This window comes from Trichosurus vulpecula, chromosome 2, assembly GCF_011100635.1.
Source record: "Trichosurus vulpecula isolate mTriVul1 chromosome 2, mTriVul1.pri, whole genome shotgun sequence".
NCBI lineage: Eukaryota > Metazoa > Chordata > Mammalia > Diprotodontia > Phalangeridae > Trichosurus > Trichosurus vulpecula.
The window spans coordinates 334627719-334734881 of NC_050574.1; the positions used below are offsets into that span (position 1 = coordinate 334627719).

The following is a 107163-nucleotide window of genomic DNA, read 5'->3' on the forward strand; positions in this document are numbered from 1 at the left end:
GGAAGAAATCACAAATAGAACAAAGTAATCATAGCAGTACTCTTTATGGTATGACCCCAAAAAAACTGGAAAAAAATTTGAATAATTTGGAGCCTATTAATATAATAGGCTACAATTACCCTATAAGAAGTGAGGAAAGTGAGGAATTATTTTGAAAAATACTTAGCATTTATGTAATCTCTTTGCAAATATTGTCTCATTTGAAATGGTCAAAGGATATGAACAGGCAGTTTTCAGAGGAAGAAATTAAAGCTATCTACAGGCATATGGAAAAATGCTCTGGATCGCTGCTGATTAGGGAAATGCAAATCAAAACAACTCTTAGATACCACATCTCTCCTGTCAGATTGGCTAAAATAACAAATCAGGAGAATGATAAATGCTGGAAAGGATGTGGGGAAATTGGAACATTGTTGCATTGCTGGTGGAGTTGCGAGCTGATCCAGCCATTTTGGAGGGTGGTGTGGAACCATGCCCAAAGGGCTATAGAAATGTTCATACCCTTTGACCCAGTAATACCACTTCTAGGGTTGTATCCCAAAGAAATCACGCAAGCAGGAAAAGGACCCATATGTACAAGAATATTTATAGCAGCTCTCTTTGTGGTAGCCAAGAATTGGAAAGCAAAGGGATGCCCATCAATTGGGGAATGGCTGAACAAGCTGTGGTATATGAAGGTGATGGAATACTATTGTGCCATAAGAAATGGGGATGATGCAGACTTCATAACAACCTGGAAAAACCTACACGACATAATGCTGAGTGAGCGGAGCAGAGCCAGGAGAACGTTGTGCACAGCCACAGATATGTGGATTCAGTGAGGACCAACCCTGACATACTGCGCTTCTCTCAGCAACCTAAAGGGGCAAGGACAACTCCAGGGGACTCACGATGGAGAATGCTATCTTCATTCAGAGAAAGAACTGCGAAGTTAGAATACAGACTGAGGCACACTACATGCTCGCCTTTTCTGCTTCTCTTTTGTTTTTGTTTTTGGGGTTTTTTTTTTGGTTTTTTTTTTTTTGGTTCTGTTTCTTCTTTCTCATGATTCATTCCATTGGTCAAAATTCTTCTCCACGACTTGACTAGAGCATAAATTAATTCAATGCGAAGTTATACATGACAGTTATATGAGACTTCATGCCGTCTTGGGGAGGGAGGGGGGAGGGAGGGGAGAAAAACTGGAACTCAAAACTATGTAGAACCGTGTGTGGTAAACTAAAAATAAATAAAGAAAAAAAAATATTATCTCATTTGATCCTACCAACAATCTTGTGAAGCAGGAATTTTTATTATCTCTATTTTATACATGAGGAAACTGAGGCAGATAGGGATTAAGTGCCTTGCTGGTAAGAGCTTGAGGCTAGATTTGACTACAAGTCATTTTTACTCCTGATGTAGGGCACTATTTACTGTGTACCTAGGTGAACATGGGAAGACTTTTTTCAACTAATGTAGAATTAAGGAAATAGAAGTCAGAGTTACAGGAGAAAGGTAGTGGGTAGGAACAGTAATGCAAAAATGAAAAAAAAATAAAGAAAGGAAAGAAGAAAGCACGGATGAAACGTTTAAAAAACACATTTAAAAAACACACAGAAGTTTAGATTGCAAGAGAAATAAGTAGGGCAGTTCTGTTAAAATAGTGTTAAATGTAATATACATTTTGAAAATCCATACTATGCGTAACAGAAGTTCAGTTTCATATATAATGTTTTTGTGCCTCTTTGTATGTCAATATATTCCTGCTGATTGCTACTTATGAAGTTCATAATAAAGAAGAAAATATATAATATTTATTATTATCATAATAGTTTAATTATAATTTTTATATTTTACCTAATATAAATAATATATTTAAAATATGCCTATATACAAATAAAATTTTTATGTACTTATACTTAACTATTAATAAAAATTTAAAAGATCAACTAAAATATGACTGGGGCAACTAGGTAGCTCAGTGGATAGAGTGCTGCATCTGGAATCAGGAGTACCAGAGTTCAAATCCAGTCTCAGACACTAGCTGTGATCCTGGGCAAGGTAATTAAGTCTGTTGGCCTGAAGTTTTCTCATCTGTAAAATGAGCTGTAGAAGGAAATGGCAAACAACTCCAGTATCTTTGCCGAGAAAACCCTAAACGGAATCATGACAAGTGAGACGTGAGTGAAATGATGGAGCCATAACAAAAGATATGACCAGGCCTTTAAAAAAATGTTTCCTTCTGTAGAATAGAAAGCTTTTTAGATAAAGTAAGGCTGCTGGGTGGTGAAGTGGATAGGCTCCTCATTTACGGTTCAGTTCTTTGCATACCCTCCAGTCTCCTTGCTATGACCACTATCTCCTGAAGCTTATCAAATTCAGTCAAAATGCTCTTATTTTCTATGCTGTCTCTAATGGCTTCCCACACCACTGAGTCCACATTATACTTCCTGACCTGGTATTCAGACATGGGACAAGGGAATCTCAAGACAACATCCTCATTCCATGTCTTGATTATGTTGCTCTTTGTTCTTTGGCTCTCTAGGGAGCTGAAAGACTGAATATGATTTCTGGCTCTTTACAATTGGGGCCTCCCTCTGTTAGTAGACCATGAATGCTGTTAAAGGCGATAAAAAGTTTGTAAATCTCTGATGATATTCCTCCATATTGTCAGCGGCTCTGTGTTTGCCTTGCCATTTAAACAGTGTCCAAATTATGGTAGTACAGGACCATTGACAAGGTACTGTTGTTGATTGGAAACTTCTTTGTCAAAGTGACTTTGACCACTAAAAGAAAAAGAAACAAATGAATTTTCACAACAATTCACAAAAACTTAATTAAACCATGTTACATCTTAATTCAGGAAGAATTTGTCTTTGTAGGAAGAAAACTAACATTTGTTGAAATTGTGAAATAACTGTCATTATTCAAAATAGTGCTCTCATTAAAGTGACACACTAATGCAATACAGGTATTCTATTTAAAGAATGAGCTATACTCTCACAACACTTACTGTAAAGTGAAATTCTGTCAAGGGATTATTTTCCAGTTGATTCCCATTAAAATGCTGGAGAGTTAGGTATTACTCAGTAAAAAAAAAAAAAAATTAGCTACTTTGAAAAAAAAATTCTTTATTAACATTCATTTTTTACAAAATTTTGCATTCCAAATTTTTTCCTTCCCTTCTTTCCCTTCCCCCTCCTGAAGACAGTAAACAATTTGATACAGGTTATATATGTACAATCATGTAAAACATTTCTATAATAGCAATGTTGTGAAAAAAGAAACAGTTTGCAAAAAAAATAACCATTAAAAAAACTGAAAAATAGTATACTTTATTCTACATACAGTTTTTTCTCTGGATGTGGATAGGATTTTCCATCATGAGTCTTTAGGAATTGTCTTGGATCATTGCAAGAAGAGCTGAGAAGAGCTTAGTCATTCATAATTGATCAGCATACAATGTTGCTGTCATTGTGTACAATTTTCTCCTTGTTCTGCTCACTTCACTTTATATCAGTTCATCTAAGCCTTTCCAGGTTTTTCTGAAATCTTCCTGCTTATCATTTCTTATAGCATAGTAGTATTCCATTACATTTATATATCACACCTTGTTCCATTCCCCAACTGATGGGCATCACTTCAATTTCCAATTCAAAAAATAATTTTTAAGAATGCAATAAATATTGGAAATCTTGTTTAAAGGGAAATCAATCATGACCCAAAAAGACAAATGCGATGAGATTCAAAATAAAAACAGTATATTTGTACTCTAAATAATGTACAAAGTAAAATTGCCACATTATCTGGTGGAATATCAGAAATTCTATCTATATAATCACCCACTCTATACTGCCTAATGGAGTGCTTTGCCCTCAAGGCAAAACCTTGGTTGAATTTTTCCACCTTGACACTTCTCATTTTACAAATAAACTGTTTTCTTTATTTTGCACTTCCCCAAGGTCATACAGAGAATCAATAATATAGGTGCAATTTGAAACCAGGTCCTCTATTTCTGAATGTAGCACCCTTTCTCCAACCTATGCTGCCTTCCTCACCTGAACTTGGTTGCCTTTTCAGACATGTTTACATGTAATCTACATTTTGTTACTGTACCCTTAGACCACAAAAGATAATAGTACTTGAAGGCTGAAGTGGCCCATTCACCGAACATTTATTTAGTGTCTAGAGGCACAAGGTACTGCACCAAGCTCTTATCCATGGTGAGAGATCCTAATGTCTTCTCTGACATATAGTTAAAATATGCAAAGCTAATTTCAAGTCAAGGACTTGGAATCAGGCGGTCTGGGTTTCAGCACTAGCTCTGACTCCAACTATCTGCTTTTCTTTATCTGCAAACTGGTGGGTCTCAATACTTATGTACCTACTTCACAGGTAAGAACAAGGAGGAGTACTTTGTAAACTTGAAAGTGCTATGTAAATGTGAGTTGGTATTATTATGTGTGATGATAACAATAAATCAGTGGCCTGAATAGAAGATATTCATCAGACTGCTCCCAATATAATGACTCATTTAAATAATAAATGCCAATATTTACAATGCCAACAATAATAAAATACCAATGAATGCCAGTTATTTAAAAAAGCTTTGTTGAGCTAGCATTTGGGGCTCTTAGATCTTCTCTAGTTGAATCCAGAAGTATTCAATGTTACACATTAGCCAGCAATGGAGTTTTTTAATTAGAAGGGAAATATAAGAGCTACAACCCAGTCAACTCAGAGACTTAGATCTCTCTGTGACTTTGGGAAGGTGGTGGTATTACCAAAGGTGAATTTATGATTTCACAAAATTCTTAAAAGTTAAAAATCCTGCTGAGATACAGTTGAGCTGCAAATGTAGCTTCAACTGAACCTCACAATGCCTTATTAATGTGATTCTGAACTTGCTAAGACACTACTGAATCAGGCACCAGAGCCAACAATTAAGTGTGGCAGACCTTTGTGTAGCTACATATGATATATGCTTGGCACAATACCATGGGTGGTTAGTATATTTGGGGGTTGATTTGACTGATTTTTGCAGAGGGATTTGGAAGCAATATCAAAGTATATTTATAATACTGGCCTCCTTGCTATTCTACCAACAAGACACTCCATCCCTCAGCTCTGGGCATTTTCTTTGGCTGTCTGCCATGCTCTCCTTCCTCTTCTCTGCCAACTGGTATCTACAGCTTTTTTAAAGTCCTAATTAAAATCCCATCTTCTACAGGAAGCTTTTCCCAATCCCCCTTAATTCTAGTGCTTTCCTCCATTGGTTATTTCTTATTTATCCTGTACATAGCTTGTTTGTACATGTTTGTGTGCTTTTTGTCTTCTCTGTTAGACCTTGACTGTTTTTTGCTTTTCTTTGTATCCTTAGCACTTAGTTCCTCACACATAGTGGAATACTGATGGATTGAGTGAATACTGACATAGGAGCAGAAAACCTTTCTTAATGGAAAATGTTGAAGTTTCTGCTGCCACACACTTTACTTCCTGGCCAGTCACTGTCTATCCTTAGAAGCACAAATAGAAGCCCCTAGCTGGTAATCATTTAGGCCTCTTCTCCCCTGTTCTTCATTTCCTATCATTCAGAAACCTTCTGCCACTCCCTCCTCCTTCATCCCTGCCTCATATGATGAAGTAGGCTAATTCCTTTCCAAGGCTAACCTCTCTACTTATTCGAGTGATCTCATTTCATTCCATCTCCTCTGTCAGATTGCCTTCTCTTTCATCCCCTTTCTTCTACTTGTTCTCATTCTCATCCTGTCTACTGGCTCACTCCTTACTGATTACAAACATGGCTTTTTCTCCTCCATCCTGAAAAAGTCCTCCCTCACTCAATCTTTCTTTCTCTACTATTGTCCCAAAATCTCTCTTGCCCTTTGTAGCTAAATTCCTCAAAAGACTGTCTATAATAGATGCCTGCACTTTCTCTCCTCTTTCTCTCTTCTTAACCTCTTACAATTCAGCTTCTGACCTTATCATTCCATCAAAATGACTTTCCAAAGTTATTAATGATCTCTTAGTTGCCAGATTCATTGACCTTTTCTCTATCCTCATTGTCCTTGACTTCTCTGCAGCCTTTGCCCCTGTTAACCAGTCTGTTCTGCTTAAGACTTTCTTCTCTCTGGGTTATTGGGACACCTTTTCACCCTGGTTTTCATCCTCTCTATTTGACCATTCCTCTTATCTCCTTTGCTGGATCCTTTTCCAGATCACGCCCTCTAACAGGGCTCTGTCCTGGGCTCTCCTCTTTCCTTCCTCCATACTTTTGGTGATCATTTGGTGATCTCACAAGCTCCCATGGATTTAATTGCCATCTCCATGCTGATGCTCCTCAAGTCTACCCATCTCACCCCAAACTCTCTGTTGATCTCACGTCTCCAACTGCCTTTCCGATATCTCAAATTGAATGTCCAGTAATCATCTTAAACTCAACAATATGTCCAAAACTGACCTCAGTCTTCTGCCCTCTAAACAACTGCTAGTCTCCCACACACTGTAGAGGGCAACATTATCTTCCCTGTCCCTTAGGCTCAAAACCTAGGAGTCTTCCTGGAGTCCTCACTATCTTTCACCCACCCAACCAAATCCAAGCTTTTGCCAAGACCTGCTGTTTTTAACTTTGTAGCATCTCTTGAATACCAACCCTTCTCTCCTCTGACACTGCCATCTCTCTGGGGAAGGCCCTCATCACCTCATGACTGAACTAGGCAATAGCCTGCTGCTGGGCGTGCCTACCTCAAGTCTCTCCCCACTCCAATCCATCCTTCCTTCAGGCACTAAAGTGATTTTCCTAAAGTGTGGGTCTGATGATGTCATTCCTTCCACCACACTCAGTAACCTCCAGTGGCTCCCTTGTTGCCTTAAGGAACAAACACAAAATCCTCTATTTGGCATTCAAAGTCTTCCATGGCTGAATTGGTAATTAAGGTGCGATTTTTTTTTTTTACTGTTTTAGAATGTTAAATTAATTAAGTGTCTTTGATTGAGTCTAACTAGGTGCAAAGCTCTAGGCACACCCTTTTGCTAACTAGGTGCTAAACCCCAGGCCCACACTCTTTTGCTGATTAGGTGTGAATTCTTTGGGCCCTGACACGGGTACATAAGATCCAAGGTTGGCCTTTGACTTTTCGGGCTTTCAGCCACTGGAAGAATGGCGTGGGACTCTTGGCATCCCTCAAGAGCCTCCGGGTTTGTAAGCCCAGATGTTGATGCTTTCCTGGTGGCTATGAATTGTGATTTGGTCTGTTTATATTGTGTATGTTTGTAATATGTTTGTATTTGCTCTCAAGTTCAGGTTGTTGGCTTTTCCTCCTGAACTAAGTGAATGATATTTGTATGTTGGATTATGTTGTGCCAAAAAAAGCAAGCAAGATCCGGATATGAATTTTGAAGTGGATTTATTCAAGCACCGACTGTTCGGAGTAAAGACTCAAATGGAACAGCCCTGAGCAGGTGTAGGGTCAGGGTATTTAAAGGGAAAAAACACAAACTGATTTCCATGGAGATGGGAGCACAAATTGTGGAGCAAGCTGGTGCAGGATTATTCCCGTGAAGATGGAGTGTAAACCGGAGGACAGGGCACAACACAGTATCTCCCAATATGTTGGTTTGTTTTCATCTGCCATTAAATATGGTCTGTTTTGCCCTATCCTGAAATGAATAAACAAACGAAAAACTATCACCCTGATTATTTATCCATTCAAGTGAGTATCCTCTCTCTCTCCTTTTAATTGGCGAACTTTTACATGAGTAGGCTATATCTCTTGCCTCCATTTCTTTATGCACTCACTTTTCAATATGGTTTCCTATCCACCAGTGTGCTGAACTTGTTCTTTCTAGGGTTGGCATGATTTCTTTTTTTTTAAAACTTTTTCCAATTACATTTAAAGATAGCTTTCAATATTTATTTTTTATATAAAATTTTGAGTTCTAAATTTTTCTCCCTCCCTTCCTCTCCAAGATGGCAAGCAATCTCATATAGATTATACATGTGCAATAAAGTTAAACATATTTTCACATTAGTCATGTTGCGAAAGAAGCAATCATGAAAAAGAAATAACCATGAAAAAGCCACAGAAGTGAAAATAGTATGCTTTGATCTGCATTCTGGTTCCATAATTCTTTCTCTGGATGTCGGTTGCATTTTCCATCATGAGTCTTTTGAAATTGTCATGGATCATTGTATGCTGAGAAGAGCTAAGTCAATCATAGTTGATAATCTCACAATGTTGCTTTTGTTGTGTACAATGTTCTCCTGGTTCTGCTCACTTCACTCAGTATCAGTTTATCTGAGTCTTCCCAAGTTTTTTTGAAATCTGCCTGCTCATCATTTCTTATAGCACAAGAGGATTCCTTTACATTCATATGCCACAACTTGTTCAACCATTCCCCAATTGATGGGCATTCCTTCAATTTCCTTTTCTTTGCCACCATAAAAGAGCTGCTATAAATATTTTTGTACACGTAGCTCCTTTCCCCTTTATTATGATCTCTTTTGGATACAGACCTAGTACTGGTATTGCTGGGTCAAAGGGTATGCACAGTTTGATGGTCTTTGGACATAGGTCCAAATTGCTGTTCAGAATGGTTGGATCAGTTCACAACTCCATCAAGAATGCATTAGTGTCCCAATATTCTCACATCTTCTCCAGCACTTATCATTTTCCTTTTCTGGCCATGACTTCTTAATTGCCAAGTATAGTAGCCTTTTTCTTTGACTTCTTCTTCCTAGACCATTTTGTCTATAATCTCTAGCACCTAGAACAGTGTCTGACACATCATAAGCACTTTTTATAAATGCTTATTTATTGACTAATTGACAGCTGACTTCATTCTTAACACTCTCTTCCCCCTTTGCTTCTACAACACTGTTTTCCCAGGTTTTTCTCCTGTCTCTTTGGCTGCTCCTACTCTGTCTCTTCCAAGGGTTTCTTTTCCTTATCCTAGAGCCTCCAAGGCTCTGTTCACGACTCTCTTTTTTTCCCCACATCCTCTCCTTTGGTGATCTCATCCACTCTCATGGCTTTGGGAAACTGAAGCAGACAGAAGCTCAGTGATTTACCCATAGTCACACTGCCATTAAGTGTCTGAGGTAGAATTTTCCCAGAAACCTCTCCTGTTTTTTAATTTCCATATTTCTTTTTATCATACTCAGGCTTCCAAGCTGAAAAGCTCAAATGTATTTGTGACCCTTCCCTCCTGCATTCAATTAATTGTCAAATCTATACATGTCCTCTTCTCTCCATTCCATTGCCATTATCCTTATGCTGGTCCTCATCACCTCATCTGAATTGCTGAATTATCTGAATTATAGCTTCTTCTGAAATCCATCTTTCTCATCATTGCCAAAAAAGTTCCTAATACAAAAGTTTAGTCATATTATTCCTCTGCTCAAAACTCTTCAGAAATTTTCCTTTCTTTTGTGCAGAAAAATACAAAGCAGCAGTAAAAGAAAAAAAGAACAGAAAATAAGTACTTGTTTCCCCACTTATAAAAGGGAGATAATAATGCTAAGGAATCGAAGAGGCAGTGGTGAGTAGGGAGTGCATTCTAGGCATGTGGACAATCTGCAAATGTGGAGTAGAGCTGAGTGAAGACCACATAGAAACAGAAATCCTAGGTGGCGACTTGGTCCATCTCTTTTATTTTACAGTTGAGATGTAGCTGTAGAGAGTTTAAGTTATTTGCCTAATGTCAAATATCTGTAAGGGGAAGAATGGTGAATCTAAACCAATGCTCTTGTCTCCAATTGGACTGGGGTTCAAATCTTGGCTCTGCCATTTAATTTACATGGACAAATCACTCCCCTCTACAACACTCTAAGACTATGCTTTCTGTTTCTCAGGCACAACATGCCATCTCTCTATTCTGTAACTACTATGACTTTTTACTGGCTGTTGCCCATGTATAGAATGTTCTTCCTCCTCACCTCCACCTCCCAGCTCCCTTCTAGACTCAGCTCAGACACCACCTTCTGCAGGAGGCCCTTCCTGCCCCTCTTCCACCCTGTTCTTCCCTTTTTTTCTCCCTTTCATCTGTGATTACCTCCTATCTACTCTATATCTTGTAAGAACATAGTTGTTTGCATGTTTTCTCTCCTATAAGAAGATGAATACTGGAGGGCAGGGACCATGTTTTTGCGTTCCTTTGTTTACCCTGAACTTACCACAGTGCCTAGAATTCAGCAAGTACTTAACAATACTTGATGACTGCCTTACTTTCTCTCTTCTGGCCTCAGTTTCTCTATCTGTAAAATGGGAGAAGTTAGACTAGATGATCTCTAAGGGGTCCTCTTCAATTGTGACATCTGATAAGCTCATTCATCTCTTTATCCACCCCTCATCTCACTTCAGCATGGACTCCAGCCCCTTCCCAGTACTACCCTTCCTCAATTACCTTCCTCATGGTAAAAAAGGAGAAGGATCTCAGAGAGTCCCATCTGCAGTGTGAGCCCTACCCTGATCTCTGGGGGCTCGGAAGTAGCACTGCAACTTCTTTAACAACTTCCTGGGGGGTGGGGTTTGGACCCCAGGGACCATCCAGCACCAGAGGGAAAGAATCTGATGCCTCCATCCTCCTCTCTGGTCCTGAACCTAATCCCCGGGCTTTAAAAACTTTTGTTTCCCCTTCCCCCCGCCCCCCCCCCCCAAAATCTAGCTCTTAAGTTTCACTTCTGGTTTGTAAACAGGTTACCAGTAGGAATCACCAAACTTCCCCTTGGTCAGCATCCCCAGCTTGGCCTTGAAACTCTCTTGGCTTCTAACTTTCAGAAATTAGACTTTACAGCCCTTCTCTCCAGTGCAAACAGCAGACTGGAATTGCCTTTACATACTAGACATGATATGAGCTGAATTCAGTCTCCTTTTCTCCTAAAGACCTCTTTCTGGCTTTTAAAAAATTGCTTTCCCATCCCTAATCCAGAAAGCCAACCCATAGAACGAATAAAAAAAGCAAGAGGAAGAGAAAAGGCAACCCCCCTCTTTATACTTGTCCAGCTTCACTGGCCTTTTTGTTTCTTAAATACAACCCTCCATCTCCTGACTCAATGTCTTTCCCTGACTGCTCCTCATGCCTGAAGCACACTTCTGTTTTCTAGTTTCCTTGGTTGCCCCACAGACTCAGCTCAAATACAGGAGGTTTTTTTTCTGCCTCTTCCACCCCTCCAAGTCAATCACTCGATGAGGTAGTTAACTGGCAAGGCTAATATTTAAACCTGCTTTTTTATATAAAAAGGGGGTGGTGGTGGCAAGATTTGATTCCTCCCCCCACCAACTATGTTTTTCTTGGCTGTTCTTTATTTTAGGAATGAAGTTTCATAGTCAATTATATTAAGTTACATAATACTCAGGTACTAAGTTAAACTTGAGTTGCAATTTTAATTATTAGGGAATTCCTCCCCTCATTTTTTTCCTTTTCCATTTCACTATTCTCTTTCTACTCTGGAGTCTGTTAAACCAAGTTTCATAAGGAGGTTTTGTAAGGTAGACTTGTCCAACCTGATGTTGGGTAGGGTGCTAAGGACAAAGAAAGATAGGGAGTGGAACCTGTAGTATTGAGAAGAAAGCTCAGAGGCCAAAAGGATCAGTGTGACTGGACCTGCATTTTCCTGACTCTTTATGCTTGGGATAGGTCTTTGAAAACATTCATAAAATCTTAGACTCTTAGAATAGAACTTTCAGGGAACTTTCCAGAGATTGACTCATCCTAGCTCCTACTGTATCAGCAAACCTATGATCCCTGATATATAAAAATGTGCTCTCTCTCTCTCTCTCTCTCTCTCTCTCTCTCTCTCTTACTCTCTCTCTCTGTCTCTCACTCTCACTCTTTCTTTCTCTCTCTCTCTCTCTCTCTCTCTCTTTCTCTCTCTCACACACACACACACACACACACACACACACACACTTCTTGTGGACACAGCATCAAGAACTACTGCCTGAGAAGAAAAGACCTCTCTCCCTCTCTCCTCCTCCCCCTACTTCTCTCCCTTCCCCTCTTCCCCCCTTTCAAGAAGTAGTTTTGATTCCTTTTGTTTGTACATTTGTACCAACAATGTTGCTAGCAGCTGCTGTGGAAGTGAAAGACCAATAACAAGACCAACAACACCAGCACACAGGAGGGCTGCTAGCACAGGTTCTTTGATCTGCTTTTCTAAGGAAAGCACCTTTAAGGGGTTAACAATATCACTTTAATTAAACATACATATATCATTCACTTAGTTCAGGGGAAAAAGTCAGCACCCTAAACTTCAGGGAAAACACAAACAGAAATTACAAGAGGAAATTATATAAACAGAGCAAATAACACACAGAAACAACAGAGAGGCCCCTAGCTGTCTGACCAGGACATTACCCACACAGTTACCAGAGAGAGAGGAACCAACATCTGGGTTCTCAAAGCTGGGGGAGGGGGGCTCCGACAGCTACCCAGAGTCTCATCTGGCCAAATCACCAACACTTTCCAAATGAGTGTACCTGCAAGAGCAAAATGCCAACCTTAGAACTCCTATACCCTATTCAGGGACCTGAGGGCTCAGAGCCTACTTAGCAAAAGGGGTGTGGGAAAGATCTTTAATCACTAGCAACACATACATACATTGTTTCCAATCAATGACTCTTGAAGATTCAAACAAAGACAGGACTCAAAAACATTCTATTGCCTGAGTGTGGAGAAGCACTCCAAAACAAAGGACAAAAGGTCCCACTTCACCTGCCTGATTCAAACAAAGGCAAGATTCATTAAAGGCACTTGATTGCCTTAGTATTCTAAAAGAGAAAAACAGTAAAAAAAAAAATATCCCACCCTGCTTAACATTACAACATTATAGTAATTTTCAGATGTTACAGACACACGCACCCAGAATTGAAATGCCCTATATAACAAACGTAAGCCATTAAGCAAATCATCCATCTGAAAAGGTGTGCCTCTCTCTCCTTCATTCCCCCCACCCTCTACCAACAGAAGGAAGTAATGATTTATTGTGTATTGTTCTGCACATTATTCAGAGTGCATCCTTCCAGTAGTATTCTTTTCGCTGGTATTTGTGATAGGACCAGTATCTATAAGGTTCTCATTCCCCCTACCCCATAGGTTAGGATAGTTCTTTTCCACAAAGGAAAATTAAGCTCAAGGCCAGGCTACTTTGTTTACAAAAAGGAAAGGAAACTATGCCGAAGACTTGATTGGCCCAAAGGAGCTAAGACTCAAGACACCTAGCTGTGGTGTCAGCTTCCTGGTCGCCTCAGGCCATGTTGGTGATGTCTCCAGTCCTGGTTATCTCAGGGCATAAAAAGGCTTACCCACATTGATCAGGGCCCTTTAGACCAGACTGATATCCCAAGAACACATATCACCACTGCCCTACAGTGATCCTTTCTGGAATGATTAAGGCATTTCATGTGGAAAGGAGGGGGTTAAGTCTACCAGAGCTAAGTGTTGCATCCTTATTGAATATCCTTATCATGCCATGGCTATATAACCTCCTTCTCTTAACTACTGAATGATATATGTGTATCTTATTTCATTCCAGGATCAGACTTAAACTACCAGAGGATCAGCTCTGAATCAAGCCCAGCCCATGGCTGGAACACAGTGTCATTGAACCTGACATCACAGTCAAAGTCAGAGGATAATGCATATACAGACAGAATGGTCTAATGTCCAGATACTGTAATCTGGCACACTTGGCCAATGGATGGTCAGTCCTCTCAGTGGAACAGAAAGAAGGCCTCCAATGTAGAAGAGTGATTAGGTTGGTGGGTAGTATGAGAAAAGGCTGACAGAGAAAGAAAGAACCAGGACTATTCTTCCATGGTTCCTGTTAACCATCATGGAACATCTAAATTGTCAGCATAAGAAAGATTAAAGTAAACTGGCCCAGAGTGCTCAGTGGCTAGAGAGAAAACTCTTGTTCTTCAAGAGCAGTTCAATGAAAGCAGAGAGTTGGGAGCTAGAGTTACTAACAGCATATGTTATAAAGGCAAAATCCTTAGAGGCAGGGACCAAAAGACTTCAGACAATGGGTAGGAACCTCTAAAGGAAGGGAAGTTTATGCCTTCCCTTACCATGATCTTCTGCAGCCCGTGATCAAACTGCACAAAGGACAATTAGGCTCTGCCTTCTGGTGGAGCCCTTCCTGAACAGCATTAGTTTTTAGCTATGGGTTACCCCTGTCATGCAACCATATGGGTGTAGGAAGATGTACTGGTGAAATTTAAGCAGCATATCAGGATGATGATTGCTAAGGCAAATATTATAGTCAGTAGGAATAGGCACTCTGGAGATGGCTAAAGGAAGCATGCAAGTGCCAACTATCCTGCAGAGATGCCATCTCCCAGAGAGAGCTTTGTATACAGCTCTTGAAACATCAGCCCATGGGGATGAGGTGCTAATAAAGTTATATTACGAGAGCTGGGCAGTAGGGGCCCTTGAGTCCCACCAAAGTCTAAAGCATCTCTTAAAGCCCATGCCCCATTGAGATATACCAGGTTGCTGGACACTGGCAGCCAGGCTACCATCATACTATGGAACCTTTTAATGAGCCCTTAATGGGGTAAGCTAGTTTCCAATGGGGGTGGGGGTTGTTATAGAGGGCAGATTATGGAAGGAAAGGGCACTATGAGTTCTTGGGAGTTGATATCTATGTAGGCCCCTTGGACAACCTCATTGTGGGTAAGGTCAAAGGGAAACCCTTAGCATTTCTTCAAGCAGTCCATGTGGTCAAACAATATCAGAGCCTAAGGTAAATGAAAGGTGTTTTCTCTATAGATGGAGATGAAACAGGCTGAAATATTTCACTATCCTAACTGCCCTTACAACAACCCTACATGGCCTGTGAGAAAGGCAGGCAGGTGGCACCTGGTGGTTTACAGTGGCATTCAGGGAACTGAACAAAGTCATCATCCCCATTGCTTCAGCCTTTTCTGACCTCACAATTGTGGTTGATCAGGTAGCCTGGGCTGAGAGTGAATGGAATGTAGTTTATGGCCTCACCAATGCTATTTTCTCTCTACCTATGACTGAGACCCTCCAAGAACAGTTTGGTTTCACCTGGGACTTGTCTTTTTTTTTGAGGTTTTTTTTTTTGGCTTTTTGGCAGGGCATTTGGGGTTAAATGACTTGCCCAAGGTCACACAGCTAGTACATGTGTCAAGTGTCTAAGGCTGAATTTGAACTCAGGTTCTCCTGACTCCAGGGCTGGTCCTCTACTCACTGCACCACCTAGCTGCCCCTCACCTGGGAATTGTCAACAGGCAGTCACAGCTTCATGAAATTTATATGAAAAACTAGGTTTATTATAAGAGAAATGAACATGCATGTGGAACCCTAAGCAAGCACAAAGAATTCACAATCAGAACAGCAGTTTGCATATATATGAAACTGAGAAAAAAAGAGGAGGAAAAACAGAAACCTCCACTTAAATGGGAGTGGCAGGGAAGGAGAAATCATGAATAATTAAAATCACAAAAACTGCATTCTTTTCCTTTGGGAACCGCTAGACCATAAAAATATTATGGTCCACTTATGTACAAGGGTTCCAAGTACACAAGCGATTTCCCCACCTAATACAGACTAGCTTGCACCTATCTTGACTCACAAAAGGAAGTAGGAAAGGGGGTAGGGGTACTAGGCCTATAGCCTAGTCCAGAGGTAGAGAAAGTCCAAAGTGAATACTGGAGAGGAATGAGATGTGGTTGGTCTGATGCCTTTCTCAAATGGAGATTCTTAAAAGTGCCATCAAATCAGAAGGCAAGTCTACCTGGGCAGAGGGTACTTCCAATAAGAGAATTTGAAAGTTGGAATGAGCTTCAGAATGAATAGCCTGGGGCATGGTAGAGGAAGTCCAGAGTGGTCTGGAGAGGAATGGCTAAGGCCTTCCTTGATGCTGTTCGAAAACAAGGAACCTCTCAACCATACCACCCTTCTGAGGAGGGCACAGTCTCTGGGAACACCCTTGAACCTGGCGTATAGTCTCTGGGAACGCCCTTGAACTCTCCTTGAATCCTCCCACTTGCTCTGGCCTTGGCCTGACGCTGTAACCTTACATTATCATTAGGCCCAAATCTCTACCTAGCCTTGCCCTTTATTGTCCAATCCTGATCAAAGTATCTATGCCCTAGCCCAGTTACCCTAGCCTTCTGTGGTCTTTCATCTCCAGGTAGCCTTCTACTATATTTCCCACCCTGGAGTCTGACCTCATCCCGATCCCATCAAGCTCCTCCTTATACTCCCCCTCAAGACCCTCCCTAAACCCCTCCTCTAGTCACCCCAGACCACCCCTCATCTTGCCTCCATGAAGGCACTCAAATTCAATATAGCTCAGTAGATTGAATCTGGCCCACTTGAGAAAACATGCTTCACTAAGGGTGGGATTTCTTAAGACAACTATTATGGCAAACCCTTAATAAACTTTGTCTTTTCCCTTGGCTGAGAAGGCTTGAGTTGAACTCTTTCAATAGGACCCGGTGTGTCAGTACTTTGTCGAGTTTTGTACTTTGTCAAGCACCCCTCAACCCCAAACCTCTTCACTTCCACCACCAAACCCTTTCCAGAAATGGGCAGGCTGAACCATCTGAGTGGAAAGGAAATCTGAACTTGTTTATGCATCTGAATAGCAAAGTTATCTGGAAATACTCCTTCTTTACCATTAACTTCACCCTTCCAGTATCTTGCTTTTTCAGCATCCTGGCTTATCTAACGGATGATTTCACCTTCTTTAAAAAAAAATGTTTATCATCCACACCTTCACAGGCCAGTAATGTTCTACACAATTTCTTAGCTTTATATTTGCTTCATTGTCTGCTTTTGCTTCTTCTGCTCTCTGGCAGAATCTTAATGTATACATAACTAAAAGTTTATCTGTTTTCTTCTCTACTACCTCATTATTCTTCATAGCTGGAGCTTCACTGAACCTGAACCCCAAGGATAAGGGGTGGTAAATCAATCCTGAGAAAATCCAGGGTCCTGTCCACTTAGTCAAGGTTTGGGGAATACAGTGTGGTGAGAACCCAGATGATCCAGACATAATCTTGGTCCCCCTTTCCTGACCCCTCCCCCAAGAAACAGTTCAGGTCCCCCTCAATTTGCAGTTCTCATTTCTACTGCGGTGGTTCAACCAACTTCCTCCTAGAAAGACTTTGTGGGTCAAAGGATGGTATTGCTGGGAGATTTCTGGTTTTCTATTAACATGAAGGAGGTGAAACTACACAAGTATGATGAATGTATACTGACCTGGTACAAAGAGAATGGCTCCCTTACTTTTCTTGGTAATCCAGACTTCCTGAATGAAGGTGAGATGGAGCCTCTAGAAGGGCAAAAATTTATCCCACCATTAGGGGCCACTAGGTGGTGCTGGGGCCAGAGTCTGGAAGAACTGAGTTCCAATGTGGCTACAGACATTTACTAGTTATGTGACCACAAGGAAGCCACCTAGCCTCTGCCTTAGTTTCCCCAATTGTAAAGTGGATATGATAATAGCACCTACCTCCCAGAGCTGTTTCGAGGATTAAATGAGACAATATTTGTAAAGAACTTAGCACTCAGTGCCTGGCACACAGTAGGATTTACGTAAGCGCAAGCTATTATTATTATTAACCCAAGTCCTCTTTCCAGTGGCCCTTCTCCTGGCTCAGGTTGGCCCCCACTTCAGTGCCCTCTCCCAGTTCACCCCGTCTCCCAGCCGCAGCCTTTCCTCCCACGCTGGTCTTTGCCCAGCGGCTCCCCCAACCACTTCCTACTCACCTTCTTTTTCCAAAAACTCTACCCAAAAAGTGCCTTCGGTTGGGCCGGCTTTGACCGTGCACTCGCCTCCCCCGGACTTCCCTGGGCTCTGGAAATACTTCTGCAGCTTCTTCTCCAGTCCCGTATAAGCTTGGGAACCAGGGCCAGGACCCGGTAAGGCAGGTTGTGGACAGAGTCGGCAGTGGCCATCAAGGCAGAGTCAAGACTTGTGAGCCGAGGAGCCATGGCTGGGACGTTGGGCACTGTAAGATAACAGCTGGGCAGTAGAAAGGTCAGAGTCGAAGGCACACTCAGCACTCCTTCCTTGCTCCTTAACCCAACCTCCCTCATCTCGTCACCTCCCCCCGCCCCCTCATGAAAATGGCTTGCAAAGTTTCAGTTTCATTTCCCCGAAGCTTCTTTCTTATTCCCACCTTCACAATCCATTTCTCTGGGTGTTGCAGACAGCGCTACTTCAGGTAAGCAAAGGCTGTGCTGGGGTCCTCTGGCGGGAGGGAAGAAAGACCATCCTGGCCCTCTGGAGAAGCACCTTCTCCAGCCTCCCCGCTCCAGCCCCTCCCGGATCGACACATCTCTCGAACCAGGACCCCTGCTCATTTCCTTTCAGCTGATGAGAGAGCGTTTGGAAAATGGGGTCAGCTCTGCTTTCAGGGTCTTGTTTGGGGGAAACAAATTTACATATAAAGCTGTCAAAATTCCAGAAAACTTGAAGCCATGAAAAGCACCAATTCGTGTCTCCTCCTTTTTAAAAAGACGGCGCCTGTTTATTGGGAGACTCTCCTTCTGAATTCAGAGCTTTACCAGGCCAGCCAGGAGCACCTTTCAGCCCCAAAGCTTTAGTCTCGTAGGATCGTAGATTTAGACGTAGAAGAGACCTGAGAGGTTAGCTAGTTCAACGGCGTGATTTAAAAAAGGAGGAAATGAGACGCTGAGAAGTTGTGACTCGCAGAAGAAGGTCCCACCTGGAAGGGAATAAACATTTCTAGAACGCTTACCATGACCAGGCGCTGTGTTATGTGCTTACCAATGTCTTATTTGATCCTGAAAACCCTTTTGAGATAGGTGCTGTTATTATCCCATTTTGCAGTGGAGTAAATTGAAGGAAACAGAGGTTAAACGACTTGCTTAGGGTCACACAGCTCGTGTCTGAGGTTGGATGGGCATTCAGGTCTTCCTAGCTGCCTCTGGGACCAAGGAGCTGAGCCGGGCTTTTCAAAGGCAGGTCATTGGATTGCAGAGTCAGCGCTGTCACCCTCATCCCCACTTGTCCTGGCCCCTTCCTATCCTGGGCCTTTGAGCAAATTTTGAAGGTTTAATAATGACAAGATCTAGGAACAAATGAGGGTGTACTTCTGTTAGTGTTTATTCCCGTTCTTTGGAGATGTATTCAAGATGAAGAATATATCCACAGAATCCCAGTTTAAGGGGAAAAAAAGCAAAAACAAACTCAGAGCAAATTCTTCCTTTTCTTGAGAAAATATCAGTTCCTCCAGGAGATTGAACTATGTCTTGCTCTTGAGGGGCAGCTAGGTGGTGTAAGGGGTAGAGTGCCCGTCCTTGAGTCAAGTAGGCTCCTCTACCTGAGTTCAAATCTGGCTGCAGACACTTACTGGTTATGTGACCCTAGGCAAGTCATTTAACCCTGTTTGCCACAGTTTCCTCATCTGTCAAAAGAGCTGGAGAAGGAAATGGCAAACCACTGCAGTACCTTTGTTCCCCTCCCCCCAAAAAATCCACCCCCAAAAAACAACCCAAAGGAGTTTTGGAGGAGTTGGACAGACTTAATAACAACAATTTTGCCCTTGAATTAAGTTGTGTTATACCACTTGTCTTCTGTATATAGAAATGAACATTGTATACTATAAGTACTTTCTCCTAAAACTCTATGTGTTTCATTGTATAAAAATCTTGGAGGGGGGGAGGGGAAGAGGAGGATGAAAATAAAAGCCATGCACTAGTCAATATACAGTAATAACTTAAGCAATGTTTCAAAGGTTTTTATTTTCTTTCCATCTGGTCCTACAATTTCATTAGTGTGGGAAACTATTCTCCTTACGTAAATAAGTGGATCTAATTTATCACCCTAGATAGGTCCCTGAGGCTCCTTGGCCTTGGCATACACCTAATAAGAGATTGAGGGAAGACTTTAATCAAGGTCCTTTTGACTCCAAACTGGCCCTTGATCCCCTTTGCCAGTCCACCTTTCAATATTATGCTTACAAAGTATAATTTTAAAATAATTATTTGATTTAGTACTTAACCACCCCATTTGGGAGAGTTATACTTTATCCAGATTGTATGGATAAAGGAAAAAAAAACTCAGAATAGACCAATGATGAAGTAATTTGTTCAGGTTGACCCAAGTACTGGCAGATACAGGATCAATAATTTATCTTAAATATTTTATTCACAAGTCTTTTTAAAAAATCATGATTCTGTATTTCTAATATTTTCCTCAAATTCAGTTGGTGAGAGAGAAGGGCATCTTAAACAAACAAAAAAGATCTTGGGGAAAAGTTTTCTAAAATTTTTCAGTTTTAAGTTTGAGTCTTCACATCATGTAGTGATATCAAAGATATTACTCGTTCACTAATATGTAGTCCTCACAAACATGCATATACATCCCCTAACAAAAAAGAAAAAATCAACTGTATGTTAACTGGTAGTAGGTTAACACATACATATCTTTATAAGGTGTGTCCGGTTTTGTGTGTATGCAAATATAAATTTATCAAACAGACAATGAGTTCTGTTTGGGACATGGAATTTGAGATGCCTTTGGGACATTTAAGCCAAGAGGTGCAAAAGGAAGTTGGTGCTGTGGAATGGTAGCCCCAGAGAAAGATCAAGGCTGTATAGATAAAATTTGGGAATCATCTGTATATGGATAATAATTGGATCCAAGAGAGCTAAGGATACTATCCAGTGAAATAATATAGAGAAGAGAGTAGAGAATTCAAGATGGAGCTTTGAGGGACGGACACATATTTACTGGGCATGACAAGAATGAAGATCTAGTCAGGGAGACTGAGGAGGGGTCATGCAGTTAAGAGAAGAATTGAGATGGCAGTGTAATAAAAATTATATATAAGAGAAAATATCTAATAAAAAAAAGTGACCAACAGTGTCAAATATTGTACAAGTCAAGAAGGTTGAGAACTTTTAAAATGTCATTAGATTTGTTAAAGAAGAGCTCATTGGTAACTTTTGAGAAGGCAATTTCAGATAAATGATGAAGCAAGGAGCCATATTTTCATTACCAGAGAGTAGCAAGAGAAGAAGGGGAATCTGCCTGGTTAACTACAGCCTTCTGAAGGAATTGAGCAGAGAGGGAAGGAGAGACAGCTTGCAGGGATGGTACAACATAATGAGGGTTTTTTGAGGATGAAGTGAAGGGAATATGAGCATTTTTGTAGGTAGGAGGGAAAGAATTAATAGATGGGGAAATAGAAGATTAGAGAGAGTAGAGATCATGGTGGTGTCACCACCTGGAGAAGATGGGAATGGATGGGATCAAGGGTGCATGAAGATGGTTTGGCCTTGACCAGGAGAAGGGCTATCTCACCAGAGACTGAAGTGAAGGAGACGCTAGTAAGGAAGAATTATGTCAGAGGGGTGTCAGATATGGGAAAAGGGAGAAGTCTTCAGCTGAGAGAATGGGAGAGGGGTGCTGTGGGAAGTGTGAGGGAAACAAGGAAGGTTTGGAACGTAATATTTCTTCCTCCCCCCACCAACATTCCCCCTTATCTCTCTTCCCCTCTGATACCTACCATACCCTTCTTGAGAACAAAGACTGTCTCATTTTTAGTTTTCTATCCCTGGTGGCTGGCACAGTGCCTGGCCGTAGTAGCTCCTAATACATGTTGATTAAATTGGATTATTCTGAGAATGGTTGTGTCCAGAATTCTGAAGTAGCAAGCCTGACATCTTTGGTTACTACTTTGAATGTATTACTTCCAAACACCTTCTTGAATGGTCCACTAGGCCCTCTCTTCTCACTAGGAGACAATTGGCAGCGTGTAGAATTGACCTTTTACAAAGATATCCCAAAGAGTTAACAGAAGAAAACAGGAGAAAAAAGTGGGGTGAAGAGAGCCAGTCATTTTTCATATTTGTATCTCTAGCACCTGGCACAGTGTTTCATTGGGCACTTAAATGAATAGTTGTTTATTAAAAGAAAATCTTTCCTCAGCCTTGCCTCAATAATGAAGTAAACTCGGGTAGAGAAAATTGAAAGGAAGCATCCCAAGGCAATAAGGCATTGACTAGACTTGGGCTAGGGGCTATTATTGGCCATTCAGTGAAAGTCAAAGTGATTTGATTTGACACAAATGTTAAAAGGGTAGCTGGTTGGCTCAGTGGATTGAGGGCTAGCCCCAGACACTACTAGCTGGGTGATCCTGGGTAAGTCATTTAACCCCATCTGCCTTAGATTCCTCATCTGTAAAATGAACTGGAGAAGGAAATGGCAAGCTACTCTAGCATCTTCCAAGAAAGCACCAAATGGGATCATGAAGAGGTGGACATGACTGAAAAATGACTGAACAACTGATGTTAATAAAATTAGAGATCTAGAGCTAGAAGGGAGTCAAAGGCTCTATTTTACAAATGAGGGAACAGACCTCCCAGAAGTTGGACAAATGTTACACAGTGAGAAGGTGGCAAAGCCAGGATTTGGAGTCAGGTTCTCTAACCCCAAATCTAGTCTGTTTTTCACTATGTTCCTTGTGTGACACTTAATAGCAAATATTCCTTGATTTCCTTTTCTCTTTTCCGCAGATTTTTTAGGTGGAAAAAAGTTTTATATAACTTATATCTATTTATGTATTCTTTCTGCCCCTTAGACTATTTGTGCTTTTTAACTGTTACTCAGAAAAAGTCCCATATTAGAATAAATGTATTTGAAAATCCAGCCAAACCTAATTTTGCAGTCAGGCTTCATCATATCAATGTTTCATTGTCTCTTTGTCCTCTTCTCCTCCAGCCCCTGGTGGTCATCTTTGTAAAGTTAATAATCAAAACAACCTTGTTAATGTTGTTTTCTTTTTAAATTCTAGTATAGAATCCACTTAGAGTTTGTACTTCCTTGTTTAAGATTTCAAATATTATTTTATTGATTCCTTTTTTAAAAAAAATTAAGACATAGTCTTGACTCCCTTAGGAAATATGGAATCTAGGAGATCTGCCAAAGCCGAGAGAACATTTGCTGCTTCTTCCTCCAGTGACACTGGTTCTGTTGTGACATCTGCTGTTAGTGAAGGTTAGTGACAATCTTTACCAAGGTGCTATTAGTAAACTGACACCTAGGAGAAATAGCAGAGCTGATCTCTAAAGCCTATAAGCATCTCATTATGAAATGCTTACAGGTACACTTCTGTTTAAACCATTCCCTGTAATTACTTTTAATTTATTTTAATTGACTTCTGCCATTTTATTCTCACAATCATTTTTCATTACCTTCTCTCCCCCTAGGACTTGGGGGAATATCCTCACATCTTTCTCTAGGTGGGTGAATCCCAAATCTGCATCATTAATCCTGACCTCCCACCTAAGGTCCTGTCACATTTCCAACTAGATTGAATATTTTCCCAGAATGCCCTGTTGTTATCCCAACCTCAGCATGTCTGTATTAATCACGTCGGACTTTTGTGGTACATCACCATCCTGGCCATTTTAGGCACTTAATAAATTCTTGTTGATTTTTGACCTGTTGCTGTTGCCTCCCTATCAGGTGACCAGCTCTGAGCATTTTCTTCACAAATCCACCCATGGCCTTTGATCATTTACCCTCTAATCCCCCTCAGGAAACTTGCCTTCTGACCAGGGCCTGATCCTATTGATCAAAGATTTTGAGCTATAAAGGGCTTTAGAGATCATTGTTTTCCAGAGGAAAACGGAGGTCTAGAGAGGTTGATAAATTTGTCAAAGCTCATATATAAGTGAAAAAAAATTGAAGAGCAGGAATTTGAAAATAGATTCTCTAATTCCAAATCTAGCCCTTTTTTATTATACCTTGTGAGCAGGTCCAACTAGACCTTTTTAAATAGTGAACCAGAACGAGATAATAGCTAGTGTTTATATAAGTATTTTAAGGTTTAGAAAATGGTTTACATCTATTTTCTCATTTATTCTCACAACTCTATAATGTAGGTGCTATTATCACCATTTTATAGACAATGGAAACTGAGGAGCAGTTAAGGTTAAATGACTTTTCCTGGACCACACAGATTGTGTCTGAGGCTGGATTTGAACTTGGATCTTCCTGACTCCAAGGTCAGCACTTTATCTGCTCCACTACCAAATTGCCCCAAGACTGTAACACTGCAAAAGAAGTTCAGAAATCAAAATAATCAAATAAAAGGACAGACATCCACATATAAGATCCGAGCAATTTGTTATCCTCATGGTGATAAGATAAAAATTAAGAAAAAGTACCACACTGTAGTTTATCCATATAGAGGATGCTAATTAGTGGTAATTGCTTCCTTTCTGTTCATTTCTAGAACTGGATAACCAAAATGGAAAAGTCAGCCTTCGATCTTGGTCATGAGTGAAAATATTTACATTTAAAGATTCTGGGGAAATTTTTTTTTTTTCTGTTGACAAAAAAATGATATTTTCTTCCTCACACCTATTCCTCCCAAACCCTTGGTGGGTGGGGGAGAGACCCTTTGTAACAAATGTGCATAATCAAAGAAAAAAAAGATTTTGCACTGACCATGTGTCATTTTCCATTGAGTCCTCCACTACTCTGTCCAGAGGTTCTTAAATGTTTTTATGTCTGTCAGATTTTCTAAGTCTTTCAAAGTTGTTTGTCTTTACAATGTTGTTATTGTCCAAAGTATGCATCTGATTGTGCTCACTACATTTGTCTGCAGTTCATACAAGTTTTCTCAGTGCTGGGAGATATAGAAGATGGCCCCTTCCATTGTAGCATGTCTAAATCTACAGAAACTATGACCTTGGATCCACATGTGAGAATTGCTCTGTGATAATAAGATACCTGTCAGCCACATCTGGCATCCATGTTCTTAGACAGCTTAAGAAAGTTTCCCTTTTTATTATTTTGATGATTGTTCTTGTTCATCTTTCTTTCTCAAGAAAGATCAGTGACTTCAGGAGAGTGATGTCTTGACTTGCAAGTGAATTGGATTTAGGTGAGGCAGAGCAGTGCATAGTCATCTTCACTTTCTCCTCCAGATTTGTTGGGATTCAGTGGCAAGACAACAGTCAAGATGAATTGCAATTGCCCCATTTGGGGGATTAGAATTTGTAACATATGCAAAAGGATTAGTTAGAAAAGATACTGATCTAATCAGCAGATTTTATAGACGGTTGAACAGTTTTGTAGGTAACAGAACATTTTCATTCTCATTCTCTGTGGTCACCAAGATGGAGAGTTTTAAATTCTGTTGCACCACTGGAGACTAGAACCTAGATTTTCTCACTCCCATTCTCCTAAGACACCAGGTTATGCACATCATTAACTCTTATTTAATTTTCTTATATAGTGAGTAACAAGAGGACTACCTTTAAAAGCCCAGTAACATTGATCAGGACCTTAAAGAATAATTCCAGTGCAAAAAAATGTTGTCACTTCTGGAACAAATTAAGTTCTCTTGACCCCTTCTTTGGCACTGGTGAGTTATAGCAGTGCAACAAGGATACTGCTCAATTTGCGTTCTAAGGTGGACACTTTCACTTTCAAGCTTGGAGAGTCCTCAGCTGGAATTCAGCAGCAACCCCAGATTAGACTGCCTATTTCTGAAAGGGCAATGAGTTTTGGATTGATAGGGTCTCAAGGGCAGAGTGGATGTGTGTAGGCTAGTGACTTCTGGCTACATGGCTTCCCTGAACTATAAGACAACTAATGTCTCATGCTTTTCTTAGAGCACGGCAACACCTCATTTATTGTTATTGTTGTTCAGCTGTTCAGTTTGTTTCAGTCATGTCTGACCCTTTGTGACTCCATTTGGTGTTTTCTTGGCAATGGTACTAGAGGGGTTTGCCATTTCCTTCTCCAGCTCATTTTACAGATGAAGAAAGGGAGGCAAACAGGGTGAAGTGACTTGCCCAGGATCACACAGCTACTAAGTATCTGAGGCCAGATTTGAATGCACCAAGAGTAGGCACTCTATTTACTGTACCAGCTAGCTGCAACAAGCAACACCCTTTCAGTTGGCTTATGCTTTACCCTCTGGTTGACATAGTTCATGCCATGCTTGAAGAAGGTCTCTATTGAAAGAATGTTAGCCAGCTGAGGGAATTCTTGTTTTGGTTCTAGCTAATCAAGAGACAAAATTCCTCAGAGAAATTCCCTCATGAAATAATCTGAATAGGAGAATGTATGTAATAAGCAGTCACAAAACTGGATTCCCTACTCAACAAAAAGCCCTGCGCAGAACACTTGTACTTTAATCAACACAATTTAATTCACCAATTAGCAAATAACTTTACCTCCTTGGACAAGCCAGTTTGGTGTGGTAGAATGTGCATTTAAAACAGAATCAGAATATTTGTGTTTGGATCCTGGTTGGTCTGCTGCTAACTAGATGTGTGACTCAAGGTGAATCATTTCACCTTTCGGGGCCTCAGTTTTATCACATGTAAAATTAGGCATTTGGATTGGATGGCTGGCAAGGTTCTTTCCAATTCTATGATCCTTTCTCTTACTTTTGTTGTAATTTTAAGTACTATGTTCTGATTGATTTGTGTTCACTATTTCCATCTTCTTTCTCTCTTTCCTTGGTCTATGTGGACTCCATCTAACTGCCCTGATGATGAGAAAGTTTTTAGGACTTACATAGATCTTCCCACGTAGGAACATAGGCATTTTAATCTTATTAAGTCCGTTATGATTTCTCTTTAGTGTTTTCCTTTTTATGCTTCTCTTAGGTCTTGTGTTTAAATGTCACATTTTCTATTCACCTCTGGTTTTTCCATCAGGAATATTTGAAAGTCCTTTCTTTCATTAAATATCCATTCCCCACCCCCTGAAAAATTGCACTCATTTTTGCTGGATATGTTATTTTTGGATGTCATCTGAGCCTTTTTGCCTTTTGGACTATCATATTTTAAGCCCCCCATTCCTTAATGTGGTAGGGTGCTAAAAATTGTGTTGTCCTGACTGTGGCTCCAGAGTACTTGAATGGTTTCTTGCTGGCTGCTTACAATATTTTCTTCTTGACCTGAGAACTCTGGAATTTGACTGTAATATTCCTGGGAGTTTTATCTTGAAATCTCTTTCAGGAGGTGATCCATGCATTCTTTAAGTTTCTGTTTTCCCCTCTGGTTCTAGGATATCAGGGCAGTCTCCCTTTGTAATTTCTTGAAATAGGATGTCTTGGCTCTATTCTTTTTTGCATTTAGAAAACAAATTTTAAGGCATCATAAAAAAATACAAAGACAATTTCTTAATACATTTTAGAAGAGACTGAGAGTAGGATGCTAAGAGTCTTTGGATCTTCCAAATACAGGCAGTTCAATAAACAAATGCCAGACATATATGTACTTCCTTTACATACAAATGAGCACAGATGCATTAGCACTTCTTCCTGCTAGCCAATCTCATTCTCATGGGCTGTTTTCATTCCCCTCCTTTCCTGAGCCCCTCTACACCCAGTTTCAGGGTCCACAGCAACAAGATAATGAAGAAACAAGGGAGAAAACATTAGAAGGGGAAGGAAAATGTTATCCTATGGCTGCTATTTAGAGCAACACTTCTGCTCATCTTCCTCACTGGGTACTTTATCCCTGTCACTCCCCACCCCATTGTACTTGAATTCTTGTTCTAGGAATCACTAGTGACTTAGAGCTTCAGAATTCAGGTGAAAAAAGGGAATTATCACTGCCAGGGATATGGCTAATGAGGTATGTTTTTGCCACTGTAAGCTATCACCTAAAATGTGTTTTCCCATAGATACATGGTTATAAATGGTGATTAGGTTCCATAGTTTAGCTACAATATGGGTTAAGTAGACTTCTGTTATCTAGCCTAAGAATTCACCATTTACAACATTGTTTCTACATAAAAATGATTTTTTAGTTTTGAACAACTGACTTCCAAAATCTTAGAACACAAACCATTAGTTAAATTGGGTATTGTCTGTACTTTACAGGCACATGGGAAACAGCAAGCTCATCTTGGCTATAAAACAGTTTCCAAAATCATCAGAGAATTCTCAAGAGGTGAAATCTTTAGCTAACAAATCCCACATGCCAGTTCCCCTTAATTTACCAAAGAAGATGTGTTTAACAGCAATTTCCTATAGGCACTTAAATATTGAGGACAATGGGCACATATTAATGCAAGGTGTCAGTTTGCTAAATATTCCAAGTAGAAGAATATATCCAGAATTTGGTGCTCACCTTGTAGATATCCGTCATGAAACCCACCATCATGAAACCTCATCTGCTTTACTGGCACAGTAAAAGCATATGTTCCAAAATGTAAGAGGTATGGAATTGTAAAATACAGTGTTATTTAGTCTGACTGAGGAACATTTACCTAAATGGGTGGACGGGACATGATTCTATAGTTAAATGTGATTAGAATAGCCTCAAGAAAATTGTAATCTGTTATCTCCAATTAAAAAATGCATATTTTGTCCACTGATGTTAGATCTAGTTAATTTCCAAATCTAATGTTTCCATTCACTGGGCAGAAGACTGCAGAGATTCCCCCAAAATGAGTAATCACTCATACAAGGGAATTTTCTGCTTACTCTTTAGTGTACCTATGTAATTAAGGTGTCATAAATGGTTCAAAGTTATCAGCATTTCATGAAGCTGGTATTTGAACAGCATTAAAAATGGCTCTTTAAATATTATCCAAAATGTTTATTTTGAAGAACTAAAGGTTCTCAGTGATTTGCTCTCCTCCCCCATCAACTGATTATATTTAAAAAAAAGTGTTAGAAAAATATGAATAACCAAAATATCAGAAAGAAATCAAATAGGTTAATAAGGCATTTACAAAAGATTGGAAGACCCCACTCTCCCCTTTTAGAATCTAGATGTACATTTGCCCACCAAAACACAGATGTTCCTAGTACCCATGAAGATCCTACTCTTTCCCCTTTTTCTTTCACTCCATCAAAGATTCTCTCATATTTAGAACTAATCCTTGGATGCAAACCTGGGGGATTCCTTATTGCTCCCATAAGATTTGTTTTCTTTATTGCCTGAAAGACTCTGTGTCTCCTGGTTCTGTATAACCCTAGCTGTTTCTAGAAGACAAGTTTGAACAGTAAGCTACATGAAAATCTTCACATAAATCATCAACACCTCCCCTAACCACCCCACCCCAACTTGTACTAATTAGAAACCATAAACCTTAACACCCGAACAGAAGAGTTTCTAGTCTGAAGATGCTGGTATTAGTTTCCTCTAGTAGAAAGAGATGCTATATTTGCCACCTGGTGGGTTGAGGACTTTGTTGTGTGAATGAGGCCTGGGGCCCAACCGGGGTTCATGGTTGTCAATCTTGAATGTAGACTCAGTTTCCTTGGCTCGTTCCTCCTTTCCTTTGTCACATTTATCATCATGTTCTTCTCTTGAAGACTGTGTATTCTCTGTAGCTTTGAGTGGCAATTTTGTGTCCTCACCTTCACATAAGACAATATGATCCTTGGGCTTGTTTGGGTGTGCTCATGGCGCAGTAATGGTGACTGGAGACCCAAAGATGTCACTGGTCTTCCCACCAGGAGGATTCCAATGATATTGAGCCTGCACAGGAGTATGCTCTTGAAAGATACCACTTCCTTTGCCCCCTGGAGGATTTGACCTTTTGGGTGTATTCTGAGGTTGCTCAGATGCTCCAAAGATATTAGATGCCTTTCTGTTTGGTCTACTTGAAGGAATAACTTCTTCTGGAGTTCCAAAGAGATTGCTTGATTCTCCTCCAGGGTGTTTCATTACCCTGGAGCTGGGCTTGCTGCCCTCATTCTCCTGCCACTGGAACATGTGGGAAGTAGCTGCGGCAGTGGTGGTAGTTGTGGCAGCAGAAGTGGCAGGGGCAGTGGCAGTGGTGCTCCTCTCACATTGAAGACCCTAGGCTCTATCTTTGATCTTGGCTTTCAGGTAATCCAATAATTTTTAAATGATTTCTCTTCAATCTATTTTTCATGTCAATTATTTCTCCAATGAGATATTTCAAATTTTCTTCTATTTTTTTATTCTTTTGACTTTGTTTTGTTGTTTCTTGGTGTGTAATGGAATCATTAGCTCCTACTTGCCCAATTCTAATTTTTAAGGAATTATTTCCTGGAGTGAAGTTATGCACCTCAATTTCCATTTATCCAATTCTGTATCTTAAGTCATTATTTTCTTTGGTATTTTTTGTGCCTCTTTACAATTGTTGTTGTTCTTACAAAGCTATTAATTATCTTTTAATAATTTTCTTCTCTTATTTCTTTTCCCAATTCTCCTCTACTATGCTTCTTTGATTTTTAAGATCTTTTTTTTATTGCTCTCCCTTTACCTCTTTTAAGAATAATTTTTAGGTTTGTGTCCAATCTGCATTTTTTTTTCTTTGAGGCTTTGCTTACAGCCCTTTCTACATTATTACTTTTTCTAAGTTTGTGTCTTGATCTTTCCTCTCACCATAGTAGCTTTTTATAGTCAGGTGCTCATTTTCCGAGCCTGTTTTTTGACTTTGAACTTTGTGTTATAGTTGGGCTCTGCTGACCTGGTGGGGGGAATCATCCCAAGCCTTAGGCTGTGTTTTCACAGCTTATTCTGAGGGTTTATAAGTTTTCAGTGCTTCCAACATGGTATGATTCAAGGAGAGATGTAGTCACTGCTCTCCTCTCCTGTGCTCTGGTCCTTACATAGAAAGTGCTCCTGCTCCCTTGCCATCAGAAATGTTAGTGCTCCCCTCTGCTCTGGGACTGGGAGCAGAGCCTCTATTCAACCACAAGCTTTCCTCTCCACCCTGGAACTAAAGTGGAGAACTGGATACGTACAATAGAGTTGCCAAACTATACCTAGTCCTGTGCCTGCACTAATCCTAGTCCTGTACTAGTGCTACGGTTCCTTGTAATCTCTTACTGGTCAGTCTGATCCTTTTACCATCTCTGGGATGAGAGTTCCTAAAGCTGCTGCTACTACTTCCACCTCCAAGACCCATGGCAGGTGTTGATGCAGGGTGCATTCTAGGCCAGCCCCCACCTCCTTCTTCTGTCTCACTATGGCCTTTTTGGGGTCTATGTCTGTCTGGAATTCAATGCATTATTTTAAAGTTGCTTCGAGGGGAATGTTGGAAGAGCTTGGTTGTAGTGCTTCCTCTACTCTACCATCTTGGCTCTGCCTTGAGTACAGTACCTTACACATAAGATACTTAGTAAAAGTGCAGATTTGGTTGAATTTTTATTGTTTAAGAACATTACTAATTTGTGGCCATTCTTTATAACTTTTCTTTTATTCTCCTCATTTGTTTGAACCACTCAATGCTCCAAAGCAGTTGCTTACAATTCAAAATTAGGTAAGATGGTCTCTCTTTTAAAAATTCTTTGTTCATTTGTATCTATTGAGGAGAAATGGGGAAATAGAATCTTCCCCACAAATGTTTAATGGCTGTGGACTTGAAAATTTCTTATTAAGCAACATCTAAGAGTGAGAATGACTGGACCAATGATTCTTGTATATTTTCCTCTTGCCTAAGGCACCATGTAAAGCTTTCTCTGTACACAAATTATGTCTGTGTAGGACCTTTCCAGTGGCTATCACTATATTTCTGGAATGTGGCTACCAAGGTGGGTCAGCTGATCTTTTCATTTGCAGCAGTAAAGAGAAAGACCTTGTTGTGGTTACAAGAGGGTCATCACCCTTCTAACAAGTAGGGAACACGGTTTCTAGGCTGAAAGAAGACTCATGCTTCACTTTATCTTATTTCCATTAAAAGACTGGCTTGGCAACTCATTTCCTGTTTTGTCTATTCCTTAGGCCTCATGGAACCAAAGAGTCTACAAATTAACATTGACAGTAATAACTTAAAAATCTTGAAAAGCTGTGAATATTTGTTTAATGATGTTATCAATAAGAAGTTTCAATGTACCTCTAACCTGGAAGGTGCTGTGGATTCTGCCAAGGTCTTCAAAATAATGTTGTCTCCTCAGATAGAACTGTCTGTCTGGAAAGATGATCTCACCCAACATACGGTGGATGCTGTGGTTAATGCTGCCAATGAATACCTTTGCCATGGAGGAGGCCTGGCCTTGGCCCTGTTGAGGGCAGGAGGGCCTCTTATTGAAGAAGAAAGTCAAAAACGAATCAAGTATTTTGGAAAAATTCCAACTGGTCAAATAGCTGTAACGGGAGGAGGCCAACTTCCCTGTTCCCAGATTATCCATGCCGTTGGACCACAGTGGAGGAAGATAGATGAACAAAGATGTTGTGCTCAACTTAGAGAAGCCATTATAAATATTCTGAAGTATGTACTCAATTCTGGCATAAAAACAGTGGCAATCCCTGCCTTAAGCTCTGGGATTTTTGGCTTCCCTCTGGAACAGTGTGTAGACATCATTGTGAGAACCATTGTGGCCTTTCCTTATTTTCAAAGCAACACCTTAAAAGAAATCCATCTGGTGAGCAATGAAGAATGCACTGTGGCTGCATTTAAAAGAAGCTGTGAACGTTTTCTGTATGAGAACATGGCAGCCCCACCTTTAGCTTCCGTTACCTTCAACAATGTGAACCTCCAGCTTATAGAGGGACTCATTGAGAAGCAGCAGGTAAATCTGGGAATCCTCAGGCTAGCACCCTCCTTTGTGGGCTGTTAGTGAGCATTTTTGAACATCTGTTTGCAAAGCCTTTACTAAACTAGGGAAAACACAAAGGAAACAGAAGAATCAGTTCCTCCATAGAGATATTTACAGTATACCATATGGGTAGGGGAAACAAAACAAATTTATATGAAAGGCAAGAGAATAGTGTCCAAGAAACAGAAAATGAAAGGGTGTCAACCTAATATATACATACTAAAAACATGTAAAGAAAGGGTCAAGTTGAAGATAACTAACCAAGGATATCTCAGAAAAGTGGCCTTAGAGTTAAATCTTGAACAAAGTAATGGATATGAATTGACAAGAGGAAAGCTATCCCAGATGTGTAGAATACCTTTATAGAAGGCAGGGAGGAATATACACATAGTGTGAGAGGGATCAGCTTGGCTAGAGTGGAGGAGCAAAATTGGGGATTATCCCTTTTAAATAGTATTTCATTTATGCAAAAAGTGCCTAATTAACATATAACCCTAAAGTAGGCACTGCATGAAACAGAGAGGGTGGCTTAAATCTAACTGTCATGACAAATGAAAGCTGATTCTCTTGGGCATTATATTTGATGTCCTTAGGTACTAGTCAGCTAATAGTCACTAAACATTTATTAAGTTCCTATCATGTACCAAGCACCTTGTGAAGTGCTGGGAAATACAAAGAAAGATCAAAGGCACCCTTGATCTCAAGGAGCTTACACTCTAATGGGGGAAGACTACATGCCGGTAACTACGAACAATTAAGCTGCACACAGGATAAATTTCCCTGTGCACACAATATGTGTCTGTATGGGACTTTCCAATTTCTCTTACTGCCTAGATAGAGGATGACTACCAAGGTGGGCCATTTGAAAAAGGAGGCACTAGGAAGAAGTGACAAAACTATTCCTTTGGATTCCAGGACTTGTGAAATGCTCAAAGAAGACATAGTCCAAGGATAATGATTCTGGATGAGATGTTAGAGATCACTGCATCCAACCCTTTCATTGTGCAGATGAAGAAATTGCCTTACTCAAGGCCATGCAAATAAGGCCCAGGAAGCCCAGGGCTTCAGGTCTTGAGTTTTCAACTCCAGAGCTATCATATTTTCCATTACAACAGGATCTGATTGATGTATTTGAGCAAAAGTATTATCCTGATATTTCTCATCATTTCTTTTTGACCCAGATAGTTGCATTTGGATAATTTCCAAACCAAATGAATTTAATTGCCATTTTATGAAAATTGAGTTGAGAAATTACGGTCCAAATATCTGGCTGTACCTGTGCATAATGTTCTTGGTAGCTTTTCAAGAAAATATAGGTTCTGATTTACATTTAAGAAAGAAAGGATTGTGTTTTACGTATGTGCAATTCCATAGACAGTGTGGTATAGTGGAGAGAGTTGGGATTCAAGTCAGGAAGAACTCCTAATTGTATACCCTTGGGCAAGCCATTTACCTTCTCAGCATCCCAGACAGCTCAATTATGCATTGCAGAGAAACTACCAATCTACATTTTTGCAGAGAGTTTCCACACTGGGAGTTTCCTAGGATGATAAAATCACAAGTCTAAACAAAAAAAAAAATTTAAGAATTGAATTCATCAGTTAAGTATCAGCCATGTGCTGAATATGATGCTAAGGATTAATGGATGTATAGACATAGCTCTAGCCCTATCAGACCTTGTGAATTCATAGGGGAAATGAAATATCAGAAATCTCTTACTGCCTGGATAGAGTATCAGGTAGGAGAATCAGGTAGAATAAGTGTTTTGGGAATGGAAATTGCATTCTCAGATCTGTCAGCAAGTTGATTATTTTAGTGCTGTGGAGTATGGGTTGGAGGGATGGCAAGAGACTCGAGTCTGGGAGGCTGTGTGGGAGATAATGGCAGTAAACTTAGGGGATGGTAATGTGAGTCTCTATGGGGTAGAAATGGTATGATGTCAGATCTGGTATCCAGTTGTTGTTTTTTTCCTTTTCAGGTGGATGTAATTGTGAATTCTGTATCAGCTGAATATTCTTTTGCAAGTGGATGTATATCAAAAGCAATCCTTGAGGAAGCAGGCCCTGAACTTGAAGAAGAATTTTGTAAAAAATTGTCTGAAACATCTAAAAGTCAAGAGTTGGTAGTAGTCACAAAAGGATTCAACTTAGCCTGTCAATATGTGTTCCACATTGTATGGCCTTCCTGCAATAATGCAAAGAAGGTAAATGTATTAAGTGGTTATTATGTGCCATATAGCCATATTAGGAGCTTGGATTGTATGACTTTTGTCTTGAAACTGCATAAAAACAGTCCTTTTTCTGAAGGAGCTTACATCTGGGGATGGGTTAGGTGGGAAGAAGTGGGCATACATACATAGATGAGTACAAAGAAAATATGCAAAGTCATTTGTGGGGCATGGGCACTAACAACTGGAAGGGAAAGGCTTAGTATGGGAGGTGTCATCCAGGCTGAGACATGAATAAGAATAGGGATTCCAACAGGCAGGTATGAGGAGAAAGATTATTCTAGGCATGAGGAGTAGCTTGTACAAAGGCAGAGAAGGTCAGTTGAACGAGAATGGAGAGTGTATGTGCGGGAAGTAAAGTGAAATCAATTTAGAAATATAGGTTGAAGAGGGAGATTGTTGAAGACTTTAATGCCCTCCCCAGAGGAATGTATTTTGTCTTATAGGCAGACGCAAAACAGAAGCTTACACACACACACACACACACACACATATACATACATACATATATATATATATACACACACATATATATTGTTGTTATATATATATATAAGCTTATGTATTTATTCATTTTCCCTATATGTAAATATCTCTCTCAACATTTATAAAATGCAACTTATTAATCTTTTACATTACATTTTTACATTATAGTAATTTCCTGCTTCTAACTCCAAATTAAGTTTTGATAAATAATACCTAACGTTTATTCACATTTTAAGTTTTGCAACATGCTTTATACATGTATGTCTATAGAAATATATGTGTGTATATGCACATATATACATGTGTATATATCTGTATTTCTATTTATATCCATAGAATCTCACTTGATTCTCATAGCAACCCTGGGAAGTAGGTGCCATTGTTACCTCCATTTTATAGACATGGAAGCAAAGAAAAATGATAAGGCACAATGTCTGATATAGGAACTTTATCTGATTTTATATGTGTGTGTACATGCACACGCACATATATATGTATATGTGTATATACATACATACACGTGTGTGTGTATATATACATATATAATATGTATGTATAGGTATATAAAATTTTATCTTAGTTGTCCTCGCTTCCCTTCCACAAGGGAAGGGAAGGTTTTGTTTTTCCATCATTCAGTATTCACCTTCCTTTTGGTGACTTTTTCATTTACATTGCTGTTGGCATGATGTATGCCATTTTCTCTTTCTCTTTTTCCTCTAAAATCAGTAAACAATAACATTAATTATTTTTAAAAAGTTTTGATTTCCAAAAATTCTCTCCTGCTCTCTAACCCCCTTCCCCACCCTTTGAGAAGGCAAGGGATATGATATCAGTTATACATGTGAAATCAGGCAAAGCATATTTCCATATTAGCTATGCTGCAAAAAAGAATAGAAAGCAAGAAACATAAAGTACAAAAAATATGCTTCAATCTTCAGTCAGAGTTCATCAGGTTTCTCTGGATGTGTATAGTATTTTTCATTACAAGTCCTTTGCAATTGTCTTGAACAGAGTATCCAAATATTTCAAACATTACAACATTGCTGTTAAGTGTGTAATGTTCTCCTGGTTCTGCTCACTTTACTTTGAATCGTTTTACGTAAATCTTCCCATGTTTTTCTGAAATCATCTCTGTCGTCATTTCTTACAGCACAATAGCATTCCATCACAACCACATACTACAACTTGTTCAGCCGTTCCCTAATTCATGGACAGACCCTTAATTTCTAATTCTTTGCACAGAAAGAGCTGTTGTAAATATGTTTGTTCATAAAGTTTCTTTTCACTTTTCTTTGATTGCTTTGGGATATAGACCTAGTAGTAGTGGTATTGCTGGGTCAAAGGGTATATACACACATATGTATATATATGCACACATACATATATATTTATTTATCTGCTGGGTCACAGATTTATAGCTCTTTGGGCATAGTTCCAAAATGTTCTCCAGAATGGTTGGGCCAATTCGTAACTCCATCAAGGGTGAATTAGTGTCCCAATCTTTCCACAATCACTCTTGCATTTATCATTTTCCTTTTCTGTCATATTAGCCAATCTGATAGGTGTGAGGTAGTAGTTGTGATGGCTGTGAGTTGTTTTAATTTTCATTTATATAATCAATAGTGATTTAGAGCATTTTTCACATGATTATTGATAACCTTGATTTCTTTTGAAAACTGCCTATTCATATCTTTTGACCATTTTTCAGTTTAGGAATTGCTTTTATTTTTATAAATTTGACTCAGTTCCTTCTGTATTTGAGAAATGAAACTTTTATCAGAGAAACTTGTTATAAAATTTTCCCGTTTCTTGCTTTCCTTCTTATCTTGGCTGCGTTGGTTTTTTTCTGTGCAAACACTTTTTAATTTCATGTAATTAAAATCATTCATTATACTTCTCATGATCCTATCTGTCTCTTGTTTGGTCATGAATTCTTCCCTTATCCATAGGTCTGACAGATAAGATTTTCCATATTCTTCTAATTTGTTCATGCTATCGCTCTATGTCTAAATCATTTTGACCTTATGTTAGTACATGGAATGAGTTGTTGGTCTGTGCCTAATTTCTGCCAAACTGCTCTCTAATTTCCCCAGCAATTTTTGTGAAATGGTGAGTTCTAGCCCCAAAGCTTAGGTCATTGGGCTTATCAAATACTAGATTATTATGGTCATTTACTACCAGGTTTTGTGTACCTAATCTATTCCACTGATCCACCATTCTGTTTCTTAGCCAGTACCATATTGCTTTGGTGATTACTATCTAATAATGTATTTTGAAATCTGGAATTGCCAGGTTTATATTCTTTCACATGTCTTTTTTTTAAATCATTGATTCTCTTGATGTTCTTGAGCTTTTGTTTCTCCAGATGAATTTTATTATTTTTTCTAACTCTATAAAATAACTATTTGCTAGTTTGATTGATATAGCCCTGAATAAATAAATTAATTTACATAAAATTAAAATTTTTATTATATTGACTCAGCTTACCCATGAGAAATTAATATTTCTCCAATCATATAAATCAGTCTTTATTTGTGTGAAAGTATTTTGTAATTGAGTTCATATAGTTCCCAGAATTGTCTTAACAGGTGGACTCCTAAGTATTTTATAATGTCTGAAGTTATTTTAAATGGAATTTCTATGTCTCTTACAGGGTTTTGTTGATAATATATAGAAATGCTAGTGATTTATGAGGGTTTATTTTATATCCTGTAACTTTGCTAAAGTTATTAATTGCATCATATCGTCTGCAAAGAGTGATAATTTTGTTTCCTTCAAATTGTCTATTTTCATTCCTTCAATTTCTTTTTCATATTGCTATAGTCAAAATTTCTAATACAATATTAAATATTAGTGGTGATTATGGACATCCTTGCTTCACTCCTGATCATATTGGTAAGGCTTCCAGCTTATCTCAATTACATATAATGCTTCCTCTTGGTTTTAAATAGACACTACTTATCACTTAAGAAAGGCTCCATTTATTCCTATGCTTTCTAGTATTTTTAATAGGAATGGATGTTATATTTTATCAAAAGTTTTCCTGCAACTATTGAGATGATCACATGATTTCTGTTGATTTTGTTATTGATATGGTCAATTATGCTGATAGTTTTCATAATATTGAACCATCCTTGCATTCCTAGTATAAATCTCATCTGGTCATAGTGAATGATCTTTGTGACATATTGCTAGTATTTTATTCAAAATTTTCACATCAATATCCATTATAGAAATTGGCATATAATTTTCTTTCTCTGCATTTGTTCTCCCTGGTTTAAGTATCAAACTGATACTAGTGTCATAAAAAGAATTTCATGGGACTGCTTTATCTATTTTTTTCTCCAAATTTATATAGTATTAGAATTAATCATTCTTTAAATGTTCAGTAGAATTCACTTGTAAATCCACCTGGTCTTGAGGATTTTTGCTTAGTGAGCTCATTTTTAGTTTGATCAATTCCTTTTTCTTAGGGTTATTTAAGTATTCTATTTCCTTTTGTGTTAATCTAGATAATTTATATTTTTGTAAATATTCATCCATTTCACTTAAATTTTCAGTTTTATTGGCATAAAATTGAGCAAAAATAACTCCTAATACATGCTTTAATTACATCTTCATTGCTGGTACATTCATTCTTTTAAGTTTTGATTCCAATAACTTGGTTTTCTTCTTTCTTTTTTTAAATCAAATTAACCAGTGGTTTATGAATTTTATTGTTTTTCCCCATAAAATCAGATCTTTGTTTGATTTATTAGTTCAATGCTTTTTTTACTTTAAATTTTATGGATCTCTCATTTGATTTTCAGGATTTCCTTTTTGGTTTAGTTGGGAGTTTTAAGTTTGTTGTTTTTCTAGGATTTTTTTTTAAGTTACATGCCCAATTCATTGATTTGCGCTTTCTCTCTTTTACTAATGTATGCATTTAGAGATATGAATTTCCCTCTAAGCACTAAGTACTCCTTTGGCTGCAATCCAAAAATTTTGGTACGTTGTCTCATTGTTATTATTATTTTTAATGAAATTATTGATTTTTTTTATTATTTGTTCTTTAACTCACTCCATGGGATTAGGTTACTTAGTTTAAAATTAATTTTTAATCTATGCTTCCATGGCCTTTTCTTAAATTTTATTTTTATTGCATTATGATCTGAAAAGGGTGCATTTAATATTTCTGCTTCTCTGTATTTTTTGAGGTTTTATGCCTTAATTCATAATGTGCATTTAATATTTATGCTTCTCTGTATTTTTTTGAGGTTTTTATGCCCTAATACATGGTCAGTTTTTATGAAGGTACCATGTACAGCTGAGAAAAGGTATACTCCTTTCTATTCCCATTCCGTTTTCTTCAGAGGTCTATTGTATCTAACTTTTCAAAAATTCTGTTCCTCACCTTAACTTATTATTTATTTTATGGCTAGGTGTATTTAGCTCTGAGAGTGGAAAGTTGAGCCCCCCCCCCCCGATGGTTTTATTGTATATTTCCTCCTATAACTTATTTAACTTTTTTTTTAATAATTTGGATGATACGTCTTTTAGTGCATATATGTAAAGTAGTGATAGTACTTCTTTGTCTATGGAAACTTTAAGTAAAATGTAGTTTCTTTGCTTACCTCTTTTAATTAGGTCTGCTTTTGCTTTGTCTGAGATCATGATTGCTACCTATGCCTTTTTTTTAACTTCAGCTAAAGCACAATAGCGTTTACTCCAACCGCTTATTTTAACTCTGTGTGTGTCTCTCTGTTTCAAGTATGTTTCTTGTAAACAACATATTGTTGGATACTGGTTCTTAATCCTTTCTGCTATCTTCTTCCATTTTATGGATGAATTCTTCCCATTCCCATTTACAGTTATGATTACTAACTGTGCATTTCCCTCCATCTAATTTTCTTCTGTTTATCCTTCTCTCTCTCTTTTTCACCGCATTTCCACTTAAATGTTGTTTTATTTCTGGGCACTGTCTCCCTTAATCTACCCTCCCTTTTTTTACTCCTTCCTTCTCTTCTCCACTTCCACTCCTGCTTACCAGTTGGGTAAGATAGATTGCTATACCCAGTTGAGTGTGTGTGTGTGTATGTGTGTGTGTGTGTGTGTGTGTGTGTATTCTTCCTTCTTTGAACCAGTTCCGATAAGAGTGAGGTTCAAGCATTCCCCTGTTTCCCTCTCTCATATCAAAACTCTTCCTTGCATGCTGCTTTTATTGAAGATAATTTTTCCTATTCTTCTTTTCCCTTCTCCCTACTCTCAGTGCATCCCTCTTTCTTACCCATCCATTTTTTTAGATCATCCTTACATAATTGGCTCACTCCTGTGCCCTCTCTCTATGTAGAGTCCTTCTCACTGCCCAAATAATGATAAAGTTCTTGGGAGTTACATATATCTTCTTCCCATATAGGAATGTAAGCAGTTCAACCTTATTGAGCCACTTATAATTTCTCTTTCATGTTTACCTTTTGATACTTCTCTTGAGTGTTTATTTGGATGTCAAAATCTCTGTTCATCTCTGGTGAAGGATTGTACTCAGTTTTGCTGAGTAGGTTATTCTTTGTTGTAATCCTAACTCCTTTAACTTTCAAAATATTATATGTAGGTATGTGGCAAAGTGGCCACTAGTCCCCATCTCTAACAGGCACAGAGGCTGGGGCTTTTGTCACTTGGCTTATGTAATAATAGAGAGTGGAATAAGTGATGGGACCTTTCTCATCCTTAATCTTCTATATTAGTAATCCCAACCTACCTGGGCCCTTGGTGGTAGAGGGCTGCATAGCTAGCATTTTCTCAGTCTTAATGTGTACTTCTCTTTGGTTATGTAGATGAACTGAACTATCTCCTGGGCTTAGGAAATCTTTGGACAAGGAGAAATTCTTGGAATGTTATTTATTACTAATGACTATAGATGAGGGGAAGCCTGAGCTCATGGGTACAGTACAATGACTAATTAAAGTATTCATTGTTGTTAATAATGTTCCAGTGTCAGATCAGGAAGCATATAAAGTTCAATTATTAGAAAATCAAGAGAGGTAGTTTGATGGAGTGGACAGAGAACTGCCCCTAAAGTCTGGAAGGCTTGGATTCAAGTCCAGTTTCTGACACATAGTACTCAGTGACTCTCACCAGGTTATTGTATCTTTCAGTATCCTAGACAACTCCCCAAAATGCTAAATTGCAGAGTAGGTGCTCATGGTAGGAAGAGGTTTGTTTCCTATAACAGTGAAATCACAGGTCAAGTTCAAAAAAAGCAAAAGGAGAACATATACTTGTTCAGTCATTCAATATTTATTTCACAGTCAATATTTATGACTAAGTGCCTACTATATACTAGACACCATGCTAAGTCCTCAGGATACAGAAAGAGGGAAAAGACAGCCCTTGCTCTCATTGAACTCCAGATCTAATGGGGGTGACAATATATGTATGAAAAGCCATATAAAGGATAAATAGGACATAAATAGGAGAGGGACACCATTAGAATTAAGAGCAGTTGGAAAAGCCTTCCAGTAGAAGGTGGGATTTTAGGTGGGACTTAAATAAAGCAAGGGAAGCCAGTAGGTGGAAATGAGGAGGGAGATCATTCCAGGCATGGGGGATAGCCAGAGAAAATGCCCAGAGCTGAGAGATGGATCTTGTTCATGGAACAGTGAGGAGACCAGTATCATAGAATTGAAGAGTACATGGAAAGGGAGTAAGGTATAAGAAGACTGCAAAGTAAGAGGGACCAGCTTATGAAGGACCCTTGATTGCTGAACAGAAAATTTTGTTTTTGATCCTGGAGGTGATTAGGAGCAACTGAAGTATATTGAGTAGGGGGCCATGACATGGTCAGACCTGCGCTCGAGGACAATCATTTTAGTGGCTTAATGGAGGATGAATTGGAGTGGAGAGAGATTTGAAGCAGGCAGACCCACCAGCAGACTATTGTTAGAAAAGAGAAAGAGGTATATTAAAGACTTGATGTAAAAGTAAATGAATGATTTATTAGGAAATCATCAATGAAACTTTTTTTTAAATTCACTGAAGATAACAGAAGGAAGTTCAAATAGGGATACAAATGAGCAGGGCTGCATTAGAACTACCAAGTTACATTTAATACTTTGTATTTACTTAATATAGATCCAAGAGGTAAAGGAGTAACAATTCACTATCTCTTATGCAATCTTATTTTCCTGGTTTTTTTGTATAAGAAAGTGTTTGTATTTGTCAAGTTGATAATAAGAAAAATAATATTTTTGAAGTGTTATTAAGATTATAATTAAAAACTCAATTTCTATTTCCTCACAGACACTGAAAGTTGCAATGAGGAAATGCTTGGAAAAATCCCATCAGCAAAATGTAAATTCACTTTCCTTTCCTGCTCTTGGAACTGGGCACATCGGCATCCAAAAAGAAGAAGCGGTTCATATTATGTTGGAGGAAGTTTTACAATTTTCCAAACACCACCCAAGAGAAAAACTCCTTGTGAATTTTGTGATCTTTCCAAATGACAGCAAACTATCTGAGGCAAGATACATAATTGATTCCACTTGGGCAGTATTGCACAATTTGCCATTTGCTTGTGTTGCCTTCCTCTAGGAGGGATAGGGATTGGATCTATGGATCCAATTGGATCAATTTCCTTGATTATAAGGAACTTCTTGTTTAAGAAATTCCCTCTACTAATTCAGGTTGCAACTTCTGCAACTTATTGTCTTAGACTAGAGCATCGCTTAGGGCACTGAGAAGTTAAGAGACTTGCCCAGCATCCCATGGTTAGAATGTGGACATTGTGCTTTAGTGTAAAACCTACCAGATTTAGAATCAGAAAAAAAAAATCATTCTAGTCCTGTGCTAATTACTAACTAGCTATGTGATCTTGACCAGGTTCACCTCTTGCAAAATGATGGTATTGGAGATGATCTTTAATGTCCATTCCAATTCTCGTAGGCCATGGTTAGCACAACTAGTTGTCCTTCTCTGTTTCCATTGCTAGCTTTCTTTTCTTTCCCACTCTTTAACTGTGGATATTCTTTCATCTTGGTTTTGGTTTTTTTTTTTCCTTTTGCTCTTCTCTCTTCACATTGATTCCATCAGAGAACTCACTCACTCTCCCGATTTCAATTCTGGCTTCTGTATCAATATCTCCTGCCCTCTTTGCTGAACTGAGCTCCAGTCCTATGTTTTTTCAATATCCTTTCTAAAATTTCTATTTTGCTTTTCAATTTATAGGCATTCATTTTATTTTTCATTCACCTTACTTCCCACTTCCAAAGAAAAACAGAAAGACAAAAGCCTTGTAACAAATATTCATAGTCAAGCAAAACACATCATCTATATCTTTCATTCTGCATCATGAAGCCATTGCCTCTCTGTCAGGAGAGACATAGATTGGTACTCTGGAATCATCATGGTCATTGCATTGGTCAAAGATCTTAAGTTTTTCAAACTTGCTTGTCTTTACAATGTTGTACTTATTGTATAAATATTTCTCCTGATTCTGCTCACTCCACTCTGCATCAGTTCATACAAGTTTTCCCAGGGTCCACTGAACCCATCCCTTTTATCATTTCTTATGTCTAAATAGTATTACATTATATCCATATACCATAATTAGGTAGCCATTCCCCAATTGGTAGGCACTCTGGTAATTTCCACTTCCTTGCCAATGTAAAAGAATGGCTACAATCATTTTTGTGCACGTACCAAATTCTTTTGATGAAATTTGAAATATGGTACTGCTCTGTCCCCTTCATTCCTACTTTTTTTTATGATTTCCCTGGAGATTCTAGAAATTTCTTCCTCTAGAGGAATTGTGATTTTTCTAGTTTTATAAAGTAATCTTTTGGTAGTTTGATTGGTATGGCACTGAATAAGTAAATAAATTTAGGTAGTATTGTTATTTTTTATTTTATTAGTTTGGCCCACACACAAACAATTAATATTACTCCATTATTTAGGTCGATTTTCATTTCCACAAAGAGTGTTTTGTAGTTGAATTTATATAGCTCTTTTGTGTGTTTATATCTGTACTGCAAATATTTTGTACATTTTAAACCTATTTTAAAATGGAATTTCTCTATGTTTTCCTGCTGGGTTTTCCTGTTAATATATAGAAAATTTATATGGATTGATCTTATGTCCTGCAACTTTGCTGAAGTTATTGTTTCAAATAATTTTAGTTGACTCCCTAGAGTTCTCCAAGTAAGTCATCATAAATCTGCAAAAAGTGATAATTTAGTTCCCTTTTTGATCTTGCTCATTCCCTCAATTTCTGTTCTTATTATGATAGCTAGCATTTCTAGCATAATATCAAATAGCAGTGGTGAGAATAGATATCTCTGACCTTATTAGATAGGCCTCTTGTTTATCCTCATTACATATAGAACTAGCTCTTGCTTTTAGATAGACATTACCATACTAAAGAAAGGTCCATTTATTACTGTGTTTTAATGCGTTTTAACAGAAATCCTTTAACCATATTTGGACTCCAGTACCTCATTTGTAAAATGAATGGATGGACTCTAAGGTCTCTTCCAGCTCTAAATCTCCAATTTTATCTCTGAGCACCATACAGATTCATTTAACAATAGCTATTTCATTGGTTGACAATCTCTTTTACTTATTGCTTCTTGTAGGCTTTCCAAAGTGAGTGGGCCAAGATGACTACCAAGAAGATGGGACACATGGCACCAAAAATGAATAAAGAAAATGGCAAAGAGTTTAAAGGTAACAGCAGACATTCAATACATTACTAAGTAAGCAATCTCCTAAGAAAATCTAATGGAGAAAGACAAAGACATGGATAACACTGATGTGATGACTGGTGATGGTATTGATCATCCCACTCAAGTGTCCACCCATTCTGCCATGAACGCTTCTAGACTTAGCCCAACTCTTGCATCCATTAATTCAGTTCAATAAACATGAGCTTAAATGGCTGTTACAGAGGTGGTGAGAGGTACTATGTTCCAAGTATATAGGAAGGTGGCTGCTCAATTCACAAATAATCAAGGAATACTGTGATTCTTTCTGAGAAAAGGCTTTACTCTTCAGCTACCATTACTAAGTCATTCGCTGCCTTTCGTGTCCCTAATGTCAGTTGGATAGAATGGATAGAGTCCAGCACTGAGACTTGGAATGAGAAAGACCTGTGTTTGAATTTTACCTCATACACTTATAAGCTATATGACCTTGGACAACTCCCCTAATCTCTCTTAACCTCGTTTTCTCATCTTTGAAATAAGGATAATAATGGCACATCCCTCAAAGGGCTGCCATTAGGATGAAATGAGATAAGACATGTAAAGCATTTTCTGAACTTTAAAGTTTGTATAAATTTTAGCTATTAACTGTATTTTGATTCCATTAGCAAGCTTACTGAAGTTTATTCATAAATCTCAGTTGTGAAAAATTGAGGATGAGGTGAGTTTAGAAGTCTGTGACATAAGCTTATCACTGATGTTTTAAGACTGGGCTGTCCAAAATGGAGCCCGAAGTGCGATTTATGCGGCCCGCCTACAAGCATAGACATTTACATAAATGCCTTAGTAAACGAAGCCGAGCTACCGCAGAGCTCTCACTAAAATGGCAAATCAAAATATATTGTCTATTGTTTCAATAAAAACCTAAGGTTGGACAGCCCTGTTTTAAGACATTGAAGTGATCCCTAGTGAAATCTCCAAAATTCTAGGCATCCTTTACCTCTCAAGTTTTCGGACAGGTGTGAGATGTTTTCATCTCGCTCTGTCCTATGATCTGACGACATCCAGGCATGGGTAAACAACACTTAAAGTTCCCTAAAATAGGGGTCTGCTAACTTGTAAGCAAAGATGAATTACTTATTTCTAGATACTTAGTGTGGCAACTCCCTAACACCTTCTATTTATACTTTCTGCATCTGGTGTGTAAATAAATGCTTGTATGTTGTCTTTTCCATTAAAATGTGAGCTCTTTGAGGGCAGGGACTGTGTTTTAGGTTTTTTGGTTTTGATTTTTACTTTTTTTCTAACTCTAGCACTTAGTATAACACCTAGCACATTGTAGGAGCTTTGTAAATGCTTATCTACTGACTCACTATAGATGACAACCATGATGAGACATTTTAGTGTCAGAGAGCTGCAGAAGGCTTGAGAATTTAATTGATTAGGGGCAGTTAGATGGTACAGTGGAGAGAGTACTGGCCCTGGAGTCAGGAGGATGTGAGTCCAAATCTGGCCTCAGATACTTACTAGCTGTATGACCCTGGGCAAGTCACTCAACCCTGTTTGGAGAGAAAGAGGGAGAGGGATTTAATTAATTGTCCCCTGGCCTATAGCAATTAAATGTTAGAGGGTTGATTTGGGCCACTTTTTCCTGAACATGAGTCCAAAATGTGATCTGTGCTGCAAGACAGGAAGACCTGAGTTAAAGTTTGGTTTCAGTTAATTGCAGAGAAGACTGTGCCCTGCATTGGTAGAGAGAGTTTTCTCATTTATGAGGAAGCCAATGAAATGTCACGTCTAGTCCCAATCCCTTTAAAACAGTAAGAATGATCAACCAGGACAAAGACAAAACTAAACGAATCATTTACCTAATAAATAACTGAGCTCTTTACTTTATTTGTAACCTTGCCACAGAGTTCCCAAGGCTCTGGACTCTTACTGACTACATGTGATCCTAGATACTGACCCAAGAAGGTCGTTGTCTTTCTCAGGCTTTTTGACCTCACTCAGTTAATTTCAGGAGATCTGCAAATACAGTTTACAGTTTACATAGGGTTTCCACAAGTGTGGACTAGAGAGTCTCTCTAGCTTCTGTAACAAGCAATTAAAGTCATCATATATATAGGGAGGATTTCAAGAGACAGAGATGGGGGAGGGGGAATGTCATTCTATGTGTAGGGAAGGGAATGAACAAAAGCAGAGAGCATATCCTGGGAATCTAGGCTACCAGTCTGGTATGGCTGGGGCCTAGTATATAGAGGAGAGTAGTATGAGGTGAGTATGGCACCAGAGACTAGAAGACCTTAGATGAGTGAATGAACTAAACTTCTAATAAATGCTTTCCACATTCCAGGAATGGTTAAATGCTAGAAACACGATTAATAAAGCAAGATAGGCCTTGCTCTCAATAGGAGGAGATGGAAGGAAAGGATAAGGGAATCTGCATTTATATATTGCCTGCTATGTTCCAGGCACTACACTAAGTGCTTTCCTGTTATCTCATTTGATCCTCACAACAACCTTAACTTTACAGTTGAGAAGAGGTTAAGTGACTTGTCCAGGGTCACAGATAATAGGTGTCTGAGGCTGGATTTGAATTCAGGTCTTCCTGATTTCAGGGCAACTAGATGGTACAGGGGATAGAGTCCCAGGCCTGAAGTCAGGAAGACTAATCTTCCTGAGTTTAAATCCAGCCTCAGATACTTCCAAACTGTATGACCCTGGGCAAGTTGCTTAACCCTCTTTGCCTCAGTTTCCAAAACTGTAAAATAAGCTGGAGAAGGAAATGGCAAACCACTCCAGTATCTTCGCCAAGAAAACCCCATATGGGGTCACAAAGGGTCAGATGTGACTGAAATAACTGAAGAAAAACTTTGTGACTCCAAGCCTAGCACTTTATCACCTACCTGTGTTTTATACATATCACATAGGTATGCACATATCTAAGATAATACATATATGGAAATGGTGGCCAGGGAGGAGTTTTTTGGTCTGGGAAGTCACAAGAATGTTGAGTGGGGTCATAGGCCAATTGATTGCTACATCCTTGATAGTGTTGATTTGACTACTGAAGGCCAGGCTGGGAAGCTTGGACTTTATTTAGCTAGCAAGCACTTCCCATTACCTCCACGTGGCTAGAGGGAGGTTTGTTTCATTAGACTTCCCAAGGTAGGGTGGGTCATTGCGTCAGTATGAGCTCTGAAATATTTTAATGTTGTTTCCTTTTCTCTTATTGGGATGATTGAGACTATTGTCTTCCTGGTTCTGCTTATTTCGCTTTGCATCAATTCATAAAAGTTTCCCAAATGTTTCTGAATTATTTGTATTTGTTCTTTCTTACACTGCAATAATTTTCCGTTACCTTCACATGCCACAGTTTGCTTTCATTTTCTCCCATTGATAGGAACCCATTTTGCTTTTAGGTCCCACCGAAGATTTTTGAGGAGAGGGCTGACAAGAACATAGCAGTGCATTAAGAAAAATACTTGGGAAGTGGAATAGAAGATGGATTGGGGAGGACATAGTTTTGAGGCAGGAAGACCAATTAGGATGTTACAAAAGCAACAATGGTAACATGCATATAGTGTTTTAAAGTACGTTTCTAATGGCTTTCAGAGGCAGTGCAATTATTACTGTTTCCATTTTATAGATGAGAAAATGTGGCTTGGGAACATTAAAAGACTTGTCTAGTGCTAGTTACATAGTGGCAGACCCAAGATAATCAAGGCAAAAGAAATATGGGTCTGAATTAGGGTGGTTGTAGTTGGAGTCAGAGGAAGGGGTAGATGTGGGATATTTAATAGAAGTAGAACTGATAATATTTGGTAATTGATTGAATAGGGTGAGAAAGAGGGAATAGTCAAAGATGAGTCCAAGACTGGGAGTCTGGGATACTAGGCTGATGGTGGAACATCAGAAATAGAGGAGTTAAGCACCTTCTCTATGCCAGGCACTGTGCGAAATGCTTGACAAATATTATCTCACTTGATCCTCACAATGCCTCTGGGAGCTAACTGCCGTTGTTATCCCCATTTTACATTTGAAGAAACTGAGGCAGAGAGAAGTTAAATGACTTGCCTAGGTCATACTATAGTTAGTGTCTGAGGTCAGATTTGAACTGGTCTTTGTGACTCCAGGCCCAATCCTCTATTTACTGTGCCATCTAGCTGCCTGATTTAAAAGAAGATAAGTAGAGCTTTAGATGTTAAATTTGAGATGCCTTCAGGACTTCAGATGAACCAATTCCAGCCTTTATTGCCTCATAACTTTCTAAGTGATCATTTTGCCTCCAGTCTCTCCCTCAGCTTACTTCTCTGTCAAAAGAGGATACAAGAGACCATTAGAAATATAAGACTAGATCCCTTGCGGGGTGGGATAGTCATGGATTTGAGAGTCATTTGCAGAGATTGTTCTGAGCCAGGCCCTGACTCTAGCTGCTCAAATGGTTCAAGTTGTCTAATATTTAATAGAAGGAAGTTAATTAACACAGGCAACACAGAGAGGTCATTAGCAAGGACATGTCATTGATTCATGTAGGCATATCTTCCCTGATTCTGTTTGCCATGGTGGGGAACAGTCAGAGTGCATCTGGGACAGAACTTTGGAGTACACACACACACACACACACACACACACACACACACACATACACACACACACATAGACACGCTTTAAGGAGCAGGAGCAGGAGCAGGATGAAGAGTCAGCAAAGTCAGAGTATACAGGCAGATACAAAAACAAAGGGCAGGATCATAGGAGTTAAGGGATGAGGACAGACAAAATATCACTGGATTTGTCATGCAGAGGTCTGTAGTGACTTTGGAGACAGCCATTTTAGTAAAATGGTAGCAGCAAAAGCCAGATCAGAGAGCTGATAAGTGGATGGTGAGAAAGTTGGAGCAGAAAGTATAAACTCTTTTTTTCTGGAAAGTTAGATGCTGAAGGGGGAAGAAAGAGAATTATTGGAAGGCTCAGTGCGGTCAAGGTTTCTCTTAGGATGGGGAAATCTTATCATGTTTATAGGCTAAGGTGAAGGACCCAGCAGAAAGAGAATGAAGATACATGAGAGGGAGAGCAAGGTTATGGAAGAAGCTAGATAGAATAAGATTGGGGTCATGTAGCAAGGTGGGCAGCTTTAGGAGAAATGGGCATCATCTTTTCCTTTAAGACAAGAGGAAAGGAGAAGAGGAATGAGGATATCTTTGGTGGGGCCTGCAAGATGTGACTCTATTTTTTAAAAACCTATTTGGCCTTGATATATTTGTTCATGGTGGTCTTTTCAGTTCCACCGTGGTCCAGAGAAGGGCAGAAAGAAGCTGAGCCTAAAGAAGCCCAACCACCTTCGATCCACCTCAAAGGGAACAATGAGGAACAGCTGGATGCTGGTAAAAAGTGGATCTTCCAGTTGTTGCAGCCCCAGGAGTGCCGTTTTATTGAAAACAATCATATCTTCTACCTTGGCAAAGAGGAGCATGACCAGTTGTCTCATCTAAAGAACAAGTTTGGGGTTTCCATCTCAGAGGATATTAGCTCTGGGAAGGCAACACTGGAAATTATAGGAAGACTGAACAGCATCATTCCTGCCATGCTGTTTATTGAAAATCTGCTGTGTGCTGTGCAGAAAAACTATGCAGAGAAACACTACAGTAGGCTAGCAGGTAAGCGCCTTGTCATTCAAAGCTGGTGAGAAAAGCTGCAATACTCTTTTGTAGTACTTCTTTTGGCATACATGTATTGACCAGAGGACTGCTAACATTTTTTGATTCTTCTTTTCATTTTTCCTTGAAACAGATCATTTTTTCCATGGTCTTAAAATGCTAAAAATTTAAAATCAGAATCTTAATTTCACTTTTATGTTCCGTCCAGTAGATTCCTAAGAGGTGCAGTGACCCTCTCTACCTTTTCATTTGTAATAATAAGATTACAAGTCTATATAGAGCTTTAAGGTTTGCACACATACATTATTTCATTTTGATTCCTACACAATCCCATGAAGTATTGCTCCCATTTTACAGATGAAGAACCTGAGGCAACCAGTAGTTTGCCCAGGGTCACACATAGATCCTAGGCAGCTAGGTAGTACAGTGGATAGAGCTCTGGACTTGGAATCAAGAAGTCCTAACTTAGAATCCTGCCTCATAAATATTTTGTTTTGTTGTCAGATTCTTAGCGAGTCATTTAACCTTGCTCAACATCATTTTCTTCATCTGTAAAATGGGGATATTGGTAGCACCTCCCTCAGAAGGTTGCTGTGAGGAATGAATGAAATTTTAAAAGTAAAGTGCTTTGCCAACTATAGAGTCCTATGTAAATAGTAGCTATTATCAGTGTTGTTTCTGTTATTATTATTATTTTTATATATCTGGGATCCAAACCAAGGTTTCCTACTTTCAAGTCTAACTTACTGTCCTCTAGACTGGTGGTAGCAAACTCAAATAGAAACAAATCACTCTGGGCTGAATATTGACTTAGAAAACCACAAATTATCATTTTCTATGTTTTATTATATTTTATATTTATTTGGTTAAACATTTCCCAATTACAATTTAATCTGGTTCAGATCACACCTGGGAGTTTTGTGAGTGTATGGCAACAAGTCCATTTCCTCTGTTCTAGATCCTCTTGTGTAGATACACAAGAACCTAGATCCTGGAAATGGAAGCAAGCCTCTTATTTATCCCATGTTCTAGGCTTTGTGCTTTCTAATTCTCAGTTTGAGCTTTGTAGCATTCATAGGATCACAGCTGTAGAACTGCAAGGGTTGTAAGAAGTCATCTAGTCCAATACCTTCAATTTCCATATAAGGAACTGAAGCCCAGAGAGGCAAATGACTTTCCTAAGGCCATACAGGGAGTTAAGTGACAGAGCTGCAATTTGAACTTGGGTCTCCTGACTCCAGTTTCAGCACTGCGAGTTCATTGTCCCTTTCGTTGACCTCTACTGCCTCTCATCAATGGCTTGTGGCTGTGCTATTAGGTCAGTGCTTAAAGAAAGCTGCTTGCTTCATGCAGGACCTGAACGTTGGCAATACCAAATCTCTGTCTTATATAAGGGGCCGTTCTTCTTTCTGTGCTTGTTTCTAAGACAGTGTATGAGATACTCATTCATAAATTAAAGTAATACCACTGGATTTGTTTATGATAACATGGAATTGTCCAAAAGGTAATTAAAGGCCTGGGGCCGAGGAAAGGAGCAGGTTAATTTAGCACATCCCTGTGCTAGGTGTCACAGTGGGTAGAGCACTAGTCCTGGAGTCTGGAAGATTCCTCTTCCTGAGTTCAAACCAAGCCTCAAACACTTCCTAGCTGTGTGATCCCAGGCAAGTCATTTAACCCCATTTGCCTCAGTTTCCTCATGTGTGTAATAAGCTGGAGAAGGAAATGGCAGACCAGTCCAATATTTTAACCAGGAAAACCCAAAACGGGGTCACGAAAAGTCAGACATAGTTTGTGACTAAGAGTAGTCTTATCAACCTAACAGGGTTAATGGATAAGGCCTTTGTTCTGGCTGCAAAGATACTCCAGAGTCATATATCTCCTTCAAGCAGATAGCAATGTATTCATGCCTACCACCTTTTGTCTATAGGCTTTTGTCTATAGGCTTCCATAAGTTCCCCATAGTGTGGGTTGGGGAGAAGGGATAGGAAGAAACTCAGCGTGCTGAGGGTTTTCCTCCCATTACATGAACATCTCATTGAGCAAGCACTTTGGCTATCCATTGGCTATTCCTCTTGTTGGTTATCCTCTTACAACCTGGCTATGGCCATCAGGAATGACCAGACCATCTTTCTCTTGAATATATCCCCTTAGAGATATAACATGGATTCTTGACCCCTTTGTGCTGTGGGCCCCTTTAACAGACTGGTGAAGAGCTACAAACCTTTCTTTAGAATAAAGTACCTGGGATTATAAAAGAAACCAATTACATTGAAACAGTTATAATTTTTTTAAAGTACATAGATCCCAGGTTAAGAGCCCCTGCTCTGTAAAGTATGAAAATCCCCTTTTAGACTTTATTTAAATCTTGGTCACCTCTTCTTAATGGATACGAAGAATGATTTTATCCTGTTTGTTAGTCAGTGAGGGTGATTAATTGAATTATGGCTTTTGTGGACTGAGCACCACCTAAAAATCTTATAAGAATGTAAGTATATATGGAAACATTCCAATAAATTTCACATTTCTTTTTTTTAAAGTCAGTGTTAATAGCAGGAAGAGCACTAGTATGTGTGTTGTTTAGCCTAGGTTGACTGGAATACAGAATGTTGTTGTAATACAACATGGGGGCTGCATATGGTAATCAGGGCTGTCCAACCGTAAGTTTTTATTGAAACAATATACAATATATTTTGATTTGCCATTTTAGTGAGAGCTCTGAAATAGCTCAGCTTCGTTTACTAAAGCATTTATGTAAATTTCTGTGCTTGTAGGTGGGCTGCATAAATCACACTGGGGGCCGCACATATTTTGGATAGCCCTGAGGTAGATGAAATAGGCATGTGGGAAAAATATTATTGATGTGTCTAAAGGCATGGAAGTGATGGACAATTAAAAGGTTGATGATCTATAATAATATTGCTGAGTGAAATGAGCAGAACCAGGACATTGTACACAGTAACAGCCACCATTGTGTGATGACTTTTATAGACTTTGCTCTTCTCAGCAATGCAAGGATCTAAGACAACTGCAAAAGACTCATGAGGGAAAATGCCATCCACATCCAGAAAAAGACCTTTGGAGTCTGAATGCAGAAGGAAGCATACTATTTGCTCTCCTTTTCTTGTGTTGTTTTGCTTTGTTTCTTCTTTCTCGTGGTTCCTCCCACTAGTTCTAATTCTTCTTTAGATCATAACTAAAGTGAAAATATGTTTAATATGAATACATAAATAGAGCCTATATCAGATTGCATGACATCTTGGGGAGGGGGGAGGAGAAGTTGGGAGAGAAAATCTAAAACTCAAAATCTTATGGAAGTGAATGTTGAAAACTAAAAATAAATTAATTAATTATAAAAGTAAAAAGAAAATATCTATAATCATATTCTCAACCAGATTGGGCTTTAATTGCTAACATGTAATTTAAAACACTTGAATATTTAAAAGCATACTTTTTTTTTTTCAAATGAAGATTTTTTTAAATTTTTTTATTTTTAATTTAAATTTATTTATTTAACATATTCAGTTTTCAGCATTGATTTTCACAAGAGTTTGAATTACCAATTTTCTCCCCATTTCTACCCTCCCCCCCACTCCAAGATGGCATATATTCTGGTTGCTCTGTTCCCCAGTCAGCCCTCCCCTCTATTATCCCACTCCCCTCCCATCCCCTTTTCCCTTCCTTTCTTGTAGGGCAAGATAAATTTCTACGCCCCATTGCCTGTGTATCTTATTTTCTAGTTGCATGCAAAAACTTTTTTTGTTTGTTTTTGAACATCTGTTTTTAAAACTTTGAGTTCCAAATTCTCTCCCCTCTTCCCTTCTCACCCACCCTCCCTAAGAAGTCAAGCAATCCAACATAGGCCACATGTGTATCATTATGTATAACCCTTCCACAATACTCATGTTGTAAAAGACTAACTATATTTTGCTCCTTCCCAACCCATCCCCCTTTATTGAATTTTCTCCCTTGACCCTGTCCCCTTTCCAAAGTGTTTGTTTTGATTACCTCCACCCCCATCTGCCCTCCCCTCCATCATCTCCCCCCTTTTTTTTATCTTCCTCCCTCTTCTTTCCTGTGGGGTAAGATACCCAATTGGGTATGTATGGTATTCCCTCCTCAGGCCAAATCTGATGAGAGCAAGGTTCACTCATTCCCCCCTCACCTCCTCCCATAGAACTGCTTCCTCTTGCCACCTTTATTTGAGATAATCCACCCCATTCTATCTCTCCCTATCTCTCAGTATGTTCCTCAGTATGTTCCTCTCTCATCCCTTAATTTGATTTTATTTCTTTTAGCTATCTTCCCTTCATCTTCAACTCACCCTGTGTCTGCTCTCTCACTTTTATATATATGTATGTGTGTATATATATATATATATATATACATACACACACACACATAGATATATACATACATACACATTCACTTATATATATATACATAAACATATACATATATATATGCATATTCCCTTCAGCTACCCTAATACTGAGGTCTCATGAATTATATACATCATCCTTCCATGTATGGATGTAAACAAAACAGTTCAACTTTAGTAAATCCCTTGCAATTTCTGTTTCTTGATTACCTTTTCATGCTTCTCTTGATTCTTGTGTTTGAAAGTCAAATTTTCTATTCAGTTCTGGTCTTTTCACTGAGAAAGCTTGAAAGTCCTCTATTTTATTGAAAATCCATATTTTGCCTTGGAGCATGATACTCAGTTTTGCTGGGTAGGTGATTCTAGGTTTTAATCCTAGCTCCATTGACCTCCAGAATGTCGTATTCCAAGGCCTTCGATCTCTTAATGTAGAAGCTGCCAGATCTTGGGTTATTCTGATTGGGTTTCCACAATACTCAAATTGTTTCTTTCTGGCTGCCAGAAGTATTTTCTTCTTGATCTGGGAGCTCTGGAATTTGGTGACAATATTCCTAGGAGATTTCTTTTTGGGATCTATTTGAGGAGGGATAGGTGGATTCTTTCAATTTCTATTTTGCCCTGTGGCTCTAGAATATCAGGGCAGTTCTCCTTGATAATTTCTTGAAAGATGATATCTAGGCTCTTTTTTTGATCATGGCTTTCAGGTAGTCCAAGAATTTTTAAATTATCTCTCCTGGATCTATTTTCTAGGTCAGTGGTTTTTCCAATGAGATATTTCACATTGTCTTCCATTTTTTCATTCCTTTGGTTCTGTTTTATAATATCTTGATTTCTCATCAAGTCACTACCTTCCACTTGCTCCAATCTAATTTTTAAAGTAGTATTTTCTTCAGTGGTCTTTTGGACCTCCTTTTCCATTTGGGTAATTCTGCCTTTCAAGGCATTCTTCTCCTCATTGGCTTTTTGGAGCTCTTTTGCCATTTGTTAGTCTATTTTTTAAGGTGTTGTTTTCTTCAGCGTATTTTTCAGTATTTTTTTGGTTCTCCATTAGCAAGTCATTGACTTGTTTTTCATGGTTTTCTCGCATCCTTCTCATTTCTCTTCCCAATTTTTCCTCTACTTCTCTAACTTGCTTTTCCAAATCCTTTTTGAGCTCTTCCATGGCCTGGGACCAGTTCATGTTTTTCTTGGAGTTTTCTGTTGTAGGCTCTTTGACTTTATTAACTTCTTCTGTCTGTATGTTTTGGTCTTCTTTGTCACCAAAGAAAGAATGCAAAGTCTGAGACTGAATCTGGGCACGTTTTCGCTGCCTGGCCATATTCCCAACCAACTAACTTGACCCTTGAGTTTTTCAGTGGGATATGACTGCTTGTAGACTAAAGAGTTCTATGTTCCACGTTTGGGGGGGAGGTGCCAGCTCTGTCACACCAGCACTCCTCCTTCCCCAAGAACCCCCAACCCGGACTGGGCTTAGATCTTCAGCAGGCTGTGCACTCCTGCTCTGATTCGCCACTTAATTCCTCCCACCAGGTGGGCCTGGGGCCAGAAGCAGCAGCAGCTGTAGCTGCCCCACCTCAGCTGCCCCCGGGGCTGGAAGCGGAACCGCGAACTCCTTCCACTCCCACAGCTTTTCCCACTAACCTTCTCTGCTGTCTTTGGTGTTTGTGGGTTGAGAAGTCTGGTAACTGCCGCAGGTCACTGATTCAGGGAGCTAGGGCCCGCTTCGCCCGGCTCCTGGTCTGGTTGGTCTGCTCGCACTGGGCTCTGCGCCACTCCGCTCCCAGCTCCCAGCTCCCAGCTCCGTGTGGGATAGACCTCACCCAAAGACCATCCAGGCTGTCCTGGGCTGGAGCCCTGCTTCCCTCTGCTGTTTTGTGGGTTCTGCAGTTTTAGAATTGGTTCAGAGCCATTTTTTATAGGTTTTTGGAGGGACTCGGCAGTGAGCTCACGCTGGTCTGTGCTTTCCAGCCACCATCTTCAAAAAAGCATACTTTTTTGAGTGAAGGGGTCATGTCTTATTAATAAGAGGACACGGGAAAGCCATATTATAAGCCTATCTTGGTCTAAATTACCTAAAGTTCTTTTATGGATTTGTTAAGTATGAGTTTTCAAAGCATTATGTGAAAAACCTTGGTCAGAACTAAGACTACACTCTCCAAGGAAAGACAAGATAGTCAATGATTCAGTCAGTCACATTGCTTTTATTTACTTCAATCAGCATATAAGACTTTTAGTTATTTTACTCGCTTTACTTAATTACCCAATTACTTACTGGAGGCAGGGTGTCTCTACTCTAATTTCTAGTCTATATACTGAAAATCATCACAATTCTCTCTGATGCACAATAGCAAATATTCAACATACTGTCCAAACTGATGAAATAATCTTTCCACATCTAGGATGTCAGAAAAAAGATGGTGGATCAACAGTCTGAGAATAAAGATTGAGGGGACTTGGAGCAAGGCACACAGACCCAGAATCCTGGGCAGTGATGGCTGGGGATCAGCCCCCAGCTGCTCTTGTCTCTGGGGAGCCTGCAGTCAGACCCCTCTGGTTTCTTCTTAAACCTTGGCTGATTATAACTGTAGGCTTGGATTGTTTAACCCCTTTACATTTAAAGTTATGAGAGTTAGGTTTATATTTTCCTTTAACTCTCTCAATATTTTTTCAAGTTATTTTTTTCCTTCTGCTGTAAACACAGTACTATGTTTCTTCAGTTCCTTTAGCTTAATCTTTTTCCCTTGACTCTATTCTCACCAACTCTCTTCTCCTCTCCCCATTCCCTTCTTTTACCCCTTTGCAAAGGGTTTAAGAAGAACTGGGTTTTGCTTATTAATTATGTTTTCTCTCTTGCTTTTATCTGGTTATATAATTCTCTCCCCTCCTTTCCCCCTTTCTTAGTCAATTACATCCCTCCTCTTTTCCTCCCCTTCAACTATTTCTATTTATTAGTTTTAAATTTTTCATTGTTGTACCCCTTGCCAAAAAGGATTCCTCTCCCTCTCCCTTTCTTATCTGTCTCCTCTTTCCATCTACTTTAGATTCTCATTCTTTGGCTCATGACCCCTGTATCTAGTCTCTCTCTTTTCTCTTTATTCCTCATGCAGTCAAGGCTTCTAATGTCTCCATTCCAAGTATTCACCTCTATACAGTTTCTGCCTTGGATGCTTTCCCTCACAGATTCCACTTTTCCACTACACTTCATTTCCAGAATAATGCCAATTATTACTGGTGCCAAACTAGACACTGCCCCTTGGTGGGTCCCATTTAACAGCTGGTCTATACCTTCCTCTGCCCTCCTATTACTTAACCTATCGCCCTCCAAAGATCCCTCCCTTATCCTCTCCACGTCACCCTTTCCCTTTGCCCTCTTGTTTCTATCTGAATTTAGAAGACTTTTATAGCCCTCTAAATATATGTTATTCCCTCTTTATTTCATTCCTGTTAATCTAGACACCCTTTTTTACCACCCCTCCCATCCTATTTCTTCACTCTCTCCCCTCTCCCTAACGCTTTAGTCTTTTATTTATTTCTGAATTTAGAAGACTTTTTTATATATACATATATGTGTGTATGTGTATGTATGTGTATGTATGTGTGCATGTATTTCCCTTTTTAATCCATTTCTGATGAGAGTAGGGTTCCAAAACTACCAGCCCTCCTCCCTCATCTAATTCCTCTGTGTTAGTTCTTCCTCTTGAACTTCATTTGTATAAGATAATTACTCTTTTTACCTTTTTCTAAATGGTTTTACTTTATAGAATCACATCATACTCAGGTCTACTCCAATCATTCTTTTGAACTACCCAATTACTAATAACAGTGTTGGATATACATTTTACATGCCCTCATTTAAAAAGTAAACAGTGAGTCCTTATTGAGTCCTTCATAATTAGTCTTTGATGTGTGCCTTATATTTCTCTTGGATCTTGTATATCAATTTTTCTATAAAGTTCAGGGTCTTTTGCAAGTAAACCCTGAAGGTCTGGCAATTCATTGAATGTGCATTTTTTTTTCATTCAGGATTAAGGTAACTATCGCTACCCCCCAAAAAAATTTTTTTTACCACTCTACATTCTCCCTGAGGTGAAATTTTATCTTGTTTTGGGGGGAAATCTGGAGAGCTTGGAATTTTCTGACCTACTCCACTGTCTTTCCAGAATCCTCTCTCTGTTTTGCAGTTTTTAAAGCACTTGTCTCAGAAGAGCTTTGTGAGGTAGGTAAGCCTAAGCATTATAATCTTCAGTTTAGAAATGGGGAAAGTGAGGTTTAGGTCTTACAGCTAGTTAGTAAATAATAGAACTTGCTTCATACCCAGATCTAGGGCATATTACTATACACTATAATTGTTCCTTTGTATTCCATGTACACTACATAGGAAATGTTTTATCAAGGATTGTGAAATCAAAGGCAGAGCACTCTTAAAAGAAAGAGTAAATCTCGTTGCAATCATTCAATTGATTTATTCATTCATTCATTCAATAAACATTCACTAATGTGTGCAGGAGGAGATTGTGCTAGCTGGTAGAATTTTTTTAAAATGATAGAAAAGTCTCACTGGTTGTTAAGTTGTACAGCATTGTACAGCATGTTGGACTCAGCCTCAAAAAGATCTGAGTTCAAATTCTGCCTGAGACACTTTCTAACTGTGTGATTGTGGGCAAGTCACTTACTTTTCTCAGATTCCATTTCCTCATCTGCAAAATGGAAATAATATTAACACCTACTTCACAGAGTTGTTTTGAGGGCAAAATGAGATAATGTTTTAAAATATTTGGAAAATTTTAAAGCACTACGTAAAACCTAAAGTTATTTTTGTCGCTATTATTATTAATTATAGGAAAGAACATTAAAAAATCCTGTCAAATTCCTTGCCTTCAAATACCTTATGTTTTAATGGGATGGGACTGGGGGAGTCAGACATCACTCTCTTTAGTACTACTTCATCAATTTTTGGTTTTTTGTTTGTTTTGGTTTTGGTCTGAGATTTCATCAGAATAAGATTGGCAAAAAGTCTACAACTTATGGTCTTAGAGAGTTGCTGAGGGGCCTGGAGAGGTTGAGCGACATGTCTCTGGTCACACAATATTTATCAGTCCAGGTCTCAGACCCAAGTGCTCCTGACTCCAAGGCCAGCCCTCTATCTACTAGACCACATAGAATCTCTCTGATCTGTTTTCTTCCAATGTATGCAGCCTTTATAGAGGCTATGTGGCATGTTGGTTAAGAGAGCTAGCCTCAGAACCAACCAGACAGCAGCTCCTGCCTATGACCCATGCTGGTTGCACTTGTGACCCTGGGTAAGTTATTTAAGCTGACAGTGTTCTAGACAAGAGTCTAAATTGCAGAGAAGGTGCTGACCTGCATCCCTACAAGGGAGTATTCTCGCCTGGGAGTTTGCTATGCCAATGAACAGGTCCAGTCCCTATCCTTCTTAATCTCTAAATACAAGCTAGTATTCTCTTAGTTAAACTTCTAGTGACCCTTGAAATTTCCTGGTTTGCTTGATGCTAATGGGTATCTCTGCTACCAGAGTATGGCACTCAGCTTTCACATATTTTATCATCTTACCCTGGAGCTAAGTGTTTCAGATAGCTAGAAAGACCTAGAACTTGGTTTCATTTGGTGATTATCTCCTGATTTTTCCTAATTAATCTACATTCAGTTGATTATGCAATATACCACAGAGTACCTCCTCAGCTGCTAAATGAGGAAAGGGAAAGGTATTTGTCCTGGGATTTTATTGATAGAGGGAACTTCCAGGTATGGAAACCCCCTCTACCCATGCAGATTGGCACATTCTCTGCAACTTGTCACAGATTGTGGCTTGAGGAACTGAGAAATTAAGGACTTGTCTGAGGTCAGATAGACAGTACCTATCAGAAACAGGACTTGAACCCAGGACTTTCTACCTTTGAGGCCAGTTCCCTATTCATTATGCTACACTACCACTCAGATGTTAAATAGGTCATGTAAATAGCAGCTCTGTCCTTTGTTGCTGACAGCCCTGGTGGGCTGCAAGAAATCACACTGTAAAAGTAATTTCTTATGATTCACATCTGTACTGGTACAGCCCCTTCACATTAGCCTGTTTTCCCCCCGGCATCCATTTCAATTGCTCTGTACAGCTCCAAAGGCTGCATCATAGTCATACACAATTTGTTTAGCTATTCTGCAATTCATAGGCGCCTTCTTTGTTTCCTGTTTTTTGCTACCAACGAAAAGTGCTGCTTTGAATATTTTGGTTCTTTCCCTTCTAGCTTTGACTGCATCTTCTTCCCAATACCCCACACTGCTTTACAAGACATCATGGCACTCACCACCCACTCTAAATAGGGGGAAGGATGCAATGTGGGATGTGGTTAATGTTATCTGGTATGATCTAGATTTTGAGTTGTTAATCTTTTCATAAAACAGTCACTATTTCAGATATTGTTTTTCTTCTGTCTAGGATGCCTGTCCTCTAACCAGCTACAAGACAGAAATTTGTTTGAGCCAGCCTTTTTGAAGGAAAAAATACCCCAGGAAAAGAAGATAGAGTTTGAAAAAGCGGGTTTGGAAGCACAGAAGGTAACAGCCATAACTTGAGTGAAGACAATATAGAGAAAGGTCTCACTAATCATATTCATTTAATTTAAATCACTTACTTTTTATTTAAGCCATGGTGATGCAGTTAAATGAAAAGCTTTGCTCCTGATGTCTACAGCACAATTATTCACTTAGTAGGGACTGGAGAGTTAAGCTGTGTGCATGTATGTATGTGTGTGTTGAGGTAGAGAATGGGGTGGAGAGTGGGGAATGCAAGTGGGAGGCTCAAGTGGCAAAGATTAGAACCAAGCAGAAGTGATCTGGACTATTCTCTCTGTCCATTCCAATGAATAGAAATGAGCTAGGGGTTGACAGTGAAAGTAGGAGAGGAGCTTAGAGGCTTCGGGGTAGAAGAATTCAATAATTTAATTCAACAAACATTTAATAAAAACCTACTGTGTGCCAGGCACTGTACTAAGTGCTTAGGAAATAGAGACAAAATGGCAGTTGCTGTCTTCAAGGAACTTGAATCCTATTGGAAGCTGGGCTAGGGAATTACTAGTGACTAAGGGACCAATCTGACATTAATTTGACATTAAATGCAACTGGGGTGAAAAAAAGCATGCCTGTTAGCATTTCCTTTTTGAGGGAGTCAGGGCAAAACCTGCAACCCTACTCTCCATCCACCCCTTTTATCAGTTCGTTTCATTTCTTTGGCTGACAGGTTCAGATGATCAACAGTCCTGTCCTTTGGGCTGCCTTTGAAGAAAGGAAGAAGATGATTCAGAGTAAAAACACACATGGAAACATAGGCCATGTGTTATACCAAGAAGTTCCACATCAATTCTGCCACCTTGTGAGCACAATTGGCTTCCAAAGGATATACTCCATGCCTCCGGGTAGGTCTCAGCCCCTTTTTGTGTTACTGTTCTAACCCACTGGGGGAACTGGAAAGCAGACAGCTGCTAGAGGGATCTCAGCAATTACCTAGAGATCGGCCCCCTTGTTCAGGGTTCTTTTGATCCAGTTGATCCTTTGCAGGATTGGTTGCAAAAGTCACTTAACAAATTTTTCTATCACCATTTTCCTTTAATATCTTTTGTTTTGCTGATAGCTTTGTTTAAAATTTTAATTTCATTTCCTTTCTTCCCTTTTGTTTTGCTTAGAATTTTAACAAGATCTTCATTCCATTGATTCTTTTTTGCCTTTCCCATCCCGAAGTAGAAATGTATGCTTTTCACAGCAACCAGAGAAGAATAAAATTAAGCTCCCTGGGACAGTTTCCATTACTCCAAATGGAGACATTTTTGAGTTCATAACAACAAAAACAGTTAACTTTTTGAAAATATAACTTAATTTTATTTTTAGTTCTAAATTCCCTCCCTCTTCCACCTGTTGAGAAAGCAAGAAAAACCAACCCATTAAAAACATGTACTCAAGGAAAACAAATTCCTGCAATACCCATACTACCCCTCCCCCCAATTTGCTTCAATATTCTTCTGAGTCTATCATTGCTCTATCTCAAGGGGGAGAACATGTTGTTGACAAGATTTCCTAAGCCTTTCAAAATCGATTTTTTCGCTATTATCATCACAATATAGTCATTGTATAAATTGTTCTCCAAGGTTCTACACATTTTTCCCTGCATCTTTCCATTCAGGTTTCCATTCAGGTTTCTCTGAAATTACCCCTTCATCATTTCTTAATGCACAGTAATATTGCATCACATTTCTATGCCATAATTTGTTCAACCATTTCCCAGTTAACAGGCATCCCCTCAGTTTCCAATTCTTTGCCATGTATATGAAAAGAATGGCTATAAATATTTTTGTACACATTAGTCCTTTTCCTCTTTCTTTTATCTCTTTGAAGTATAGATCTAATAACACTGTTGGTGAGTCAACAGGTATGCACAGTTTAAGATATCTTCCAGAATGGCTGGACCAGTTCCCAGTTCCAGCAACAGTGCATTAACGTATATTTCCCCAGAATCCCTCCAGCATGTTTTTTTTTTAATTTTTTGTCAACTTTTTCAGTCGTATGGGTGTGAAGTAGTAGCTGAGGGTTGTTTTAATTTGCATTTCTCAGGTTATCAGTGATTTGAAGCATTTTTTTCATATGGCTATTGACATTTCTTCTTCTGAAAATTGCCTATTCATATCCTCTGACCATTTATCAGTTAAGAAGCAGCTCTTATAACTATGGAGTCTGAATGCAGATTGAGGCTCCTTTTTTTTTCTTTTGTTTTTTTTCTTTCTTGTTTTTGTTTCTTCTTTCTCATGATTCATTCCATTGGTCATAATTCTCCTTTACAACTTGACTATTGCGTAAATAAATTTAATGTGAAGTCACACATAGAAGATATATCAGATTCCATGCCATCTTGGGGAGGAGTGGGAGAGGGAGTGAAGAAAATCTGGAACTCAAAATCATGTGCAATTGAGTGTTGTAAACTAAAAATAAAAAATCTTAATTTAAAAAAAAAACAAAAAAGAAAAGAAGTGGCTCTTATTCTTGTAAATTTGGATCAGTTCCAGATATATCTTAGAAAGGAGAGCATTAACAGAGAAACTTGCTGCAAAGGTTCACACTCCCCCCAATTTTCTGTTTGTCTTCTAATTTTAGCTTGCACTAGTTTTGTTTGTGCAAAACCTTTTTAATTTTATGTAATGAAAATTGTCCATTTTAACTACTGTGAACCATTCTATCTTTCATTTGGTCATAAACTCTTCCTCTATCCATAGATCTGACAAATAATTTCTTCTAATTTGTCTATGATGTCACCCTTTATGTCCAAATCATGTGCCCATTTGGAGTTTGTCTTAGTATGTGGTGTGAAATGTTGGTCTATATCTACTTTCTGTTAGATTACTTCCTAATTTTCCCAAGAGTTTTTGTGAATTAGTGAGTTCTTGCTCCATTAGCTGATATCTTTGAATTTGTTAAATACTTAGCAACTGTGCTCATTTGCTTCTGTATATTTTGTACCTTATCTGTTCTACTGATCAACCTCTCTATTTTTAACCCTGTACCAAAATGTTTTGATGATTTTATGCTATATTTTGAGATCTGGTATGACTAGGCCTTGTTTCTTCCCACTCTTTCCATTAATTCCTTTGATATTCTGGACCTTTTGCTCCTCTAGATGAATTTTACTCAGCAGATGAATTTTTTCAAGCTCTGTATTCTTTGGTAGTTTGATATGACACTAAATAAGTAAATCAATTTTGGTAGTATTGTCATTTTTATTATATTGGCATGGCCTAATCATAAACAATTAATGTTTCTCCAATTATTTAGAACTGTTTTTATTTGTATAAAGTGTTTTGTAATCATTGTCATATGGTTTGTATAGGTATCCTAGTAGGTAGCCCCCCAAATATTTTATCCTATTTGTAGTTGTTTTAAAGAGAATTTCCCTTTCTATCTTTTCCTGCTGCATTTTATTTGTAATAGACAAAAATGCCGATTATTTGCGTGAGTCTAATATTCTGCAACTTTACTGAAATTGTTAATTGTTTCCCATAGATTTCTAGTGTTTTTTTTATTTTTAACAGAAATGGGCATTGTAACATGTTAAAATCTTTTTCTGTGCCAATTGATATAATCATGATTTTTGTTGTTTTTGCTATTAATGTGGTCAATTATGTTTATAGTTCTCCCAATGTTGAACTAGCTAAGAATTTCTGGAATGAATTCTTTGTCAGGGGTTGCTCTGGTCTCCTTGCTTCTTGTTTTATTTAAAATCTTTGCTTTAATATCCGTTAGAGATAATGGCCTATAGTTTCTCTGTTTTGACTCTCCCTAAGTTAGATCTCAAGACCATGTTTGTGTCATAAAAGGAATTTGGCAGGACCCTTTCTTTCCCTATTTTTTCAAACAGTTTCTGTAGTGTTGGATTTAATTGTTCTTTAAATGTTTGACAGAATTCACTTGTAAATCCATCTAGTCATGGTTTTTTTCCCTTGGGGAATTCATTTCTGTCATGTTCAATTTCTCCTTCAAAGGTTATTTAGGTCCTCTATTTCCTGTTCTATTAATTTGGACAATTTATGTTTTTGTAAATATTAATCCATTTCATTTAGATTGTCAGTTTTATTGGCATATAGTTGGTCAAAATTGGTCCTAATAATTTATTTATTTCCTCTTCCTTGGTTGTGAATTAACTTTTTTATTTTTCATAATTATAATTTAGTTATCTCCTTTTATTTTTTAAATTGTTAGCTAATGGCTTGTCTACTTTATTGTTTTCCTTTTAAAAAACAGATCTTAGTTTCATTTCTTAATGCAATGGGTTTTTTTTTTCAATTTTGTTAATCTCTCTTTTGATTTTCAAGATTTCTATTTTGGTGTTTAATTGGGGTTCATTTGTTGTTGTTGTTGTTTTAGTTGCATTCACCATTCATTGACCTACTCTTTCTTTTTTATGAAAATATTTAGAGATATAAATTGCCCCCAAGTACTGCTTTGGCTATATCCCTCAAATTTTTGTATATTTTCTCATTGTTGCCATTTATTTTTAATGAAATTATTGATTGTTGCTGTGATTTTCCAGAGTCATATAGCTAGGTAAGCTTCAGAGGTAGTATTTTAATTCAGGTCTTTCTCATCTAAGCCAAATACTCTATCCATTGTGTCACTTAACCTTTCTGAGCCTTAATTTCCACTCTTGAAAAATAAGCAATGTAATAACATCTGCCTTGCAGGCATATGGTAAGGATCAAATGAGATCATGTATATAAAGTGGTTTCCAAACCTTACTCATATATAGTCAGGAATCCAGTCCCTTCTACCGCCTTAATAATAGGTAACATTTACCTGAATAAAGCTTTTTAACATCCTTTCTCCCATTTTTTTCTCTCTCTCATCAACCTTTTCCTAATGGCAAGTTCTATACTAGGAAATGAATTGTATATGAGCTATGCAGTGGTCTGCTAGTAAATATTTAACAACCAGCTCTCCAAAAAAAAGGTGACACTGTTTTCTGTGTAATCTGCTTTATTAATATTCTCTCCATTGCTTTCTTATTTCTAGATGGTCAACATAGGAATAAATTACACTCTGATTTGTAGCACTTGACAATTTCTGAGGTTTAATTGCTCACACTGAAAATTCAACAATTGACTCTCCTAAGCCAGTTTAAATTGACTCCAACACACAACTGGAACTAAGTGACCTCTTTGGTCCCTCCCACCTTGGGGAGTTCTATGATTAATTACAATTTCATTTGTCTTCTTGAGTAGAAGGGTGGTACAGTCAAGTAACCTAGTCCCTTTTCCTCCTTGCTCATCAGTGGAAATATTCTAACTTTTTCTTTGACCTGAATCACAGAACTTTGCATCAAGTGTTACCCTTTGGTTATAACAATAACCACAAGAGTTTGTATTTGTATCATATTTGTTTAAAAAGACTCCCTCCACAACAGCCCTGGAATCAGGTGGAAGAGGTGTGCGAGTATTATTGTCTCTCTGTTTAACAGACGAGGAAATTGAGAGTGCTACTTTGTAAGGTTGTTTTGAGGCTCAAATGAGATAATGTTTGTAAAAAGCACTTAGCACACTGCTTAGCACATAGTAGGACATATATATATATATATATATATATATATATATATATATATATATATATATATATATATGCTTATTTTCTGTCTCCCCTGAACCTGAGAGGCATGAAATGATTTGCTCAAGGTCACATGACTAGGAAGTTGCAGAGCCAGAATTCCAGCCTAGCTCTGTCTGACTATCTAAATCCAGAGCCTTTCCCACTCTGCCATGCTCTGGGTTCCTCAGTGGGGAAAGGGCAGAAGGGGAACCTCTTTAAAACTTTTAAGTCCTTTTAAATATGGGAAGTTTCCTTGGGGATGATTTCCTTAAAGGGGGAGGTATATAGGAAGCCAAGAACCTGGAGAGGAAGCAACATAACACTAGATTGAAGTCAGCTAATCTAATAGTAACAGCTAGCTAATAATAATAATAATAGCTAGCATTGATATAGCTCCTACTGTGTGTCAGGCTTTGTGCTATGTGGTTGACAAATAATACCTCACTTGAACCTCACAATAATCCTGGGAGGTAGGTGCTCTTATTTTCCCCACTTTACAGATCAGAAAACTGAGGTAAGCAGAGGCTAAGTGACTTGCCCAAAGTCACACAGCTAGTAAATGTCTGAGGCTCAATTTGAACTTAGATCTTCCTGATTCCAGGGCCAGTGCTCTATGCATTGTGCCACCTGTCTCCTTATCTAGATTTTGAACCTAATCCAGGTTTTTAAACCTAATTCAGTTTCCTCACCCCTGCGATGATGGAATCCATGACCTTTCAGTTCTCTTGATGGAAATTAATGAATGAATGTATAGTATTACCAGGGGAGTAAGAACTGGCTCCTCTACTATGGGCTTTATATCAAACATTGACTTAAGTTAAATTATTCTTTCCATTCTCTCTGTGTCAGGTTTCATGGTATTCTCTTTCACTTTGAGGGAGTTTGTTTGACTGAAGATAGAGAAAGAGAGTGGGGAGACGTGGGTCTTTGGATTACTGGTAGCTGCATATATCTAGTATCCAAATAAGGAATGTGATTTTTCAGATAAAACTCACCCTCACAGCTCTCACTGGTTTTTGTTTGTTTGTTTTCTCCTATCAGACCCCCAATATGGTTATGGCATCTACTTCAGCAAGAACCTCAAAAGCTTGGCAGACAATCTCAGGAAGACCTCTGACTCTGACTGCATGATCTATGTATTTGAGGCTGAAGTGGCCGTAGGTTCCTACTGTGAGGGCAATCCATCCTACATTTCTCCTCCTCCACTAGGTTCAAGAAGCATGGATACCTATGATAGTGTTGTTGACAATGTCAAGAACCCAGAGACATTTGTCATTTTTGACAGCACACAGGCTCTGCCACGGTTCTTGTGGACCTGTGTGTTGAAAAAGAGTGATTTCTCCCAAAAGAAGGCCAAGAATAAGGGCTCAATGGGCTCCTGTTTTTAATAGTCATGTCACCCTTTCTCCAAATGATGGTTTCGTTACTTTAAAAAAAAGTCTCCTAAGCACCTCACCTGACAAATAGATAAGACAGTGCATGGAAACAGACTAGCCATGTACTAGTATGCCAGTACCTTTCACTAGACTTCAACCTCTTTTAAAAAAAAGTTAAAAGAGGGGTAGGGTGGGGTAAGGTAATCACCATAAAACCTTCCCGGGAGAAAAGGAAAGGCTCTCAGAAAGAGAAACTTTTGAAAGAAAATGTCTGCTTTTTCTACTTCCCTTTATGGTATAAAAACTGATATATACATATATATATATATATATATATATATATATATATATATATATATATATATATATATATATGTATGTATATGTATATGTATATACACATATAGTGCTTTAAAGTTGGCAAGCACTTTACAAAAATTGTCTCAATTGATCCTTGCAACAACCCTGGGAGGTAGGTGCTGTTAATATCAATTTCCTGATCTGTTAAATGGGTGTAGCACTCAGTATATCATACTTCATAGGTTGTTGTGAGGCTCAAATGAGATAATATTTACATAAAGTGTTTTGCAAACCTTTTAGTACTATGTAGATGCCAGCTAGTGTTATTCGTGATTTTTAGCTCATTTATTCATTTAAAATATATTACAATATATGTTGAGATTTCTCTAATTCCATTTTCACTATATTGCTAACATCTGGATAAATTTTTAATCGAATAGTGCCTTCTCTAATGTTTTGATATCTCATGTTTCTCAAACTCTAGTTTATTATATATGTTTTATTCCAGTTCTGAGTTATCTAATGTGTAATTTCAGAATTTGTAGTGCAAGTACCACTTTGACTTGTTTCCTCTTTTGTAATTCCCTCATATTATTCATTTCTGGCCCTTCCATATCCTTTTTATCATTTCCTCTAATTTTGTGAAGTAGCTCATTGGCATTTTATTATTGCTATTAAATATAATCTAATGCAAATTAATTTTGAGTTATATTGTTATCTTTACATTATTGAGTCAACCAAGCCAATATGTGCTGGCTGTCTCTCCAGTTATATAATTCTTCCTTTTTTCCTGTTGATCATTTTTTAGTATGTAGTTATTTTTTTAAGGTAAATCCCATGATTTTCTTGGTAGGTTAATTCCACAGTATTTGATACATTTTGTCGCATTTACAAAAGGAGATTTTTACTTATTTTTTTTGTTAATGATAGGTAGGAATGTTGATTTTTGTCATATCTTCTATTATTTTATCTTACTAAAAGCTATTATCTTGATTAATATTTTTAGTGAATCCCCTAGGTCTTCTATACAATCATGGGACTTTCAGATATAAATATTTTAATCCCTTTTTTGCTTAGGCATATTTTTATTTCCCTTTTTTGTGCCTTATTACTGATGGAATCCTAACAAAGCTGTCCCCAGCCTCAGTATTCTAACTTTCTTGTAGGCCGAACTGAACAGCAGGCCCACTGCCCCTATCTAGTCACTCATCTCCCCCCACCCCACTCAATATTCTAACTTCTTCATGTAAGCCTCACTGCTCACTAAAACAACAGGTGTAGCCACGAACTCATATTTCTCACAGAAACTGCAGGCATGCCCATGTACTCAACCACAGCCACATTCATCTAGTCTCAGACAGAACCAGAATATTCAGCCAATCAGAAAGCAGCACCACCAGGATTCCCAAGCAGCATGTGGACCCCAAAACAATAGAAGGCACTTTCCCTAACTAGGCACCTACCTGCACAGTAATAGTAAAGAACTGACCTAGAGTGAACTTATGATGTAGAGAGGCTTATTACAATATCATTATCATATATACATACCCCCTGTTGGGTTTTCCTGTATACAGTGTGGGTAATCGCATGCACAGTTCCACTGTGGCTGGGACCCCTCCCCTATTACCTAATCCCAAACTCTTCCTGCCTTTTTAATATTTATAATTTCTGTTATGTAATTACATCTTTGCCCTATAAAAACCCATCTTGCTTTCTCTGAAGTTGCTGGTTACTCTTGGATCTTAGCCCATTTCATAAGATGCATTAATCTCAATAAATGCCTATGGATTAGAGGAGGTCTGACTCTGAATTCTTTGAGACGGTTCTACCACAATACATCATGAAAGTGCAACTGTTTTTGGCATCCGTGGGTGGGCAGAGTTGAAATTGGGACAGTTTTTGGCGTCCCTGGGTGAGCAGCAACATTAGTACAACTAGAGTTCCTAAAAGTATGTCCAATAATAATGGTAAAAATGGCCAGCACAGCTTTCCTTAGTGGGAAAGGCTTTGATGTTTCTTCATAACAAAAGTCGCACCATTGCTTTAAGGATTCTGGACTTACATGGCTTGGGGTTTTTTTCCCCTTGAAACCTGAGCTTCTCTTTTTTATTTTTTTCATCCCATTCTTAGTTAAGCCAGGAAAATCTCCTAATTAAAGCTCAGGTATGGCTTTGTCTTTTTCTTCAAAGATATGCAATAGGATCCTCAGTTCCACATAGGCACTCAGTCTACAATATTATTATTGGGCTTGGGACAGTTTTTGTTTCTCCTCTTGCTGAAAATATCTAAGACTCAAAGGATGCAATGGAGCCCATCAACAAATACAGAAATACAAATCACTCAAAGCCAATTAGACTCTTTCTACTTCCCCTTCCCTCATCCCACCACCACCAATACCAACCAAAGGTAAAGACACTAAGAAAGCTTCTTAACCATCTTTCTTCACCATCCTCCTGCACTGTTGGAGCAACTCTACAAATTTCAGAGAGGGTTGGAGAAATGCAGATATGTCCTTCATTACATGGTTTTAGTTTTCCAGCTACAGGGAAGTCCTCTTTCTTCTCTAGAATGCACCCTGTAGAAGAATCCTTCTTCTTCGGGTGGAGGGAGATGTGGACAAAGGACATATGAAGAAAGATGCTATCAGCATCCAGAGAAAGAACTGATAAATAGAATAATTTTACACATGTATCCTATTTGCGTCTAATGGTAGCCATCTCTAGGACTGGAAAGAGTGCCCTATAGCACTTGCCAGTGGCAGCCATTGGATTTTTTTCTGGTATGGTGAATTGCTGATCTTTCAATATCAACACTTTTACCAGGACCAACAAAATAATGAAGTCAAATTTATAGTTCCAAGAGATTGAACCTGACACACTCAGACCCATTGCTTACAATAAGTAGAGTGCAATTATCTATGGTTACCATCAGTACCAATAGCTATTGGGATGTGTTTGTGGCTGCAACAAAACAAATATCCAGGTTTCCAGAGAATATATTTCCCAATTCATTTTTAAACACAGTACAATAAAGACACCCTATATCATGTTTTGAAAACCAGTTAACAAGCAGCCTATAAATTTATAGTTTTTATGAACTAAATTATTTTCAAGCTAAGCTTTGTGTACTTAAAGTAACACCAGCTATTCACAAAAGGTAGTAAGAAGATCTTAATGGATTATACATCAAATAAAAGCTTTAAAATCAATTTCATCTGGTGTGAAGGGAAGAATGGAATTCATACCTTTTAGGTATTTGCCAGACAAGCTAGTTTTTAAATATATAAATTTATAAAATCCATGTAGTCTTTTGTCATAAATGGTCTGATTCTTAAAGTCCAAATCTGGTTTTCTAAGTATCAAGAGACTTTCGAATGTCCAGAAATAGATAAACTATATATATATGCACATACACATACATATATACATGGATGTGTGTGCATGTGTATTTAAAGAGAGGGAAAGACAGAGAGAGACAGAGACAGAGAGAGAGAGAGAGTCAGGGAGAAGATATTGGACAGGGCGCTTAAGTTATAAGAAAGAAAAATGGTTAAACAAAAGGGTCTCTGGTCTTTCTGATAGAGTATAGCAATACCCTACTCAAAAATTGTAGCCAAGCCTACAGGTGAAGGAGATTACAGATGCCCAATGAGGAACAAGTCCAAAGAGCTCAGTGGACTGACTTTTCCCAACTGTGATATTATGTCCTAAAAGAAGAATATGTAGTCTTCCTAGGGAGTAACCTACCCAGCAGAGATATTGTTGCCTAGGAGGAATGATCCCAGATGAGCAACCTACCCAGCACAGATGCCATGCCTAGTGGTGGATTTTGTGAGGGCTCCACAAAACGGAAAGGACTTTGTGACTACATGAAAGTAGAGAGCTAGGTTGGACAGTGGTTAGAGCACTGGGTCTAGAGTCAGGAAGATCTGAGTTCAAATATTGCCTCAAACACTTACTCCCTTGGTCAAGTCACTTAACCTCTGTCTGCTTCAATTTCCTCATCTGTGAAATGGGAATGATAAAAGCACCTATCTACCAGAGTTGTGAGATAAATTTAGATAATTGTATGGTGCTTTGTAAACACTATATAAATGCTAGATATTATTGTTAACAGTCTTTTCTAAGGGCTGGTGGATATATTCTTTTCCTCTTGACCAGATGGGAGTAAAAAGTTAGTTTCCATTTACTCTTACAGATATCCTTCCTCTCCCCTGCCCCTCCACCCCAAATACTCAGGCCCAGGATACAGAACAAGTGTTGTGTAGCAGTTGAAAAAGTCACATCTGACTCTTCCTGACCCCATTTGGGGGTTTCATTGCAAAGATACTGAAGCGGTTTGCCATTTCCTTCCAGCTCATTTTACAGATGAGGAAACCTAGGCAAAAAGGGTTAAGTGACTTGCCCAGAGTCCTACAGCTACTAAGTGTCTGAGGCCAGATTTGAATTTCCTGGTTCCAAGCCTGGCATGCTATCTGCTGTACTACCCAGATATCCCATTGTGGGGTAGAAAGAGGCCTAGATCATGGGGTATGTGGCTAGAAAACTGCAACAAAGTTTTAAGGTTCATTGAATTATTAATGCATTATTGCCGCATTAATATGCACTATTATATGCATTATATATGAATTATTAATTATATTAACAATTATAATAATTATATGCATTATATATGCATTATTAATATTTTCTCCATCACCTTCTTGAGTATAAACCAGCACTTCTTAAACTGTGGTTGGCAACCCCATATGGGGTTGTGTAACTAAATGTGGAGGTCACAAGGTTTCTGAAAGTTCAAAGATCAAAAATTAATTCAGAATCAAACGTGTAATGAATCCAAGGTGTTTCTGGCAACACTTGCCTGTGTTGCATCAGATGACTTCACTGCAGCCTTGGTTCTGAACATACAACATGTGTACTTTGCACTGCGCATGCCATCACATCACACAACACCAACAAATGCTGCCAGATACACCTTGGCTTAGATTCAAGAACATGGTATGTTATGAATTATAGTGTTTTTACTGTACATACAAAATCATTAAATGAATTTTGGCTTGGGATGAAGAGAGAATTTCCAACAATTTCTGAAATGGCCCTAAATATACTTCTGCCATTTTGTACTACATATTTATGAGAAGTGGCATTCTCAGCATTGACAATTATAAATTCAAAATCAACTGAACTGAATCAAACTGATCAACTGAAAAAATATTGAAGATGCTCTATGTCTGCAGTATCAAATATTCTGCTAAGATTAAATTCTTTATGTAAAAATAAACAAGCACATCCATCTCATTAGTATGCAAATTTACTTTCATCTTTAATAGATGGGAAAATTAAATGTATACAAAGAATTGTTTTAAAATAAATTTCTTTACAATTCATTATCAGTAAATATTTGATTTGTATACTTATTTTATATACCTCTATATCCTCGGTGGGTTTCTCTGGTGAAAAGGGGTCTTGAGTGGAAAAAGTTTAAGAAGCTCTGGTCTAGACAACCAAGTTAAAAAAAAAAAAGTTCTCTTGTGTAGTGTTTGCCGATTTTGATACTCAATGGAAATTCAAGCCAGCTCTCTGGACAGTTCCAGCTGTCTCCACCACCATTACTGGTTCTAGCTAAAATCAGACATCCTGGGTTTGAATCCTAAATGTGCTTCTTACTCCTTTTCAGACCATTCATTTAGCCTACATGGGACTCAGTTTCCTCCTTTGTAAATTAGTGTGTTGGACTAGATCAGGGTTTCTTAACCTTTTTTTTTCTTTCATGAAACTCTTTGGCAGACTGTTAAAACCAATGGACCCCTTCTCAGAATAAGGTTCCTACATATAAAAATGAAATATGAAGGATTACAGAGGAAGCCAATTGCGTTGACACAGTTACCAAAAATAGATTTTTTTTTTCAAAAAACCCAAGTTCTTGGACTTCAGGGAAATTTATCCACCGACCGCAGTTTCTCGACATCAGGTTAAGAACTCTTATAGACGAACTCGAAGTTGGCTTCCAATTTTTAAACTTAAGTAAGAACCTACGAAACTGAAGGCTTTTAGAAGAGAGGTGATCTGGGGCCCCGTAACTTTGACGACATTCGAAGGGTAAGAATTTCAGAATTTTCAAGCGTTCACTGATGACACCAGAATGCCTTTTAAAAAGGGAGAAAAAAACAAACTGGTGCTTTTCCTCGCGCCAAATTTTCTGGAAATGTTACAGCCCTACATCTGACTCCCCTTCCCCTCTCTCAAATATGAAATGGGAGTTGATATAAGCTTCAAAGCCCCACACGTGTCACCCCAGGTTAGAGAGCTAGGATCCACAAGCACCTGAGGCTAGGAATAGGTAGGGGAAGTGAAATAGAAAGTTTGCAGGCTACCTCTGAAAAAGGGTAGGGGGTAGGGAGCTGACAGCGCCATTTGCCCTCCCCTCTCTCTACCCTAATCATGTTCCCTGAGCCCTGAACAAATGTCGCAGCCCCTGCTCCTCCTCTCAGTAGTCCCGACCCTACCCAGATGGCCACGATCCGCCCTACCAGGTCCTGGTTCATGTGTCGGAGAGCTGCTCTGGACTGGAAAAGAAGCTGCAGAAGTATTTCCAGAGCCCGCGGAAGTCTGGGGGAGGCAAATGCACGGTCAAAGCCGGCCCAAATGAAGGCACTTTCTGGGTAGAGTTTTCGGAAAGAGAAGGTGAGAAGGAAGGGGCTGGGGGAGCCGCTGGACAGTGACCAAAGTGGAGGAAAGGCTGCGGCGGAGAGACTGGGTGAACTGAGAGACAGCACCGAAGTGGAGGCTAACCTGAGCCAGGAGAAGGGGCACTGGAAAGAGGGCTTGGGTTAATAATCATAATAACAGTTTGCATTTATATAAATCCAACTATGTGCCGGCGCTGTGCTGAACTTAGAAATATAACCTCATTTAATAATCCTCACAAGAACCCTTGTGTGGTAAATGCTATTATTATCCCCACTTTACAGTTAAGGAAATTGAGGCAGAAAGAGATTGAGAGATTGCTCAGGATCACACAGGTAGCAAATGTCTGAGGTCAGATTTGAGCTCAGGTCTTCCTTACTCCAGGCCTAAAGCTCTATCCACTGTGTCATCTAAGAAAGGTAGGAGTTGACTAGTCTCTCTCCTCCCATTCTTCTCCCATCCTCCTTCCCACTTCATTCCCTCCCCCCTTGCCAGAGTCCATATTGTGCTACTGGAGGAGAGGTGAGCAACTTTTTGTCACTAGAAGGACAGTGAAGGCTTCAGAGCTGGAAAGGACATTCAACCCAGCCTCCTCATTTTAAAGATGAGGAAACTGAGACCCCAAGAACTAGTTAACTAGAGAGCAGAGTGGATAGAGCTTTGGACCTGCAAATCAGGAAGGCCTGATCAAAAGAAAATTCTGGGCAGTAACTTCAAGATATCACAAATGAAAACTACTCAGATCTCTTAGAATGAGAAGGAAAAGTGAAGATAGAAAGAACCCACCACTAACTTCTTGAAAGGAACACTAAAATGAAAGCTCAGGAATATTAGAACCCAAATCCAGAACTCCCACATTAAGTATCCATAAAGCATCACACTAAGGGACCACAGTGAGGATCACGCAAGATCTGGAAGATTCTAACATAAATGAGAACTCTTGGATTGCAATATTTCAAAAGGCAAAAGAGTTCAACTCACAACCAAAAATAACTTACCCTCAAAAGCTGAGTATAATTCTACATAGGAAAAAAAAATGGATCTTTAATCAAAAAGAAAACTTTCAAGTATTTCTGATGAAAGACCAGAGTTGGAGATACAAACACAAGAATTCAGAGAAACTTAGAAAGGTAAATTGATTTGAGCAGTTAGAAGGATGTATATGATGATACAATGCCAATATTCTAATAGGAGAAAAAACAATTGTCCTTTCAGAACCTTAATACCTTAGAAGAGTATTGAGGGAGGTAAGTAAGAAAAATAGAGGATCTACAGGTAGATTGGTTCCATTCTGAATGTTCTAATAGAGGAAAGAGAAGGAAGAGTAAAAGAAATAGACTAGTATAGAAAGGAAGAATGGAATGGAAATTATTTTTTTCCAAAATTGAAGTGAGAAAAATATAGGAATATTGAGGGGGAGTAGGCAGCATGGGCATCAGATCAACTTCATTCTTATCTGAAACAAATAAAAGGGTTGAACACATGCATATGTATACACAAAAATTAGGTGCTGTTATATTTCAAACTCAACAAACTTTCTGATCATGAATGTGAAGGGAATAAATGGTGGCAAAAGAAAAGCAAAGATCTAGAATTTAAGGGAATGCCCATCAGTTGAGCAACGACAAAGTAAATTATGCTGTATGAATAAAATGGAAAATAAATTGTACTGTAAGAAATAATGAAAGAGATGACTTTAGAGAGTCTGAGAATGAACTGATGAAGAAGGATCTAAGTAGAATGAGAAAACATTATTCAAGGACAGCAATATTGTAAAGAAAAACTACTTTGAAAGACTTGAGAATTCTTATTTATTCAGTGATCAACCATGTCCCCAAAGAACATATGGTGAAGATACTATTCACTTTCTGACAGAGAAATATTTTCAAGGTGCAGAAAGAGATATACATTTTTTGATATCGCCAGTCAGTGGATTAATTTTACTTGATAATGCCTATTTCAAGAACTTTTTCCCTTTAGAATGTTTTTTTAGTGGGGTTGGGGGTAAGAATAATGCTAAAAATGAGTGACACAGATATCCTGAGTTGGAATTGTTCCAAAATGTAAAAAAAAAAAAAAGAATAATGGTTAAAAAAAAAGAAAAGCTGCCATGTATCAATTTTTAATTACACAGAAATGAATGGAAGGAAATTCAGAAGGTAGTAGAGATATTACATAGTGCAATTTTGAAATTGAGTGGAATTCAATATATACTTAAAAGTAAAAGTTATGAGATGTAGACACAGTTTTATGTACACTCCTCTTTTTTGTTCTGTGTATAAGAAATGAACTGGTTTGGGTGTTTAATTTCAAAATAAATAATTTTTTAAAAAGTCTTTGAAATCCACTGGATGAAGTGAAATAATGCTAGACTTATCATGTCCTCTGGGTCTTCTCTAAAAGCAAATAGAAAAGAGCTGGCTGGAATAAGGGAGTGCTAGTGAGTGTTGAAGGGACAGTTAGGCAGCCCAGTGGACAGAACACTAGGCTTGCAATTGGGAAGACTCATCTTCCTGAGTTCAAATCTGGCCTCAGACACTTCCTAGGTGTGTGACTCTGGGTAAATCACTTATCCCTGTTTGCCTCAGTTTCCTCATCTGTAAATGTGCTGGAGAAGGAATGACAGATCACTGCAGTATCTTTGCCACAGAACCCTCAAATGGGGTCACAGAGATTCAGATACGACTGAACAACAACGGTGAGTGTTGAACCAGGAGAAAGTTAACCCTTGAAGAAGAAATGGCTGGGGGAAGGAGAGGCATAAACTTTGGCCTTGGCCTAGATTATTTTCCATTCAGCCTCCTTTCCCTTTGGCCAGTGGAAGACCTTTGAAGGGACTGAAGGATCTTGGTCTTCCCATCTTCCCATTGGTGTCCTAGAGGCATCTATCCCTGAATTAGTCTGCATTGGGAACCAAAGACAAAGTGGACATAGATTCCTACCTTTATAAGAGACCCCAGAAAAGAGACCACATCATGCCTAAGGGAAGCTTCTTGAGCATCTAATGGTACTCAAAGACTTCCAGCAACCAAGGGCTGAGTGATTCCCTTACCTCGCATGGTTGTCTCAAAGCTTGTACCCATTTCCCCTAGACTCTGTATGGAATCGTGAGAGAGTGTGTCACTCCTTCTGGGACTCAGGAAAGGCAGTTTTGTACCAGATGTTCTTACTGTGCCACTGCAGTAAATACCTCTTAAGTCTGGCTGACTAGAATGATTCTCAACTGATCACCTTATGGGGGAACACACCTGTGGAGGCCACAGGCTAATGGTATTATTGATTTATGCCCAACTCCTCTTCAGCAGTACTCCTAGAACCTGGAAAGGGAAGATGCAACCTTCCTCTGGGACCTGGGACTCATTTGTGATGGAGGGAGTTTGGATAAACATTGTCAGAGCTTATATGGAATATCTACGTGCGTCTAGAACATTCTCATGTATTAGTAAAAATAAATAAATAAAGATGCAAAACTAAAAGCTGTTCTTTCAGCAAAACTGTTACTTTGTTACTTTGTTCTGTAGCACTCCTAACAGTGAGACAATTTTGTTGAATTTTATGAAACACTGACCTGGTGATAAACAAAGTTGAATATTTATTATATACCTCCCCTACCCCATCAGAATTAATTTACTCAACTAAGCCTGTGTAGGCTGTATTATTCAAACCCCATCCCAGTTTTCATTTGTATCAAAAAGAATAAAGAGAAGGTTTCAGTGAGAAGCAGCCTGGGACATTGAAAACAGTGTTGGCTTTACCATCTACTGGCTCTGCCACTTACTGTGCCCCTTGGGCAAGGCACTTCCCTTCTCTGGACCTCAGTTTTCTCCTCTGTAAAATTAATGGATTGGACTAGATGATCTCTAATGTCTCTTGCAGCTTTAAATCTATAGTCTTGTGGAGGACCTATAAGGTTCCACTTCTGCTCCTTCTCTAGTTTCTTATAACTTTTCCATGGGAGACAGAGACATAGTCTAGGAATATTAATCCCAAATGTGCCCTTTGTATGGCTTCCTTTGACCCATCCTGAAAGTTAAAACCTCTATTTCTTTTTCATATCTTCGGTGTCTTGAATTGTATTCCCTTATCCCTTCCAAAGACATGTCCCATAACCTGCTCCTCTCTTTTAATTATTTCCTATTGCAGGACAAATTAATCATCTCCCCTAGAACTTGTCTGTGGAATCCTACTTCTCCCTTGTCACTGCCTTGCTGCATTCCAAAATTCAGAGAGACTCTAAGATCAAGATGGGTTTGGGGAAGAGGGAGCAGAGCACAGGTCTCTGCCGGCTCTAAAGGTCTAATCCCATATTTGAAGGAGTCTGTGGTTTTCTAGTAAATTCACATATTTTGAAAGAAATTTATTCTGAAGCTTTATCATTTACCTTTTTTCCTGTTTCTCTAAGCCAAGGAAAGAGTAACAGCAAAGAGGGATCACACTGTGGAAGTCACATGTAAAAGTCTTCCTAGAAACAAATGAAACCTCAGGAGAGAAGCATACTTTGGAGATAAGCCAGCTTTCTTCCCAGTCACTTCCCAGTCACACCCAAAGGAATTTCTAGATGAGATGCATCCAGAAGAAGGAGGTGTTTCTGGCTCTTCTGATTCCATTATTCAAAAGGTGAGTGGGAAGGGAAGAAGGTGATCAGAATCTCTTCCCATTCACACACCTAGAAATGTCCTTCCTCCTTTGCAGTGACATTCATATTTTAAGAAATTTGTATTAACTTATAAAATTCACACAAATTTGTCTCCTTTTTCCTTTCTCTCTTGTCCTTTGTCCTCTCCTCTCCTCTTCCCCAACTTCTTCCTCCCAATCTAGCAATCATGCCTATTTTAGGTTGTAGGTTCTCAGTAGTGTGAGATAATAATAGTGGAATGATAACAATGTGGTTTTTTAGACGCATCTGTCAGTTTTGCTGAACTATCTCCCCCCCTTCACCATAAGGGATTACTATCAGGTCTAAGTAGACAGAAAGGAGGGAGATATTGGGAAATCAGGGTATTGTTTAAAAAAATACATTATCAATAAGTTTATTTTTAGTTAAAAAAACGGTTGTAGTTACCAAAAGGGCATGGTCACAAGGCTTGGGTTCAAGACCTGACCTGCCCCTAGCATTTACTACCTCTGGGACCTTAATTTATCTATCCCTCAACTTTCTCATCTATAAAATGAGAGATCTGGGCTAGATAACCTGCACAGTCCTTTCCAGTTCTAAATTTCAGATCTTATGATCTTGTATAATACCTCTAGGTATTGTAGCAGGGTACTTTTTTGCCATGATAAACCTGCACAAAGCTTCCAACGATCACTGCAAACCTTTCCTTACCATATGTATGCCCCAAACATGTCATAATGAATCTTAGTAATGTCAAATGAACTGTAACCTGGAAGTGAAAAAGTCTGGTGAGAGATTGTCATTGTTTGATCTGACTGATTCCCTTTCATGATACCATAGGAAAGCTGGCACACATAAGGCACGCTGTATTCCAAACCTTACAATTTTTCTAGGTGTGGTAGATGGCGTATAGAACTTGGTGTCAGTTCAATAGTCAAGAGTTGAGTTCAGGAGTGAAAGACATGGCCAAGGTCAACACACTGATCCAGCCTGATGGAGAGAATAAGGCCTATGTCCAACTTGCTCTAGACTATGATGCTTTAGATGTTGCCAACAAAATTGGAATCATTTCAACTGTGTCCAGTTATCATACTCCACCTACAATAAAAAGTTTTCCAGTATAAAAAAATGTCGTACGACATTTTTGACAGAAAGCCAGCTTGGGAGCCAAGAGGACCTGGGTTCAAGCCCCACTCTTATACATACTGGTTGTGTGACTCTGGGCCATTCACATCCCTTCTCAGTGCTCTAGCCAACCTTTAAGATTATAATTTGCAGAGAGTGTGCCAGCCTGCATTAAGAGAGGGCATTTCCTCCTGGGGTAGTTCTCTGTATCATTGAAATCCAAGACCAGTTCCTATCTCTAGATAAAGATATAGCTAAATTGGTCCAGTCATTTTTGTGGATGTTCTAGGGGAGAAGTGTGATATGGCAAGCAGAAATCAGTACCCAGAGGCAGAAGCCTGGGGCTTGAAACTTCACACTTTCAGTCTCTAACAGATCCATCCAGTCCACTTTTCCCTCATGTTTCTTGAAGCTTTGCTTTGGATTTCAGTATTTTGATAAGTGGGAATTTTTGTATCTTTTTTATCTATCTTTCACATTGTGCTATAAATTAATAGACAACTTAACACAAAATATTTCTGGCATAGACTCTGCTGATGGCATCAAGACTAGAAGCTGCTTCTCCCTAATTTTCATCTCCCTAATTTCCACATTGTTGAAGGTTGCTCAGATTTCTACCTGCCTCTTCTTCAAATAGTGGCCAAGGGAGTAAGGAAAGTAATGATGTGAAAAAAATCCAACTCTAATGTTCTGCACGGATAAGTTGGAGTGAAGTCAGGCTTTGAGGTAAAGGTGTGGGGATAGGAATATGTTGAAAAAGGAACAATAAATAGCATATGAGATTTCATTTCAACAAACATGAATGGATGAATTAATGAAAAAGTATTTATTAAGCACTCACTGTGTGTCAAGAGTTGTGATAAATTAATTTATTTAGTACTTTCCTTGTACAATAACAGGACAAGACATGTAAGGCAAGGTACTGCCCTTATATGGACAGAGTATACTATGGGCAAAGAAGGAAAGAAGCTCAATAGCCTCATGTTGGATTTCCCTGCCTCAAGTCTCTCTACTCTAGTCAATACTTCATCAGTTACCAAACTAATCTTCCTAAAAAGAAGGTCTATTCATGTCATTGCCCTATTAAATAAACTCCCAGTAATTCTCAATTTCCTCTGGACTGAGGAAATATGATTCTCTCCCATTTTACTCACTGTCAAATGAAGCCTGGAAGGTCATTGTTATTTATGCTGAGGCCCCATCCACTATGGTTCTCCAGAGGGAGACTGGGTAATATTCATTTGTGATGAAAACGTGAGTTGGTTCCAGGAAGTTTCAGTTTCATTTGATCAGTCATTAGAGAATCAGCCATCACACTTGGTGAGTCATAATGCAATCTGTCATTTACAACCCATGACCTACACAGCATGCACTGAGAAAATACTGAATTTGTTAGGCTCCTTTGGACAGAAAACACTTCCTTCTTTATACGGCCTCCATTGTGTTGCACTATGCTTTGTACATAGCAGATATTCGGTAAATGTTTGTTAAATTGAATTGGATTTTACAGATGTTTGTGCCATAGTAAGGACTTTCACAATGAAAAGCCACCTTAAATCAAAATGAATAGTGGAGAGTCAGTCTCTCAGTAAGGAAGACCTGTTTCAAGTCCTGCTTCTGACATAAACTACCTGTGTGACTCTGGGCAAGTCACAACCTCTTAGTGGCCCAAGCAAGTTTTTAAGACAATAATCAGAGCAGGAACCCTGCAGATCTTCTCTTGTAGAGTTAGTTTCTACCCCAACCCCACACCACCACCATAGGGCTAATATAACAATGAAGACCAAACCTATTACTAAAAGAAAACAAAATCAGGTCTTTTTCCACAAACACTATGCCTTTGCACAGTTTACAAATTTGCACATTTTTTCTTTTTGATGTTTGTTTGATTTCTCTGTACAGGAAGGTCATCTCAACCCAGGAAAACGCTATAAAAGAACAGTGGCAGTCGCATTCTTGCCAAATAATGAAGAAGGACAGCAGTTTTTGAAGCTCTTCAAAAGAGCTTCTGAGCAAAGGTTGGTTTTCACAATAGGACAGTCTCAGACATCAGGAATGACTGATGTGATCATATGGAATGATATACACCATAAAGCTCAAATACATGGTGGACCAGAAAAGTAAGGGATATTTAACTCTTTAAAAAGTTCAAGATTTACTCATTCTCTTTCTTTTTACATGATATTCACTTATCCTACCTCCTCTCTCCCCAAACAAACCTTCTCTTGAACAAAAATTTCCAAAAACATTCAAGTTTAGAAAGTCCACCTTACATATTGAGCAGATCTGATAGCATATCCAACATTTACTGCTCAAATCACGCCCCCAGTACCTCCAGAAAATGGAAAATAGGTACATTTTCACATCTCTTCTTTGTCCTTTGCTTGTCACTTAACTGAAATTACTTAATGTAATTAATTATACAGCAAATTATATAGAAATTTATAGAAAAATTTACCTTCACTTTCTTGGATTTTTTTTCTGTTTTCATTGTTGCAGTCATTTTGTGTAGTCTTTACATATTCTGCTTATTTCAGCCTGCAGCACTTCATATACATATACCTACATTATTCTGACTTTCTCACATGTTTTTTTTTCTTACAGGGTAATAATATTACATTCCAGTTGGAGACATTTCCTTTCGAATTCCACTGTTTTCTAAAGCAAATGTTGAAATTGTGAAATTTGTGAGAATGATGGTCAGAATGATAGGAACTTTTATTTACCACAGTGGGACTGGAAAGACAAAAGTACAATCTCAGAGACATCTTTCAGAGATAAGTACAATAAAACAATGATTTCATACATTATACAATCAGAGAAAGTGTCATTTATTTCTCTGAAAGACTACTGTACCCAGACCCAAAGAGTGGTATTGAGTCCGTGTTGCTATAGAAGGAGATTCATTTGTGGCATATCATGGGGATGCATCTCTGGTTTAATATTTTTACCAATGAATTGGCTAAAGGAATAGAAGATACGGTTACAAGATTTCCAGATGACTCAAAGCTGAGAGAGATAATTAATATGTGGGATGACAATGGCAGCATGGATCAGTGGCACTGGCTATGGAGTCAGGGCATCTGGCTTCAAATCCTACCTCTGTCAATTACTATCTGGGTTTCCTCAGGCAAGTCACTTAAGCTACTGTAACCAGAATGGCCTTTGTTTTCTTTGAATGACTCAGCTTGCCTCATTGGGCTTCCCTGGACGCTGGGGCTTGCTCTTCCGGGGCAGGACCGGAGCTTCCTGTGTGATGAGTCATGGGGCTGGCTGAGGGGAGGTGTTGGTGTCTATGCTAGGGGGAGGGGCCAACTCGGGAGCCAATCGGCCCTGGTCATTTGGGCGGAGCTTGATGATGTCAGGAACCCTGTAGGAGGGGAGAGGACAGCTTGAAGATTCTCTTTCCTTTTCCGGTTGGAGCCAGCGACAGTTACGACAGTTACGTCAGTTACAGCGACAGTTACATCGTCAGTTTCAGTTGCAGCTTCAGTTACAGACACAGACACAGCTGAGGCAGGAGCTGCCAGTAGCAGAGCTGATCTACGGGAGGAAGCTGAACAAAGACTTCAGGCCAGTGGGTAATCTTATTACCATCGAGGGGGAAGCATGATTTTGCTTTACGCAATCATGCTTCTCTGTAGCCTCCTGGTTACTCTTGCAAGGCGTACTTATTGGGCCTGGAAGATTTTGATCAACATATCAAAATGGGGCTTCTGGTTCATGGGTTGGTTACTGTGGAGCCTAAATAAATGTTTTGATTCTTCTGCCTTCTACTTTGAGAGTTTCTTATATCCGGTGGTTCCGAATCTTTCAGACATGTTTATGATCCTCTTTGAGATTATAAACTCGGCCCTCCTGATACATTTGGCGTCACGAACAGGATCGCTAGGTATAAGATCTCTATTTAGAAGCAGAACAATTTCAGAGGAAGAGATGAATATCCCAGGATGGGAGGATCCATTTTATTCCTCCCTAGCAAAAGAATTGGCTAAAAAAGCTGGACCCTGTGAAAACTGGGAACCAAGGCTACGGAGAGGAGATCCTAGGGATTTGAAAAAGTGTTTACGAGAAGTTGGGATTCAGTCAGGGGCATCACTATCTAGGCAAAGCTGGATAGTGTTATCAGCCTACCGGCTAGTATACGAAAGATTGAGATTAAGTGAAAGACATGGGGGCACTCCTACCCCACAGGAAGAAGAGGAATCTCAGATAGCAGGAGACCAAACTGACTCAAATGAGAACTTTTCTATTAATGTGGCTAAGAGCAACAGGAGACCAAAAAAGCCCAGAGTGCATTCCAACCCAGCCCAGAAAGAGCCTGACTGCCTGCTTCGTCCTAGCCATGGTGGCAGAGGAAGTGAGTGGGGAGAGAATGAGACAATGTTAGGGGCTGAGGCACAAAACACTACTGGGGTTCAGGATGTGCCTCACACAGAGAATAGGAGATGGTTAAATGATCAGACAAGGGCTCGACCCATACAAAGGAGGAAGACAGAAACCCGAGGTGAAGATTCAGTTACAAGGGAAATTCAGGAAGATTTCTCACCGCAAGAGGTCACAGATATTTTGAGTAGATTCAGCCAAAGAATAGGAGAACCATTGATATCTTGGATGGTAAGACTCAGTGATCAAGGGGCCGGTGGAATATCAGTAGATGGGACAGACTGCATGAGATTCATAGGTATCAGCCATGATCCTCTAGTTCAACAAGCTTTTAGGGAACATCATCAGCAAGGAGATGGTGATAGCAGGACTACTCTGTTGGCATTAGCCGCTGTGGGATGCAATAAGAGATATGCTACTGATTCTATGTGGCCCACTGAGCACAGACCCTGGTATTCACTTAGAGATTGTATCATGAGACTAAAGGAGGAGGTAATGAAGACTGCCATTATGGTAGGAACTGCAGACAAATATTACAATGATTCAATGGAACTGCCTCATAGGAATTTAATAATTAGGACAGCTCCCCCTGCTTATAAACAACTAATTTTGAATTTATTACTTGGAGAAGTAGGGAGCCGTCTTACAACAGTGATAAATAAGATTTTACAGTTATATGACTTAGGTGACTGGGGAAGGGATAGATCTCCTCGAGAGAGAAGAGTGAATAACCAGCAAACTTGGCGCCAAAGGAGAGTAACAAGGAAAGAAATGTTTACTGCTTTATTGAGAGCAGGAGTAGGTTTTGAAATGATAGATGGAATTCCAACCAATGAATTATATAGAATGTACAGAGATAAAGGCCTTGATAACAGGAGAGATAGGGAAATCAGAACTGCTCCTGCAAATGCTACAGATGTTGAACCTTCATACCCAAGTGAATCACATGAAAGGGAATACTAGGGAACAGGCCAGGCCCCAGCCCAAATTAAGGAAATACACAGGCTGGATTGTAGACCTCACATTAACTTGACCATATATTGGAAAAATGGGTCAAGTACGGTAACTGAGGCATTAATAGATACTGGGGCCGAGGCCACCCTTATTTATGGAAATCCAGACAAGTTCAGCCATGGAACTCCTATTACCATTACAGGACTAGGAGGGACTGAAATATCAGCCAGACAAGTTAAATTGATGATGAAAATTGGACAGTTGCCCAAGAAAGAATATAGTGTGGTTATTGTGCCTATTCCTGAATACATCATTGGAATAGACATTTTGAAGGGTATGACCTTAAATTTACCTGAAGGGAAATACCAATTTGCTGTGAGGAAAATAGGCATTAATGCAGTCTTAGTGGGGAAAATCAAGATGGATCCAATCACTTTGCCCGAACCTTCTAAAATAATTACTTTGAGGCAATATCGTGTGCCAGGTGGGCAAGATGAAATTGCCAACACTATAAGAGAATGTGTTGAGGCAGGAGTGTTAGTCCCTACAACTACTCAATGGAACAACCCTGTCTGGCCAGTCCGAAAGTCAGATGGAACATGGAGGATGACAGTAGATTATAGACAGCTGAACAAAGTGACTCCTCCCTTGTATGCTGCTGTCCCAGACACGGTTACTTTAATAGAGAGAATACAAAAACGTGAAGGGACTTGGTATGCAGTTATTGATTTGGCCAATGCCTTCTTTACAATCCCAATAGACCCCAAGCAATGGAATCAGTTTGCTTTTACTTGGCAAGGCCGACAGTATACATTTACACGCCTGCCGCAAGGATATATTCATAGCCCAACTATTTGCCACAGGATTGTAGCTGAACATTTGGATGAATTAAAGTTACCTGGTGTACAGCTTACACATTACATAGATGACATCATGATACAGGGAAAGAATATAAAGGAGGTGGAGGAGAGTTTAGCATTATTAATTGACCATATGAAAAGCAAAGGATGGGAAATCAACCCCGCAAAGGTTCAAGGGCCAGCTCAAACTGTAAAATTCTTGGGGATACAGTGGAATAGAGGACTGCGAGAAATTCTCCCACAAGCTCGACAAAAAATCCAGGATTTTCCCACCCCTACCAATAAGAAAGAGGCCCAAAAGTTCATAGGGCTGTTTGGTTATTGGAGACACCACATCCCACATTTGGGACAGATTTTAAAACCCTTGTATAAAGTCACCAGAAAGAAATATGAATTTGACTGGGGACTTGAACAAAGTAGAGCTTTTGAGGAAGCAAAGGCTGCTATTCAATTAGCTCTAGACTTATGGCCTATGCAAAATGGGCCAGTGGAGTTACAAGTGACTGTACAAGATGACTATGCAAATTGGAGTCTGTGGCAAAAACAACAAAGCCGAAGTGTACCTTTAGGCTTTTGGTCAAGGAAACTGCCCTCATCTGGAGTGCAATATACACCTTTTGAGAAGCAGCTGTTAGCTGCATATTGGGCTTTAGTAGAAACTGAGCAACTAACTCTGGGTCATGAAGTGGTATTAAGGCCTGGAATTCCAATTATGACTTGGGTAATGAGTACCCCAGCTTCTCACAGAATTGGACACGCACAAGAGGCAAGCATAATCAAATGGAAGTGGTATATTCAGAATAGGTCCAGAGCAGGCAAAAATGGAGTTTCTGCTCTACATGAATCTGTGGCGAACATTGATACTGAGAGCAATGAAAAGCCCCTTGAATCTAAGCAACAGATGGTACCATCCTTAGTGAAATGGAATAATGGATATGACGGACTAAATGAAGAACAGAAGAAACATGCTTGGTTTACTGATGGGACAGCAAAATATTTAGGACAGAAGAGACATTGGAAAGCAGTAGCCTATAACCCCTGTACAAGGAGAACTCTGGAAAGTTCTGGGATAGGTGGAAGTAGCCAATATGCTGAACTGATGGCAGTGCATCAGGCCATCAGAGCAGAGAAAGGAGGACAGTGTCATATATTTACTGACTCGTGGGCGGTAGCTAATGGATTAGCTACGTGGATGCCTATATGGAGGAATCAGAATTGGGAGATTCATGGCAAACAAGTTTGGGGTAAAGAGTTATGGGAAAATATATGGGACATGTCTTTGGTTACAGATCTGTCAGTTTTTCATGTTGATGCTCATGCAACCCTGACCACACCAGAACGTGAGTACAATGCACATGCGGATCGACTAGCAAAGATTGCTACTGAATGTATTGTCCCTACTCCGACTCCAACTGATGACCCAGCCTTAGCAAGATGGGTCCACCAGACTGCTGGCCATTTAGGGGTCCAGGCCACCCATCGATGGGCACAGGATCGAGGTATCAGTATTTCTCATGCGTTGTTAAAACAAATAACAGAGGAGTGTTGTATATGCCAATTAGAAAAAGAACGAACTCTTCCTAGGATAGTTACTGGAGAAATAGCAAGGGGAAAAGTTCCAGCCCAAATTTGGCAGATAGATTATATTGGCCCACTACCCCAGGATAAAGGATGTAAATATGTATGTACGTGTGTTGACACCTATTCCGGTGTACTAGTGGCTTGTCCTTATAAAGACGCAACTCAGAAAAACACCTGTAAAACTCTAGATATTGTAAGTTTATATTATGGAACCCCAATGCAGATTCAAAGTGACAATGGGTCACATTTCAAGGGCAAAGAAGTGAAAAGATATTGTGTGTTGAATAATATAGAATGGATATATCATATTCCATATTACCCACAAGCATCTGGGCTAATTGAAAGAATGAATGGATTGTTGAAAGAACAGCTGAGAAAATTAAGCTCAAATAATTCATATCGACATTGGAAGGATAATTTGTCTATTGCCTTACGTAATTTGAATAATAGGCCCTTAGGGGGAAGTACACCTCTAGCCAGAATGATGACCCCAAATCTGCAGATCAGAGAACAGCAAACATGTGAGATCCAAAACATTGAATTTTGGACTGTGAGGGAAGATGTCCCACTACCAAGTCCAGGAACACCTGGTTCAGCAGGATATGATTTACATTGTATAGAGAATTTTAGGTTAAATAGGAAAGAGATAAGAAAAACCCCTACTGGAGTATGTATGAGAATCCCCAAGAATCATCTTGGACGGATATTACCTAAACCAGGATTAGCGGCTCAAGGAATACATGTATTGGCTGGAGTGATAGATTCTAATTATCAAAAAGAAATTGTTGTGACACTCCAGAATATGGGTAAAAAACCTGTACAATTTTGTAGAAATGATAGGATGGTTCAAGTCATTATTATCCCCTGTGAAAAAATACCCTTTGTGAAAACTGACCCTCCTCCCAAAATAACTACTAGAGGGGCAAAAGGGTCTTGCTCCATTGATAGAATAAAGTCAGGAGCTAAGGTATGGGTAAAACGGAAGCCAGATGATATTCCAAAGGCTGCAGAAGTTATAGCCCATGGGAAGGACAACACTGTAACAGTTGTTTATTCAGGGGAAAATAATTACCAAATCGTACCCCTGAACCATATATTTTACCGTGAATAGGTTATAATAATAGATTCACAGACTATTCTTTTTGTCCTTTGTTTTGGCTAACCTTGTTGCTAGTTTTGTTTCCTTCAGGCTTAAGCACCCTGCACTTTCCGGTGACTGCCTAAGCATGTAGCATTCTTGGAATTCCTGCCAGCTCGTTAAAGAAATGACCTCTGGAATGGGACTTTTTGGGGGCAGGGCCATCTCTACATCCAATTTCAGCATGAAGAAGCTATGGAAAATGAGACCTTCACCCCTCACCCCAAGATTTTAAGCCCCAATCGTTCAAGGGGGGTGGAAATGATGATAGTGTTCTGTTTACTTATTTTGTGTTATCCTTGCTGTGTTGTTTTATTGTTATGATATTATTGATCCTATGTAATGGATACAAGGATTTAGGGGTGGACATTTGAATTGTTGATAATTGTTTTGGGGATGATTGATTGAAGAGATTATTTTGCTGGGACCTAGGGGTGGATCGCATTTGAATCGTTAACCAATGTTTGGGAATGTCACTGAATGATATGTTTTGCTTTATAATGAATGATATGTTTTAGTTTCCTTTGTAATTGGATCACAATGTATGTTCTAGGATACATGGCTGATTAGATTATGTATCCTATAACAAGGGGTGGAGTGTAACCAGAATGGCCTTTGTTTTCTTTGAATGACTCAGCTTGCCTCATTGGGCTTCCCTGGACGCTGGGGCTTGCTCTTCCGGGGCAGGACCGGAGCTTCCTGTGTGATGAGTCATGGGGCTGGCTGAGGGGAGGTGTTGGTGTCTATGCTAGGGGGAGGGGCCAACTCGGGAGCCAATCGGCCCTGGTCATTTGGGCGGAGCTTGATGATGTCAGGAACCCTGTAGGAGGGGAGAGGACAGCTTGAAGATTCTCTTTCCTTTTCCGGTTGGAGCCAGCGACAGTTACGACAGTTACGTCAGTTACAGCGACAGTTACATCGTCAGTTTCAGTTGCAGCTTCAGTTACAGACACAGACACAGCTGAGGCAGGAGCTGCCAGTAGCAGAGCTGATCTACGGGAGGAAGCTGAACAAAGACTTCAGGCCAGTGGGTAATCTTATTACCATCGAGGGGGAAGCATGATTTTGCTTTACGCAATCATGCTTCTCTGTAGCCTCCTGGTTACTCTTGCAAGGCGTACTTATTGGGCCTGGAAGATTTTGATCAACATATCAAAATGGGGCTTCTGGTTCATGGGTTGGTTACTGTGGAGCCTAAATAAATGTTTTGATTCTTCTGCCTTCTACTTTGAGAGTTTCTTATATCCGGCGGTTCCGAACCTTTCAGACATGTTTATGATCCTCTTTGAGATTATAAACTCGGCCCTCCTGATACAGCTACCTGGGTCTTAATTTCCTCCCTTGTAAATTGAAAGGAATGGATTAGATCAGGGATGGGGAATTATCCTTTTAATAAAAGAATTTGTTCTATAAAATTTGGATTCAAGACGAAAGGCCACACTTAAGGATCTAGAAGGCCTCACGTGGCCTTAAGGCCTAAAGTTCTCCACCCCTGACTAGATGACTTCCCAGGTCTCTTTCAGCTCTTCATCTATGACTCTATAGTAGGATCCTAAATCTAATGGATGGCCTGAAAGATTGGGCCAAATATTTAGAAAGATGAAATTTAGTATGGATAAATGTAGTCTTAATTTGGGTTCCAAAACATCAACTTCAGCAGTACAACATGAATTGTATGGCTAGAAAAAGAGATGCAATGACTTCCATGGAAATGTGTTTTGTGTGATTACACATGTATAACCTATGTCAAATTGTTTGCTTTCTTAATGGGGGAGGGCAAAGGAAGGAAGTAGTGACTTTGGAACTCAAAATTTGAAAAAAGAATGCTAAAAATTTTTATGTGTAAATGGGAAAAAATATGCAAACCCAATATCAGTCAGTATTAATAGACTGTAGCCACGAAATCTAATAAGTCTTAGGCTACATTAAGAAAGGCATAGTGTCTTGGACAAAAGAGACCTCTTCAGACTACTTCTGGTATATTGTCTTCAGTCGTGGGTACCCCATTTTTGGAAGGACATGGATAAGCTATAGCTCATTAAAGCAGGGCAATGAAGTTGATTAACAGCCTTCAGGTTGTTGCCATATGTGGATCATTTGAAAGACAAAGGGATTCTTGATCTGAAGGAAAAAAGGCTTGAGGAACAAGGACAAGATAACAACCTTCGAGTATTTGAAGGGCTTTCACTTGAAAGAGGAAGTTTCTGATCCTCAAAATCTTTGTTCCTTGCATATTTACTCACCCTGATCCCAGCTATCTGGAATAAGTCACGATGGAACTGAAGGCAAAAGGGATTGAGTAAAAGTGTTGACTTCAAGGATGCTTTGAGAGCAGGGCTTGCAAAAGCTGTAGCTATTGAAAGAAATCCAAGCAATTATTAAAATATGTGTGTATAGGCACCATTCAGACAAAAAGAAAAGAAGTTGAGAAGAAATCAACTTGTTTAGGGCTGAGTGGGATGAACTGCTATCTCCTAACCTGTCTAATTTCTTGGAAATTTTATTCTCTCTTAGACAAACTGAGAGCCTGATAAAAATGTAAAAGTTGCTCTAGTGAGAACCCAAAGTGTATCAGTTGGTCCTTTCTTGCCTGTTTCCATTTTGCTGTCACCAGGGATACTGGAGTTAAAGAATCTTCCATTGTACCACTTGCACATGATGATGACTGACCTTCAGGTGCGTGCACATTACTTGTGGTAACTTGGTGGTGGTCTCAAAACTCACCAGAGCTAGCTCCCTTCTGACTGTTTCTAGCCAGAAACATTAAAAAGATGGGAAGAAATCTTGAAGAAAATACTCTCCAAATACTTAATATGAGTCCTTCACTTCAGAAAGAAACTATCTATCCTTGGGGCTCTGACAAACTTAATGTAAATGGATTGTCTCCAATTTATCCTGTATGTAGCTTGTTTGTACATAGTGTTTGCAAATTGTCTTCCTCATTATATTTTGAGCTACTTGAGAGCAGAGACTATCTTTTGCCTTCTTTTGTATCCCTAGCACTTAGCACAATGCCTAGCACATAGTAGGCACTTAACAAATACTTTTTGACTGACTGACTATGGGCATGCTCATTGACCTGGGAATCAGAGTTTCCAGATCAATAGGCAACTGGCATTGGCTTGTGTGCTGTGCTGATACTCTGCATTCTTGGATCATCTTTTGGGGTACACCTTGTGGCAATTGCTCTGTTTGTCTAGACTTAGTGAGATCACATTCATACCCAAATATTTTCTGACTTTTAGCCTCCACAAAATTTTCTGCTCAATTTGTCATTATTCTAGGTGCCCCGTGAAAAGTATAGTTGTGCAGTAATTAATGGATAACGTGCCCATTACTCTCTGAATGGGCTCACTTTTTCTATTTGCTACAAAACCTATGCAGAAATACTCCTTAGGAGCTTAAATCCTGGATCCTGTGGCTTGCTTGGAGAATTGATGAGAACCTATGATACAGAGGGGTTCCTTTCCCAGTTACAAAGAGATTACTGGTGATAATGCAGCACTCCATTGCCCCAGGGCAGAAGGTTAGTGATCTTTAGCTGGTTCTTCTCTAAGTAATTAATTCATTTGCATCAGGCTTTATGCTTATGTTAGGGAAGCTGTGATTTAATGGTTGTGTCAGACGCTTCTAATAAAGTAAAAATTGTGTAATGATCAGACTGGTATCTTGTTTTTCAAATAGGGATTGTTTTCATTTATTGCATTTCTATCCCCAGTCACTCTTAAGACCATTGATGGAGATGGCGAAAGAGAGTAAAAACACTGATTAGGGACCTCTTTTACCACACCAACCATCATTCCCACTGACCATCCAGTTCCTTGTTGTTGGTTAGTTGGGTTTTTTTTTTGCTTTTGTTTCTTTTTAATAGTATTTTATTTTTCCCCCCTGTTACATGTCAAGGAAATTTTTAGCATTCATTTTTACAAGAGTTCGAGTTCCAAATTTTTCTATTTCCCTCTATCTCCTCTCCTCTTCTCAAAATGGTAGGTAATTTGATATAGTTTATACATGTGCTACCATGTAAAAAAATTTCATATTAGTCACAGTTGTGAAAGAACAAACAGATTAATAGGGGAAAGATTAGCAAGAATAAGTGAAAAAAACTATGCTTTGATCTTCATTCAGAGTCCACCAGTTTTTTTTTTTCTAGGTATGGAAAGCATTTTTCTTGGTGAGTACTTTGTACTTGTCTTGGATCATTGCCTTGCTGAGAAGAGCTGAATCATTCATAGTCGATCATCATACAATATTGCCGATATTGTGTACAATGCTTTCCTGTTTCTGTTCATTTTACTTTGCATCAGTTCTTACATGTCTTTCCAGGATTTTCTGAAATCTGCCTGTTCATCATTTCTTATTGCACATTAGTATTCCATTGCATTCATATACCCCAGCTTGTTCAGCCACTCTCTAATTCATGGGCATCTCTTCTATCTCCCAAATTTTGCTATCATGAATAGGGCTACTATAAATATTTTTGCACTTATAGGTCCTTTTCCCTTTTTTTGTGATCTCTTTGAAATACAGATCTAGTAATGGTATTGCTGGATCAAAGGGTATACACTGTTTGGTTGCAATTAGGGTATAGTTCCAAATTGCTCTCCAGAATGGTTGCATCAATTCACTACTCCCCCAACAATTCATCATTGTCCCAATTTTCCTATATCTTCTCCAACATTATCATTTTCCTTTTTTGTCATATTAGCCAAACTGATAGGTGTGAGATGATATCTCAGAGTTGTTTTAATTTGCATTTCTCTAATCAAAAGTGATTTAGAGCATTTCTTTATATGCCTACAGATAGCTTTAATTTCTTCATCTGAAAAGTGCCTGTTCATATCCTTTGACCATTTATCAATTGTGGCATGGCTTGTATTCTTATATATTTAGTACAGTTCTCTATGTATATGACAAATGAAGCTTTATCAGAGACACTTGATATGAAGATTGTTTCCCAGCTTTCTGTTTTCCTTCTAATCTTGGTTGCATTGGTTTTGTTTGTACAAAAGCCTTTGATTTTAATAAATCAAAAGTATGTATTTTACATCTCATAATGTCCTCTCCCTCTTGCTTGGTCATGAATCCTTCACTTCTCCATAGATTTTACAAGTAGGCTATTCTTTATTTTTCTAATTTGCTTACACTGTCACTCTTTATGTCAAAATTATGCACCCATTTTGACCTTACCTTAGTATAAGATGTGAAGTGTTGATCTATACCTAATTCGTATCCTATTATTTTCCGGTTTTCTCTTTTTGATTATGGATTTCAGGTAGTCCAATTATCTCTCCTGGATCTATTTTCCAGATCAGTTGGTTTTCCCATGAGGTATTTTACATTTCCTTCCATTTTTTCATTCTTTTGTTTTTGTTTGATTCTTGTCTCATAGAGTCTTGAGCTTCTACTTGCCCAGTTCTCACTTTTAAAATGTTATTTTCCTCAGTTAGCTTTTGTACTTTCTTTTCCATTTGGCCAATTGTATTCTTTAAGGAATTGTTTTCTTCAGTGGATTTTTGTATCTCCTCTTCCATTTGGCCAATTCTACTTTTTAAGCAGTTTCCAAGCTATAGATTTTTTTTCATAGTTCTCTTCCATCATTCTCAGTTTTTCTTCTACCTCACTTATCTGATTTTTAAGCACCTTTTTGAGCTCTTCCATAAGTTCTTTCTGGGCTTGAGACCACTTCCTAATTTACTTTGGTGTTTTGCCCATAGGTGTTTTGACATTGCTGTCCCCTTTTGAGTTTGTGTCTTGGTCTTACCTGTCACTATAGTAACTTTCCATGGTCAGATTATTTTTGTTGTTGTTTTTTGCACATCTTTTTGTTTCCCCTTTTCCCTTTCTTTTGAATTTGATCTCTGCTCCCAGGGTGGAAGGGGCTCTGTCTCAGGCTTCTTTTTCCAGTGGCTACAGGCAATAGCTGTTTACCTGGTGCTGCATTGCCTGGGGCCCGGGGGGGGACCCTTATATCTGGCGCTCTCTTGAGGGGATGGTCTGGCAGCTTATCTGGTGCTGAGGTGGTGATGTCTGGCATGTGCTGAGGCCTGGTGGCATTTTTTTCTGTATTTCCCCAGGGCTATACTGAAGCACATGGAGGTCTGGCTGCTAAAGGGTTCCTCTTGGCCCTGGGCAATGCCAAAGTATGTCCAGGTTTGGGCTACTTTCTCTACATGCTGGAGCATGCCCTGTTGTTCTTTTTTAAAATCAATTCTCATTGACTGGCATTTCCTCTGCCCTAGGGTTAGCAAACTTCTGCTTCTCCAAATTCCTAGAATGGGGTCATCATTTGTCAAAATGAAAACCCGTTTCCTGTGATTTTTATAGTCTCATCTCCATCTCACCCAATTCTACCTGTAACTGCTCTCTGCCACCCTTTATACTCCCTTTTAGCTGCATCCTCTGGAACCCTCATTTTATGATCATCAGACTCCTTTTTGTCCAAAATCTCTTCCTCTATACTCTTTTTTACCTTCTGGGAGCTCTGAGAGCTCTGGGATTCACCTTATCTCTGGCAACTCTCTCCAATACTGGTTGCTTCTTCATTCACAATCAGGCAGGATGAAGAATTTGCATACTCCTTGTTGCTTAACGATGCTTCTAGATCCTCTCTGTATTCAGCAGTTTTCCTGCATTTAGCCCTCTCCAGATTGCTGCTGTTGCCGTATGCTGGCTACTATGCACCAATCTTTCCTTCATTTCTATAGATTATATTTATATTAATAATACCTTCATTTTTGAATATATCCCTCTCCCCTCCACTTCCCAGTTAGTGATAACCCATATCAATTAAAAACCAAAGAAGAAATAAAACAGGTCAGCAAAAGTGACCAACACATCAACAAAGTCTGAGAGCATGTATTGGGTTTCACACCTAAAGTCTGAAAAAAGGCAGGGAACTGGACTTTCTCAACATTTATTTAAGAATAACAAAAAAACCCTAATAACTGTATTCTGTTACATAGCCTCAAGTCTGCCAGAACTACTGTTACTGAATTTATCATTAATCTATATCTAAGCCATCATGGCTAGGAGAGGCAGATGTTGGAACTGTCATAGGCTTGTACAAAGTCAGTTCTTCCTGCCGAGTCTTTCTGAGAGTATTTCAAACTTTATGCTTTCAATGGTGACTTAGAGGATAGAACCCTGGGCCTAGAGTCAGGAAGACTGAATTTAAATCCAGCTACAGACACTTAGTAGCTGTGTCACCCTGGCAAATCACTTATCCTTTGTTTGCCTTAGTCCACTGGAGAAGGAAATGGCAAAGTACTCCAATGACTTTGGTAAGAAAACCCCTTTGGTCATAGTTCCATATTGCTCTCCAGAATGGTTGGATCAGTTCACAACTCCACCAACAATGCATTTTTGTTCCAATTTTCCCACATCTTCTCCAACATTTATCATTTTCCTGTTTTGTCATGTTAGCCAATCTGATAAGTGTGATGTGGTACCTCAGAGTTGTTTTGATTTGCATTTCTTTAATCAATAGTGATTTAGAGCATTTTTTTATGGATAGCTTTAAATTCTTCATCTGAAAACTGCCTGTTCATATCCTTTGACCATTTATTGACTGAGCACTGACTTGTATCTTTATAAATTTGACTCAGTTTTCTGTACATTTTAGAAATGAGGCCATTATCAGAGACAACTGGCTGTAAAGATTTTTTGTGCTAAAACTTTTCAATTTAATGTAATCAAAATTATCCATTTTGCATTTCATAATGTTCTATTTCTTGTTTGGTCATAAATTCTTCTGTTCTCCATAGATCTGACATATAAACTATTTATTCCTTACTCTCCTAGTTTGCTTATAGAATCAGCCTTTATATCTAAACTGTGTACCCATTTTGACTTTATCTTGGTAGACAGCATAAGATGTTGGTCTATGCCTAGTTTCTTCCATACTATTTTCCAGTTTTCCCAGACTTTTTTGTCAAATAGTGAGTTCTTATCCCAGGACCTGGAGTCTCTGGGTTTATCAAACAGTAGTTTACTATAGTCATTGACTAGTGTGTCTTGTATACCTAACCTATTCCACTGATCTACCACTCTATTTCTAAGCCAGTAGCAAGTAGTTTTGATGACTGCTGCTTTATAATACAATTTAAGATCTGATATGGGTAGGCCACTTTCTCTTGCATTTCTTTTCATTAATTCCCTTGATACTCTGGACCTTTTGTTCTTTCAGATCAACTCTGTTATTATTTTTCCTAGCTCTATAAAATAATTTTTTGGTAATTTCATTGGTATGGCACTGAATAAGTAAATTAATTTGGGTTAAAATGTCATTTTTATTATATTAGCTTGGCCTATTCATAAGCAACTGATATTTTTCCAAGTATTTAGATCTGCCTTTATTTGTGTGAAAAGTGTTTTATAATTGTGTTCACATAGTTCCTGGGTTTGTTTTGGGAGGTGAACTCCCAAATATTTTATAATGTTTACATTTACTTTAAATAGAAATTCTCTTTCTATGACTTGCTGCTGGGCTTTGTTAGTAATATATAGAAATGCCAATGATTTACGTAGGTTTATTTTATTTCCTGCAACTTTCCTAAAGTTGTTAATTATTTCAACTATTTTTTTAGTTGATTCTCTAAGATTCTCTAAGTATATCATCATATCATCTGTAAAGAGAAATAGTTATGTTTCTTCATTGATTATTCTAATTCCTTCAATTTCTTTTTCTTCTCTTATAGCTAAAGCTACCATTTCTAGTACAATATTGATTAACGGTGGTGATAATGGACATCCTTGTTTCACACCCCGCCCCCATGTTATGGGAAATGCTTCTAGCTAATCCCCATTACATTTAATGCTTGCTGATGGTTTTAGATAGATGCTACTTATCGTTTTAAAGAAGACTTCATTCATTCCTATGCCTTCCAATGTTTTTAAGAGGAATGGGTGTTGTATTTTGTCAAAAGTTTTTTCTGTATCTATTGAGATAATCAGATGATTTCTGTTGTTTTGCTGTTGATATGGTCAATCATGCTGACAGTTTTCCCAATATTGAACCAGTCCTGCATTCCTGGTATAAATCCTATCTGGTCATAGTGTATTCTTGTGATAAGTTGCTGTGATCTTTTTGCTTATATTTTATTTAAAATTTTTGCATCTGTATTCATTAGGGAAATTGGTGTATAATTTTCTTTCTCTGTTTTGGCTCTTCCCAGTTTAGTTATCAGCACCATACTTGTATCATAAAAAAAAATCTGGTAGGACTCCTTCTTCACCTATTTTCCCAAATAGTTTATATAGTATTGGAATTAATTGTTCTTTAAATGTATTGTAGAATTCACTTGTAAATCCACCTGGCCATAGAGACTTTCTTAGGGAGTTCATTGATGGCTTGTTCAATTTCTTTTTTGAAATGGATTTTTTATGTTTTTTTATTTGCTCTTCTGTTAATCTGGGCAACTAATATTTTTGTAAATATTCATCCCTTTCTCTAAGATTGTCAAATTTATTGACATATAGTTAGACAAAATAGCTCCTAATTATTGTTTTAATTTCCACTTCATTGGTGGTGAATTCGCCCTTTTCTTTTTTAATGCTGGTAATTTGGTTTTCTTCTTTCTTTTTTTAATCAAAATAACCAAAGGTTTATCTATTTTATTGTTTTTTTTTTTCATGAAACCAGCTCTTAGTTTCATTTATAAGTTTGACAGTTTTCTTAATTTCAATTTCATTAACCTCTCTTTTGGTTTTCAGAATTTCTGCTTGGTATTTAATTGGGGATTTGTAATGTGTTCTTTTTCCAGCTTTTTAGTTGCATGCCCAATCATTGATCTCTTCTTTCTGTATTTTATTGTTTCTATGATTTGTTGTTTGACTTATTCATTGCTTAGGATTAGATTATTTAATTTCCAATTATTTTTAGTGTATCTTTCTGTGGCTTTTTATTACACATAATTTTTATTGCATCATGATCTGAAAAGGATGCATTTAATATTTCTGCCTTTCTGCATTGAATTGTGTGGTTTTTATGCCATAATACATGGTCAGTTTTTGTGTAAGTGCCATGTCCCACTGAGAAAAAAGGCAATATTCCTTTCTACCCCCATTTAATTTTCTCCAGGGGTCTACCATATCTGACTTTTCTAAAATTTTGTTCACCTCCTTAACTTCTTCCTTATTTATTTTGTGGTTAAATTTATCTAGTTCTGAGAGGGGGAAGTTGAGGTCCTTCCTGAAACTCCCTTAACTTCTCCTCTAGGAATTTGGATGCTATACCACTTGACGCATATATGTTTAGTAATGTTATTCCTTCATTGTCTATAATATCTTTTAGCAGGGTGTAGTTTCCCTCCTTATCTCTTTAATTAGATTTATTTTTGCTTTTGCTTTGTCTGAGATCAGGATTGGCACCCCTGTTTTTTTCACTTTAGCTGAAGAATAATATGTTCTACTATAGCCTTTTACCTTTACTCTGTATGTATTCCTCTGCTTTAAGTCTGTGTCTTGTGGGATTGTGGTTTTTAATCCACTCTTCTATCTGCTTCTGTTTTATTTGAAAGTTCATCCCATTCACATTCACAGTTATGATTACTATCTGTGTCTTTCTCTCCATCCTATTCCCCTCCCCATTTATGGTTTTCTCTTTCCTTTTTCCCTTTCCTTCCTCACTAAAGCTTTGCTTCTGACCACTGCCTCCCTCAGTCTGCCCTCCCTTCCATCAGTCCCCTCCCTATTCTTTCCCTTTTTCCCTACTATTTCTTCCCTCCCTTCTATCCACCCCCTCCCTTTTCTTTCCCCTTTCTCCTCCTACTTCCTATAGGACAAGTTAGATTTCTATACCTGAGTATGTTATTCCCTCTTTGAGCATAATTTGATGAGAGTAAAGTTCAAAAAAATGCTCATCTCTCTCCCTTCTTTCCCTCTCCTGTAAGAGATCTTTGTGCCTCTTCATGTGATGTCATTTACCCTTTTCTGCCTCCTCCTTTCCTCTTCTCCCAGTACAATCCCTTTTCACCTCTTAAGTAGATTTTTTTATCATCACATCAAAGTCAACTTATACCCACACCCTATGTCTATGTATACATCTTCTAAATGTTATAATAAAGATACAGTTCTCAAGAATTATAAGTATCATCTTCCCATGTAGGGATGTAAACAGTCTAACCTTATTGAATAATATGCTTTTTCTTCCTTTTCTATTTACCTTTTTATGCCCTCTTGAGTCTTGTATTTGAAGATCATATTTTCCATTGAGTTCTGGTCTTTTATCAGGAAGGTTTGGAAGTCCCCTATTTCATTGAAAGTCCATCTCCTCCCCTGAAAGATTATGATCACTTTTGCTGGGTAGTTGATCCTTGGTGGTAATCCAAGTTCCTTTGCCTTATGGAATATCATATTCCAAGCCCTCCAATCTTTTAACATAGAAGTTGCAAGGTCCCACATAATAGTGACTGTGGTTCCACATTATTTAAATTGTTTCTTTCTGGTTGCTTGCAGTATTTTCTCCTTGATCTGATAATTCTGGAATTTGGCTACAATATTCCTTGGGGCTTTCATTTTGGGATCTCTTTCAGGAGGTGATCAATGGATTCTTTCAATTTCTGTTTTACCCTCTGGTTCTAGAATATCAGGGCAGTTTTCCTTGATCATTTCTTGAAAGATGCTGTCCAGGCTCTTTTTTTTTTAATCATGGCTTTCAGGTAAACCAATAATTCTCAAATTATCTTTACTGGAACTATTTTCCAGGTCAGTTGTTTTTCAATGAGGTATTTTACATTTTCTTCTATTTTTTCATTCTTTTGATTTTTGTTTGACTAATTTTTGATGCCTCATGGAGTCATTAGCTTCCAATTGCCCAATTCTAATTTTTAACAAATTGTTTTCTTCAGTTAGTTTTTGTACTTCCTTTTCCATTTGGCCAATTTTATTTTTAAGGAATTGTTTTCTATAGTCAATTTTTGTCTTTCCTTTTCCAAGCTGTTGACTCTCTCACATACTTCTCATTTCTTTTCCGTATTTGTCTTCTTCTTCTCTTATTTGCCTTTTAAAATCCTTCTTGAGCTCTTCCAAGAAGGCATTTTAGGCTTGAGACCAGTTCATATTCCCCTTTGAGGTTTCAGATGTGGCTATATTGACAATGTTGTCCTCTTCTGAATTTGTGTTTTGATCTTCCCTGTCCCCATAGAAAGAATTTATGGCCATTGTCCATTTCTGCTTTTTGCTCATGATGTTTGCCTATTTCCTGGCTTTTAAAGTTGAGCTCTCCTGCTAGAGCACAGAGGGCACTGTCCCAAACTTCTTGTGCTAGGGGCCAGGGGCCTAGTAGCTGGAGGCTATAGGTGGCTGGCAGCTTACCTGGTGCTGAACTGGGGTCCTAGTGGTGGTGGCTGGTGTGTGCTAGGGCCAGGTGGTGTTTTTCTGCATTTCCCTGGGGGCTACACTGAAGCTCTGTAACCAGAATGGCCTTTGTTTTCTTTGAATGACTCAGCTTACCTCATTGAGCCTCTGGACACTGTGGCTTGCTCTTCCGGGGCAGAAAGCCCAAAGAGCATTCCAGGAAGCAGACAACTTCCTGTGTGATGAATCATGGGGCTGGCTGAGGGGAGGTGTTAGCTCCAGAACCTGGTCTACGCTAGGGGGAGGGGCCAAGTCAAGAACCAATCGGCCCTGGTCATTCAGGCGGTGCTTGATGATGTCAAAAACTCTATAAGAGGGGAGAGGACAGCTTGAAGCTCTTTTTTTCCTCTTCCGGTTGGTGTGGGAGCAGCGGCAAGCAAGTGTGACTCTGGGCCAGCCCTTGCTCTCGGGCCGAGCCCAGATGTTGGTAACTATGAATTGTGTTGGGTCTCTCTGTTGATATTTGTAACTTGTTTGTATTTTGGTCTTGAGGTTTGGGGTGCTGGTTTGTTTTTTCCCCCGAACTAAATGAATGTTTTGAACCTCAGGGTGCTGGTTTTTTCCCCTGAAGTAAGTCAATGAATCTGTATTTGGTCTGTCTCTTGATGCTTGTCTGTATGCTCCCCTGAACTATCTGAATGCTAACTGAATGCTGGCGTTTTCCCCCGAACTAAATGATTGTTGTCTGTATGCTAACTGAATGCTGGATTAAAGTAAGCTGGTCAACCCCTTCACCATGCTTTCCTTGTTTAAGCATATAAAAAGAACCTGTGCTTTTCCAGCGTCCCAGCAGCGTCCTGGGTGCATCTTACGCCCCCACAGAAGCTGCTAGATGGGTTGTTAAAACAAGCTCCCAGGGTGGGGGTAGGAGGGGCGGGAGTCTGACCCCAGGGGGGATGCCTGCAGACCTGCACTGAAGCTTTGGGAGGTTCAACTGCTGGAAGATGCCTGCTTGCCTATAGTTGTGCTGAAGTATGGGGTGATTCAGCTGCTGGAGGATGCTTGCCCACCAGTGCATGTGGTGGTTCTCCATGCTGGAGTCTGCCCATTCCCCTGGCTGTGCCAAGGCTTTCAGGGGGTCCTGGTGTTGGTGCTTACCTGCTCTGGTTATCCTGCTAGTTTGCTGAGGTGGGGCTTGCTGCTAGCTTTCTTGGATGCTTCCCATCCTGTACTGTTCCCCTTCCCCCAGAGCAAGAGGGACCTTTCTTGTTAATCCTCCAAGCCTCCTGGGCTAAAAGACTGCTGCATCTCATCTTCCTGCCAACTCCATTGTTCCAGGATTTTTCCTGGGGTGATATTTTCTGTTTTTTTTTTAAGTCAGTAAGGGAGCATGAGAATGACTTACCACTTACTCTGCCACCTTGACTCCCAGAAGTTCTGCTCCCAGTTACCCATCCTTAATCACCATGATAAGACCTGCTATTAACATTTCCCACTTCTTTTCATGATCCTTTTCTCAATTAACCTAGAAAAGAAAAAAACCAAGTATAGTCAAGCAAATATACACGTTTATCATATCTATATATCTATATATGTATGCATATACATATATACACATATATACAATATATACATGTATACACATAAATACAATATATACATATACACACATATACAATATATACATATATACACATATATACAATATGTACATATAGACACACATATACAATATATACATATATACGCATGTATACAATATATACATATATACATATATGCAATACATACACATGTATACAATATATACACATATATACATGTATACAATATATACATATATGCACATATATACATATATACACTGTATATATGTGTGTGTGTGTGTGTCATGTACATACACACACATATGCGTCTATCAAGCCTGGGGGAGGAGGTAGGTAACAAGCTTCATCTTGGGCACTCTGGATACACAGTTGGTCATTGCACTGATCAGTTATAGTCTTTCTCTTTTTTTTTCACTTATTAGTATTTTTTTCCAATTACATGTAAAGATAGTTTTCAACATTTACTTTTATAAGATTCCAGTTTTTATAAGAGTTCCAATTTTTTTTTCTCCTTCCCTCCCTCCCTCTCCCCAAGACAGCAAGCAGTCTGGTATAGCTTATACATGTACAATCATATTAAACACATTTCCACATTAGTCATGTTGTGAAAGAAGAATCAAAACAAAAAGGGAAAACCACAAGAAAGAAAAAAAAAACAAGAACAAAAGGGCAAAAAATAGTATGCTTCAATCTGCATTGAGATATCATACTTTTTCCTCTGGATGTATATAGCATTTTCCATCATGAGTCTTTTGGAATTGTCTTTGTATACAATTTGTCATTGGGTTGCTGAGAAGAGCCAAGTCTATCAAAGCTGATCATCACACAATTTTGTTGTTACTGTGTAAAATGTTCTCCTGGTTCTGCTCACTTCACTCAGCATCAGTTCATGTAACTCTTTCCAGGTTTTTCTGAAATCTGCCTTCTCATCATTTCATATATTCCATTACATTCATATACCACAACTTATTCAGCCATTCCCCAATTGATGGGCATCCCTTCAATTACCAATTCTTTGCCACCACAAAAAGAGCTAATATAAAATGTTTTGTACATGTGGGTGATTTTCCCTTTTTTATAAACTCTTTGGGATATAGCCCTAGCATCAAAGGTATGCACAATTTTATAGCCCTTTGGGCATAGTTCCAAATTGCCCTCTAGAATGGTTGGATCAGTTCACAACTCCCATCAACAATGCACGTGTTCCAATTTTCCCCCATCTTCTCCAACATTTATCATTTTCCTTTTCTATCATATTAGCCAATCTGATAGGTGTGACATGGTACCTTAGAGTTATTTTGATTTGAATTTCTCTAGTCAATAGTGATTTAGAGCATTTTTTCATATGACTTTAGATAGCTTTAATTTTTTCATCTGCAAACTGCCTGGTCATATCCTTTGACCACTTATCGTTTGAGGAATGATTTGTATCCTTATAAATTTGACTCAGTTTTCTATACATTTTAGAAATGAGACCTTTATCAGAGACACTGGCCATAAAAATTGTTTGTCATCTTTCCGCTTTCCTTCGAATCTTGGTTGCATTGGCTTTGTTTGTGTAAACCCTTTTAAATTTAATGTAATCAAAATTATTGAATACTCTCGTAAATTTGGATCAGTTATTGATAAATATTAGAAAGGAGAACTTTAGCAGAGAAACTTGCTGCAAAGATTCACACCCTATCCCCCCTAATTTCCTGCTTCTCTCTTAATTTTAGCTTGCACTGGTTTAGTTTTTGCAGAAATGTTTTAATTTTATGTAATTAAATTTATCCATTTTAACTCCTGTGAGCCTTTCTATCTTTTGTTTTGTCATAAACTCTTCCTCTATCCATAGGTCTGACAAGTAATTTCTTCCATGCTCTTCTAATTTGTTTATGGTGTCCCCCTTTATATCTGAATCATGGTCCCCATTTTGGAGTTTAACTTGGGATATGGTGTGAGTTTCTGTCACACTACTTTCCAGTTTTCCTAGGAGTTTTTGTGGATTAGTGAGTTCCTGCTCCATTAGCTGGCATCTTTGACTTTATTGAATACTAAGTAAATGTGCTCATTTGCTTGTGTATCTTTTGCACTGATCATTTCTACTGATCAACCTCTCTATTTTTTACCCTGTATCAAAATGTTTTGATGCCTTTATACTTAATTTTGAGATCTGCTATGACTCGGCCCTCTTTCTTCCCACTTTTCCCATCAATTCCTTTGATACTGTTTACCTTTTTCTTTCCTAGATGAATTTCATTCAGCTGATGAATTTTTCCTAGCTCTGTATTTGGTAGTTTGATTGATATGGCATTAAACATGTAAATCAATTTTGGTACTATAGTCATTTTTATTATATTGGCTTGGCCTCCCCATGAGCAATTACTATTTCTCTAATTATTTAGATGTGCCTTTATTTATGTAAAGATCACTTTGCAATTATGTTCATGGAGTTTCTGTGTGTGTCTTGGCAGGTAGCCTCCCAAGTATTTTATCCTGTTTTTAATTATTTAAAAAGGAATTTCCCATTCTGTCTCTTCCTGCTGTATTTTATTTGTAATAGACAGAAATGCTGATGATTTGTGTGAGTTCATTTCGTATTGTGCAACTTTGCTGAAGGTGTTACTTATTTCCTATTGATTTCTAGTGTTTTTGGCAGGAACAGGTATTGTAACTTGTTAAAAGTTTTTTCTCTACCTACTGATATAATCATGATTTGTGTTGCTTTTGTAATTAATATAGTCAATTCTGTTTATAGGTTTCCCAGTACTAAGCTAGCCATGAATTTCTGGAATCAGTTCTTTGTCATATGTTGCTTTGGTCTCCTTGCTAATGTTGTTTTTTTTTAATTTTTCCTTCAATATTCATTAGAGATAATGGCCTATAGTTTCTCTGTTTTGACTCTTCCTAATTTCGATATCAAGACTGTATTTGTGTTATAAAAGAAATTTGGCAGGACCCCCTCTTTACCTATTTTTTTCAAACAGTTTATGTACTATTAGAATTAATTGTTCTTTAAATGTTTGACAGAATCACTGGCAAATACATCTAGTTGTTTCTCCCCTTTGGGAATTCATTTATATTTTATTCAATTTCTTCTTCAAAGGTTATTTGGATCTTCCATTTCCTATTCTATTAAGCTGGACAACTTATATTTTTGTAAATATTCATCCATTTTATTTACATTTGGCAGTTTTATTGACATATAGTTGGTCAAAA

General features: G+C 38.6%; 1 protein-coding gene, 1 long non-coding RNA gene and 1 pseudogene across 2 annotated transcripts; 1 reads left to right on the forward strand and 2 right to left on the reverse strand.

The window, feature by feature from the left end:
* Window positions 1-7368: 7368 nt before the first annotated feature.
* Window positions 7369-18006, reverse strand: LOC118839433. Its single transcript, XR_005009620.1, has 2 exons — window positions 17725-18006; window positions 7369-7638 (listed from the first exon to the last, which is right to left on the reverse strand). It is a non-coding gene; the product is annotated as an uncharacterized LOC118839433 (long non-coding RNA).
* A 96-nt stretch (window positions 18007-18102) lies between these two features.
* Window positions 18103-68720, forward strand: PARP9 (poly(ADP-ribose) polymerase family member 9). The gene is made up of 10 exons (XM_036747722.1): window positions 18103-18182; window positions 22886-22984; window positions 31669-32456; window positions 34462-34686; window positions 42475-42693; window positions 44805-44895; window positions 50153-50527; window positions 61357-61475; window positions 62158-62332; window positions 68079-68720. The coding sequence occupies exons 2-10, from the start codon at window positions 22891-22893 to the stop codon at window positions 68423-68425; spliced, it is 2433 nt and encodes an 810-aa protein (XP_036603617.1). The 5' UTR covers window positions 18103-18182; window positions 22886-22890; the 3' UTR covers window positions 68426-68720.
* LOC118840227 lies at window positions 29113-29688 on the reverse strand (annotated as a pseudogene).
* Window positions 68721-107163: the final 38443 nt, after the last annotated feature.

Coding starts and splice junctions, on each gene's coding strand:
- PARP9 (XM_036747722.1), top strand. CDS start 22,891: ATGGAATCTAGGAGATCTGCCAAAGCCGAGAGAACATTTGCTGCTTCT. Junction 22,985..31,668: donor GACATCTGCTGTTAGTGAAG/GTTAGTGACAAT, acceptor TCTATTCCTTAG/GCCTCATGGAACCAAAGAGT. Junction 42,694..44,804: donor ATGACAGCAAACTATCTGAG/GCAAGATACATA, acceptor TGCTTCTTGTAG/GCTTTCCAAAGTGAGTGGGC.